The sequence below is a fragment of the Neltuma alba genome, unplaced genomic scaffold (genome assembly GCF_004799145.2).
Source record: "Neltuma alba isolate B1F8T4 unplaced genomic scaffold, ASM479914v2 tig00012252_pilon, whole genome shotgun sequence".
Lineage (NCBI taxonomy): Eukaryota > Viridiplantae > Streptophyta > Magnoliopsida > Fabales > Fabaceae > Neltuma > Neltuma alba.
Window position 1 is genome coordinate 144,218 of NW_021636778.1, and position 144,179 is coordinate 288,396.

At 34.2% G+C, this 144,179-nt stretch overlaps 9 protein-coding genes, 1 long non-coding RNA gene and 1 pseudogene across 11 annotated transcripts; 7 read left to right on the plus strand and 4 right to left on the minus strand.

Moving 5' to 3' along the window:
- The first annotated feature begins 262 nt into the window (after nt 1-262).
- Nucleotides 263-21,029, plus strand: LOC114725425 (cysteine-rich receptor-like protein kinase 10; annotated as a pseudogene).
- On the plus strand, nt 8,587-27,730 carry LOC114725432 (cysteine-rich receptor-like protein kinase 25). Of its 2 annotated transcripts, XM_028911949.1 has the most exons (3): nt 8,587-8,594; nt 26,462-27,252; nt 27,384-27,730. In XM_028911949.1, exon 2 carries the CDS (start codon nt 26,490-26,492, stop codon nt 27,249-27,251), a length of 762 nt encoding a protein of 253 aa, XP_028767782.1. In that variant the 5' UTR covers nt 8,587-8,594; nt 26,462-26,489; the 3' UTR covers nt 27,252; nt 27,384-27,730. The 2 variants fall into 2 exon arrangements, with proteins under 2 accessions (XP_028767782.1, XP_028767783.1); XM_028911950.1 differs by lacking the exon at nt 8,587-8,594 and having other exon boundaries at nt 26,455-27,254; nt 27,389-27,730.
- Nucleotides 27,731-30,092: 2,362 nt separating this feature from the next.
- LOC114725431 (cysteine-rich receptor-like protein kinase 25) lies at nt 30,093-31,073 on the plus strand. Its single transcript, XM_028911947.1, has one exon. It carries the CDS (start codon nt 30,124-30,126, stop codon nt 30,892-30,894), a length of 771 nt encoding a protein of 256 aa, XP_028767780.1. The 5' UTR covers nt 30,093-30,123; the 3' UTR covers nt 30,895-31,073.
- Nucleotides 31,074-34,384: 3,311 nt separating this feature from the next.
- Nucleotides 34,385-53,500, plus strand: LOC114725435 (uncharacterized). The gene is made up of 3 exons (XR_003738416.1): nt 34,385-34,608; nt 47,636-47,640; nt 53,490-53,500. It is a non-coding gene; the product is annotated as an uncharacterized LOC114725435 (long non-coding RNA).
- LOC114725429 (catalase isozyme 1-like) lies at nt 34,488-38,155 on the minus strand. Its single transcript, XM_028911945.1, has 8 exons — nt 38,055-38,155; nt 37,833-37,929; nt 36,261-36,538; nt 35,394-36,170; nt 35,209-35,298; nt 35,027-35,094; nt 34,841-34,934; nt 34,488-34,749 (listed from the first exon to the last, which is right to left on the minus strand). The coding sequence occupies exons 1-8, from the start codon at nt 38,067-38,069 to the stop codon at nt 34,690-34,692; spliced, it is 1,479 nt and encodes a 492-aa protein (XP_028767778.1). The 5' UTR covers nt 38,070-38,155; the 3' UTR covers nt 34,488-34,689.
- Nucleotides 53,501-54,541: 1,041 nt separating the features above from the next.
- Nucleotides 54,542-55,455, plus strand: LOC114725433 (uncharacterized). Its single transcript, XM_028911951.1, has 2 exons — nt 54,542-54,909; nt 55,369-55,455. The coding sequence occupies exons 1-2, from the start codon at nt 54,608-54,610 to the stop codon at nt 55,382-55,384; spliced, it is 318 nt and encodes a 105-aa protein (XP_028767784.1). The 5' UTR covers nt 54,542-54,607; the 3' UTR covers nt 55,385-55,455.
- A 6,214-nt stretch (nt 55,456-61,669) lies between these two features.
- Nucleotides 61,670-65,446, minus strand: LOC114725427 (cysteine-rich receptor-like protein kinase 10). The gene is made up of 7 exons (XM_028911944.1): nt 65,018-65,446; nt 64,522-64,870; nt 63,138-63,262; nt 62,841-63,051; nt 62,427-62,664; nt 62,116-62,269; nt 61,670-61,972 (listed from the first exon to the last, which is right to left on the minus strand). The coding sequence occupies exons 1-7, from the start codon at nt 65,330-65,332 to the stop codon at nt 61,670-61,672; spliced, it is 1,695 nt and encodes a 564-aa protein (XP_028767777.1). The 5' UTR covers nt 65,333-65,446.
- A 5,176-nt stretch (nt 65,447-70,622) lies between these two features.
- On the plus strand, nt 70,623-75,855 carry LOC114725416 (cysteine-rich receptor-like protein kinase 10). The gene is made up of 9 exons (XM_028911934.1): nt 70,623-71,082; nt 71,140-71,463; nt 72,941-73,741; nt 73,893-74,033; nt 74,148-74,269; nt 74,364-74,574; nt 74,777-75,014; nt 75,205-75,364; nt 75,529-75,855. Exons 1-9 carry the CDS (start codon nt 70,623-70,625, stop codon nt 75,853-75,855), a joined length of 2,784 nt encoding a protein of 927 aa, XP_028767767.1.
- Nucleotides 75,856-92,250: 16,395 nt separating this feature from the next.
- On the minus strand, nt 92,251-96,017 carry LOC114725418 (putative receptor-like protein kinase At4g00960). Its single transcript, XM_028911936.1, has 7 exons — nt 95,181-96,017; nt 95,051-95,058; nt 93,801-93,936; nt 93,500-93,710; nt 93,094-93,331; nt 92,671-92,815; nt 92,251-92,545 (listed from the first exon to the last, which is right to left on the minus strand). Exons 1-7 carry the CDS (start codon nt 96,015-96,017, stop codon nt 92,252-92,254), a joined length of 1,869 nt encoding a protein of 622 aa, XP_028767769.1. The 3' UTR covers nt 92,251.
- A 12,097-nt stretch (nt 96,018-108,114) lies between these two features.
- LOC114725419 (cysteine-rich receptor-like protein kinase 10) lies at nt 108,115-110,752 on the plus strand. The gene is made up of 2 exons (XM_028911937.1): nt 108,115-108,985; nt 110,118-110,752. Exons 1-2 carry the CDS (start codon nt 108,115-108,117, stop codon nt 110,750-110,752), a joined length of 1,506 nt encoding a protein of 501 aa, XP_028767770.1.
- Nucleotides 110,753-122,321: 11,569 nt separating this feature from the next.
- On the minus strand, nt 122,322-126,149 carry LOC114725420 (cysteine-rich receptor-like protein kinase 10). The gene is made up of 7 exons (XM_028911938.1): nt 125,372-126,149; nt 124,360-124,494; nt 123,716-123,831; nt 123,400-123,610; nt 123,020-123,257; nt 122,759-122,909; nt 122,322-122,660 (listed from the first exon to the last, which is right to left on the minus strand). The coding sequence occupies exons 1-7, from the start codon at nt 126,147-126,149 to the stop codon at nt 122,322-122,324; spliced, it is 1,968 nt and encodes a 655-aa protein (XP_028767771.1).
- Between the last annotated feature and the right edge of the window lie 18,030 nt (nt 126,150-144,179).

Sequence of the window (144,179 nt, forward strand, 5' to 3'; positions counted from 1 at the left end):
TTAATATATTTATTATTTTTAACTAATTATTTATTTTTCGTAAATGAGTTATATGATATAAAAAAGTGATTTTTTTTGGAAGAATTAGAATGAGATCCTAATAAAAGAAAATAATTATAAAATAAATTTTAAATGTTACCATTCTTTACATTGTAACTTGTTATTACATACTGTTTCGACTGTTATTAGAATGTTTTTATGATTATTTTCTTTTTATGGGATTTAGATTGTAATCCCCCTCCCTCCTCCCAACTCCCAACCAAATTTAGTTGACTTGCGTCGACCTTCTCCATCTCCGAGCACATCTCTTCCTGCCACTGCAATATCGTCTTCCTCGTGATTCTCCCCTTCCGGCCATTGAGGTACACACCATAAGAACTGCACAAACTATCTGATGTCCATGGTCATCGCTTCCCTCAAAATTGTCTCGCTCTTGCTTATTAGCCTCCTCTTTTCTCCTACAAATGAAGCGCAGGTTACTTATGTTCACCACAATTGCTCTCCCAGCATAACCTTCGCTGCCAACAGTGCTTTTCAATCGGACCGAATGACACTCTTCTCTTCCTTAGCTTTCGCCAACACCGACTTCTACAACGCCACCGTTGTCGGTGGCGGCGACGCCGTCCACGGCCTCTTCATGTGTCGGGGTGACGTCAACCTCTCGATGTGCCACCAGTGCGTCGTTAACGCAACCCAACGATTATCTTCCGAGTGCCGAGTTTCGAAGGAGGCAATAATCTGGTACGACGAGTGCTTGCTTCGCTATTCTAACCGTTTCTTCTTCTCCACCGTTGACACGAGGCCTAGACTCAGCCTCTTCGACGCCGGAAGTGTCTCAAACCAGGCAAGCTTCATGAGAACATTGTACGATATAATGAACAAGACGGCAGATGAGGCGGCTAAACCTCCTGTTGGGAAAAAGAAGTATGCGACCGGAACAGCGAATTTCTCAGGGTTTCAAACTATGTATTGTCTAGCACAGTGCACGCCGGACCTTTCGCCGTCAGATTGCAGAAGTTGCCTGAGTGGTGTGATTGGGGAACTTAAGTGGTGTTGTGGTGGGAAGCAAGGAGGAAGAGTGCTGTACCCGAGCTGTAATGTTCGCTATGAGTCGTACCCTTTCTATCAATCGGAAGCTGCGAGTGTTCCTCCTGCAAATACTGGTTCCCAAGGTAAAGCTCTCACCTATATGCAGATGGTATTTCCTTGAATCTTTATAGTTTCTAATCTGTTTGGTGATTTGGGTATTAGTTTGCGAAAATTGAGAGTTTAAAAGCAAAACCGTGGGGGAAAACCCACTGAACAGAGAATGAAATAAAAGCAGGGGAGTGTTCAAAATTGTGGAGAAAGAGCTAAGTGGAATAAAAGAAATACGAGAAAAGCTTGACTGAGGAACATGAATGAAGTAACTTTGGTTGCTCAATTATTGTCATGAATTTATCGTGAATTTGCCATATTAAATATACCTGCTTTTCTCTGTTCTTGGGATGATTCAGGAAAAGGTGGAATCTCATCGGGGGCGATTGTTGCTATTGTGGTTCCAACTTCTGTGGCTGTCCTAGTATTTATAGTCGGCATCTGTTGCTTGAGGAAACGAACAACGAAGAAGTACGACTCTGTTGCCGAAGGAAAATGTAAGGATGTCCATAGTATCAGCATACCAGACCTTTTGCTCTTTTTGGTTCATATTTGCTCGCTCTTCTATTTTCACTTTATCTCATCATTCACACGCAACATTTGGTTGTGTAGCTGCATTTGACATCGGCAATGTGGATTCACTGCAATATGATTTCAGTACAATTGAAGCAGCCACGAACAAGTTCTCTGTAGTTAACAAGATTGGTGAAGGCGGGTTTGGACCGGTTTACAAGGTACCAAGTTTGTGTGCTTTATTGGTTTTTAACATGAAGGAAATTTGGCCACTCCGTATATGTATGTGGACTTAATGTTTGAAATTCAGGGGACGCTTGCAAATGGACTAGAAATTGCTGTGAAGAGACTCTCCCGAACATCTAGACGTGGTGCAGAAGAATTTAAGAATGAAGTAGAGGTGCTGGCCAGGCTACAACATAGATATTTAGTGAGACTTCTAGGTTTCTGCGTACATGGAGAAGAGAGGATACTTGTTTATGAATATATGCCCAACAAAAGTCTTGATCGCATTCTTTTTGGTAGGTCCATCTATATCAATTCTGCATAGTTCACACTTATTATGCGTGATTTTAGTCTTCCAACTTTTGCTCATTATGTTTGAGACTAAAATGGAGGAAGCTTTGCTTCACTTTTTTTTTTTTCCCGGTCAATATATTTTTCTTTTATTTGACATTTCTCAAACTTCTTTTTTAATGCGTAGACCCTGAAATGCAAAGGCAGCTAGACTGGACAAAACGTTATGACATTGTGAAAGGAATTGCTCGAGGGATTCAATATCTACATGAAGATGCAACACTTAAAATCATACATCTTGATCTTCAACTTTCCAATATACTATTGGATAGTGATATGAATCCAAAAATCTCTAATTTTGGTATAGCAATAATTTTTCCGATCGATCAAGCTCAAGGAAAGAACAATCCCATTGTGGGAAAAAAGTAAGGACAAGTTTACATATCCCTACAATCTTACTCAAATATCTTGAAAATTTCTCTTAAACAAAGAAATAACTGCCACCAGCCCAGATTACTATGCAAATTTCCCCACACTAACAGTTCTCTTTTGATGGTTTGATGTTTTAGTGGCTATTTATCTCCTGAATATGTTATGCATGGAGAGTTTTCTGTTAAGTCTGATGTGTACAGTTTCGGCTTCCTTCTATTGGAGATTATAAGTGGGAAGAGGAATACTTCATATCGAGTGGAGGCTGGTAAGGACTTGCTTAGCAATGTGAGTATATCAAACACCACTCTCTCTAGTTTGATTCAAACGAATCATTTACTTTATGTGAAAAGGATAAATATTGTTACACCGATGTAACAAATAGGTGACAACATTTTGAAACAGGCGTGGAAACTTTGGAAAGATGGAGAGCCCTTAGACTTGTTGGACCCCACAATAAGCGAATCTTGTGCTCGAAATGAAGTCTTGAGATGCATCCACATTGGTCTGCTGTGTGTTCAACCAGATCCAGCAGATAGACCTTCAATGGCATCCATTATTCTGATGCTTGATAGTTACTCTCTTATACTGCCAACCCCTTCGCAGCCTGCATTTTTCGACCCTAGTTCAGAAGAAGAATCTGTATTGTGATAGTTAATGCAACGGAGGAGTATCATCCTGCGATGGTGATAATCGTGTTGAGCCATCCAAAATGTTGACTAGCTAGGAACCTAATGACTCATGATTGGACAGTTCTTTGTCCTGTTCAAGAAAGATAACATTTAAAGATTGATATAAAATAATGACTTTACCTTCATATATGCACATATATATAGAGAGACTAAAACTTTAAAAATAAAAATTTTCCATTGACTTTTCAACGTTGTTCTTATTTTTTTTAGTTACAATTTGACTTTTGGAATGTTGTAAAAATATTTTAAATTGGTGGCATAAAAACATTAGTGATAATTTTAAGTAGAAAACTTAATGTTGAAAAATAACCGTGAGTGTTAGTACTGCCTCCTCTAGCACCCACCTGCCAAATTGGAGAAGACCAAGTTGAAGGGGTGATATCTGATGGTTCTGGTAAAGCTACTTCTAGTTTGGTTTTCATCCGTATTAGGGATCAGCTTAAGGGGATATTTGGGTAGAAACAAAATCATGATTTTAAAAGTGTTTTTACTGTATACAAAGTAAATATATAGAGGAATTTGTTTTGTTTTGTGGAAAAATGTTTTTGAGTGGGAAGTGCAACTGAAGCGTGTTGCTGGAGATCAAAGTGAAAGTGTGCTTGCTCATGATTTAGCAAAAGAAGGAAGAACTACTACAGCTATTTTGAATGGCTGTCCGCCTCATCTGCGGACTTTGGCAGGTAAAGATTGATTGGCATTTAATCCTCTTCTTCCTTCAATTTATAGTTAGGCCTTGGCCTTTTTTTATACCCAAAAAAAAAAAACGAAATTCCGTAAATGACAAGGACAAGCATCTAAAAGCACAGCAGAAGAAAATCCTCCTTTAGCCCAGGCGTCAGCAAGAGTATTTTCTTATCTTGCAATATAATTAATAAAAAGCTCCCAATTGAACTCTATAAAGTGTCTATCTTACATACTACATGTTTTTTCTGTTAAAATTTTAAAACGCAATTTTTCCAAATCAAGTATAGTAAAATTTTTCTTCCCTCTCTATTTCACTCACACCAAAGATAGGGTAAAAATACTTTATTATCATGCTATGATTATTTGGATTTTTTGTTTCCTGGTATTTGACTTAAATATTTAGATTTGAAATACAATCCAAGGCCAATAAGAGTGAATGTATATTATCATCCTCAATCCTTTACCAAGACGCATGGAGTGGCTTTCCGAAAAGGTCTGCATGACACGGCTATCAACGACTCAATTCCACAAGTGAACATACGGCTGATTATAGTAATAAAATAGCTCGGGGTAGTATTCCAAGTGCTAAACTTATAAGGAGATTAAATTTATACTAATTAGTAAATTTAGCTCTAATGCAATATAATGATTGTATGGGAATAAAAATTTGTAAAAAGATAAAGAATAAAAGAAACAAATATTGACTCAATCAATAGTGTCACAGGATAATTGAAATTAAATTTTAGTTAGGATGACTAAACTTCATTATTATAGTGGATATTCTTTCTATATTATCCTAGTTATCCCTCGGTTAACTAGCTTAATCCTCTCTTGTGCAATCTAAAGACGTAATCAAACCATGAAATAATTATAATGTAAGTCACATTGAATTCCTAATATATCTTTAATTCTGTTATCCGTGTCTAAGTCTTCAAAGCTCGGTATTTTCTTTCTTCTTTTTTGACACGCTGCCACCTCCCACTCTCTGTGCGACATGGATCTTATCTCTTCAAGTAACTCCGGCCGCCGCTGGTGTCGACTTATGTCAGTCTCCGCGGCTAGCTGAACTACCTCATCTGCATCCGAATCCACAACTGGTCTCCTTGAACCCTTATCCCATGCCATTTTGAGAACGCCCATAGTTCTGCCGTCAGGCTGCTGTCAGCGGCGCCATGGTGAGAGATGAAACCTCCAATGAACGTGCCGTCCTCTCGCCTAAGAGCTCCGCCGCACCCAACTCCCAAAGAAGGCGTGAAAGCCCCATCGAAGTTTAGCTTAGTCCACCCAAGTTGCTGCCTCTGCCACTGCGCTTCAGTGTCTCTGACCACATGTCCATTTAACCTTGTGAGCTTTCTTGCATCCCCCTGCACGCAATAGATCTTGCCATTTTCTTCATCTCCCATTCCTACAAGTATACTCATTAATTAGATATCATGACCGTAGTTAAGAAATCTCAATCTTATGATTGAGATGGAAAGTAAATAGAAATAGGGGAGAAAATGTCAGTTTTACAATGCTGCAGTGCCTTCTCATGTTTTCAACTCTAGCCTAGGTAGTTTCCATTTCGCGCTCGTCAACATTACAGACAAAATCATCATCAGAAGGAAAATTTGAGGAAAATTAAAGAACTCAAGCTAAAATGTTAAAATAAATTTTAAATAGAGAAAAAGTGGATATCTAATTACAATCTGTATTATATGTAGGCTAATTTAGAAATTATAGAATAAAAATTATACAAATTTTGTAATAAAAAGAGTGTCATGCGCCCACACGCACTTGTCAATATCATATCAACACCGATGATCAGTTTTTCTTCTTCTTCTTCTTTTTTTTTTGGTTTCAAATGAAATACAAGATCATGGATAGAGACATGCAAAGAAAGACAAAACCAAACCAAACCAAATCAGGGCTTTTTATTATCCTTCCTAGCATCGGATATGGTGCTTTGGGTTTCTGGTAATCTGAACAGAAACCCAAATTCGGAAGTCACCGGAAGAGGGCTACGTAGGCAGAGGTGAATGTTGTTCAAGGTGGCTTCATATTATTTCACGTTGGTAGAGGAGATGACTATCACGCTGAAGAATGGGGGAATTCTGTGGGGTTTAGAGATTGCAAGGAACTTGGGTTTCTGGCTATGTGGATGGAATCGGACTGTCCGGAACTTGTGGAGGGTATTGGTAGTCCTGGGCCAGGAGGAGGGCCCATAAGAGGATCTTCTACGCGGGATAGGCAGCGGCTTGAATAGAGAGCGGGAACTGCTCCTCGTCTGGTGTGGGCGTGAGGCGAACAGCGTGGCGGACAGACCGGCGAAACAAGCTTTGGGTTGCCCGGAGGGAGTTGTCTGTTTTTCTCAGACTGCAGAGTGTACTCGGCACGTTTTGAGCTAGGCTTGTAGTCTTAAAAATTGATTATCTCTTTATTTTGTCGAAATTAAATTATAAAAACCTCATTTCTATTTTAAAAATGTGTATAAATCTTCCTTAAAATTAAAATGTATATTTCACACACTTTTTTTATATGATTGACATTCTATTTTTTATACATCAAATCATTAGTTAATCGTTAAGTTTAATTTTTAAACTTTTATTTTGATTAAAATATTCTTTAACATAAATATTATTTAAACATTTATATCTATATAAAAAAATTATTTTTAACGTAAGAAAAATGAATTATAATACATGTAATTTAAAATTTTTGTGAAATTTATTTATTTACATTTCTTTTAGATGGGTAAGAAATATTTTAGATGCTTATTTTTTACCAGATAATATAAATTATGTGAGTTTGAGAATTATATAAATTATTTAAATTTATAATTTTAAATTTTTAAACAAAAATTTTGTTTCAAACATTTATAAGTTATTTGATCAATTATTTGTTTATTTAAAAAATAATTAATTTTTCATTTAATTTTTTTATGTTTATATAAACCAAATTACTTAATTTTCTGTTCCACTATAATAAAAACTTTAAAGAAATAATTATTTATAAGAAATAAAAAATTGAAGTAAAGAAAAAAATTTAAATTCTTCTAAATAATACTATGAAGAGTAAATTAATAAAGAAAAAAATTTCAACATAAATTTTAATTAAAGAGTTTTTTTTTAAAATATTGTTGGCACAGTTAATAATTTAGACTTAAACAAATATTTTTAAAATAGACAAGAGATATTGTTGTTCTTCTTCCCGTTGGAGTTCCAAAGACGGTAGATGTAAACGCGTAGACTAATTCACTTTTCGGGAATTCTAGGAAACGAACAAAGAAGAGAGAGAAAGTTAGAGAGAGAACGTGTGAGCTTTTCCTTCCCATGACAACAATTGACGACAACCTCCCGAAACAACCACCTGACCGTCCGATGGACGGAACAGAGGAAGTGAAGGGAGGTAGTAAACGCGAACAGAGCACGAATGAGATTAGGGAGATGGATACTCCTCAACAACAGACAGCTGAAGTAGGGAACCTGCGCATAACACAAAGCGATGAAATGCTGAGAGGAAAGTTGCAACGGAAAGAAGGAGAATTCACAGGAAATATTTCGATTACACCGAGAGACGAAGACTGGATGAACACTAAAGAATGTGTTGAAGTGCCGGTGCAAGAAACAATCCTGTCCTACAGAGAAGTCCTGAAGCCAAGGAATGACGACAGAGAAGGGTCACAGAGAAAGGAACAACAGGAGGAGATTTGGGATGGCAACCTACTGTTAAACAATGAACAGGAATTATTCAAGGGTGTATCTGTCAAAGACTCAGTAGCAGGACCAATAATCGAATTCTCTGAAGAAGAAAGGAGGAGACTTGCTAAAAGATGGGAATTTTCCCTTATCATCAAGTTGTTGGGAGGTACGATGGGCTTTATGCGGATGAGGAGACATATCCAAACCATGTGGGGAAAAGGTGGGAATGTAGATCTCTCATATATCGGTAACGGGTATATGATAGCTACCTTCCAAAACATAGATGATTATTACTTCGCGATTGAGGGCGGGCCATGGCTGATCCAAAATCACTACCTGACAGTTCAAACATGGAAACCTAATTTCAACCCCTGGAATGAAAAGATTCAAAGGGTGACTGTATGGGTTCGTCTTCTTGGACTTCCTGGAGACTATTATGACAAGAAATTTTTCTTCCACCTGGGGAATAAAATAGGGAAAGCGATCAAGGTTGATGAAATGACCTACCTAAGAGCTCGAAGAATGTATGCCAGAATGTGTGTAGAAATTGACCTGAATGCTCCACTTCTTCCAGCGTATACAGTGGACGGAAACAGATTGAAGATAGAGTATGAAGGACTCCATATGATCTGCTTTGTCTGCGGAAAGTTTGGCCATGATTCGACACACTGTCCATCTAGGAAAAACCAAGAGGAAGCATGGAATAACACACACAGGAATCCCGAAGAAGAGAAAAATGCTGAAGAACACACCAAAACTCCGGTCAACAATCCGGCGAGTGTGTATGGGGAATGGATGGTGGCACAAAGACCAAAAAGAGGACGACGGCCTGTCACGAAAGAAAACAGGGCAGAAGAAGATCAGAGGAGAGGATACAGGGCGGCGAGTAGAATAGGTGTTGACTCTAGATTCACAGTGCTCGAGATGGAAGAGGGAAGAGAAGGTAGCGAGAGATCTGAGAAGGAAACCCGGATGCCACTGAAAGACCTCTCCAACCAAACCGAAAAAGAAGCAAGTCGAGGATCTGACATGGGGGCACCTAGGAAATACACAGGGGGAGCAAAGCAGAAGAAAGAGAATCAGAAAAAAGGAGCAGAGTTAAGAGAGAGAAAATCAAATGAGACAAAAAAGAAAGAGGAAGTACAAGGGAGGGAAAAGGAGGAAAATGAAAAGAGAGACAAGGAGAAGGACACGGAGGCCTCGAAGAGTGCGAAAGGGGAATCTCAAAGGAGTCAAAATGGGGAAAAACTAAAGGGAGCAAAAAATGAGACCAATAAGGAAGCAAAAGCCCAAAATGAGGTCAAGCAAAAAAGACAGCCCAAGACACAACCCAATACAATAGGAAAGGCACTAGACACAGAGATGGATGAAAATACCGTGGAACACTCCTTGGAAAGTCTACCAGAGGAAGTGGAAGAAACAATGGAAGTGGACCAGCCCAAACCACCCGACCCATTAGAAAATTATGAGCCTTTGGGGCTATCAGATGTGGAACGGGATATGCTAGGATCAAAGGAGAACAGTGGAGATGAGAAGCAGAAGAGTGAGATCGCTATAGATAGCGATGGTGATTCACGTGATCAGTAAGCGTGGTCGTAATCTTTTTCTGATTGTCATTATGATTTTAGTTTGGAATGCAAGAGGAGCAGCCGGAAGAGAATTCGGTTATGCTTTGAAGGAAATGGGGAGGAAATTTAAACCTAAGATAGTAGTCCTTGTTGAACCAAGGTGCAATAGCGACTCAGCACAGAGAGTTCTTAAAAGACTGGGATTTAAATACCAGGAAGTAGTGCCGGCAGTGGGAATGTCAGGGGGCATCTGGGTCCTCTGGAATAATGACAACATCCAATTTAAGGTTTTAGAGAGACATAGACAGTACCTTCACGGAAAAATTTCTGGAATTGGCATTAGATGTTGGTGCTTCACTGCAATCTATGCTAGCCCAAGAGAACCGGAAAGGAAAGAACTCTAGGTAGAACTCAAGAGAATATCTAGTACGATGAATTCTCCCTGGCTCCTTACTGGAGACTTCAATGACATTAAGCACCCATCTGAACAGAGAGGAGGAATACCTGTTAGGGAGAGTAAATGCAGAAGATTTAAAAACAATATAGATGAGTGCAAGCTGATAGACATGGGCTCAGAAGGACCAAAATACACTTGGAGAGGGCCTATCATCCAAAATGCAAGCCGAATGTACAAAAAGCTAGATAGAGCTCTCTGCAATGCAAACTGGAGAAATCTGTTCCATGAGGCATTCGTGAAAGTTGGACCAAGGATAAACTCTGATCATCACCCACTATGCATATACTTGAACAATACAAGGGGTAATATAACTGCGCGTCCTTTCTGGTTTGAAGCAGCCTGGCTACTTCATAACTAGTTCAGAGAAATGCTGAAAGAAAATTGGACAGGGGTAAAAGAGTTGGATGTGGAATTAAATGACCTGACACCAAGATTACAGGAGTGGAATAGCAACACCTTTGGTCATATAGCAAGGAAAAAAAATGAGCTGTTGGGAAGAATTGCTGGGATTCAGAAACATAATCAAGATAAAACTAACCTTTATTTGGAAGATTTGGAAAGGAAATTGAAGAAAGAACTGCTCGAAATACAGGAGAGGGAAGAGATCTTGTGGTTTCAAAAAGCAAGGACCAAATGGTTACAGGATGGGGATCGCAACACAAGATTCTATCATACGAAAACCTCCATCCGGAGAAGGAAGAATCGAGTATCAACTCTAAAGGATGGAGACAACAAGTGGGTTGAAGGCAAAGAGAATGTCGGAAAATTGATCATGGAATTCTTCAAAAATTTATTCCACGAGGAGGATGAAGAAATGCAATGGACTCAAACAGTCCATCAATGGCCAGAGATTAATGAAGAAGCCTGGGAAGATTTAAGTGGAGAGGTTACAAGAGAAGAAATAAGGAGTGCAATATTTTCAATTGGAGGATTCAAAGCTCCAGGAGAAGATGGCTACCCAGCAGTTTTCTTCCAAAAGAATTGGGAAGTAGTTGGAGAAAGTGTTTACAACAGCATAAAGAAACTTTGGGAGGAACCAGAAAGAATAGGGGATGTGAACCAGACTCTTTTGACTTTAATACCCAAGGTGGACAACCCGGTAGGAGTTAACCAATTCAAGCCTATCTCGTTATGTAATGTGGGATATAAATGTTTATCAAAAATCTTGGTGCAGCGTTTGAAGAGCATTTTGGACAAGATAGTGTCCCCCTTCCAAGCAAGTTTTGTTCCAGGAAAGAATATACATGACAACATTATAGTAGTGGAGGAAATGATTCATACCATGAGAAGGAAAAGAGGTAAGAAGGGCTATATGGCAATAAAAGTGGATCTAGAGAAAGCTTATGATCGAATGAGCTGGAAGTTTTTAGACAAGGTGTTAAAAGAAGTCAAATGCCCGGATACAATGAGAAGAAGAGTAATGCAGTGTGTAACATCGACTTCCATCAAGATCCTATGGCATGGTGAAAAACTTGAACAATTCTTCCCTTCTAGGGGTGTGCGACAAGGAGATCCAATCTCTCCTTATCTCTTTGTGCTTGGAATGGAAAAGCTCACACACATCATTTTAGATAGAGTGAGAGAGAAACAGTGGAGAGGAGTGAGAGCAGGCAGAAATGGACCAACAATTTCACATATGATGTTCACCGATGACCTCGTGCTCTTTGCCGAGGCTAATACTAACCAGATTGATCTTATTTTGAATTGCTTGCAGGATTTCAGCAGGTGCTCGGGACATAAAGTGAGCAGCGACAAAACCCAAATATATTTCTCCCCAAATGTAAACGCGGAAACCAAGAGGAATATATGTGGAAGATGCAAATTCAAGCAAGTGGACGATCTAGGAAGATATCTAGGAGCTGAGATTGTGCATTACAGGAAAAGAAGTAGAAAATACAGCACTGTCATGGACAAATTGAAAAAAAGGCTAAACGGTTGGAAGGCAAAAAGTCTATCATTAGCCGGTAGAATGACACTTGTGAAAACGGTTATAGGATCTATGGCCCTCTACCCTATGCAGCACGACAGGCTTCCACAGGGCACAATTAAATCGATGGAGCAAGAACAAAGAAAGTTCATATGGGGAGAACAGGGGGAGACAAGAAAAAGACACCTAGTGTCTTGGAAGACCTTATGTAGACCGAAAGGGTGTGGGGGAGCAGACATTAAGTCTTTAGAGTGTATGAATGAAGCGTTTCTTCTGAAGCTACTATGGAAAATTGATACTTCTCCGAATGAGCTGTGGGTCCAAGTGCTTCAAGCAAAATATGGAGAAAGGGGGGAAAATCAAGGGGTCAAAATAGCAAAGAATTATGATTCTAGATTGTGGAGAGAACTAATAAAGATGGCAGATACCTATCAGAAACTGATAATGAAAGAAGTTAGGAATGGTCATAACACCTTTGTTTGGTCAGATAGATGGGTCCATGGAGAACAGACACTAAGCTCATATCTACCGGTAGAAGCGAATGTGAATAAGAACCTAAGAGTTAAAGACCTTATAGATGAAAATGGGGTGTGGAGAACTGCAGAGATTGAACAATGGTTACCAAGAGACACTCTGGACAGAATAACAAGAACCGTACCACCATATTGCAGAGATGGTGAGGAAGACAGGTTGAAATGGATGCTGACGGGGGATGGACAATTCTCTACTAAAAGTGCTTATAAGTGGCTTTTAGGATGTCAGAATGGAACGGGAAGCCAGTTTTGGAAGACCGTGTGGAAGCTACAGGTACCAGAAAGAGTCAGAGCGTTCATATGGATAGCAGGACACAACAGGTTATTGACAGGCAACCTAATGAAAAAATGGGACGGTAGCTCCGGGCTATGTCAGCTCTGCAACTATTGTGAAGAAGACGGGTTACACGCCTTGAGAGACTGTACATGGGCAAAGCAAATCTGGAAAAGGCTTGTGCAAAGGGATGAGGAAGAGGGGTTCTTCAAAGCGAACTGGAGAAACTGGCTAGAAAACAATCTGAATAACAAAGCCAGAAGGAAAGAATGTACATTCTGGCCTGAACTTTTTGCAATCAGCTGCTGGTCTATTTGGCGATGGAGAAATCTAAGAATCCATGGACATGAGGAGGAAGTACCAAAAAATGCCGCTTTCATCATCAAACAATACCATGCTAATTATATGAGGAGATGGAACGGTGAACCCATGCAGCAAGGAGATGGAGAAATGTGCTTCATAAGCTGGAAACTACCTAGGGAGGGCTGGTGTAAGGTGAATACGGATGGCACGATGAAAAGAAGGGGTGAGGCAGGATGTGGAGGGCTTATTAGAGGAGATGAAGGAGAGTGGATCCGAGGCTTCTCGAGTAAACTTAATGTTGGAACTGCAAGAGAAGCCGAAGCGTGGGGGATATGGGAAGGCATGCAACTTTGTTGGGAGCTGGGGTTCAAGAAAATAGAAGTTGAAAGTGATGATGCTACTTTAATTTCGGAACTCACCATAAAGGGGAAAATTCCAGGATGCTACTTAATCTCAAGAAAGATAGAGGAGCTCACTGCTCGTGACTGGGAAGTAAGATTCATGTATATCCAGAGAGAAGGAAATCGGAGCGCAGACATTCTAGCGAACCTAAGCTGGAAACAGGATGACATAAAGTCCATATGGGTCAAACCACCGGATGAAGTCAAAGAAGCGTTGCAAAACGATCGTTGTGGTCATGGCGTATACCGCCAAGTGTACTCTTGAAGTTGTAACTTGTCTAGGCTTTGCCTCTCTTGTCACCAAAAAAAAAAACGCGTAGACTAATTCAGCTTATGGAGCTTCTTGTTATCGTCTTCTTCCCCAAAAAAACGAAGATATCGAAACCTTCCCTGAGTCCCTTCCCAATTGCTTATTGAGCTTCTCAATGATCAACCAGAACTGCAACTGAACTTGCCATAGAAATATCTATGCACAATAACAATCAATTAGATGCCACCGACAGAGTCTTCACCTTTGCTTACCGTGTCGTCCCTGGTTACGCCTTCCTCCAAAATTTCTTCCTCTTGTTTATTCGCTTCCTGTTTTCTCCTACAACTGAACGCAGGTTACTTCTCTTCACCACAACAGCTCTTCCCACAAAACCTTCGCTGCCAATAGTGACTTCCAATCCGACCGCACCGCACCACACTCCTCTCTTCCTTATCTTCGAGAAACACGCCCAACACCGACTTCTACCATGCCACCGTTGTCGGTGGAGGCGACACCGTCTATAGCCTCTTCATGTGCCGAGGTGACGTCAACCTCTCGATGTGCCACCACTGCCTTGTCAACGCAGCCCAACGATTATCTTCCGAGTGCGGAGTTTTGAAGGAGGCAATAATCTGGTACGACGAGTGCTTGCTTCGCTATTGTAACTGTCCCTTCTTCTCCACCGTCGACACGAGGCCTAGAGTCGTCCTCGGGAACACGGGAAGTGTCTCAAACCAGGCAAGCTTCATGAGAACATTGCATGATACAATGAACGAGACGGCAGATGAGGCGGCTAAACCTGCTGTTGGGAAAAAGAAGTCTGCGACCGGAACAGTGAATTTCTCAGCGTTTCAAACTGTGTATTGTCTAGCACAGTGCACGGTGGACCTTTCACCGTCAGATTGCAGAAGTTGCCTGAGTGATGTGATTGGGGAACTTCACGGGTGTTGTAGTGGGAAGCAAGGAGGAAGAGTGCTGTACCCGAGCTGTAATGTTCGCTGTGAGTTGCGCCCTTTCTATCAGTCGGAAGCTGCAAGTGTTCCCCCCACAAATACTACTGGTTCCCAAGGTAAAGCTCTCACCTTGGTGATTTTGGTATTAGTTTGCGAGAAAATTGAAAGTTTAAAAGCAAAACCGTGGGGGGAAACCCACTGAACAGCGAGTGAAATAAAAGCAGGGAGGGTTCAAAATTGTGGAGAAAAAGTTAAGGGGGTGTTTGGATGAAACCAAACTATAGTTTGGAGAATAGCTTTTGGAGAATAGATTTTGGGATGAATAGATTCTGGAATGAATAGATTTTATGAAAAAGTGATTTTGAAAAGTGAGAGTGCTTGGATAGTTGTTATCAGAAGCACTTTTATATATACAAATTACTAAAAAAAGATATAAGTTAATATGATAATTACAGAAAAATAGATTTTATGATGTATTTTAATTTGAAGGAATAAAATTGTTAATAATATATTTTTTATTAACATAATTAATAGTACATAAGATAATATAATTAATAAATAATTAATATGTATATATATTTATAAAATATAAGATTAAATATGTTTATAAAAAAATATGTTTATAAAAAACATAACAAGATACATATCCTATAGGCTCTCACACTCTCCCTTTTTTCTCCAAAAGCAAAAAAATTTTGCTTTTTTCAAAACCATGGTTTTGGATTGGTTTTGGTTTTTGGGTGGGTGTTTGGGTGATTTATTCCCCAAACTATGGTTTGGGGTGTCACCCAAACACCCCCTAAGTGGACTAGAAGAACAAATACGAGAAAAGATTGACTGAGGAACATGAATGATGTAAATTTGGTTGCTCAATTATTGCCACGAATTTACCATGTTAAATATACTTGCTTTCTCTGTTCTTTCTATCAAATAGAGGGTGCTGAGGACCTGCTTAGCTATGTGAGTATATCAAACGCTACCCTCTCTAGTTTGATTCAAACGAATCATTTGTTTTCTTTCAAAAGGACAAATACTGTGATCCCATTATAACAAATAGCTGACAACATTTGATACAGGCCTGGAAACTTTGGAAGGATGGAGAACCCTTGGAACTGTTGGACCCCACAATAAGAGAATCTTACACTCCAGATGAAGTTATGAGATGCATCCACATTGGTCTGCTGTGTGTTCAAGAAGATCCAGCTGAGAGACCTTCAATGTCATCCATAGTTCTGATGCTTGATAGTCACTCTGTGACTCTGCCAACCCCTTCAAAGCCTGCATTTTTCGTCCATAGCGGAACTGATCCAAACATGCCAAAGTTGCTATTTGGTCAATCTACGACCAAGTCAGCACCAATGTCAGTGAATGAGATGTCTGTTAGTGAAGTGATACCTCGGTAAGCTTAAAAGTTGGAGGTTTTTGCAAACGTGCCTCTGTCAAGTGGCTGGTCTATTGAGGCAACGTTGCTTCTTTTTTAGTGTGAATTACAGGTGATTCAGGCAACGTTGTGTTTATATATAGCCATGAGGTCTCTAGATGACTTCTTATGTTCCTTTTGTAATATTTTGGGTTGAATCCACCAATAATTATTTGCCCTGCAAAGTGTCAATTTTGCGTTGTAGCAGACTCGGAAGTTAGGAAGTATAGTGACATGCCATCCAACGTATATCTGGTCTCTGGTTTTAAGTTCTCATTTACTGATTAACATCACAAACACAAACGTCTAGAAGGAAAAGTTTGAGTTTGTCGTTTTGCTAGCAGCAGCAGCAAAACGGCTTTTCTATGCGTTTAGAAGGATTTCTGCAGCAGATGAGCAACAATAAACAACCAACAATGTGAAGCACTATGCCCCTAGTTTATTCGCTTCATTCAGGAAAGATTTAATAGAGATTACAAATGAAAGCATCATGATCCATCCAGGGCGCAGAAGAAGAAGGAGACGAACTTTCCACCATGTATAGTGCAACAGAGGGGGATCATCCTGCGATGGGGACAATCGGAGCCATCCAAATTCACGGCTAGCAAGGAACCTCACGAGTGATGATGACTCACGACTTCACAGTTGTGTCCTGCTCAAGAAAAATAACATTTAAAGATTGATATAAATAATACTCCTCCACTTCTTAGTATAGGACCTGATTGGAGAGTTAATGTTGGTTGTAAATATAAAACCTATTTTATATGATTATCAATTTTTTTTAGATTAATTTTATTGATATTCCATCAACAATAATCAAGTAGGAGGAAAAAAAAAGTTAAAAAAATGTTTAGGACGTTTAAAAAAAAATCATGTTAAATAATTTAATTAATATTTTTAATCTACTTAAATTAGTTAATTAGATTTTATATTAAGAATTAGAGAAATATTACCTCCGGTTCTAAGAAATGGTTTTTTTTTTTTCCTGTCATGTAGGCGCTCTTGCTGGATAAAAGCTTTAAATATAAACGTTTGCCATTGATTTTTTTTTTTTCCTTTTGAAGTTGTTCTTAATTTTTGTACTTCCAACTTGATTTTCCGAGTGTTATAAAAATATTTTATAATGGTATAAAAAAAAAGTTATTGATAATTTGAAGAAGAAAAGCAATGAAAATTTGCGAGTGTCCGTGTTGTGCCCTTATCTGGCACCGGTCTGCAAATGAGAAAGAGCAGAGAAGTCGAAAATTGATTTGCTTCTGTTATTGCACTCATCGTAAAAAGGACGCCCACCTGTCCCCGTCCTCCCTTTCGGGGGCTTAATTCCGTGTTGTTCTCGCCATTTGAGAAAGACGAACATCATTATCCACCCAATAAAAATAATAAGAAGAAAAAACTAACCTTTTATTTTGTCTTATTTATATTTTCCCTATTTTGAATGTATGCATTTTACTTTAAATTTTGACACTATTAAAATTAATGAAATATACTCTCTTTTGCCTTATATATAAGTTTTAAATTTAAAAAAAGTATGGTACATTTTATAAGTTTCAATTTAAATTTGTTTTAATATTAATGTATTTTTTTTTTAATTTTATTTTTTATTGTTTATTGTCCATTTTATAAGATATAAAAAAGTGAATTTTTAAAAAGATCTTAATAAAAAAAATAATTATAAAATAAGTTGGAAGTTGTTATTCTTTGAATCAAGGGGTGTTTGGGAAACTCAAAACCATGGTTTCAGAAGTACTTTTTCGTAAAACGAGATAATCTCTTTCATATATTTATTTCGTAATCCGTAAAAACACTTTTGAAACCATTGTTTGGTTTCTATCCAAACACCCCTCAATCGATCATTAAAAAAAGATTTTTTTGATAATTAAATTCTCCCTTCTTCTTCTTCTGGTTGACCTGCGTCGACCTTCTCCATCACCGATCACATCTCTCCCTGCCCCTGCAATATCGTCTTCCTCATGATTCTCCCTTTTTAGCCATTGAGATACACACCGTAAGAACCGCACAAACTTCGTCCATGGTCATCGCTTCTCTCAAAATTGTCTCTTTCTTGCTTATTAGCGTCCTCTTTTCTCCTGCAAATGAAGCACAGGTTACTTATCTTCACCACAATTGCTCTCCCAACATAACCTTCGCCGCCAACAGTGCTTTTCAATCGGACCGAACGACGCTCTTCTCTTCCTTAGCTTTCGCCAACACCGACTTCTACAACGCCACGGTTGTCGGTGCCGGCGGCACGGTCCACGGCCTCTTTATGTGTCGGGGTGACGTCAACCTCTCGATGTGCCACCAGTGCGTCGTTAACGCTACCCAACGATTATCTTCCGAGTGCCGAGTTTCGAAGGAGGCAATAATCTGGTACGACGAGTGCTTGCTTCGCTATTCTAACCGTTTCTTCTTCTCCACCGTTGACACGAGGCCTAGACTCAGGTTCTTCGACGCCGGAAGTGTCTCAAACCAGGCAAGCTTCATGAGAACATTGTACGATATAATGAACAAGACGGCAGACGAGGCGGCTAGACCTCCTGTTGGGAAAAAGAAGTATGCGACCGGAACAGCGAATTTCTCAGGGTTTCAAACTATGTATTGTCTAGCACAGTGCACGCCGGACCTTTCGCCGTCAGATTGCAAAAGTTGCCTGAGTGGTGTGATTCGGGAACTTAAGTGGTGTTGTGGTGGGAAGCAAGGAGGAAGAGTGCTGTACCCGAGCTGTAATGTTCGCTATGAGTCGTACCCTTTCTATCAATCGGAAGCTGCGAGTGTTCCTCCTGCAAATACTGGTTCCCAAGGTAAAGCTCTCACCTATATGCAGATGGTATTTCCTTGAATCTTTATAGTTTCTAATCTGTTCGGTGATTTGGGTGTTAGTTTGCGAAAATTGAGAGTTTAAAAGCAAAACCGTGGGGGAAAACCCACTGAACAGAGAGTGAAATAAAAGCAGGGGAGGGTTCAAAATTGTGGAGAAAGAGCTAAGTGGAATAAAAGAAATACGAGAAAAGCTTGACTGAGGAACATGAATGAAGTAACTTTGGTTGCTCAATTATTTTCATGAATTTATCGTGAATTTGCCATATTAAATATACCCGCCTTTCTCTGTTCTTGGGATGATTCAGGAAAAGGTGGAATCTCATCGGGGGCGATTGTTGCTATTGTGGTTCCAACTTCTGTGGCTGTCCTAGTATTTATAGTCGGCATCTGTTGCTTGAGGAAACGAACAACGAAGAAGTACGACTCTGTTGCCGAAGGAAAATGTAAGGATGTCCATAGTATCAGCATACCAGACCTTTTGCTTTTTTTGGTTCATATTTGCTCGCTCTTCTATTTTCACTTTATCTCATCATTCACACGCAACATTTGGTTGTGTAGCTGCATTTGACATCGGCAATGTGGATTCACTGCAATATGATTTCAGTACAATTGAAGCAGCCACGAACAAGTTCTCTGTATTTAACGAGATTGGTCGAGGCGGGTCTGGAAGGGTTTACAAGGTACCAAGTTTGTGTGCTTTATTGGTTTTTAACATGAAGGAAATTTGGCTACTCCGTATATGTATGTGGACTTAATGTTTGAAATTCAGGGGACGCTTGCAAATGGACTAGAGATTGCTGTGAAGAGGCTCTCCCGAAGATCTGGACATGGTGTAGAAGTATTTAAGAATGAAGTAGAGGTGCTTGCCAGGCTACAACATAGATATGTAGTGAGACTTCTAGGTTTCTGCGTACATGGAGAAGAGAGGATAGTTGTTTATGAATATATGTCCAACAAAAGTCTCGATTGCATTCTTTTTGGTAGGTCCATCTACATGAATTCTGCATAGTTCACACTTATTATGCCTGATTTTAGTCTTCCAACTTTTGCTCATTATGTTTGAGACTAAAATAAAGGAAGCTTTGCTTCACAAAGGCATAGATTGTACAAAACCTTTTGTCAATTTACTTTTCTTATATTTGACATTTCTCAAAATTATTTTTCAATGCATAGATCCTGCAATGCAAAGGCAGCTCGATTGGACAAAACGTTATGATATTATCAGAGGAATTGTTCGAGGGATTCAATATTTACATGAAGATGCAACACCTAAAATTATACATTGTGATCTTAAACTTGCGAATATATTATTGGATAATGATATGAATCCAAAAATCTCAGATTTTGGTTTGGCAACAAGTTTTCCGATTGATCAAACTCAAAGACAGATGGATCTCATTGTGGGAACATAGTAAGAACAAATTCCCATATCCTTACAACTTTACTCAAATATCTTGAAAAATTCACTTAGACAAAGAAAGAACTGCTAACAGTCCAGATTGCTATGCAATTTTCCCTACACTAACAGTTCTCTTTTGATGGTTCGACGTTTTAGTCGTTATATGTGTCCCGACTATGTTGTGCGTGGAGAGTTGTCTGTTAAGTCTGATGTGTTCAGCTTCGGCGTTCTTTTAATGGAGATTATAAGTGGAACGGAGATTAGTCCTTCCTATCCAATGGAGGATACTGAGAGCATTAGCTATGTGAGTACAAAAAACATTACTTTCTCTAGTGTGATTCAAACTAATCATTCGTTTTCTGTCAAAAGGATAAATACGGTGATCCCAATATAACAAATAGCTGACAATATTTTGAAACAGGCGTGGAAACTTTGGAACGATGGGAAATCCTTGGAATTGTTGGACCTCACAATAAGAGAATCTTGTGCTCCAGATGAAGTAATGAGATGCATCCACATTGGTCTGCTGTGTGTTCAACCTGATCCAGCAGAGAGGCCTTCAATGTCATCCATAGTTCTGATGCTTGAAAATTATCCTATGACTCTGCCAACCCCTTCGCTGCCTGCATCTGTTTTGCGAAGGGGAGCATCTGTTTTGCGAAGGGGAGCTTGTCGAAACATTCTTGGTCAATCTACGACCGACACACTACCAATGTCAGTCAACGAGATGTCGTTTAGTGAATTAATGCCTCGGTAAGCTTGAAAGTTGGAGGTTTTAATGCATGTGCCTCTGTCTAAGTGGTTGGTCTATTCAGGCACTGTTTTATTTATAGCCATAATGTCGGCAGATGAATTCTTGCGCTCCTTCTGTAATATTTCTAGTTGAGTCCCCCAATAATAATTGGTCTTGCAAAGTGTCACTTTTGCATTGTAGCAGATTTGGAAGTTGGAAAGTGCATGACACGCCATCCAACATAGTTTGATTTATTGATTAACATCATAAACAAACACAAATGGCAGAGGGAAAATTTGGATCTGTCACTGGGATAAAGTGAAAATTTGTGTTGGAAGTATATGATGGAGAACTATGGGTATTTAAGTGTGTGTTTAGATTAGAAGTGAGAAAAGTAATTTTTATTTTATCTGATTTTTGCAAATACAAGTTAGGTTAAAAATTTAGTAATATAATGTAATTTATGTTTAAATTGACTTTTGTAAAGAAATCAGTTAACAAACTGAAACTTGATTGGATAATTAACAAACAAGCAAGTTTAGATATAAAATAACTGAAAAAAATATTAATTATATTAAATAATAAACACATATATATGATATACAAATAATGTGATGATTCTAGGAGAAGTATTAAAATTAAAAATTATAGAAAAAATCAATGATTTGAAACCCGGACTGGACTGGACGATTGAACCAGTTCAGCTGTCAGCCGGTCACTTTGTCGGCTCAGTTTGGAGCTTTTAACTGCCTGAGGGGTTAAGTCGGTTTCAACCGCCTAGAACGGCTTTTAGGCCGGAAGCCGGATTTGAACCGGGAACCGAAGCGGTTTACAAGTAACCGGGCGGCCCGGAAAAAAAAAAAAAGAAGGTGAAGGGAAAACTGGGGAAGGAGAGGGATTAACATCGGAAAAAAAGAGAAAAGATGGAGATTGAAACTCATCATAAAAAATACTATTGTTTTTTGTTGGCTACCATAAGACGAATGAAGAAAGCAGCAGAATGCTTAAGAAATCTTAGAACTCAAAACCCAGAGGGAGCTGAAGGGGCAATGAAAGGGAGCCAAGAAGACGAAGAGAAGCCATATCCACATATGAAATAGAGAGAATAAAAGGCTCGGTTTGAATTGATACTTGCTTTTCATTTTGCATCTGACATCCTACGCACTGTGCACTTTTGAGTTTTGAATTTCTTAAGTTTTAGTTTTTCAATTAAAAAATAATGGAGATTTTCGAATCTTTCTGGACGTTAGAAGGATTGAAGAATTGATACATCCATCAACACATCCCATCACTTACTAATCTTAATTATCAATATTAATTATATAGCTTCACTACCCGCTTAGGAAAGAATTTATAAGCTATGTTATTTTTCACTGTACCTACATTATATTTTTTAATTTTTATAATTATGATTTACATGTATAATTGATATAAAGATAAAAGTATATTAGCATAGATAATGCATTATTTTAATTATGATTATAATGGGTTGAATTTCTTCCAAAATCATGAAATTTAATTATTTAATTGTTTTTTCAAATTAACTAACAATTTAATATTTTATTTTTTACATATACATTATTATATATGTCTATAATATTAATATTTTATTTAATTATTGCATCACTGGTTCAACCAGACGATTTAACCGATCTGACCATTTGAATTATGACCTGCTGATCTTTCCGCTCGATATCTTATCCGACTTTTAAAACATTAGAAAAAATAGTTAATATATTATTGAAAAAAATTGAAAATAATAAAAGAATTAAGTAAATACATTTAAGGAATAAAAATGTATATAAATTAGAAATACTAATGTAAATTTTTTTAACCAAATCCATATATATTTTTTAATATGGAGAACTTATATATTATTTTTCATAAATTAAAAATTAAAAGAAATGAGAAAATAAAAAGGATTATTACCGCGAGTTCTAACAACACGCGAAAATAATACTACTACTCGTACTCTTTAATATAAGACTTTATTTGATTTTTATTTTGTTTCTAAATATAAGAGTTTAATTTTTTCTCAAAGTAGTCCTTCTAATAATAATAATTCTAGCTAATACACTTGATTAGTAAAGATATTTTAGAAAAACAATACCTATTTATTATAAATAACTAACTTAACTTCTTTTCTTAATATCCTCAAATTAGTCAACTATCTCTTATAATTAGGACTGAAGGTAATATTTTTGAAGAACTTATTTAATTTTTATTTTGATATTAAATATAAGACTTTAATTTTTTTTTAGGTAGTACTTATAATAATAATAGTTCTAATTAATACACTTGATTAGTAAGAATATTTTAAAGAACATAACACATACTCCTCCAGTCCTTAATATAAGACCCAATTCTTGAGTTGGTTTTGGTCTTAAATATAAGACCTATTTTTCATATTTATCAATTTTCTCTAAATTACCCCTATATATTCTCCCTCAACCATAATCAAGTAGAAAAGGGAGATGGGGTATTAAGAAAAATGATTACGGTGTTTTAAGAAAAATGTCCTTAATTTAATCAAATTAGTTAAATGGGGTTTACATTAAAGACTAGAGGAGTATTTATTATAAACAACTAACTTAACTAATTTTTTAACAACTAACTTAACTAATTTTTTTAATTTACTTAAATTAATTAATTAGTTTTTATATTAAATATCAGAAGTAGTATAATCCGACGTGCTGGATCAAAACACAACTTGAATCCCAAATCATTAAAAAAAAAACAAAAAGATTTATAACCGCGACTTTGCTGGCGGCATCAATTAGCATCGCTCTTCTTGAACCAACATCCTCAATTTTTTTTCCCAGTGTTATGCTCCTACTGAAACAATTAATAAAAAATGAATTCGGTTGAAAAAATTTAAAAAATTAGTTAATTTAGTTATTTGTAATAGTAATTTATCATAAACTATCCTCTTTAATTTGTGTATTGAAACTATCTTTTCATGAGAACCTTTTACAACCAATAGAAATATCTTGAGAAAGAATTATAAATCTGAGAAATAAAATAAATTAAAATTTTATATTTAAAACCAAATCTATTTTCTAACTAGATTTTATACTACTTTTGATTTTTAATACAATACTTAATTGACTACTTTGAAAAGATTAATGAAATGACTGAATTACTTAATTATGATATATGTTATATAATTTCTTTAAAAATATTTATACGTATTATTAGATTATATATCAATTTATAAGTAAGACAAATTAATTTAAAAGGAAACAATAAATATAAATATAACTTCCTTAATTAACATCCATGAATTAGTCAAATGGTAAAAATATTATTCAGTCCTCCCTACCGCGGAGATAGGTGAGAAAGATGGTGAATTCCGATCATGCTTATGACCGACGCTTACCCTCTATTTGGATGGGAAGAAAAGTTGAAAGGGAAAAAAAAAAAGAGAAGAGAGAAAATGAAGAGAGAAAATATTATCACCTCTCATATTTGGATGGATAAGAGGAAACATAAAGAAAAAAAACATGAGTAAATATATGAATGAATAAAATATCCTTTCTATTATATCAAAATATGTCTTCATTAAAATCAAATTAAATATAATAATGAAAAACCATATTTACATTAACATAATTATATAATTTAAAATCAAATTATTTGATAAAGATATATTGTCATGTTATTATATTTTAATATCAAATCATTTTGTAAAAAAAAGAAAAAAAACATTTTGTGTAATGTAATGTTAAAAAAACCCAAAACAACAACTCTATTTGTTTTTTCTTTCAGTTCATTTTAGAATAATTTTTTAAATTTTAGTTATTTTATTTTTCAATCAAGCAAACATAGAAGAAAGACTTGATAATAATAAATAAAGTGAAAAAAATAGGTATTATTTTGCTAAAAAATATATATGTAAGGGTAGAAAAGAAAAATATGTCTTATTCTCATTTTCTCTTTATATAGAGAGAGAAAAGTTGGGAGAAAAATAGACTGTGGGACCCATTTTATTTTCTCTTTAATTTTTTTCCTCCCACTTTTCTTCTCTCATCCAAACAGAGAAAAAATTACTTTTCCTCCTATTTTCTTTCCTAGTTTTCCTTCCTCTCTTATTTTCGCTCCACCCAAACATACAAACATGGTATTAAACCCCTGGAAAAGTTCGTATTTGCTTAATTACTTTTCAGCGCAAGTTGAGGCCCATTCTGAAGGAGACTTTTTTCATTCTAAACGACTTTCTGTCCGCACTTTTTTGTGCTCCGTCTGCCAATAATTAATTGGCCTCACGAAATGTCAATTTTACAATGCAGCAAACGTGGAAACTAGTAACATGCCTTCCCATATTTTCAACTCTGGCGTCTACATTTCATTTCACACTCGTCAACCCTTGCACGCAAAATCATCTGAAGGAAAATTTGGGTCAACTGTTTGTCCATTTTACCGCAGCAGCAGCAGCATATCATTCCTATGCACTCACAAGGTTTCCGGCAACTTAACATGAATAATAATAAGCAACCAATACCCCGAAGCACTTAATTAACTAGCCACTAGTTTATAAGCCTGATCTTGAAAGGATTTGACACAGCTCGCACACAGTATATATCATTATCTCACCCAAGGAAAAAATAAAAATAAAATGATCACATGATGTCAAACTTTCCACCATCAGCAGTGAATGTACTACTTTGATCTTATTTATATGGTGGAGAAAAGAAATCTTTTGATCATATTTATAAGTCATATCATTTAAAGTTTTAATATGAATGTATTGTTTTGTCTTTCATTTATTATAATGTAGATACTTATTTTTTTTAAAAAATGTATGCATATTAAATAAGAGTAAAGTTTAAAAATAATTATATTTTAATAGACAGTTGATACAATTTAAATTTTTTTTAATTTGTATGAAACATACTAAAAATGTCTTATAAATAGAACTAGATGAATATATATTAATAAAACGGCCGGGGTAGCTAGTATCATATCCTGCAATTAATCTCCAGAAGAATTTGAAACTCAACACCATGCCCAGTGGGAAGCGTGATGACTTACACATTAATATGGATGTATAGAAATACTACCTCTGGTCCTTAATATAAGACCCTGTTTGACTTTTATTTTGGTCCTAAATATAAGACCCCAATCCATTCTATCTCTCATATTTATACATTTTTTCCAAAGTAGCCCTTCTAACAATGATAGTTCTAGTCAATATACTTGATTAACAATGATATTTTAGAAAAAACAACACTTATTTAGGACAAATAACTAACTCAACTTACTTCCTTAATCTTCTCAAATTAGTCAACTGGCTTTTATAATTAGGACCGGAGGTAGTAATTTATCAGCAGATTCTAGAAGGATTTGAAATTAGTTATACATTGTGATCCATAATGAAGGGGGAAAAAAGCGGAATGGGATTTTATCAGACACTAGTGCCCCATCTTTGAAGATGATGAAGAACTTTCAAAGAATTAAATAATAATGATAACAGGTTACTCCTTCAGTTTTAAATATAATACTCATTTTATAGTGTAATTTATTATACTACAAAATAGGTCTTATATTTAAGAACGGAGGAGTATAATTCAACCACGACAACATTAACTTTTCAGCCATCAAAATGGACTTCAACTGCAAACCAATTATTATTTTCTATATGCACCGAGATTTTTCGTCATTTTGGTGGGACCAGGAAGCTCCAATTGGTTCTTTGTTTCCTTTTTTTTAAGTGAAATTTTGTGTGTTTGGTTCAATAAAATTTATCGAAACATAATTGCTAAGCTGCAGAAGTGAACAACTAGAACCGAACATCATCAAGATGCCTAGTTCCAACTCAAAGTACGTTGTTTTATTCCTCTCCTTTAGCTTCCTAATCTTTCTAACGGAAGCCGATCCAATTTACAGTGCTCATGCTTGCACAGATTCCATTACTTATAAACCAAAAACCACCTTTGAAACCAACCTCAACCTCCTCCTCTCTTCTCTTCCTTCTAAAGCCAGCGACGGCAGCCATTTCTACCGAACAAGAACAGGAAATGCCGCCCCCGATGCCGTCAACGGCCTCTTCCTCTGCCGCGGCGATATCCTTGCAGCCGCTTGCCAAGAATGCGTCTCCGCCGCAGCCGAAGAGATAAAACGCCGTTGCCCAGACCAGAAAGAAGCCATAATCTGGTACGACGTCTGCATGCTTCGATACTCCAACCAGTCTTTCAACAAAATCGTACCTTCCACTGACCTGTCTAATACGAAGGAAATAGCGCCGGAGGACAAGGATAGGTTCAATGAATTGCTGTCCGGGTTGCTGAATTCTGTGGCGGCGAAAGTTTTGAAATCTCAGACCAAGTTCGCGACGGATCAAGTGAACTTCACAACAACAGAGACTCTGTATGGATTAGAACAGTGCACCCCCGACCTGACTGTGTTCGACTGTAATACTTGTTTGAGAAGCGCCATCGCTGCTGTTCCGAACTGCTGCGACGGAAAACGAGGAGCCACGGTGTTGCTCCCTGCCTGCAACATCAGATATGAATTCTACCCATTTTTCAATTCCCCGCCTCCGGTCACTCACTCCCTTCCCTGAGGTAAACGGCAAATAAGACGTATTTCTTGGTCTCAGTCCATTTAAGTTGTTGTTGTTATTATTATCAGTATATTTACTTCGCTTAAGATCTGGTTCTAGGCTGCTAAGTTTTCCCCTTTCCTGAATTTGCAGAGTTCGTTTATAGATGAGTGGCACGTACGATTCAGAATGAAACTATTGGGACAATGTTGTCGGAGAAATTCAAGACTTGTTTCCGATCATCAGCTCAATCAAGAATAAAGTAACAGCCTAGCTTTTAGTGTTAATCAAAGGTTGCTTGTGATATCTTCTAGCATAAACTACATCAAGGGCCACTGCAGAGACCATCGAGAGCCTCGCAAATGGACCTGACGCACTTCTACATGCATTATGTGCATTTTCTTTTCTTTTTTGTTTTTGTTATGAGATGTAATAGGTGGGAAAAAATGCGTATGAAATGTTAGATAATAAAATGAAGAGTGCACTTTTAATGCTTCTTCAAAATCTCGATCTCAAGACATCATCAACCCTTCTACCTATGTAGTGCTCCCTCCACTAGTACTTCTAATTACTACATGTCTTCTTTTTATAAGATATAAATAATCAAGTTATATAGATAAAGTTGATTAAAATTAGTTAAAAAATATGTAAGAAGAATACAATTTATTTTAAGATGACATATTTGTGGAGAGTAAGTGAATGGGTTGATAATTAATATGACAAGATTAACCAATAATTAAGAAAAAATGACAAATGTTATGAAAAATTTTACACAAACTATGAATATCTTTTATAAATGGGAAGCAGGAACAAACCATCTCCAACAAAATTCTCTTATATATAGAACTGGAAGGGTGTGCGTGTGTAGGATTCTTTTCGGCACTTTTAGTTCTATCTATAAGAATCTCCCATTTTGTTTACCATACATTAAATTTTATCAAAATATTCTTAATTAACAGTAGTCAATTTTTATGGTAAACGGAAGTTAATTATTATCAACTAATGCTTTTTGGTCAACTCTCCCTTTTGAGATTTGAACAGGTCATTGGCTGAGAAATCTCGTTAAATGTTATGCGGAAATTAAGGAAGAATAGCGTAGAAAGTTGACAAATTTATGACTGATAACTAAATTCTTAATTTGTTTTGATTAGAAAGATCGTACTATATACTCCTTTGACTCTGGAAAATTTAATTTTCGACTTGTCTCGTTCGGATGCACAAAGTCAAAACGGCGCAATCTATACACGACCATGTCATTTTGATCATACTTTCTCATGTCTTTTTAATAACCTTTTACTACAGTATATATGGAATCTTGATCCCCTGCATGATCGTGAATTCCTCTTTTAAACTGGTTTATCTGGTAATGCTAAGGAAATACAATCATTGATCGTGAATTGGGAAAATTACAGTTCAGGAACAAGAGTCCAAGGAGTTCTTTATGCCAAATCTAAAACAATTTTTAGTGCTACTGTTTCACATGAATTTTCAAACAGCTTGTTGTGGGAACTTTTGCCGTTTTCGTACATGTGTAAACTGGGAAAATATATTGGGTGCTTATGAGAAAGAAGCCAATTATAGCAAGAGGATTTGGATAATATTTCAATTGCTATGTTATAAAAATGTTTCGAATTTATAATAACAATTTTAATCCTTCAGGGAGTTGGATGAGGTTTGAGTAATATCTAGGTTTTCTTTATTGAATTTATTTTTCATCAACAGTAGAGCCTAGGTTTTCTTGGCCAACCAGTAATGCCTACATTCAAACCATTATAATATTTAAAATAGGGGGACGAATAGGATAAATAATAAAATAAAAAAAATAATCCCTGTGGTTTCATATCTGCATCTAGTGGTCAAAACAATCGACTAATAATTAGCGTCACGCAGGGGATGCAAAACCTGTCAAGCGGCAAAATATGATTATTTTGTTCAAAGTATGAATAGGACCGACTTACTATCTCAAATCTTTAATATAAAAGTTAGTTTGACTTTTAATTTTGTCTTAAGTATAAGATCCCAATTCACTTTGTCTCTGATATTTATCTATTTTTTTAGGATGGTCCTTGTAATAATTGCATTTATTAAGGGTTTCATCAAATAATAGTTTTACCTAATATTTAATTAACAATAGTATTTTAAAAAAGACAATACTTATTTATCATAAATAACTAATTTAACTATTTTTTAATTTATTTAAATTAATTAACTAGTTTTTATACTAATAACATGAGAGCTAGCTCTTACGACCCCATCGTGCGTTGACTTTTGGGGCAACCTTGCCAGCCCTTTGTTAGTCACGTAGGAATTCGGTGCTAAAATTATATATGTGCTAGGTCATCTTTGAAATTTTCAAATAAATTCAAAATGTCTGAACTTTGAATGAACCAAATATTTTTTTTTTAATTTTTGGTTCTTATAAATAAAACTTTATTTTTAAAGACCCAGTAGCGGTTAGAAGACCGTTGTTTTTCCTTCACACTCTTGATTATATTGAAATAAAAAATATTAAAAAAACTTTGCACAATTTCACCCTCCGCATATGCTTCTCAGTCTGCACCTCATCTTAATTTTATATGGAGCAATGATTAAAGATTAGTTCCCTTGAGGATTATGTTTCCCAAATAAGTTATGCAAACCAAAACCATTTGACTAGGATAATAGCTAAATAATAAAACGGCTTCTTCCAGAAGCAGCAAAGGTTGACTTTCTCTCTGCCCATTTTCGTCGGCCACCGTCGGCCGTCGAGCTTTCCGCAATCATCAATACTACCTCCGGTCCTTATTTAGCACACGTGCCACTAAAATGCACAACTGCAATATCAAAACCCACTCAAACTATTATAAAGCCCTTAGTTTGCCTTTATAGTCCCCATTAAACTGATCAAGACCTAATGGCTTCAATGGTGATAATGGCTTCCTACAAGATTATCCCACTCTTGTTCTTTATCACCTTCCTCTCTTCTGCAACCTCTGATGATGAATCACAACCTACTTTTCTTTCCCATGCGTGCTCTTCCGACAAAACGTTCCCTGCCAATAGTGCCTTCCAATCCGACCTCACCACCCTCCTCTCTTCCTTAGCTTCCGACAACACCGCCAACACTGACTTCTACAACACCACCGTTGCTGGCGGCGGCGAAACTGCATATGGCCTCTTCATGTGCCGGGGCGACGTCACCCTCGAGGTGTGCCACCAATGCGTGGTCGAGGCAACCAAAAGATTGACTTCCGATTGCCAGTTCTCGAAGGAGGCCGTAATCTGGTACGACGAATGCATGCTTCGCTATTCCAACACCTCCTTCTTCTCCACCGTCGACACAAGGCCAAGACTCGGCCTCTTGAACACTGGAAATATCGCCAACCCTGCAAGCTTCATGAGATTATTGTTCACTACTATGAACGAGACAGCAGATTTGGCAGCGAAACCTGCCTTGGGCGAAAAGAAGTATGCGACGAAAGAAGCGTTCATTTCGGGGTTTCAAACTCTGTATTGTCTAGCCCAGTGCACGCCGGACCTTTCGCCGGAAGATTGCAGAAGGTGCCTGAGCGGCGTGATTGGGGACCTTAACTGGTGTTGCGATGGCAAGCAAGGAGGAAGGGTTCTATACCCTAGCTGTAATGTTCGCTATGAACTGTACCCATTCTATCAAACACCAGCTTAGAAGTCAGTGAAGTGATTCCTCCATATAAGCTTGAAAGTTGGAGAGATCTATAATTCTTAAGTCTCTATTTGAGTTAGTAGTCTGCTTATTTTTCCGTTTGAATGACGGGTCATTCATTCAGGCAAAAATGTACTCATATTTTATATCAATAAGGCTCTGGATCGAGATGACTTTCTTAATTCGCTTCGTACCATTTTCTATTATTAGTTCACCACCTACGGAGTTATTGGCTTCTTAAAATGTGCATTTCGCAATGCAACAGACGAGGGTAATATAACGTAAAGTCCGGTATATATACTCCTTCAATTCTTAATATAGGACCCAATTGTTGAGTTGGCTTTGGTCTTAAATATAAGACTCATTTCTTATATTTATCAATTTTTTCTAAATTACCCCTATGAATACTCCCTCAACTATAATCAAGTAAGAGAGGAAGATGGGGTATTAAGAAAAATGATTATGGTATTTTAGGAAAAACGTGTAGCATTTCTTATAATTAACTAACTTACATAACTTCCTTAATCCAATCAAATTAGTTAAATAGGTCTTATATTAAGGACCGGAAGAGTATATATATATTAAATAAACTCTGATTTTTAGTTTTCATCTCATAGTACACGTTCAAATTACCAAGACAAAAACATGAGAAAGAAAAATATTTGAGTCAACTTTTGTCAATTTGCAAGAGCAGCAGCAAAACTGTTATAATTTCTGTACATTTCACAAGATTTTTGCTACACTAAGAAACAATAAACCAGTGGTAAAGCGCTTAATTAGCCCCTGGTTTAAATTATTAGCCTGATTCTTATTTTTTTATTTTTTATTTTTTGCCAACTATTAGCCTGATTCTAGAACGATTTGAAAGGGATTATTAGGCGCGCTACATCATTGTCCAGGGCCCAAGAGAAAGAATAAAATAATAAGATGATGATAAGCTTTAGACCATTAGTTAGTAGGGAAAATGTGTGTGTGTGTGTGTGTGTGTGTGTGTGTGTGTAATGATCATTACTAGTTAATAATAACGAAGTGTTACATAGCATCATCGTCCACATTGTTGGTTATCATCTCGAGCCATCAAATATGACTTCAGAGGGCCAACCACATCATCTCTTAGTTGTTCATTGCACTAACATGACTAGTGTGTCTGGTGGGAAACGTCATGACTCAACTATACACACATATACTAACAAACTAACGGATGTTGGTTAAGTTATTAAATGTGCTTTAAAATAAGAAAAATTACCTATTCTACCCTTATTAAAAAATGTGATTGGAAATTTTTTTTTCTGCATTTGAAACTCTTTCTCCTCCCTATAATAAGAGGTAAAAGCAAAAAATTATTATTAATGATTCTGTCAACCTCTTATATTTTGGATTAAAACTTTCTTCTAAGGAAGGAGTACATAAGTGGAGTTTTGAATATAAATGTTAACATAGTTGACCACTACGAAGGGGTTTGGTCTTATGTTATTGGTGCCTCTACTTTGAAGATGAGATGATGAACAGCTTTCAAAGAATGAACTAATTAATTAAACCAATGTGCTATCATAATAATCCTGCTATGTCGAGAATTCCCTCTTCAGCCGCCGTCAAAATGGACCTCAACAGCAAATCAATTGATATCAAACTCACTGAAATATGCTCCATCCTTGATATAAAAATTAGTTTGAATTTTAATTTGGTTTTAAATATAATATTTCAATTCACTTTGTCTCTTATATTTATTTATTTCTTTCAAGATAGTCCTCGTAATAATTGCACACATCAAAAGTTTTATCAAATGGTAGTCTTAACTAATACACATAATTAATAAAGTTATTTTAGGAAAAATAACGTATATTTATTATAAATAACTAACTTAACTAATTTTCTTAATCTATTTAAATTAGCCAACTGACTATTATATATATTAAGGATCAAAGGTAGTAATAGAAATGTCTCCTTACTTTTGGAGGACAACTAGGATCTAGTGGGGGAAGCTCACAGCTTAGAGGTCAGAGGCAATTAAAATATTTAGGCAATTTTAGAGTTCCGTTGGCAAAAAAAGAAGAAGGTATTTTTAGAGTTCCATTTGATTTTATTTCTATTTTTGCCAATAAAAATAATTTAAATGAAACAAATGAGTAAGAGGTTTTTTTTTGGTAGATCTTTATAATCCACGTATGTTCTCTCTGATTATTTAAGAGACGGTGCAAACGATTTTTTTTTTTGTATATTTGTGATTTAATACTTCAAGAGCGTATGTAATAATTTCCCCTTTTTAGTCGCGTTTCTTTTCGCCCCATCTTTCTCAATTGTTTATAGGGAGAATTATAGTAAGATCTTAAGAAAAGAAAAAAAAATTACAAAATAAATTTTAAAAGTTGTCATTTTTTCCCCTAAAACTTGTAAATTGCAGGCTGCTTATGTTATTATTGAAATTTTTTAGTAATTATTTTCTTGGTTGTAATTCTTCCTTGTTTATATAAATTATAGATAATCATTTTCTGGGATTTGCCCACGCGCGCTTGCTCCCTTGGAAAGAACACAATGGTTCAAAGAATCAAAATTGCTTCAGCAGTTCGGCCACTCCAAGCGTCTACGACTCCAATTGACTCTTTCCTTCAGCAGTTCAGTGAAAATATTTACGTCTATGGGCTTAGCCCATCGTTGTAAACGAAAAGAAAATATCTTACAATGATTGGGCTCAACAAAATTACGAAAACAATAGCTAAGTTGCGGCAGTTTAAAATTATCAGGTTGATTGTACCAAAAAAAAAAAAAATTTATCAGGTTGACGTGAAAGACCAAAGAAAATAACTTTGTTTCTTTCTTTCTTTTACAAATATGCAGCTTATCTTTCTTAAAACATGATACTGGCTCACCTTTCTTGTTGACTGGTGTAAGCAACCATAGCTGATCGGTGGCTATTTTCGAAATACTTTTGCAGTACAATTGGTTTGATAGGTCCCTTGTTTGCAAGATCCATTTTGCCAACAATTCTGTCCAGTCACCGAGACAGGGTTGGAGACGAGAGGGAAGGAAGAGCCACTTCTCAAACTCACATCCTATTTTCACGTGCTCGATCAATTAATGGGTTCCTAATATCCCCTATTGAATCTTAGCCAGTGCCTGGTAATGCAAGTACGTTCTGTGTGATGCTTCTCCATACAAGCTTATACTGTACTTCGCACTCTTCGATTCACCAGCTTCATTTGGTTCAATATCAAGCATAGTTTTACTTTTTAAATTATGTGTATGACAATTTGATTATTGTAACAGATCTTGGTATGTATTATTATGGCCCTTTTTTAATGCACATTCTTTGTTCATTATTTATAGGCCTTGATCGAATTCCTAACCAATGCGACCAACAAATTGAAAAATGCGAACCCACGGATCATTTGGACAATGAAGTCGGCCGAAGTGTCGAAATTAAAAGTAGGAGTGAGCTTCGCCTGACCAGCCTACTCGACAGATCAGTAGAATCAAACGAAGAGAAGAAATAAAATAGATAGCCGGGAGATTTTATTCTCATACTAGTGGATTTGTACGCATTAGCAAACAGCATGATACTGCAATGAAGGGATATTGATCGATGATCATGATCCGCACAAATGACCTCACAGCCACATCCTTAATTAAAAGAGGAGGAGCACAAGACATGTGAAACAGAGAGTTGACAGATACAAACAGTTTATTGTATACATGATACTGCAACTAGGGAAAAAAAAAGTCCTTTCAAATCGCCTCACAGCCACATCCTTATATATATATATATATATATATATATATCACATTCTTCGCCAGCTCGCCTTAGATATTTGGCCTCATGTTCAGATGGGATGCTACCTTTTGACCAAGAGAACGATCGGCCTGTAAACCAGCACCATGACATGAGCAAGCAAGAACAAAAGTGATTCCTACAATTTAATTAATACATAACCATATGTAAATAAAGTCCCACCTGAGATAAGTAAGATATCCAGACGCTGCGGACCTCATGTGTGACGCGTGGGTCTGATAAAACTCCAACCCATCTGCGGATAAACCTATCTTGCCTGAAAATAAGGCAGACAGAATCAGAAGTCAGATGATGATGATGATGAATATATTTCATCTATTGACTGTATCAGTGGTCTGTAACAGGTACCTGTCAGCTGCCCAGGATCGGTATAGCTCCCCAGGCTGCTTGAAGTTGTTCTCCTTCTCAATTATGCGCTGCATTAAGCATATAGGAGTCGTTAACGCATTCAAGAACAATGCAGTCAACAAAAGACTCGTACATTACATTTAGTACTTCGTATTGACACAATGCAGGTGACTAAGACTAACCTTGTCACGCCTTCCCCTTAAAATAACAGGAGGAATTGGGAACTTTTCTGCGTGGCGAGCAGGGTCATACCTTGATGGGAAGTAGTCGACCTACAAACCAACATTATAGTCATTATATAATGAAATATATGAAACAAACAAGTAATTTGCCATTTCATGATAAAAGCAATGTCCAAACATATTACCTCCTCATCCCTGTGCATGAAATTCATGGCACCGTCGTAGTGATTGTTGTGATGAGCACACTTGGGAGCATTTACAGGAAGTTGCAGATAGTTTGGTCCAATTCTGTGTCGCTGCGTGTCAGCATAGGCGAAGATACGACCTTGGAGCACCTTATCATCTGAGAAGTATACGCCAGGCACGACAAGGGCAGGGTTAAATGCAAGTTGCTCGTTCTCAGCAAAGAAGTTGTCGATGTTCCTGTTCAAGACCAAGCGACCAACTGGCTGGAGGGGTACCAGGTCCTCTGGCCAAGTCTTAGTTCCATCAAGTGGGTCAAAGTCAAATCTGTCTTCAAAATCAGGATCAATGGTTTGGATGAAGAGTTTCCACTCAGGATAGTTGCCAGATGCAATAGAATCATAAAGATCTTGGGTTGCATGACTGTGGTTCGCTCCTCCGACCCTAATGGCTTCCTCCTCCAGCAGACACTTAACACCCAAGGTAGGTTTCCAGTGGAACTTCACATAATGTACTTTGCCAGCCTTGTTGATCAAAGTATATGTGTTAACACTAGAACCTTCCATGTGCCTGTAATCTTGGGGCACGCCCACATCATCAAACAAGAACATAAATGTGTGAAGGCTTTCTGGAAGATGGGAACAGAAGTCAAGGACCCTCCAGTACTCCTGGATATGAGACTTGGGGTTGGGTTTGAAAGCATGGATCACATCTGGAAACTTCATTGCATCACGGATGAAGAAGACAGGAAAGTTGTTTCCCACCAGATCGAAGTTACCCTGATAATGATGATGAAGTTATATATTAATTAAACTCACTTTAAAGCGACAACCACAAGTCACAGATTATATTCTAGCTAGCTTAATTACCTCTCTGGTGTAAAATTTGACAGCAAAACCACGAGGATCTCTAATAGTTTCAGGGCTACCACGTTCATGGATGACAGTGGAGAAACGGACGATGACGGGGGTTTGAACTCCAGGGCCTCGAAGGAAATCTGCACAAGTGAGGTGAGTGATATCATGTGTGACTTCGAAGAAACCCTTGGCACTAGCTCCCCTTGCATGAACAACACGTTCTGGGATTCTTTCCCTGGTAAAATTTGCAATCTTCTCCACGAAGTGATAATCCTCTAGCAGAATTGGACCTGCCAATTAAACGGGTTTCAAATATCATTTCTGGGCCAAAATCATTACTACCTTTGCTTCCATCTTTTATATTTCCCTAACATTAATTTGGGAGACGACAATTTGAAAGGTACAATCAAAAGCCCCATGTGTGCCTCTCGGCATTGAATTCCTAATATTTGTTATAATCACCAGGATAGTTAGCTGATTGCAAAAGCTACTCTGCTACAATCAACACCAAATTAGATTTGCAGGACTCAGATTTCAATAAATGTATAATTTTTAAAAATTACATATATTTTTGGTGATTGTCAAAGTTAAACTAAACTAATTAATATTATTTTCAAATTAAATAAAAAAATCTCTTGCAAGTGCATAATTTTTACAGTAAAAAATCCAAAAAAAAATAATTTAAAAATTTGAACATGGATACGTATAGAAATACTAGCTCCGGTCATATACATATACACACACACATATATAAAAGAGTTATTTGGAGATTTAATTTGGTTTTAAATATAAGATCACAATCTATATTATTTCCAATATTTTATTGATTTTGCTTCAAATAATCTCTGTGGTAATTGCACATGTTCAAGATTTTTCATAAAACGATAATTTTAATACACATGATTACACAACATGTATTTATTAAAATAAGCAATTTAACTAATTTTTTTAATACCTGCAAAGTAGGTATTTGGCTCTTATATTGAAGATTGGAGTCCTTTCCTTATAATAAATAAAGAGTTAATATTAACCAATAATAAATTTCAGAAAAAAAATAAAATTATATATATTATATTTCTGTATAAATAAATGAATAAAATATTTGTGTGAGCAGAGAGAGGCAAGGAGAGAGGAGAGGCGGCTGGACACATGTAATGCATAGGAAAGAAAGAACCAATGGCCGTCACACGCCCCATGGTCCACGGCAGCAGCCAGACAAGAGGTGCGGACCCCAGACATGCACCCTACGGGACAACACCGCATGGCGCATGTGATCCATCATCTCAGATTTCGATTCGGCACCCCAGATCACATGCTCATCATTTAATAATTCATAACTTTGTCATATGCCCGAATTAAAATTCCGTCAAGATCCATCCATCATTCACTAAAACATCAGAGTCCCAGAAAGTCTGCGTTTTTAATTCCAGGTAGCTAGCTCTTTAAATCTTAATCAAAAGAACTAATCCCACTCAAATGAAGTCTTAAAAGGAGCAATTTACAGAATAATAATGTAAGTATACATATCATGCATGTCCTTTAGCTTCTACGCACTTAGCAGGATGACTGTAAATAATAATATACCTCGAGATCCGATGGTGAGGGCAGAATCGTTGTCATAAACGGGAGTGCCGGAGTTGGTAGTCCAGAACGGAGTATTGTAGGCGCTCGATGGTCGGTACTGCACCAGCAAAACAAGTTAACAAGAAGAGCAAAATGTTGGTGATGATCAACAACTAAGCACAGAAGAGGATTCTAAGACCCAAAGTTACTATTCATCATGATCATATCCAGCTTAGCTTGTACCTTGTAGGGATCCATGGCGATGGCCAACCTGCAGAGTGATGATGATCAGCAACACAAGAGAGAAGAAGAATATAATGTGAGCAATGAGACACTCTGCAATTCATCTCATTTATAAAAGGGCTGAGCCGGTGAGCCCCCTTTGCTGCCGTCACTGTAATTCCCATTTTCTAATTAACTTTTCGTCCTTGCCATTACCCTCTCTCCACCTGCTCCTCCCAGTGAAAATATCTTCCTCTCCTCCTTTGTTTTGTCCTTATCTTCCCTCCTTTTGCCTTCAATTATTGAACCAAATTATTATCTGCACCTAAAGATGTGCACAGTCTGGCTAATTTAAAAGCAATATATATATATATACATATAGAAATTCCGATTGGTTGTTCACTCAATTATGCCTTATTAACACCCGACTCTCTTCTCTCAACAAAGGCCGTTTTCATTATTCCACGTTTACTCCCGACAAATTTTTATCATCTTAATTAAGTACTCATTCATTGGCTAACAAATATCTTTGGTCGTATGTATACATGCACATGTGCATGTCTATATGAGAATTTCGTTTGGAAGATCTATCTTAATAATTTTCTGAATGTTATAAGGCACAGAGAGAATTTGTTTTTCCCCCCCGCCCCCTTTATAAGCCACAATAGTAAATTCTTCACATATTACTCTTCATTCATTATTATATAGACTTTATATTTTATTTTCAGATAAAATGTATATTAAACATACATGAATAAAGTTGAAAAGTTAGATTTAACATTTTTCTTAGTTTTCTTAAAATAGGTTATAAATAAGTTACACCTAGGAGTCAATGAGTATCAATTTTTATTTTTCTTCTCTATTAATTAATTATTCGTTAGTCTTACCGTGTTATTCACTCACTCGCTCTATGTGGTTTTGAAAAATAAGTCACATTGTTTATAATAACTTGTCTCTTAGTGAAAGGATGGGAGGTAATAATATAGAGCAGACAAATTTCGATTTTAATCTCTCTCTGGCGAGTAAATTGCAATTATCTTACCAATCAGATACTATTCATGGTCCGCAAAAGTCAACAAGTCTTATCCCTAATCTCGATTTGGATGTCGTTATTACTGAACAAGTTGGCCGACAAGCATAGGACACTTAATTGGCTCCTACTTCTCTCTTATTATGATTGTGAAATGGATCATTTCACAAAAGTCGCTCCACGATATTTTGAAATTCTGGCTCCTCTCTTCATAATTCAACTCAGTACTTAGCTTCTAGCTAAATCAATCAATAATATAAGCTTTTATATTATTTTATGTTGGGGGTTCTGGGTTCTCTGTATCGAGCGCAAAAGAATATAATAGAAGAAAATGACGAAGAAGCCATCCTTGCTGGGCTGCCACACTTGCCTGATTTTTACATCTATGATGTTTCAGTTCTTAATTTTCAAGCTGGAGACAAGAAAAAGACGATGATTTTTATGCTGAACCATCACCCTCATGGCTTGTTGCTTCCTTATAATTAGAAACGCAGTGGATGTATAAAATACCTTCCAATTTTTCCAAATATATATATACTGTCATTAAATTTGCACTGGCAGCAAAATTTATTGATGCCTCGATCACAAATTATGGATGGGTCCAGTAAATTTTAGGTCTTCCAAGGTTGACATTTTTAATTTCAAAAGATTGCTCCTAACATTTTGCAAAATAACTCATCTTCTAGAATGTGGACTCCTTTTACAACGCTCCATAATTTGTGGTAAGTATTGAATTATTGATGTCTTATCATATTTGAGATTAAAAAAATATTTTATTTGTCGGTTCAGCAGACGATGATGACCGGATTCTCTTGGTCGAGCACAAAGAAGAAGATGAAGATGAAGGACGATAATCCAAATCAAGATGCATTATGTGTCACCCTTCTTTTCTTTCCATGCCTGATCTTTATATCCACAATATTCCAGTTCTTAATCGTTTCACGCATCCTAAAAACTGAGTTACAATTTTTGGACAGAAAAAAAAGAGTTAAAATTAGTTTTTTCTTCGTTACGTTTGTCCCTGTTAAATGATTAAGTCAAGCTTCGAAGATTTTTTTTTTTTTTTTGCGGATTGTTCATAATATGGATAAAAATTGGAAAAAATTTAATACACCAAATTAAACAAAACCCTCAAATATCTTATATTTTCGACTAAAAAGAGAAATCCTTCTTCCGACGTCTTGTACTTACCACATCCAGTCTTGTATAGGTTTTGTCAATAATTCGTATATTGATTCAGAATTAGCCTTAAAAAGTACCTACGCTGCTGAAAATACATTAATTAAGAATATTTTTATTAAAATTTAAGGCTATGAAATTACATAAAATACAAGTTATATTTTTTAAAAAAACTATTTTTATATATGTCCAAACTATTCTCGCATATTCTTACCTCTAAAAAGTTAAAACAATCCCTATTATTTGCGTGGCGGGCCATATATCAACGTCGTTGCGTTGATGGACCCTTATCTTGATGTCTTGATACGCGTGCCCCCAAACTCAAATCTAATTCCCAATTTGCCCCTGCAGGCCCCACCATTCTATACGCTTGTTTGGAAATTGGAAAGCCTTTCAAAACAGACTTTTAAATAAATTCATACAAATCGAGATAAAACTTTCTTCACATACTTATTTCGTATTTTATAAATCATGTTTGAAAAGTTAATTATAAATTGATCCAAATAAGCCCTATAATGGCCTGGCCCACCCCGGCTCGCTTTAGATATTTTTTTGGAAGACTTTTAGCATGGAATGTCTGAAGTAACTTCGTTTAAAATCCAAGTTGAAGAATTTTCTCCCATCCAAGTTGAAGCATTTTCTCCAATCCAAATTGAAGCATTTTCTCCTTCTTTGTTTTTTCCCAAGTTATTTTCAACATATTAAACTAAAATTAAAAAAAATAAGTTTTATTAATTTTATCTTAAAAATTAATAACTTTTTAATTTTATTTTTATTTAGGGGGTGTTCAGGTAGAAACCAATGGGATGTTTGAATGAATACAAAACTATGGTTTTAAAAGTGATTTTACGATATACAAAATAAATATGTGGAGAAGTTTATCTCGATTTGCAGAAAAGTACTTTTGAAAGGCACTTTTGCGGCTTTCCAAATACCCCATAAACTATGGTTTTAAAAGTGTTTTTACGGTATATGAAGTAAATATGTGGAGAAATTTGTTCCATTTTATAGAAAAGTGCTAATATATATACTTTTTCAGAAAATAACAGTCTGCATAATAATAATAAATAAAAAGGTAAAGTTGACCATTCATATAAGAAATTTAATAATATAACTCGTAATAAGATGAAAAAAATTCATTTTTCAGGATTGGAGTATTTGAAAAGTCCTGTAGTATCATTTGATAATTTGCGAATCTTACCACTCATAAGGGTTGGAAGGAGGCAGGAGCTTAATAACAATTAACCATTTTAATAATATAACATTTTTTTTAGTATATGTGAGATAATTGAAAACACATAATAATATATAGGATTAGAGAGAATTTTTTTTGTTAATTTTAAATTGTAAACTCAACTTGAAAAGATTGGAATTTATAATATCATCATGATTTATATTTCTTTTTGGAACATTATTTTATTTCTTGCGTTTATTTTAAAGGAGTATAAAAAATGTTAGTAATATTTTAGGTTTGGAACCCATTCAGGTGAAAAAAACAAAAAAAGGAAGCAATTTTTTGAAGCCACTGAATGTATTCAAATAATCTTATAATAACCGAAACCCAGATATTTTGATAGACAATACTTATGATGAGGAAGCCCCACGTTAGATGAGATATCTTTTCATTCTGATCTTTCACAAAATAGCGGAGACGAATGGGAGGAGGATAATCGAGTGTTTTTGGTCCCTCGTGGGAGGCGTAGAAATTACGAAAAGATTGATTGCCTTGTGAAATTAGCTCTCCATAAGCAATTTTGGTAATATTAAGAAATAAGTGGCCGATTTTCTACGGCATCAGAAATAGTCATGTTATTTAATAATTAATAAAGGACAACCCCTCGTAAATGCCAACTTACCATCACAACATGCTAGTACTGTTAATTGAGGTGCCCTACCCCCACACTTTGTATTTTATTTCCGAATCTTTTTTTTTTGGTAATTTGTTTTCGAATAATATTGATGATTGATCAATTCCTACAACATAGAAGACAAACCATACTGACTCAGCCGTGAGCCATAACTCGTGAAACAGACAAAGGCATAACAGCCAAATTGGCATAAGCTACGCAGTTCTTTGATAGAGAAATCTGGTGGGGAATTGACGGTTGCGGACCACACGGGAATTTTATTCAGCACGATTTGTGGATCCCATGTTTTTTCAAAGTCCGTCCCATTTTTGTGTTTCAAACTATATAGAAAAAATCTCAACAAAAAAAATACTTCTTGAATTTTAAAATCTCAGGTCACTAATTACTACAAAAATATATGGTCACTTACATTTCAAGCATGGCCATTTCTTATTAAAGCGTAGTAAACAATACTAATTTAAAATTTTGAAATTTAAAAGATATTTTCTTGAGATTTTTTTCAACTGTATGTTACTTCATGGCCTGTAACGTTGATTTTCCTAATTTAAAATAACTCTAAGAAGGTATTCTACTTTCTGGTTTCACATTTACTAATTGTGTAAGATACTACACTACTTCAGTCTACAATATAGTCCAGATTTAGACGCGCATATGGGGAAAATGCCAAAAAAGGTAATTGCTTCACTTAAAGATATAAAGTATTATAGTGCTTTCCAAGTCTACCCCGTCTAAAAATTAACTACGTTAAGCGGAAGTTGGGTCATTAATTGCATAAAAGGGTAAAATTGGGGGGGGGGGGACTCTTTCCATCAAAAGGAAAAAAAAAAAACTCATTTAATTGTATTTATAAGATACTTTCAACATTTTTCATTGGAAAAAAATCACAACCTGATTAACTATTCTTAAAAAATTATAAATTAGAGATAAAACTATACATTTGTATAATAAATTTAGCAAAATGCTTCTATTAAGGAAAGAAGCTCTTTTTACCCTGTAAATATCACCAGAGGAGCATCATATACTCTGGATTTTAGAGAGTTAAACTTTTATTTTGGACTAAAATAATCTGAGAAAAATAAAACTTATTTTGTGGATCAGAATGATATTTGACATGCTTCCAAATGCTTCATCCTGGCTACTTGATCAACTTTTATTGTTAGATCCATCCCAGAAAAGGAAAGGGGAAAAAACGAAGGGGATTTTTGTCTTGCCCATACTTTGAAGATAAGATGAAGAACTTTCAAAGATCAACAACTAGGGTACGTCTTTTGATCTAATAGGAGTGATTTTGTATTTTAATCTACTGAGAGGATAAGATGAACTTTTCAAATTTTAAGCTAGGTTACGTCTTTTGATCCAATAGGTGATTTTGCGTTTTGATATACTCTGAGAATAAGATGAACTTTCAAATATCAATAATTAATTAGGATACGTCTTCTGATCCAGTAAGGGTATTTGTTTTGATCTACTTTGAAAATAAGATGAACTTTCAAATATCAATTAAATAGAACACATATATATTCTAATATAAAAGGGGTAATTTTGCATATAGATACATCAAAACGCAACGGGATGAGACATATTCTGACAAATACAACCCAAGTATTACCAATCCTTAATATAAGAGCTAGTTGACTAACTAAATTAGATTTAAAAAACCAATTAAGTTAATTATTTGTAATAAATAGGTATTATATTTTCTGAAATATTTTTACTAATCAAGTGTATTAGCTAGAACTATCATTATTAAAACTACTACTTTAAGGAAAAATAGATAAACATGAGAGAAAAAATGGATTAGAATATTATATTTAAGATGAAAATAAAAATCAAATCAACTCTTATATTAAATACGGAGGTGTGGTACATGGTACTATATATCATGTAGTTACCATAACATTATTCACTCTTCAGCCATCAAAATGGACTCGGGCTAACTGCATGCAAACCGATTAATGTATAACTAACTGATCTTGAGGCCTCAGATATTTTTCTCAGCTTTGACAGAACCAGTGGTCCAGTGGTGGGGAAGCTCCCAGCTCACATGTCACTTACGACAGCCACATATGAAGGTCCTCTTGCCTTCTTTCTCAATCATGTCTTGAGTCTGAATGGTCGTTTTCAAGAAAACACAAAGGCGCACTAATATGCACGTTGGTCTTATATATAGTACCAACTTGAGACTCGAAAGCTAATCACCCACTAGCTACATTGGACAAAAAATATTCTTCTGATTCTCAATATATGACCTCATTATTAAGTTGATTTTAGTCCTAAATATAAAAACTATTTATTATATTTATCAATTTTTCTTAAATTACCCTATAGATATTCTCTCAGTTATAATTAAGTAGAAGAGGGAGGAAGGATATTAAGGAAGATGATTACGGTGTTTTAGGAAAAATATGTTATATTGCTTATAATTAACTAACTTACCTAACTTTCTTAATCTCATCAAATTAGTTAAATAAGTCTTATATTAAGGACCAGAAAAGTAGATTACTTCAAAATTGCTTCAGCTGTGCGTACTTATTAATTAGTCATTATCATCTAATTCTGTGCTTTTTCCCTTGTAATTAGTCTTTTGCCACTTGTTTCAGAATGTGTGCTGTATAAATATTTTGAAAAGAAAGTGAGTCCTAATAATTGCGTATTGTAGGGGAAATACAAACTCTAACCACATGTTAATAGAATAAATTATATAAAAACTAATTCCATGAATGAAAAAGATGATTTAATTTGTCATTTTATGCGATCAAATCAATGCTTGTATTTGTATATATCATTGCATGTATTTCCCACACCCTCATTATCTGACTATTTATGATTTCAGGGCATTCTTCCCCGAGATTTTAACAAAATAATTCAGAAAAAAATTCTCGTTGGGGGTTATTAAAATTCAAGAACGAGGTTCCACTATTAGTTACCAAGCCTCAACACAAAACCTAGCTAATACTAACTTTGATCCTAAATGCAAGATTTTATATCTAGGATCAGAGGAAGTAGTATATGAAAATTTCTTGGAGAAGCCGTGTTGGTGGAAGAAAGCAGTTGCGGTCCAAGTACGAAAGCTTGCCTTATTCGGGAGCTTGGGGGCTCATTTTGTGGGCTTTTGGAAGCAAACTACGGCCCTGCAAGTGTGATCTGTTTGGAATTCATGGCAGCCATTGATATGCGCATTTGCGTTGAGCACACACAATTATCGACACACTCAACTCAATACATTTATTTTTTAGGAATATAATCAGGCGCACAATGCAGTGATATACTCCGATTTTGTGTATCATTAGATGACATATCAATTTATAAATTAGGTAAATTAATTTAAAAAATTTAAGATAATTTATTTAATTTTTTAATCTTATCAATTTAGCCAATTAGGATGTGACGTAATGTATTGATATTTTCTTCTTACAATAAACAGAGCATTGATGTTCAAGGGAAAGTCTTGTACTGCCGGGGAAAAAAAATATCAGTCGTCGCCCCTTCATCACTGGAAGCTGTAGAGCATCATTCTCTATTTTCCGATACAACGGTTTGCTTGGGCTTCAATATTGAAAATACTCCGTGAATTACAGAATTTCTTAAGAGAATTATAGTTAGGCCCCAGAAAATCTATTTAATGGTAGTTAAATTAAAAAAAAAGAAAATAGTAGCAAATGTCAAATTAAATTAAATACATGTAAGTACGCGAGAATCTCAGTTTGAACTTCGAAGCGAGACATTTAAATTTTGTATATTATTTTCAATGATTTGTATCTAAGACCAATTGATATTTGTTTTGCAACTTCTATTCGTTATTCACAACTTATTTTGTAATAAAAAACTTTTATATTTTGAGACTAAACTATCACGGCCCGGATTTTCAGAAAAATCATGTTGTTTAAATTCTCTTAAATTTATTGCTTGGTCAATTTTAAAAAATCTGTTTGGTACAAAAAAAAAAGGCGGAGGAGAAAAATTTAAATGAGCTTAAATTAAAAAAATAAAGAAGTGAGATTAAAAATTTTATTTATTTTTTACTCTTTTATCTTATATCTTTTTTTAAAAATTGTATAACCACATTTTTTCTCATTTTGTAAAATTAAACTCATTAGCATGTTTTTCATCTCCATTTTCTTTCTACCAAACACATAGAACGTCCACTTTACACAGAGGGGGAAGAGTCCTTGGGCCCACATGTCAGTACTGTTGACAAGTCCTGCACTTGGCATTTCGTTTCAATTTTATTTTCGACTTTTTTCATTAATTGCGACGACAGTTGCAATGCAAATCACAGAGTGAAAGAATTTTAAATACAAAAGAGATCCTTCAATGTTGTTCAAAGAATTTAGAAGTCTCCCATCCAAAATTAACTCCCACTTTCAAGTTTGGTACCTAAACTTCACAATTTTCTCAAGAAAAAAATTAGGAATAACTGAAATATCACATTTTTATAATGAAAAATTTAGTCCTTCTATTTTTTTTTTTAATTCGAAAGAACCCAAATCTTTATAATTCTGCCACTTAATAAACTACAAAAATCGAGAGCTGTTTTGAGTCAAAGTCCATAGACTTGATCAATAATTAAGAGAGAGTTTATTTAGAGATTAAAAGTTACATTTTCCCTTAAAATTAAGGTTAGGAAGGTATTTTAGTTTTTCAGTCTCACATTTATATTTTCCATTTATCCCTCTTAACAACATTAATTGTTGCATCAATCCAAATTTGAAAAAAAAAAAAAAAGGATCTTGTCTTGCGTTGGGGCCCTGACGTCCCTTGACGATAAGATGAAGAACTTTCAAAGATCAATTCACAAACGCAATCGAAGTGCTAACATCATACAGCTATTATAACATTCCCTTTTCAGCCATCAAAATGGACTCTGCCAACTGCAAAACTAATTAACTTATAACTAACTGCTCCGAGACTCGGATATTTTCTTAGCTTTGACAGGAATAGGGGCCCAGTGGTGGGGAAGTTCCCAGCTCGATCACAAGTCATTTACGACACCCATATATTTAATGTCCTTTTGCCTACTTTCTCAATTATGGGTATGAATGGCTATATATCATCGTTTTCCAGAAAGAAAACAAGGCCAGTCTCTAAGAAACCAACCCGAAAGGCCCCACTAGCTTACATCGCAGGGCTTTGCATCTGGATTTTCTTAATCAATTTGGTGCACTTAATCACTTCATTATATGATCCAAATCCCTTTTTTATTTGAGTCCAATTATGAAAAGCTTTTCTTCATTGCTTCCAAGCCTGCATAAAAATATGCTTGAATCATCAGTTGTCATCCCTTTATTAACTAACGATATTGGTAAATGATCTTTTCCCGTATCTGAAGGCTGGGATATAATAATGATTGCATAAGAAACACTCATATGAAAGAAATACTTTTTGTTACCACTTACACAGCTCAAGAGGCCATAATGTGAACTTTCGGAATTCGAACATTGCATTTGTATTTTAAATTATAACCACGACTGAAAAATATTAATAATATCAATAAAATTTTATCCAATCATAACAAGAACATCTAGCTAGAGTTCTGGACATTTAGGTCTTGATTCCATCGTAGGCAAGGAGGAATTGGGATCAAGCCGTCTAGCTGAAGTTAAATACTACCTCCGGTTCTAATTATAAGATCTTATTTGTAGACCGGAAGTAGTATGATTCTCTGGAGATCACTTCATTCCAATCTAAAAAGCATACTCCAACAAGGAATTGTTGTTCAATTCCATCCTCTAATAGTCAAGATTCCCATGTACCAAATGGAGCCTCAAGACTTTGTTATTGGGTCGAATAGAATAAAAACCGAATAAAAAATGATTAGAATAACATTATAAAAACCAGTGTCATGCATGGAAAATATCACTTGTCCCTTTAAATATACGTACACTACAAATTGCATAGCTCAAGTTTTGTGCAGTTAAATAAGAATGCTTGTCTCCTTGTAGGGTGTTCAAGAAATAGAAGAAATGGAAGTATCGCGTTAACAAGGAAAGAATTCACTCATAGACGCTTCGATAATGGTCGAGCCTGATTCCTCACTTCCACTGGTACTAGGCCCCATTCCACCGTGTAAAAAGAAGGCAGGTTCCTGTGGCAATGGCAGTTGAATGGAATCATTGCTAAGATATGAAACAACCGCAGCCATTGTAGGTCTGGATCTTCTTGAACACATAACAAACCAATCTGGATGCACTTGATCACTTCATTCTATGATCCAAATTCTTTTATATTCGAATCTAATATCTCCAGCAACTTTTCCTCCTTCCATTGCTTCCAAGCCTATGACAATCAAGTAAAACCAATTATCACCTTTTAGAATATAGTTAAAATAATCTTTTCTCCAACTTGTTGGTTGAGATAATTGTATAAGAAATATTAATATAAGAGAAACGTATTATCATAACTTACATAGCTCAATAGGCCCTCATAATATTGGGTTTGGTTATGACGATTCATATTCTTCTTTCCACTAATAATTTCTAAGATTATAACTCCAAAGCTAAAAACATCTGATTTTTTAGAATATTGCCTGTACATTACATATTCTAGTGACATGTAACCACTGAAAAAAAAAAGAATATTAATTATAGAAAGTGCTTCTTCAATAAATGATAATAACATTAACTCGGACATTCAATGACTACTTGAGATGAGTAAAGTTTTCAAACTCAACTTGGGTACACTTCGTTTTTATTCTTTTATTCTTTTTTTTTTTGCCTGATCGTTTTTATTCAACCATATCAAGATAGATGTAGAGCTTAAAGGGAAAGATTTAGAACTTACTATGTGCCAATTATTCTATTTGTACTTCCCTCGTTTGTGTTCATAGCAACCATCTTAGCTAAACCAAAATCTGAAATTTTTGATCCATTTCATCATCTAATAAAATATTGTTTGGTTTAAGATCATGATGTATAATTTTAAGACAGGAATATTATGAAGATATAATATTCCTCAAGCAATTCCTCCAATAATCTTACAATGCTCCCCCCAATTCAATACTCTTCTTTTCTGGGAACCTACACATAAATTTGTTATCAGATACTTGACATGGCAGATAAAGATAATTTAAATTTAAGCAATTGATGACATGACACATGTGAATCATAAATTTTAATTAAGAGTTAAAATGGGTTTAGAAGAGACAAACCAAATAGAAAATGATCAAGGCTTTTGTTGGGAACAAATTCATAAATAAGAATTTTCTCTCGATCTTCTATGCAAAATCCTAACAAGGCCATCAAATTTCTGTGTTGGAGTCTAGCAATTAATAGAACTTCGTTCTTAATTCCTCTGCACCTTGGCCAGAACCTTTTAAAAGTCTCTTTATAGCTACTTCTTGGCCACTTGTCAGAATACCCTGAAATTGTAGTTGATTAGATTAAAAAGTAAAAAATAAGAGCCCACAAACTAAAACATTAACATTGACAGCATTTAATTTCTCACCTTGTAAACTCGTCCAAATCCACGTTGGCCTAAATAGTTGTCGCGTAGAACTTATTTGTTGGAGCGTCAATAGCAGCCAAACTAAATTGTAAAGGCTCTAAAGTGTTGCTCTCATTTCCAACTAGACAATTTAAAGAAAAGGGAAAAAAAATTACAGTAAAAGCATTGCCATCTAGCTATCAGCAAACTGTAGGAATAAAGAGAGAGAGTGAAAATTTCTTACAATATTTTGTCTGAGAATAATCATGCGTCTCTTCTTTATTAGACTCTTTAAGAGATGGTAGGCGAGCAAAAGAAGGATGCCCCAACCAACAACAGAAACCACAACCATCCCAATGGTCTTTGCTGTTACTGTGTTAGACATCAGTCATCACTCATCAGATACTTCCTTCCAGGCAAGTCAATTTTGGGGCAAGATGCAAAGAATTCGTGTGAGTCGATCGATTTCTGGTACTTATATTAAATTTCAAAATGATAACAAACAATTAATATATTTTAATCCATCAAGATTGATTTTAAATCACATCTCTAACAATCTTTTAATTATAATTAAAGGGAATCATGGACTGTTATCCGGCCAGCCATAACTGTCACAGAGATATTAAATTCTCTCTGTTTTGACAAAAGAAGAAGTTATTTTGACGCCAACCTCAGCGCAGCTTTTCTCATTACGGTACGTATGTATAGAAAAAAAAACGTCAGAAAAGCAAATACTAAGTTTAGCCTTACCGGAAGAATTTGGCGGAGGAAGAGGTGGAGCCGGAGGTCCTGGCAGATTAAAGAAGGGATATGATTCATAACGAAGATTGCAACTAGGAGTTATAACTCTTCCTCCTCTCTTTCCCTCACAACAAAAATGAATATTCGAGATAACATCTTTCAGACAGTCTTGGCATTGTTGGGGTGACAGGTCTGGCGTGCACTGAAGCAGAACATACAGAGGTCCAAAATTAGTTATATGAATTTCTGTTGCATTGAATTTCTTAGCACCAAAAGGAGCCTCGGCTAACTCCTGTACCGTCAAGTTAAGCGTAAACGGCAATATCACTGAGAAGCTTTCCTCCCGAGACATATTGCCGACGTTCCACATGAATAATTGAGGATATGTCTCGACGGTGGAGAAGAAGGAGCGGTTGGAATAGCGAAGCATGCACTCGTCGTACCAGATTATGGCTTCCTTCGAAAATGGGCATCCCGAGGTTAATCGTTGGGTTGCGTTAACGACGCATTGGTGGCACAGCTGTAGGTTGACATCGCCCCGGCACATGAAGAGGCCGTAGACAGTGTCGCCGCCACTGGCAACGGTGAAGTTGAAGAACTCAGTGTTGGCGGAAGCTAAGGAAGAGAGGAGGGTGGTGCGGTCCGACTGGAAGGCATTATTTGCACTGAAGGTTTGGTTGGAACTGCAGTAGTGGTAAAGAGGATTTCCATCCTGTGCTTCAGTTGCAGGAGAAAAGATTGGGCTAATGAACAGAAGAAACAAAATTTTGGTGGAAGCCATAATCACGGACGCCGCGGTAATTAGGGTGAAGATTGCGTTGGTCGTGTGTGATCGATTTTTATTGTGTATTTCTACGGCAGGTTCAGTTTCAGTTCGGATGGATGATGGAGAAGCTCGACGGTTTTGTATTAGAAGTATTGCAATGGCCGTGAAGGTGTTCACTGATGATGGTGATGGAAGGCTAGCGCGGGCCAATGAAATCGAGGCGACCAAATTGTTTGAAAATGAATGGAAGCATCCAAAATGAAGAAAAGTTGTGTGTTAGTTGTGGAAATTTTTGCCTAAGGCCGCCCCATAAGAGGGTCGTGACCCACGGCAAATCATGAAATTTGAAACGAGAATTGTGCTGTAAACATGAAGATCAAATGAAATTCAGTGCGAACAAGTGCGCTAGACAATGAATCCATAATCCGACGACTACTGAAAATGAAGAACTATATACTTCCAAACCTTTTGACTTAATTTCAGCCTGATCCAATGCTTAGCGAATAATTTGCAAATACAAACTACGTGAATATGCAAAAATGGACCTCTTTCTTTTCTCTTCAATGACTGCTCCTTCATCTTGAATAAGATCTCATTCTCCAACTCTACTATGACCCTTATATATGCACTTTAGTGAGTGACACACATAATGGGCTTCAAATAGGCATGTCTTCACGTAGAAAAGAAGCTCACACGCCCAAGACATTATTCAGCTTCTCTAGTCAATAACATTTGAACAGAGCAGAAAACTGAGATTATGTTTATGAAAGGAAAGTAAAAGACGTCCAAATGGTCCCGAGGTGCGTACGTATCAAGCCAATATGTCATGAACTAAATGAAAATTTATAATTTGATCCCTTCAATTTATTTATGATATATATAGAACACCCTATGCAGTTGGTTTGTCATTGACAGCCTTCGTTTTTACGACATTCTTAGTCTCCTCCGGACCTTCAACACGATGATTTCAGAGCCACCAAGTTCTTTCATTGATCGCTGCAACCATTCCCCACCACTGCGGTATTCAGATTCTAATCCTCGGGCTCATTTATGGTCTGCAAGAAAAAAGTGAGGCATCATGCTTATATAACATTAAACTACACAGTCACAAACACAGATAAATATATATATATATATATATATCATTTAATATGTGATATTAGTACTTATATCTTACATATTAAATTTTTTTAATATTACTGCTATTATTAAATCTTTTTATTTAAATTTATTATTTTATTGAACGAAAATTATTTACTATTTATTTATAATTTATACTGTTAGTTTACCACTGAGTTTTATGAGAGCATTCATTGTTGTGCCACACTCTAGTCAATCACAATCAAGAAGGCAGGCAAGTCAAGCCTTTCATTATTTCAGCAGCTGCGACGAAGAGGAGCAGGGGACTAGACGTCTAGCGATTAATTTTGGATTTCCAAAATAAGTCTAAAATGATACGTATGTAAATAAATAAACTAATATATACATTTTTTGGCAAAAAAAAACTAATGTATACATTTCGAATTTTCGTCTGTTATCACCAATAATTTAATTTCATACATTTTGAAATTTTTGAACTTATAATTCAAGAAATTTTTTTTGCCAACATATAATTCGAGAAATTACGAATCTCTCAAACAAATATTTTAAAAAAATAAGAATACACTGCCTCATTTTCTAATTAAAAGTTCTAGTTAGTAGTATAATTTTTATTGCAAATTAAATCTTATAATTAGAACGGGGTAGTATGTTGTACGGCATAAAAACTAGAATTTATATTGAATGTTATTCTTGACTGAAAATTTCTCCACAGTAGTTTTTGAATGAACCTCTCCTTTCAAAATGTGTGCAATAACAATTTAATTATTTTAAATTTGGATTTTCTTTCAATCGGCCCCCTTTTTTATTCTGATGTCCAGTAAGAGGCTATGATGGTTTTCTCATATTTTCAATTGCTTATAAGCTTTTGTGACTGATTTTTCCGTCTTTTTCAGTATTTTTTTGGGTATTGATGAGACAGTCCTAAAAATGACTTTGCATTATGATTATGAATCGTCTTATTGCTCTTTATTTTTGTGGACAATATCATTCTTCTTAATTATCCAGCCCATGCCGCCGCAACTACTGGTGATCCTCCTGATTTTTTTTTTTATTGGCATACATCTCTGTAATTAAATATTTCGGGTATAGGTACCTTTCGTTGAAGGTCGTTCAAGCTTTTTCTAGAAGTATGACATGGCTTTAGCATCGTAGAGCCTAGTACTCGAACATTGGCTTTTGGCATTTTTTTCTTCCCCTTCTTAATTACTCTAAAAAAGCAGGGGCACCTTGCATGCTTAAACCAATAACCATCTTTCGGCTAACCTAAACTGCAACAAGATTCTTGCTTACACTGGCTTCTCCAAGTGATAATGCTAGATGGAAGAGAACTAACCATCCATTGGGGACAGAGATTAATGAAGGAAGGGTTATGATTTATTGGAATCGGGGACATACTGAAAATATACGCACACCATGTGATATGATGCTATTCAGTGTATTGATTTCTTGGCTTACAAAAGCTCTTTGTTGCAAAATCCTCATCCTAAATGTTACGCTGTTGCTTGAACACGGATAATGACATTGTTTCTCTTTTGCGTGTTTTGTATCATCAAGCTTGATTCTTGCCTTTTGATCCCCCAAGAACAAAATCACAACTCATACTATAAACGCACAGCAGGCTCTTTCAAGCAAAATCTTCGCACGTTAAAGCTTTTCCATTGGCAAATGAAAATCATACGGAAATTCCCGTCGCTTCGGGAATGTTGGGACTTGGGGGCCTCTAGCTAATACCCCCACCCTTTTAACATCCCTTATACCGCTTTATCTTTCTAATTTTGTTTTCAATTCTCAGTTTTATTTTACCTAAAATAAAAGACATCATGAAACTGCTTGTCCAACGGCGTGGAAGCTTTGCTTCACTCAGCAGTAAGCACCGGGTAGCGAGATGTATATGCCATTTCTGAAGGTGCTATCCTATTTGCTGCTCATCACCTTCTACTTTGCTTCTTCTGAAGCGGACATTCCCACTTACAATAACCACAGCAGCACAAACTGAAAAACTTCAGCACCCACAGCCTCTACCAGTTGAACCTGGACATTCTTTTGACTTCCTTGTATTCCAAGGCCGCCGGCACGACTCTTGAATTCTACAACACCACCGAAAGCACCAACGACGGCGACGCCGTATATGGAGGCTACATGTGCCGAGGGGACATCCCCATTCAGGTCTGTCAGAATTGCGTTCAGGACGCCACAAATCGAATAGTCTCAGAGTGTCCCAGCAACAAAGTGGCAATACGACGAGTGCTTCGCCCGTTATTCCCACCGTTCTTTCTTCTCCACCGATACTCCCGACCAACAGCCTACTGTTAGCAGGTGGCCATCGCTGTGGCCACAGGCTCCGTAACCACCTCTGCTTCCAACACATTATCAACACCATGCAGGAGGCCGTCCCAATCAGGATTCGCAAGTCCTACAGACTTCAAGGTAGGTGGAAACGCTTATGGAGAAATAAACAAGACATTGAATGAAGCGATGGTGGAGGCAGCGAAATCAGGGCCTGCAGGTACCAAGAAATTTGCAACAAAAGAAGCAATCTTTAGTTGGGAATTGCTGTACACTCTTGTACAGCGCACGCCGGATCTGTCCCCGCAATTCTGTAGAGTGTCTATATGGCATCATGAAACTTATTCCAAATGAAAATACCACACGCAGAGGAAGAATTCGGAATCCGAGCTGCTGTTTGAGAGTCGGAACAGAACGATTTTATCACAAGGGCAAACTGCCTCCCACCGGCGGTTCTGCCTCCGAAGTTAACGTCATAAGAAGGTGAGGAGGAGATTCCCTTCATCGTTGTAGTGTAGAGCAACTCCCAATATTTGATCTTGCGAAGATTTAAGTTTAATGCATGCTCTAATTTTATCTCTATATTGATAAAATTAGTCTTTCCACGCACACAAATCCAACCCTCCGTCACAGGACAAAAGTCACACACTACGCACAAATCCGGCGTTTCTCTTCTAGGCATTGGAGTACCTTCGTATTGTTGTCAGAGACTCCTGAAAGTCCAGATTTCCGACCCCATGAAAAGATTGGAAAGCTTTTCCATATGTTTCCTCTGTGACGCGGTCTTTTCAATCTCACATTTGAATTTTCAACATTAAAGCTACAAATTTTAATATTTAGAGCACAGTAATGTTTCTTTAGTTATTAAAGGATTAATTGGGTATTTATGAATAGTCAAGGCCATGATTTAATCATAACCATTTTGTTTCTTTCCTTAAACAGAGCTTGGAAGTTCTAGTTGATGAGTATAGAATGTGCTCCCCAGTTATATAGGCGGCAACTGCTCGATCAGCAAAGCCAACGATCCCTACCTATGCAACCTCGGAAGTCTCACCCGACAACTCTCCAAGGCATCCAACGACACCAGAAACAATGGATTCTACCGCACCTTCGTCGGAAACAAGTCCGACACCGTCTACGGCCTCTTCACTTGTCGGGGTGATGTGCCGCTTGAGCATTGCCATGAAGACTTTTAGCATGGAATATAAGGTCTGAAGTAACTTCGTTTAAAATCCAAGTTGAAGCATTTTCTCCTTCTTTGTTTTTTCACAAGTTATTTTCAACATAAAAAGATAAGTTTTATTAATTCTATCTTAAAAATTGGTAACTTTTTAATTTTTATTTATTTAATGTATATACTTTTTAAGAAAATAACAGTCTGCAAATAAAAGGTGAAGTTGACCATTTATATAAGAAATTTAATAATATAACTTATAAATAAGATTGGAAAAATTCATTGTTCAGGATTGGAGTATTTGAAAAGTCTTGTAGTATCATGTGATAGTTTGCGAATCGTGCCACTCGTAAGGGTTGGAAGGAGGCAGGAGCTTAATAACCATTAACCATTTTAATAATATAACAATTTTTTTTAGTATATGTGAGATAATCGAAAACACCTAATAATATGTAGGATTAGAGAGAATATTTTTTGTTAATTTTAAATTAAACGTATTGTAAACTCAACTTGAAAAGATATAGGAATTTATATCATCATCATGATTTATATTTCTTTTTAGAACATTATTTTATTTCTTGCGTTTATTTTAAAGGAGTATAAAAAATGTTAGTGATATTTTAAGTTTCGAACCGATTCAGTTACGAAAAGATTGAATGGATGTGAAATTAGCTCTCCATAAGCAATTTTGCACCGTACGAAAAAAAAAATAAGAAATAAGCGCCCGATTTTCTACGGCATAAGAAATAGTCATGTTATTTAATAATTAATTAAGGACAACCCTACGTAAATGCCAACTTACAATCACAACATGCTAGTACTGTTAATTGATGTGCCCTACTCCCACACTTCGTGTTTTATTTCCGAATGATTTTTTTTTTTGGTAATTTATTTTCGAATAATATTGACGATTGATCAATTCCTACAAAATGGAACACAAACCATACTGACTCAAATTTATTAGCTGATCAAAATCCCGCTTTGTGGATCCCATGTTTTTTCAAAGTCCGTCCCCCTTTTTGTGTTTCAAATTATATAGGGAAAATCTCAAAAAGAAAATAATTTTAAAATTTTAAAATTTCAAATTAATAATTAGTATAAAAATGTGTTGTAAATTATGTTTCAAGTGCAGTCAATTTCTATTGAAATTTAGTAAACAATATTGATTTAAAATTTTAAAATTCAAGAGATATTTTTTTTGAGATTTTTTTAATTATATATTCATGGCCTGTAACGTTGATTTTCCTAATTTAAAATAACTCTAAGAAGGTGTTTTACTTTCTTGTCTCACATTTACTCTATACTACTTCAGTCTACAATATAATCCCGGATTTAGGCAGGCATATAGGGAAAAGGCCAAAAAAGGTAATTGCTTCATTTAAAGATATAGAAGTATTATGGTGCTTTGCAGATCTACCCCTACTAAAAATTAGCTACATTAAATGAAAGTTGGGTCGTTAATTGTATAAAAGGCTAAAATAAGGGAAAAAAACTCATTTAATTATATTTATAAAGTACTTTCAACATTTTTCATCAGGAAAAAAAATCACAAACCTCATTAACTCTTCTTAAAAAATTATAAAATAGAGATAGAACTATACATTCGTATAATAAATTCAGTGCTGTGCTTCTATTAAGGAAAGAAACTCTTTACCCCATCAATATCTCTATAGGAGTATCATATACTCTGGATTTTGGAGAGTTAAACTGTTATTTTGGACTAAAATAACATGAGAAAAATAAAACTTATTTTGTGGATCAGAATGACATTTGACATGCTCCCAAATGCTTCATCTTAGCTACTTGATCAACTTTTATTGTTAGATCCATCCCAGAAAAGGAAGGGAGAAAAAAGGAAGGGGGTTTTTGTCCTACGTTGGTGCCCATACTTTGAAGATAAGATGAATAACTTTCAAAGATCAACAACTAGCTAGGTTACGTCTTTTGATTTAATAGGAGTGATTTTGTATTTTAATCTACTGAGAGGATGAGATGAATTTTTCAACTTTTAAACTAGGGTTCGTCTTCTGATCCAATAGGTGATTTTGCGTTTTGATATATTTTGAGAATAAGATGAACTTTCAAATATCAATAATTAATTAGGATACGTCTTCTGATCCAACAAGGGCGATTTTGTGTTTTGATCTACTTTCGAAATAAGAAGAACTTTCAAATATCAATTAAAAAGAACTCGTATATATTCTAATGTAATAGGGGTAATTTTGCATTTTGATACATCAAAACGCAAGCGGGGGGAGACATATTCTTACAAATGCAACCCAAGCAATGCTTCTGGTCTAATTGACTAATTTGAGTAGATTAAAAAAATTAATTAAATTAGTTGTTTGTAATAAATAAGTATTGTATTTCTTAAAAATTCTTGTTACTTAAGTATATTAGTTAGAACTATTATTATTATAAGAACTAATTTGAGAAAAATAAATAAATATAATAAATAAAATAGACTGGGATCATATATTTAAGACAAAAATAAAAGTTAAATAAAATTTTTATATTAAACACAGGAGGTAGGAGGTGCGGTACATAGTACTGTATATCATGCAGTTACCATAACATTATTCACTCTTCAGCCATCAAAATGGACTCCAGGTAACTGCATGCAAGCCAATTAATGTATAACTAACTGACCTTGAGGCCTCAGATGTTTTTTTCAGCTTTGACAGAACCAGTGGTCCAGTGGTGGGGAAGCTTCCAGCTCACATGTCACTAACAACACCCACATATGAATGTCCTCTTGCCTACTTTCTCAATCATGTCTTGATTCCGTATGATCATTTTCAAGAAAACACAAAGGGGCACTAATATGCGCGTTGGTCTTATACTTCCAACTTGAGACTAGAAAGCTAATCACCCACTAGCCACATTGGACAAATAATAGATCACTCAAAATTGCTTCAGCTGTGCGTACTTTTTGTTTTGTCCGAAAAGAAACCAGCTGTGCGTACTTATTAATTAGTCATTATCGTCTGATTCTGTGCTTTTTTCTTGTAATGAGCCTTTAGCCACTTGTTTGAGAATGTGTGCTGTACAAATATTTTGAAAAGAAAGTGAGTCCTAACAATTGCGTATTGTAGGGCAAATGCAAACTCTAACCACATGTTAATAGAATAAGTTATATGGAAACTAATTCCATGAATGAAAAAGACGATTTAATTTGTCATTTTATGTGATCAAATCAATGTTTGTATTTGTATATATCATTGTATGTATTTCCCACACCCTCATTATCTGACTATTCATGATTTCAGGGCATTCTCCCCCGAGATGCTAACCAGTTAAAATAATTGTCGGAAAAAAATTCTCATCAGGGTTTATTAAAATTCAAGAATGAGGTTCCACTATTAGTTGCCAAGCCTCAACACAAAACCCAATACTAACTTTGGTCCTAAGTATAAGATATAATTTGCACTTTGAATTTCACTGTAAATAACTAGCTCTTATATTTAAAATCAGAAGAAATAATACATGAAAATTTCCTGGAGAAAGCAATTGCCGTCCAAGTACGAAAAGATGCGTCATTGGGCAGCTTGGGGGCTCATTTTGTGGGCTTTTTGAAGCAAACATACGGCCCTGCAAGCGTGATCTGTTAGAAGTCATGGCGGCCATTGATGAGCACATTTGTGATAAGCGCACCCAATGGTCGACGCGCTCAACTCAAAACATTTATTTTGAGGAATATAATCAGGCGCACAATATAGTGATATTCTACCTCCAATTTTAGTTGTGTATCATTAGATGACATATCAATTTATAAGGCAGACAAATTAACCTAAAAAATATAAAATACTCCGTCAATTACAGATTTTCTTAAGAGAATTATAGTTAGGCCCAGAAAATCTATTTAATGGTAGTTAAATTTAAGAACAAAACTAAGAAAATGAGTAGCAAATATCAAATTAAATTAAATACATGTAAGTACGCGAGAATCTCAGTTTGAACTTTGAAGCGAGACATTTAAATTTTGTATATTATTTTCAATGATTTGCAACTAAGAGCAATTGATATTGGTTTGCAACTTCTATTCGTTATTCACAACTTATAAATTTTTTGGACCTCACTCTAAAAATGCTATTTTGAGACTAAACTATCACACGGCCAGGATTTTCAGAAAAGTCATGTTATTTAAATTTGCTTAAATTTATTGTTTGGTCAATTTTAAAAAAAATCTGTTTGGTACAAGAAAATTGAAGAGAAAAAAAAGGAGGAGGAGAAAAATTTAAATGAGTTTAAATTAAAAAATTAAAGAAGTGAGATTAAAAATTTTTAATTATTTTTTACTCTTTTATATTATATCTTTTTTATTAAAATTTTATAACCACATTTTTTTCTCAATTTTTTAAAATTAAACTCATTAACATTTTTTTCATCTCCATTTTCTTTCTAGGAAACGCATAGAATGTGAACTTTGCATTGAGAGTTAAGAGTCCTTAGGCCCACATGTCAGTACTGTTGACAAGTCCCTCCACTTGGCATTTCGTTTCAAATTTATTTTCAACTTTTTTCATTAATTGCCACGACAGTTGCAATGCAAATCATAGAGTAAAAGAATTTTAAATACAAAAAGAGATCTTTAAATTGTGTTCAAAGTATTTAGAAGTCTCCCATCCAAAATTTGTAACTCCCACTTTCAAATTTCCTAACCAAAATCAAGTTTGGTACCTAAACTTCACAATTTTTTGGAGAAAAAAATTAGGAATGACTGAAATATCACATTTTTATAACAAAAAATTTAGTCCTTTTATTTTTTTAATTCTAAAGAACTCAAATCTTTATAATTCTGCCACTTAATAAACTACAAAAATAAGAGCTGTTTCGAATCAAAGTCCATAGACTTAACCAACAATTAAGAGAAAGTTTCTTTATTTAGAGATTAAAAGTTATTTTTCCCCTTAAAATTAAGGTTAGGAAGGTATTTTAGTTTTTCAGTCTCACATTTATATTTTCCATTTATCCCTCCTAACAAAAGTAATTGTTACATCCATCCAAATTTGAAACAAGAAAAAAAGAAAAGGATTTTGTCTTGCATTGGTGTCCCGACGTCCCTTGACGATAAGATGAAGAACTTTCAAAAAAGCATATTTTGTTAGCTTTGACGGGAATAGGGGCCCAATGGTGGGGAAGTTCCCACTCGATCACAAGTCATTTACGACACCTGTATATTTAATGTCCTTTTGCCTACTTTCTCAATTATGCGTTGAATGGTTATATATCATCGTTTTCCAGAAAGAAAACAAGGCCCCGTACGAGCTAGTCTCTAAGAAACCAACCCGAAAGTCCCCACTAGCTTTATATAGCAAGGCTGTGCACCTGGATTTTCTTAAACCCAACAAAACCAATTTGGATGCACTTAATCACTTCATTATATGATCCAAATCCCTTTTTTATTTGAGTCCAGCTTCCAAGCCTGCAGAACAATATGCTTGAATCATCAGTTGTCATCCCTTTATTAACTTACGATAATTGTAAATATTCTTTTCTCGTATCTGAAGGCTGGGATAGAATGATGATTGCATAAGAAATGCTAATATGAAAGAATTGAAATGCTTTTTGTTACAACTTACACAGCTCAAGAGGCCATATTGTGAATTTTCAGAATTCGAACATTGCATAGGTACTCTAAATTGTAACCACTGAAAAATATCAATAAAATTTTATCCATATAACAAGAACATCTGGAGTTCTGGACATTTTGGTCTTGATTCCATCGTAGGCAAGGAGGAATTGGGTTCAAGCCTTCTAGCTGAAATCTGATTCTCTAGAGAGTTTAATTCAGGTCTACCAAACATTCTTCATCAACAAGGAATCATCGGTACATTCCATTATCTTTGTTCTTGTGTCGAAAAGAGTAAAACCCGAACAAAAAATTAATAGAATAACACTACAAAAACTAATGTCATGCTTGGAAAATATCATCTGTCCCTTAAATCAGTACGATCAAATAATATTAATACGAGTGCAGCATAATTGTATATCTCGATTTTTGTATAGTTAAATAAGAACGCTTGCCTCTCACGGGGGTCCAAGAAATAGAATAAATAAAGCATTGTACTAACGAGGAAAGAATTCACTCATAGACACTTCAACAGTCGAGGCTGATTCCTTACTTCCACTGGTACTCGGCTCCATTCCATCGTGCAGAAAGAATGCAGGTTCCCGTGGCAATGGCAGTTGAATGGAATCATTACTCAGATATGAAACAACCGTTGCCATTGTGGGTCTTGAATCTGGATTTTCTTGAACACATAACAAACCAATATGGATGCATCTGATCACTTCATTATATGACGCAAATTCTTTTATATTTAAATCTAATATCTCCAGCAACTTTTCCTCTTTCCATTGCTTCCAAGCCTATGACAATTAAGTAACACTAATTAACACCCTTTTATAAACTTATAGAATATTGTTAAAATAATTATTTCTCTAACCTGAATAATGTTGAAGTAATTGCACAAGAAATAACAACAGGAGAGAAACATATTATCATAACTTACATAGCTCAATAGGCCATCAACATATTGTGATTCATTTTGACGACTTGTGTTCTTCTTTCCACTAATGATTTCTAAAATTATAACTCCAAAACTAAAAACATCTGATTTTTCAGAATATTGTCCATACATCGCATATTCTGGAGACATATAACCACTGAAAAAGAAAAATATCAATAGTAAGAACATTATAATGGGGGCATTATATAGTTGAGATGTAGACTTTTCGATGTCAACTTATGTACACTTATTTCTCTTCATTCAACCAAATCAAGATAGCTTCAAAGCTTTAAAAGGAGAAATGTAAAACTTACTACGTTCCAACAATTCTATTTGTACTTCCTTCTTGTGAGTTGATGGCAACCATTTTAGCTAATCCAAAATCAGAAATTTTTGGATTCATTTCATCATCTAATAAAATATTGCTTGGCTTTAAATCACGATGTATAATTTTAAGACGGGAATACTGATGGAGATAAAGAATTCCTCGAGCTACTCCTCCAATAATTTTACAACGCTCCATCCAACTTAATACTTTTCCTTCTATGGAACCTGTACATGAATTTGTTGTAAGTGACTACAGAGACAAAATAAAGATAATCTAGGTATGGACGATTACACCTCTTAACATACACCAAATAGCATGAAACAGATAATTAATAACTTGCATGTAACTTATGTACTATGAATTTCAATTAATAGCTAAAGTGGCTTGAGAAGAGTCAAACCAAATAGAAAGTAATCAAGGCTTCTGTTCGGAACATATTCATAGATAAGAATTTTCTCTTTTTCTTCTATGCAATATCCAAGCAAAGCTACCAAATTTCTGTGCTGGAGTTTGGCAATTAATAAAATCTCGTTCTTGAATTCTTCAGCGCCTTGACCTGAACATTTTGAAAGTCTCTTGACAGCTATTTCTTGGCCCTTTGAAAGAATGCCCTAAAATCATGGATGATTAGATTAAAAATTAAGAAACACGCATGCATGTGTTTGCCTGTCTCTATTAACATTTATATTGATGTTACCTTGTAAACTCTTCCAAATCCACCTCGTCCTAATAAACACTTCTCATCTGAAAAATTATTTGTTGAAGCTTCAATAGTGACCAAACTAAATTGCAGAGGTTCTAAGTTGTTGCTTTCATTTCCAACTACACAAATACAAAATATTAAAGGATACACTAAAGGTAATAAAAGCATCGCCACAACAAGTTGGACAAGCCAAATCATATGAATGAGTTAAAATTTGTCTGAGAATGAAAATTACTCACAGTATTTTTGTCTGAGAACGGCGTTGCGTCTCTTCTTTATTAGACGATTTAAGAGATAGCAGGCGAGACAAATAAATATCCCCAAAACACTAACAGAAGAAACCACAACTATCACAATAGTCCTTGTTGACTGGCCTTTCGCTTTTCCTGCACAATAAACATCGACTCCCACGTCTCAATGTGATGACGTCATATAATAATTGACTATATCCTGTAAGATGGGAAGTGGATTTCCCTCCACCTCTATCCTATCTCAACTATTAAAATTAAAATTAAAATTAAAATTAAAATGATCTATATGTCATATTTCATAAAATAATTTTATTAAATATTTTAAGTTATCATGACTAAAATTTATTATTTTAACTTTATATATGTAATTTTAAAAAATTAATATTTTATTAATAATTTTATAAAATATGAAATTTGAACTGTTTAAATTTTAAACAATCTTATGATTGAAATGAAAAGTGGATAGGAGGAAGAAAATAGAAGTGCTCATGATGCTCGTTCACCTAGTGCGCCCGCACAAGCCCGGAGAAAAAAAGCCTAGCTCGGCCCGAAAAATTGAAGCCCAAAAGAAAAAGGACACTTTTTGGGCAGGGCTGATAACAAGCAGGGTCAAACAGCAGGCAGGATACGCTGCCCTGCCCCTTTGGCCCTGCCAGAGATAAATTAATTTTTTTTGTAAGATATTGTAGAAGGTTTAAGTTTAATTTAAATATAATTTTATAGTACATGTACTATATATATGCGTTAATTTTAAAAAATAATTGCTATGTTTGAATTATTTAATTATAAAGATATTTAAATAAAAAAAGTGAGTGACTTGGAAAAGAAAAAAAGAAAAAGAGGAAGGGGCATCAATTTTCTCGCGGATGGAGAGGGAAATCCAAATCCCTTGAGCGTTTCACTGTGTCGATGATGCGACACCGTTTGACCACTCAGCGCCAGGAGCTCATGGATTCAATGAGCATCTAATGCGGACTCACGGTTGCTCTGCTTTAATGTCCTGTTTTGAAATAACTATTTTGGTCCCAAAATCAGCATATATAGTTAATCTTTTTCATGAATAGATTTACTCTAATTTGCTTAATTAGAAAAAAGAAACCAGAAAAGCATGTAATTATGAAGCTTACCAGGATTTGGAGGAGAAAGTAGAGCCGAAGCAGGCGGCAGCGTTACTGGCAGAAGAGGCGTAAAAGAATTAGAGAACGGATATAACTCATAACGAGCGAAGCAACTTGGATATAGGATTCTTCCTCCGATCTTCCCATAAAAATACCATCTAAAGTCCCCAATCACTCCGCTCAGACACCTTCTGCAATCCGCCGACGAAAGGTCCGGCGTGCACTGAACCAGAACGTACATAGTTTGAAACTCTACCGCCACCTTATTCGTCCTACACTTCTGCTTCATCACAGCAGACTTGGAAGCCTCATCCGCCATCTGGTTCAGAGCAATCGTCATTACATTCATGAATCCAGCCTGATTTGAGACATTGATAGGGTTCAACGTTCGGAGTGTAGGCCTTGTATCGACAGTGGAGAAGAAGCTGCGGTTGGAATAGCGAACCAAACACTGGCCAGCCCCCCAGTTTACGGCCTCCTTCGAAAATCGGCATACGGAGCCTACCTGTAGGATTGAGTTAGCTACGCACTGGCGGCATATGTCCTGGTTGACGTGACCCACGCACATGAAGAGGCCGTATACAGTCTCGCCGCCGCGGCCAACGGTTGTGTTGTAGAAGTCGAGGTTGGCGGTTTCGTTGGAAGTTAAGGAAGAAAATAGAGTTTGGAGGTTAGAGTCGAAGGAACTATTGGCAGTGAAATTACTGCCGGTGGAGCACTGAGGGTAAAGATCATTACGACCTATGACTTGAGCAGAAGAAGAATTGAGGAGGAAGCCGATGAAGAAGAAGAGTGACAAAATTATAATGTTGAAGGTCATGGCAATTAAGGGTGAATGGTATGTTATTGATGGCGTTTGAGATGAGGATAATGCTTTATAGTTTGAGTTTAATTTTGTGATGAAGTGAATTTTGATGGCAAGTGGGCCGCCGGAGGAACAAGGGCATCGTAATGGTGGCGAAAGGGGGTTAGTTCAACCGATGATGATACAGAGAAGGTTGACGCAGCTCAATGGCCAAGTCAAGGTTTGCTTTCTTATCAGATTTTTTCAATCATCTCGGTAGGAAAAATGAGTGTTCCAAAATTTTCTACATTTAGATCATCTATAGCTATCAATTTCAGCCAAGCACACAGAGAAATTTTTTAATTAATACTCCCAAAGATCAATAAAATGCCGCCAACATCTTTTTTTTTTTAAAAAAAAAAACCAGCAACATCACTTGCTTGTGTCATTCTGCCGATCCAGATGATATTATAGGGATGGATTTTATAATAAGACTTCTCAAGAAATTTTATACAAATTTAACATAAAGAATTGTGAAATTACACTGCATGCCAAAATTAGAAAAGAAGACTAAATTTAGAATTGAACCTCTTACATTCCCTCCTACAATTTTTTTTTAATAAAAATTAGGAATAACTGAAATATCACTTTTTTAATATAAAAAAATTTAGTCCTTCTATTTTTTAACTCATCTAAACGGTCTAGAATTAGCTCTGAGCACTCATCTAAACGGTTTGAAATATCACGTGGTGACTGGCAATGACTGAAAAATGTGCAATGCGTGGAGACGCCAGTGAGAACGTGAGCTAAAGTGGGATGCCGCAAAATTGGAAGTTGGTTGTGGAAAATAAAAGAAGGCTTTCTGAAGTCTTCCCGCACGATCATGACAATCATGACATGATTGACTTGCTGGTCAATGAAATTGAGATGAGCAAATATAAAAGAAAAGGTAATTCTAAGAAATATACGATTTTGAAAATGCCACATGATCAGTTCGCCGGAAAATAAAAAATACTTCCAGTTTTAAAGAATATAAAAAAAAAAAATAGGTCAAGGGTATTTTGATAATTAATGAAAAAAAATTAAGTTGTATTTAACCCCTTGATACTGCAGAGATGTATTTAATTCAAAATTGTTATTCTTTCCTGAAAATTTCTCCCCACAGTGGTCTTATGAAATTCTCCCTTCAAAACACGTGTATGATAAGAAATTGATTGTTTTAAATTTGCTTACTAATTTTATTCGGTTTGTGATGGATATTTTTCCCTCTTTCTGTTTTTTTTTTCTTTTTGGGGGTGCTCTGAGAATGCATGTCCTAAAGATGATGGTGCATTGTGATTATGATTCGTCCAGCTAATTGCTCTTTATTTTAGTGGACAATATCATTCTTCCCATGCATGACGAAGCTTTCAACGTTGGAAAATGAAAATCATGCGGGAACTTCCCCTTCCGTGAAAGCTGGGTTCCGACCCATATAATCACATGTAAACACTTTATTTTGTCCAGGCCCACTAAAAAAACAAAAAAATACTAAAAAATAAAAATAAAAAATATTTAAATTTTTTTTATTGATTCTTTCTTGGAGGCCAAGTTTAAAAGACCATATATGGCAAATAAAAAAAAGAATATTTTTCCTACAATAAATGATAATAAAATAAAAGATATGAATTAAAAGTTAATTAACCTCCAAATTAAAAAATGATTATTTTGCCAACAGAAAAAATATTATTTCACCTTAAAGATTATAAATATGAAACATCTTAACATTTTTTCACAAAATTAAATAAACATGAACAGTTACAAGCTTGGACCATCATTAAGTTGTCGGATTCCTAAGTGGAGGCCTTTTTCAACTCAAGGGCACTCTTGTAAGGAGGGGCAATAGGCAGCTCTACAGGTTCCAAGCTCTCCAACGATCAGTTTTCTAGCTCACGAAGCAAAAAAATTTTACTTTCTCCAAAACCATGGTTTGTGAGGTTGAAACTATGTTTTAGCCCAAACCAAGATTTTGTAAAAAGTTAAGGTGTTTGGACACTTTTAGTCCCAAACCTAGTTTGGGGTCCAAAAATACTTTTTAAACAATTGCCAAACACCCTCAATCTAACTTTTCTAGTGCCAATTCAAACGTACCCATCTGTGTGTGAATAAAAGTGCTTTTAGTATTCTATTCACTTTCATTTGAAAGTGATTTGAGTATTCGTTTTGAGAGGAGAGGCGGTAATTAAAAGTTCACAAATATATTTGTTACTATTTCATTTAGATTTTTTTCTTATATCTTTCATCCTTACAATTCAATGCAAGTTTAATTTGTTCCCAGATTTGAAAAAAAAAAAACGCAGTTTATATTTTTTATGAAGGCAAAAACGCAACTTAGATTTTCAAAAAAAACTAAAGAGAAAAAATTAAAAAACTACGAAAAGCCTTTGCATTTAAATTTTCTTGAATACAAATTAAAACGATCCGATGTGGATGGATGCACTTAATCACTTCATTATATGATCTTCATCATGCATTTCAGGTAGGAATCCGTAAATCGTCTTTGAATGAAATCTTCCTTTCAAAACATGCTTGTAATAACAATTTGGTTATTTCAAAAATAAAGAAAAAAATATGAAGAACGGGGGAAAATTAAAAAGCAACAACTTATAACTACTTACATCGCACATGCATGTTCATAACAACTTACATACATCAAGAGGCCTATCAGCCTACTGACTACCTGCATCCTTTTTCTCACCGATAATTTCTGAAACTATATATGATCCCAAAATTAAAAGCTATAACTACTTATATTCTTCATCTCACTCATAATAACATGTTTAATTTCAAGCAAAAAAGAAGAGCATGCAAATTTTGTATAAAAAGAAAGCCATGCGTATTAATCCCGTGGTAACTGTCGACGATGCAAATTTTGTATACAATTACTTATTGATACAATACCAAGTGGCGGGATTTGAACCTAAAAGATGGTGGTTGGGGGCCGGAATTGTTGCGTAAAAATGTCATTTTGTCGTCTTAAATAAAAATGTAATAGAAAATGAGTAATTACTAGTGAATAATGATTTCAAGATTATCATGCTTATATGTTGGGTCTCTTTCTCTTGGCACACACATGAAGTCATAAGCCATAAAAATACTTCTCTTTTTAACCAGGTGCCAAATAGAGCCTTGTTGTCCTGGGAAAATATTATATAAAAGCCTTGCACTACCTGGGATAGAATTCACTCATAGACACTTCATCAACAGATTCTTTACTTGTAATATTAAGCTCCGGAAAGAAAGCAGAAATGGCAATTGAATCGATCATTGCTAAACTATGAACTACCTGTAGCCACGGAAGGCCTGGCTTCTGGAATTATTTGAACAAATAACAGCCCAATTTCAAAAGCACTTAATCACTTCATTAAATGATTTGGATTCGCTTAGATTTGGATCCCATGTATCTCTTATTAAATCCTTTCATATCCTTCCATTGATCCCAAGCGCGCAACAATTTGTCAAAATTAATCATTTTAATCAGTACCTTTTTATCATCTTAAAGAATAGGTTTAAAATAATACTTCTCAAATTTAAGGTGACTACATAAGAAATATATTAGTGAGATAAACACATTATATATCTTACTATTTTAATAATCCTCCTCTTGTCATGTTTATTCTTCGTTATTCCAGCAGGCTTATTTTATCTTTGAGGAAAATTATTAAATTTAGAAATAGCTAAGAATAACTTACTTCCCAACAACAAATTCATTGATTTTTTTTAATGCCAATCCCATTGTATTCCCTCCAAAATAAAATATTACAATCAATCCTAAATATAAGAGTTTGATAATTAATTTTAAAAAAAATAAAAAAATCGGTTGAGTTAGTTATTTATAATAAATATGTGTTGACTTCCTTAAATTACCTTTACTTGATCATAGACATTGGAACTACACTTAGCTGGAAATACTTTATAATCAAAAGATATATTTTTTAAAATATGATATAATTTTGAAATATAAAGTAAATAAAAATTTTATATTTAAAACTAGAAGTAGTAAATAAGAGGGTCCAGTTTTTTCCCCGGGGTTCATACCTTCAGTTGGACTGACCGGTCAGCACAAGGATAAGCTCGTCATTGCCTGCAATGACACGGAAGGGGTTGACTGACGATGACGAATATCGACGCAAGTCAACGTTTTGCTTTCTAATTTTCCATTCGTTTATTCCGTAGCCTTTTCCAATTATCTATTGGAAAATTTTGGCCAAAAAAATTATCTGTGAGAAAATAGAATCTTTAGAAATTTAAAAATACACCCCCATCAAGAAGGAATCTTCTTTTAATAGAGACAGAAAGATGATCCAAGAGGCGAGTTAGTGGTGGAAAATAAGGTGGTTTCCCAAAGTCTTCCCCATGGGACCCAAGGTGATGACATGACCAGAATACCACATTTTAAAAAATTATTTATTCGAAATTAAACTGAACGTATTTTTTTAATAGTCAGGTGAAATTTTGAGGTGAATTTTACTATTCATCACGTAAAAATATAGTGGTTTTATTATAGCTTTTATAATATATATTGACATTGACATATTGATTAATGATTTAACTGCACGTTAATTTATATACTAGTATTTGAGGAAAAAGATATGTCTAATGATTTCTTAAAGTTTTCAAAAAGGAGTCAGAAAAGCATGAGTTTAACTTCATTTACTTTGGGTACCTGAGGAGTTTGGTGGAGGGAAAAAGTGGAGTCAGTGGAGACTAATAAAGAAGAATAAGAAAATTTTGTGGGAAACCATAAGAATAGACTTGATGCCTGTTAACGTTGAGCGTGTATTATTGGTGATGGACTGAGATAATGCAACGGCTTTATCTATAATCCATGAGTTTTTATTACTTATTAGCTTTATTGCCATAATATGTAGCTTAAATCTGATTATTTTATATTTGGATATGTTCTTAGCTCCATCTCTCTCGTTGATCTTTAATTTTAATTTATTAGTTTTTTTTTTCAATTGCTTAAGCGTTTGTTGTTTAGGTTACAGGAGGTCGCCCCTACAACAACGAAGAAATTTGTGACGATCAATTTTACTTGATTTGTAAAGATTGATGCGTTATGGTTCTCTTTCGTCTTATTACTCTTTGTTTTTGTGGACAATATCATTCTTCTTATCCAGTCATTGGCGCAAATTAAAGTGTCATAAGGTAAGGACAGACTTGCCGCGGCAAAGCTTTCTGCTCTGGGATAAGGAAATCATTACAAATTAATTTCCGTTCCGTGAGAGCTCGCTTCACTTTGATTACTTAAACATTAACCTGTGTAGGAGCATTCACGAACAAGATGGATATGCCATTTCTGAAACTGCTATCCTATTTTCTGCTTCTTACCTTCTTGAATTTCGCTTCTACTTCTGAAATAGACATCCCTGCTTACTATGACCACAACTGCACAAGGAATAGAAACTTCACTTCCAATAGCCTCTACCAGTTCAACCTTAACACTCTTTTAATTTCCTTCTACTCCACGGCCACCCGCAATAACACCACTCCTGAATTCTACACCAACAGCGTTGGCAGCATAAGCTCGAACGACGCCGTATATGGAGAGTACATGTGCCGAGGTGATGTTCCCAGTCAGGTCTGTCGAGATTGCGTTCAGGACGCCACAAATAGAATAGCCTCGATGTGTACCTACAACAAAGAGGCAATCATCTGGTACGAGCAGTGCTTCCTCCGCTATTCCGACCGCTCTTTCTTCTCCACCCTCCAACAACAGCCTGCTCACAGCGTGGTACGGAGGTGTGGTGACTATACTAGAGAAGGATGCTTCGAATCCATCCAAATCGGAAATGGAACAGATAAGACAGGCAAGGAAGCGAACAAGACATTGAATGATGCGGTGGTGGAGGCAGCGACATCAGGGCCCACAGGTACCAAGAAATTCGCAACAAAAGAAGCAAACTTGAGTACTGGGGAATCGCTATACGCTCTTGCAGAGTGCACGCCGGATCTGTCCCCACAATTCTGTGGTGAGTGTCTACATGGCCTGATAGAAGATATTCTGAAGGAGGAGGACTACCTGAATGGTCCATTGCAGAATCCGAGCTGTTATTTGAGACTCGAAACATACCAATTTTATTATAAGGGCAACCAGCATCCCTCCATTGGTTCCGCTTATCCAGGTAATGTTACCATGATTTTTTTCCCTTTCCTTTTCTTTCCTCTTCTTACGCGCGACTGCGCGAGTTGATAATTCGGCTATTTTTATAAGCGGCCAAAAACCATGGAGAAGAAGAAAAGACTTCCCTCGTCGCTGGATTAATACTCCCACATATTTTAAGTTTTATGCATGTTATGTTTTTCTTTCTGCGTAATACTTCATAATTTATTGATACAATCAGTCGTCTCTCCACGCGCAGATAATTCAAAATTTGGTCACTCTGCATAAATTTCAAAAAACACAATAAAGTAAAAGTGTAAAATAAATTAATTTTTATATATTCATTAATGATTAGTATAATATATATATATATAAGAAAACAAAAACATGATATGTATATATATAGTTGATTTCTTGTTTATTTATTTTTAATTGTTTCTCAAATATGTTTAAGAATTAAAAATATTTCGATGTATATACTTTTTTTTTGAAAGAGTTGGTTTTTCAAGGGACAATTATATCCAACGAAATCCATCCTTCAGTATAGAACTTACAGCTTCTCTCTCTAAAGAGATTGGATGATGTTATTGTGATACCGTGCCGTTGGTTATTTGGAAAGTTCTCAAATTAAATTAACAATTGAAAATTGGATCCAGTGAGAGTTCCTTCATATTTTTGTCCCGCCTACTAAAAGTCCGGAAAGCTTTTCCATATGTTTCCTTTGTGACCCGCGTTTTTTCAGCCTCGTACTTCGACATCAAAGCTATAAATTTAATGTTTTAATTCCTTAATACTGCTTCCAGTCTTAATTACAAAACCTCGTTTGTAAATTACAGATAATGTCTTATAATTGGGATCAAAAGTAGTACATTCTTTCCGTTATTTTTTTTATTTTTCATAAAAGTGGCACAATCCATTGCCCTCTATAATTTTTTTTCCTTGGGATTGATTATGTATGTTCTTTCAAATTAAAGGTTACATACATGCGAACTTTTAATAGTTGTCACTAATTTGCACTAAAAAAAATTCAAGGATTAAAGTCAAAGGAGATACGTCTTTGCCAATTTATTTTTTAGTTAACTTTTCCTATTTTTAAATTGAAGATGTGACTGAATTTTTTAGAAATAATTATCCAATTAAAGTGAGAGTTAAAAAAGAAAAAAAATTGTTCACCTTTCAAAAACGAAAACAGCAGTTTACTCGTAATTAAAGTACAATGATATTTCCTTACTTCAATTACTTATTAAAGTATTAATTGGTTATTTATGAATGGTACGTCAAGGCCATGACATAGTCATAAACATTTTGTTTCTTTTATTGAAAAGGGCTCGAAAGTCCTACTCTTGCATACTGGAATTGCTCGACCACCGAAAACAATTTACTCGTAATTAAAGTACAATGATGTTTTCTTTACTTGTTGAAGCATTAATTGGGTATTTATGAATAGTACGTCAAGGCCATGACATAGTCATAAACATTTTGTTTCTTTCATTGGATAGGGCTTGGAAGTCCTACTCTTGTACAATGGAACTGCTCGACCACCGAAAGCTTTACTGTCAACGATCCCTACCTAAACAACCTCAAAAGTCTCACTCTCGAGCTCTCCAGGACATCCAAAGACACCAAAAGCAATGGATCCCACAGCACCACAGTCGGAAACAATTCTAACACTACCGTCTACGGCCTCTTCATGTGTCGCGGTGACGTGCCCCTTGAGCTCTGCCATAAATGCGTCAATGAGGGAATTACGGTACTAAACTCAACGTGTCCCTCTTCCAAGGAGGCTATCATTTGGTATGACATGTGCATGCTTCGCTACTCCGATCGCTCTTTCTTCTCTACCCTAGACACACAACCTATATATGCAGTACCTGGTGGGTATACGATTGGAAACCAAACAGAGGGCTTCAATCGGCTATTAGCGAGTACACTAAACAGTTTAGTGGCGGCGACGTTGAACTCATCACCGCATGCAGGAGTGAAAAATTTTGCAACAAAAACAGAATTCAGCTCTTCGGAATTGACAACGTTGTACACTCTTGCACAATGTACTCCGATCCTGTCCAGCCAAGATTGTGAAAAATGTCTAGGGGTTGCTCTGCAAAATATCACGTCATGTTGTCTCGAAAGTAAAGGAGGACAAGTCATGAATCCTAGCTGCAACTTGAGGTTTGAATCGTACCGATTTTATAATGACAGTAAGAGTGATGCTTCGGTTCCACCTGCGTATCCCCCAAATACTAGTGGTGTTTTGGAGCCACCTGCCCATCCCCAAACTCACAAAGTTTCAGGTAATGCAGGTAATGTTACTGGGAATCTAATCATTTGTGTCGCGGAGATACGTCACTACATATAAATTGATATTCTTAATTCCCTCTCAATTTTGTGCTTACAAATCTTCTCCATTTCTTGTCTATGGCATGCAAATACACACTCATTTACTTTACGCAGGAAAAGATAACGACCACTCACGAACAATCATAATAGCGGTGTCCGTCACTACTGTGGTCTCAATCATGCTTTTTTGTTTCGGCTTCTGTTACTGGAAGATTAAGAAGAGCAAGAGTTATAAGGAGATTTTGAAGAAAAACTGTATGTATGCTGTTTTTTTTAATTTCTTTTTAAAAAACAAAAACAACTCAGTCAACTGTGAGAAAAATCATATTATTGTAGTGTACTTACCCTGAAATATACTTATGTTTATAGTTGGAAGTGAAGGAGCCACATTAGAGTCATTGCAGTTCAATTTGGCAACAATTGAAGCTGCAACAGATAAGTTCTCGATTGAAAATAGAATAGGCAAAGGCGGATTTGGAGAAGTCTACATGGTAATTTGATTATGCGTTCAAACATATGGGTGTGTTTATATATATGTTGCATGTATATCCTAAGCCCTCATATCTAACTACATCATGATTTCAGGGCATTCTTCCTGACGGTAGCAAAATAGCAGTAAAGAGATTGTCAGAAAATTCTAGTCAGGGATTATTAGAATTCAAGAATGAGGTTCTACTAATTGCCAGACTTCAACATAGAAACCTGGTGGCATTATTAGGATTTTGCTTAAAACATCAAGAGAAAATACTTATTTATGAATACGTTCCCAACAAGAGCCTTGATTACTTTTTATTCGGTTTGTCCTTTCTAACCAAGCTCATCTTACCATTTTTCAATTTTTTTATTCATGTACGTGCTATCCATTTTTTTATTACTCTTTGAGGTGAACATATTTTTGTTGGTATAGTCATTAATTTGTTTTTAATTTAGACATAAATGTATGCGACGTATCTGTCATTCATTTGTATACTCACAAAGTTATTTAATTATACATTCAGGTTCACAAAAGTCAAGAGTGTTAAATTGGTTGGAGCGTTACAAAATTATAGAAGGAATTACTCGAGGAATTCTTTATCTCCATGAACATTCACGTCTAAAAGTAATACATCGAGATCTCAAACCTAGCAATATTTTGCTAGATGATGAAATGAATCCAAAAATTTCTGACTTTGGCATGGCAAGAATGGTTGGTATTAATGAAACTAGAGGAAACACAAATAGAATTGTTGGAACACGGTGAGTTCTCTCTCCCTTTCTAACTATCTCCCTACTTGTGCGCATGTGTGTATGTGTTTATTTGTATATTGCGTATGCACTTTACTATTGAATTTAAATATTGGTACAACATATAGTTCAAATTATCTGGTTCCAAGATTCCAACAAATATATTGACATATTCATGTGTGATTTTATATATCTATTGTAGGGGCTACATGTCTCCAGAATACATTAAGGATGGACTATTTTCTGAGAAATCAGATGTTTACAGTTTTGGAGTCTTTGTTTTAGAAATTATAAGTGGAAAGAATGTACACTCTCAATGTGAATCTCATGAATCTCAATATACTGGGGGACTCTTAAGTGATGTAAGTATAGCAAACTTACACTATTTCTCAAATGATCATCTCAAACCTGTCACCATTGTCATTATCATAAGCATCAACCAACCATTGAAGCTTATGTTAATAATATCCTATAATCAAATTGGTAGCAGAGCCTTTTTTTAAGTGAATGATTTGCATAATGGCAGGCTTGGAAGCATTGGAGGGATGGAAGATTGACAGCTATATTGGATTCGAATCTGACAGAAGCTGGGTCACATAGTGAAATAATCAAATGCATCCATATCGGCTTGTTGTGTGTGCAGGGAAATCCAGGAGCAAGGCCTTCCATGAATAAAGTTGTTCAATATCTGAATAATGATTCAATGCAATTGCCAATTCCTCAAGAACCAGCATTCTTCATCCACAGTCAAATGGAACCAGCAGCAACCAGTAGAGAAATGGAGGCTCGACTTGGCAACCACAATCAATATTCCATCAACGAAGTGTCGGAGAGTATAATATCTCCTCGCTAGATATATTATAGGAGGCTTCAACTTTTGTTTTTAAGCATGGTCTTATTTTTAAAATATGTGTGCAATAACAATTGGGTTTTTGTCTTTATTGGCCCCTTTCCTGTTCGTCTGCCATCCTTTATAAGAGGCTCTATCGTTCGTCTGCCATCCTTTATAAGAGGCTCTATCTTTGTATTTATGCAATACTTAATAAAAGACTCAATGACACTTCATTTCAGAGCATGTTGCCTCGTTTTGGTACAATACGTAAAAATACTGGTGCTCTAATTAACAAGGTACCAAATTGAGTCTTGGTGGGCAAGGGCAAGATGAAATAAAAGCCTTGTACCATTGATGCTGTCAAATATTAAGATGCACCGCAAGTATACATGTCACAAAAATAGATAGTGACAAATCAAGGTCGATCATATAAAAAACTCAAGTAACAGTGATTAGGCAGTAAAAATCCTCTTTTCGTTTAAGTTGAGTAAATCAAGGTTTTATGAAATTGAGTGAGAAGAAATTAAAATAAATAAAATAGAGCTTTCTCAAATTACTAAAGTAAATATTAAAAAAGCCAACCTAAAGTTAATCCTTTGCTGGCTTCTTAAACCTCATTTCATTGAATTGATTAGCTTTAATGTCAATTTTATTAATTTAGAATTTAATTAGTTATAAGTACCTGTTGGTCCACTTATAATCTTCTCTTAAATTAATTATGTAATCTCTCACAATTTTTCAAGAGGCTAAACAATTTAGTCTCACTCATCAATAGTTATACAGGGCAATTAGGTATATTTCTTTCCCAATCACAAATTAGATTATCATCTAATCTCATATTTTGAAATCCCTTTTGTTAAAGATAATTTTAATTCTCAAATTTACAATTAGTGATGGCTAATCATCGAATGGACAATAAAGAATAAGATTAAGCAACCAAAATTTAACATTAAGCATTCTCAATTCAGTAAAAACAAAATTTAATCCATTAGCAAGTTCATAGTTCCTCTATGTTGAAAAGAAAATTAGCTAAACATGAATATAATCAGTCGCAGCTCTAAAGCAACAATCTCAAATGCGAAACCCATAGTGAAAATCAAAAGTAAAGGAAGCAGGAACCGAAACAGAGAAACAGGGAATCAAAATATTGCTCAGGTATAGCTCGAGTGTTCCAGCTTGAAGATGATGAACGGTTGCTCTTCTTCCTCAACTGTTAACTGACGGCATCTCTCCCTTTTCAGATCCGAAGATCACCGTGCCCAGTCTCTCCTTTCCGGCTCCGTCGAACTCGTCCTCCTCAGCTCCGATCTCTGCTACTGTATCCCTCTAGTCCAGAACCAGCATTGGCGACCTCCTCTCGTCTTTGACCTCCTCTGCTGAACCCGTCTACCGAGCCCCAAAACTTGAGAAGCAGAGCGTCAACGTCCTCCTCAAAACGCAGATTAGAAGATGAAGATCCCAGGAGATATTCCACAGTCCGAAACGCAGCCTCCTCTCACTTCCAGTTTTCTCTCCAAGCCAGTTCGGCGCCGTCTTCACACAACCCGCCTCCCAGACGATGATGAACGGTGTCCTTAGGTATCCAAAAATGGTCGCCCCAAAACGCTGCGTCCGACCTTTCTCAGAAACGCTGTCGTCCCTCCTTCAATTACCAAAGTCAAATTCCAATCTTTATTTCTCCAAACGGTGCGTTGATCTCTTCCTCATGAGCCTCTTGTGCAGCACGTGAAAGCTGATGGAAGAGAGAAAATAAAATAAAACAAATAAAAGAGAAAAAGCTGAAAAATAAAATAAAAAAGAGAATAACTTACAAGAAATTGAAATAAGATAAGATAAAATCAACTAAATCTTAAACCTAAAATTGAATAATTTTTATTTTTTTCAAACTAAGATATTTATAATCAAATCCCTCAAATAATGCTCACAATTAATTTCTTTTCAAATCTCTTTTAAATCATCTAGGGGTGCATATGGACAGGGCTAGGTAGGGCAGGACCCTTGCCCGATGCCCAGCCCGAAGAATGAATGGGCTGGAAAATGCAGCCCGTTGCCCAGCCCTGCTCATGAAAAGCCCTAATAAGTTTGGGTTGGGCAAATGCGGGTTGGGCAGGGCAGGCTTCTAGGCCCAACAAATCAATATGCTATATTAATTAACTATTTATATCCCTCTAAATAATCTAATGTAACTTTATATTAAAATGGAAACTTGGCCTTAATTTTGTTATTACTAATTAATATACTGTGAAACTACTTTTTGTAGTAGCTAAGAGGAGTGGACTATGAAAAAAAATGTTGTTAGTATATTTTATTAAACTTAATTGTTTTTCTAGTTTCTAACTCTCAAAATCATTCAAAAATAAATAAGTATAATGAATATTGAATATTGATACAACAATACGTTTGATTTAGAAAATAAATATGAGGCAAATAAAATATATATAAATTAAATTATATATATTTTTGCGGGTAGGGCCAAATGGATAGGGCAGCATACTGTGCCCAATGCCCAGCCCTGCCCAATAGTTTGCCCAACCCGAACATGGCCAATAGTTCTTTCGGGTCATTTTTTTTTAAGACGAGCTGGGCATTTTTTTGCGAGCTTGGACAGGCATAGCGGGCAACTGAGCTTCATGAACACCCCTAAAATCATCCAAAATCCTATTGATAACTTTTCAAAAATCACTCAAAATATTTGTTTAAGATATTTAAAACAATGAGTTATCAACTACAAATAGAATTCACCTATAGATACTCCTCTGGTTCTTAATATAAAACCCAATTCTTGAGTTGGTCTTGGTCCTAAATATAAGATCCATTTTTCATATTTGTCATTTTTCTCTAAATGACTCTTATGGATACTCCCTCAACCATAATTAAGTAGAAGAGGGAGAGGGGTATTAAAAAAAGATGATTATGGTATTTTAAAACAAATGTGTCATTTTTCTTATAATTAACTAACTTATCTAACTTCTTTAATATAATCAAATTAGTTAAATGGGTCTTATATCAAGGACCGAAGGAGTATTTGATTTATAGATCCTCGGACTTTTGGTACTATGCTCCTTGTGGCCCTCTAGAGAGAAAGAAGGTTCTTGTGGAAATGGCAATTGAATTGACGGGGTGTTTGGCTAATAACCCAACTATGGTTTTAAAAGTGATTTTACAGTCTACGAAATAAATATGGGTGTTTCCAAACACCCCCTGAATCATTGCTAAGACATGAAACAACTGTAGCCATAGAAGGCCTTGCTTCTGGATTTTCTTGAACGCATAACAACCCAATTTGGATGCACTTGTCACTTCATTCGACAATTCACATTCATTTAGATTTGAATCCAAAATCTCTAATATCTTTTCTTCCTTCCGTTGATTTCAAGCCTGCAACAATTTAGTAAACTTAGCTATTTTAATCATCACCCTTTTATTATTTCACACAATATTGCTCAGATAATCTCTCTCATATTTAAGACAATTACATAGGTAATATTATTACAGCGTAATAAGATTAACTTACATTATTTAGGAGTCATGAGATTGATTGGGAGAACTTGTGATCTTCTTTCCACTAAAAATTTCTAATACTATTACTCCAAAACTAAAAACATCTAATTTTTCTGAGTGTTGTCCAAACATTGCATACTCTAAAAACATATAACCACTGAAAAAAAATAAAAACATCAATTATATCTTCTTTCCAATAGATAACAAGCGACACGCTTGGACATTTCAAATGAAAAAAAAATGGAAGGCGAAGTTTTATATGTCAGCTGAGGCAAAAACTTTTTCTTATTTAACCATATCATGATAGATATAGAGAATTTGAAAGGAAAATCTTATAAATTACTATGTTCCAACAGTTTTATTTGTACTTCCTTCAATTTTGTTGATTCCAACCATCCTAGCCATGGCAAAATCTGAAAATTTTGAATTCATTTCATCATCTAATAAAATATTGTTAGGTTTCATATCACCATGTAAAATTTTAACTCGAGAATAATCATGAGGGTGAAGAATTCCTCTAGCAACTCCTTCGATAATTTTGTAACGTTCCTCCCAATTTAACACTTTGCTTCACTGAGAACCTGTACATATATAAAGCAATGGTTAATGACCAGACTGACAAATTAAATAAAGGTAATTGAAAACAAGTAATTAACTTCAGCATATATGAGGCGGCGAATGTCAAATGATTAATAACAGGCATGCATATAAATTTCGACGAAGAGTTAAAATGAGTTTAGAAGAGTCTAACCAAATAGAAAGTAGTCAAGACTTTTGTTGGGAACATGTTCATAAATGAGAATTTTCTCCTACTCCTCTATGCAAAATCCTAGCAAGGCCACCAAATTTCTATGCTGAAGTCTAGCTAGCCATTGTGTGGCCAAAAAAATGATAAGAAGAATTTATACTGAATAATTATTATTTTAAAAAGATCTTGCTATCCCCGGAATTGAAACGTAAAGCATTCCATATTAACCTTCACAGTATTTAAAATGCAAGCATCTTCTTTGATACATTTAATTATGAAAAATGTTTACATACAACTGAATTAATTTAATTATAATCATTTTGACCATGTTTCATACCAACAAAATACATAAAAACACTATTCAAATTTTATATTTAAAAGAAACAATTAGATTTGTTATTATTGTCAAAAGGGGATGTAGGCACATAATCAAGATCAAATAGGGATTTTCCTGATGATGCCCAATCCGTGTAACGAATGAACATGGGGGCTAACGAATGCGTATCAAGATCAACATTATTTTTATTTGTTTTATTGATTTAATCATGTTAAATTTATTATAATAATCATAAATAAGTTTAGCAACAAGAGTTGGATCTAGCTACAAGAACTAATCGTTGATAATATGACAAAGCAATGTTCGAATTCTCACTCAGAGAAGTGTCTACATTTGATGGTCGACTGTAACATAACAAAAAAAAAAAACACCACCCCACCTTTTTCCACCGATAGTGGAAAAAGGAGGGGGTTATTAATGAACATAGAAGGAAAAAAAAAACAGAGAGAGGGGCGGCTGAAGAAAATGGGATGAGAGGTAGTAAGTGTAAGTTGAAAAGAAGGAAGGAGTATTAAATAGAGGAAGGAAAAGAAGGAAAGGAACGGATGAGGGAAGACCTTTTGGAGAAACAATAAATGAATGAAGAAAATGGGAGAAGGGATAGTTGGAAGTTGGAGAAGTGAGTTTAAAAGAGAAGGAGGGGAGACGGAAGAGGAAGAGAGAACGAAGGGAGAAAAGAGAGTGAGAAGCGGAGAGGAAGAGAGAGAGAAAGCTAAATTGCAGAGTACTTGACGGTTTTAGAAATCATTTAGGTACACAAAACTACTTCTTGTTATCATATTTTTTTTATGAATATTTCCTATATATTTATAGCTTTATATTATTAGTATCATTATCATGTTTAGAGAAAATTTTACCGTTTGAGTATAGAGTAAATATGGAGTTTTGACAATATATGACCGTAGAAATTTAAAGATCCATTATTAAGAAATTTTAATCGGTTTATTTGTTGAATGATTATTTTGAGAATTTTAAACTAAGATTTTAGTTGAAAAATTTGTTATTTAGACTTGTAATATGTTTTTACCGATTAAATTTGAGTTAAATAATTTATTTGAGTTATTTAATCTATTATTGAGGTTTTAATCAGTTTAAATATTGAATAAGTTAAAGATATATTTTCGAAATAATTTTTGAAGGCTTAAAAAATTGTAAATTAAGAATTTTGTGAAATTAGATAAAGTTACAGTTTGTTTATAATTTTAAAAGAAGTTGTTTGGTTTGAGGAAAAATTTTAAATGGGATTATAATAAATATTTGAGAATTTTAATATAAAAGATTTTGGGTAATAAAAATATATATACACTTTTGTTAAATTTAAATAGCCTTGTATGTAAACTATATTTTTCAAAATAATATCTATTATAAATGCCTAGATTTGGGAGAGTTAATATATTTATGTAATTTTAGTTTAGAGGGTAGTCTTAGAATTTTAGAGTAGCTTTGGAGTAGTTTTGAGTTTATGTTAATAAATATTTATGTGCAATTTTGTAGACTTGAGGATTTTGGAGTAATCTTTGTGTGAATATTTGTAAGCTAAAGAGTACCAGGTAACTCTGAAAATTCTTTCTTGTACATGTGAATTGTGTATGATTGTATTATGAATTTACTGTATTTTCATTTATTGAAATATAATATTGTGATTTTTCAAATGAATGTTTTGGTATGTTATTTGATTTTGTTAAGATTTATTGCTATTAATTATGATTAATAATTAAGTATATTGATGGCTATGGAATTGTCATGAGTTGATATTAAATGGTATATAAGTTTTATTGCTATCTTATTTTTAATATATTTGAGGACGTATTTGTGATGTAATATTATTGGCGTTTGACATGCATTTTTTGACTAAGGATAGAAGGAGATTGCATGGATATAAAATTACCACGTGGTATGCCATCACTTGATGCACAGTGGATGGCACTTGTCAGGGCCCTTTCTTCCATGTTTTCCTTTGGCCGGGAATTCATTGGAGCTGTGGGACATGTGACACCTCCCTATTCACAAAGGAGGGGAGCCATAGTCCAAGCTTGAACTCTATATCTTTAGCCGGATATATCTCTAGTATCGGTGAGCTTGGAATAATTCAGTAAAATGGATTAGTTCCTATCGGACTATGTGTTAGCCTATGGCTCCAGTCAGCGGTATAAGGGTGGACGGTGATATAAGGGAGGCAGCATATTGCATTATTTTTGGATATATTAGAAAAATGATATTGGTATATTGTTGGGAAAAAAATGAAATTGAATTGGATGTTTCAAATCCGTGATTTTTAATATATTTATACACACATAAACGGATTTTTGGTTTATCATATATGATTTGCTTGTATAGGTTAGAATTTCAGTAGTTACTGAGACGTTAGATCTCACTCCCTATATTAACAATTTTCAGGCGAAGGTTCTAGTAGGAATCAAGGGAAGGCACCAATGGAGTGAGCTGTGAAGGCTTCTGTACTCCTCAAGCACATGCTATGTTATGTTTTTATTTGCCATGACTATAAGACTTTAATAGTTTATGTTGTTAAATTATGTTAGAAACGTTTTGAAATTTTGACTTGTTTGAAGTATTTTAAATATGTATGTACTTTTAAATTAAATATTTTGTTGGGTATATTGATATAATTATGTGAGGTGTTACATCGACAATACTTAGCAAAAAAATATAAGCTTTTTTTCAAGGAAAGAATAGAGCAGGAATTCTTTTTTCACAAAAAAAAAAGAGTAAGGAAATTTGGTAGTAAAGCCGTCCGAATTAAATTAAAATCACATATATTATGAAAAACTGTCAGTTTATGTTTTTTTTAGTTACATATAAGTATCCTTCTATATTGATGATAATTCTATTCTATCGGGCATTAAATTTGGGGTAACTCTCCTAGTAGAGATTCAAATCTCATGTTTATATTTTTCAAATATATGTTCTAAGGTTTTTGAATTAAATTATAAAATTTTACAGATTAAATTTAAATTATTTTTATTTAATAAAATTATATAATTAAATTAACTCAAAACTTGTGAATAAACATCTAATGTATTTTTCATAATTATTTTATTAATATATAGATTATAAATCAATAAATAAATTAAAAAGAGAAATCAAATTTAGAATCATCTTCTTCACAAAAATCAGGGCTATATTTAAATTAAGTGAGAATAATAAATTTTTTGATTAAAATTAAAAAATTATTCTAGAGAAAAAAGTGAGCTAATTGTTCTAGCAAAAAAAAAAATTATTTTCAGCATGTGCAGGCTAAAAATATTTGTCTCAAAACAAGTTTTCACTCTACAAATCGAACTTACTACTATTTGACATATTGTCATATTGAGCTCACAAACCCAATCTATATCATTATTTCCAATTCTTTGCTTTCTAAATTTCCCACATATCGTAGACCTTTTCAACTATCTAGTGGAAAATAAACGTTCGAAGTTTTTATTTTCCCGGACTGGAAAAATGTTTTAAGGATTAAAACATACACATTGCTGTTACTCTACTTTTGAAAGTGACAATAAGGTGGTATGTGGCAACCGCAAAAAGTGCTTCTCAAAAGCATTTTTCTGTAAAACGAGGCAAACTCCTCCACATATTTACTTCGTAAACCGTAAAAGTATTTTTGAAACCATGGTTTGGTTTCCATCCAAACACCTCCTAAATGGTGAAAGTTAGAAGCGTGTTGGTGGTGGAAAGTATATTATTAAAATAAAAGCATGTTAGTTATGGAGATTATGAGAGTGTTTAGATGGAATCAAAATCATAGTTTTAAAAATAATTTTACGAAATAAACATATAGAGTAGTTTATCTCATTTTGTAGAAAAATATTTTAAAAAAACACTTTTCCTATTACTAAACACGCCTGCTATGGTCGTCGAAATTATCTTATATTTTTTTTTTGGTCAAACGTCGAAATTATCTTATTAAAAGCGCGTTTGTTGCGGAAAGGGGCTAAAAAAAAAGGTTGCCTAATAAACTGGCTCCTATCGGATCCTGACAACACAATCATGAACTTTTGACTTGCTAGTCAATGAAATTGAGATGACCAAATCATTAAAGCTTCCTCCTACTTTGTAGAATGGGAGTCATTTGGAAATTTACGTTTCGTGAAAGCCGGGTGGGGGACCCTAATGCCCGGCGCCCCCAATACTTTATATAATTAATGCCTTATCTGCCTATTCTGTTTTTTTATTCCTTTTAATGGTACAATTTTGTGTTTTTCTTTGATAAAATTTTTTGGCTAAAATATAGATTTGGTTCTTTAAGTTTAGGTTAAAAATTTTATATGAAGTTTTTATTTGATTCATTAACTTTAAAAAAAAAAATCATAGCATTTTAATTTTGAAATCATTAGTCTTAAATGATATTTTTCTGTAATAATCATGATTGTTTTGAAAATTAAACTTAATATATGAGCATTTAAGAATATTTTATCAACATTCAAGCTCTCAATATTATCATTTTTTGTTAATAATTTTAGGATTAAAGGATTAAAAATATACTTTTTAAAGTCAAAAAAATTAAATTAAAACATTATATAAAGTTAAAGGACTAAAAATATACTTTAACCTTAAGTTTATCTTGAATTTCAATTTCAATTTAGCCCCATAAGTTTAAAAAATATATTTTTAATCTTTTAACCTTAACATGGTTACTCATTCAATGGATAATGTTGATCTAATAAATTTAAATAGTCATCTTGCAATCAACGTTGACAAAACATGCTCTAAATTTTTTTTTTTAATATAACCATTTTTATAGATGATTAATTTTTTTAATATTTTATCATATATCTAGTTCTTTAAATTTTAAAAATTTTAAAATATAAGAATAATTATATTGAAGGATTAAAATTTAGAATATGTCTTATACGCTAACATTTAATTACAAGATCACCATTTAAATTTGCCAAGTTAGCAATTCCATTAAATGAGACTAATGGTATTAAAATTAAAGGATTGAAAATATACTTTTTAAATATAAGGCATCAAACTGAAATTTGAGATAAACTTAAAAAAATAAACATATATTTTTAATGTTTTCTTATTTTAGTTTAGAAGGAAATAATGAAAAAAGAATGATAATCAGGGGTTTTGAGCATTATAAAATACCAGTGTCTTAGAAAATTGGAAAGTGGGGTTAATTAAAGGCGGGTGTGAAAAAGTGTCGTAATTAGTTATCACTTGATTTACTAGAACCCGTACAGAAGCAGCATTGGGCAGAAAGACGGATATGCCATTTTTGAAACTGCTATTCTATCATCTCCTTCTTGCCTCCTTCAATCTCGCTTCTTCTCAAGTAGACATCCCGACTTACTATGACCATAACTGCCCAATTAATAAAAACTTCACTTCTAAGGGCACCTACCAGTTCAAGCTCAACACTCTTTTGGCTTCCTTGTACAACGAGGCCGACGGCATTGATCCGACGACTCCTGAATTCTTCAACACCACCGTTGGCACCCCAAACACGAACGAAACTGTATATGGAGAGTACATGTGCCGAGGAGACGTCCCAAGTCAGGTCTGTCGAGATTGCGTCCAGGACGCCACAAGCAGAATAGTCTCAGAGTGTCCCTACAACAAAGAGGCAATCATCTGGTACGACCAGTGCTTCCTCCGCTATTCCAACCGTTCTTTCTTCTCCATCCTCAACCAACAGCCTACAGTTATCGGGATACGATATCCAACCCCTCCCCCTCCGGAATGTAGAAATTGCGAAGAGCAGGATCCCGAATGTAATAAGTGCGATACCCTGGATCTAGGCAAGTCACACATTGCCAACTCAGACAATGCAAACTCAAATGAAGAATTAAATACGATGTTGAAAGAAGCAGCGGGAGGCAGCTCAAGAAATTTGCAACCAAAGAAGCAGACGTCAGTAGTTGGGGATCCGTGTACACTCTTGTCCAGTACACACCGAATCTGCCTTCACAACTCTGTAGTGAGTGTCTCAATGGCATGATCGAACTTATTCCAATCCAGTACACTGGAATGCTGGGAAGAATCCTGAATCCGAGCTGCAATTTGAGACTCGAACCAGTGTAATTTTATTATAAGGGCAACCCGCCTCCCTCCGATGTTTCTCCCACTCAAGGTACGTAGTGTCACCATTTTTTTTTTTTTTCCCCTGTTTGCATAGCTTGATGAGAAAAACCGAGAAGAGAAGACGACGAGGAGGAGATTCCCTGCATCGTCCACATATTTGATCTTTTCAGGATTTAAGATTTATGCATCTTATGTTTTTGTACATACTAAAGTATTTTTAGCTGATTTTCCCTGTTTTTTTAAATTGAAGACACGATTGAATTTTTAAGAACTAATTATCCGATGAAAGTAATTTTGAAAAAGAAAAAAATTTGTTGAAATAATTATCCATAATCATAAACATTTTGTTTCTTTTGTTCAATAGGGCTTAGGAGTCCTACTCTTACAGATTGGGACTGCTCGCCCATTGAAACTTGGAGTGCCAAAGATCCCCCACCCAAACAACCTCAAAAGTCTCACCCGCCAACTCTCCAAGTCGTCCAACGACACCAAAAGCAATGGATTCCACACAATCAGCGTCGGAAACAAGTCCGATACCGTCTACGGCCTCTTCATGTGTCGGGGTGATGTGCCCCTTAAGCAGCGTCAGGGAGGGAATTGTGCAACTAAACAACACGTCCCTCTTCTAAGGAGGCTATCATTTGGTACGATATGTGCATGCTTCGATATTCCGATCGCTCTTTCTTCTCTACCCTGGACACACAACCTATATATGCAAAACCTGGTTGGGATATGCTTGGACCTCAAACAGAGGGCTTCAATCGGCTATTAGCGAATACACTGATTGGTGTAGTGGCTGCAACATCGAACTCATCACCGCATTCCGGAGTGAGAAATTTTGCAACAAAAACAGAATTCAGCTCTTCAGAATTGACAACGTTGTATACTTGATTTAAACCTCTTTAGTCACCTCGGGTTAAATCAAGATAAAACCGAATATAAATGCAATATAATGCACAATCTGAATCGTCTCTCTCACAGAGCTTTTTTATTTGAAAATCTAAGCTAAACTAAGTACCACAAACATTGACAGGGTTTTAAAATTGATTTTCTTTAATAAAACTACTTTGTAAACAATGCAAATTAGATAAATCCTAATTACTATTTTTTGGAGCTTTTTAATAAAATGATAAATGAAAATATTAATTTGGATTTTAAGGAATTTAATGATCAGATGTTCTTTGGAAATGAACCAATGACTATCCTAGCTCGATTAATGATGTGGGAGTAAATCAATTGATAAGGACCGGTTTAAAGAAGTTATTCCTTTTAAATTGATGCTTAACTACAACACTAATTATTTGTTAAATTCACTTCAAGTATAATCTCTACACAATTAGCATAAAAATCATACTAACAATAAATCAACAAAGGCATCAGCATATAATTAAATATATATTTATAAACCGAAGTACTCAAACTTAAAATTAACAATCCAAATCTCAACAATTCCAATCCAAACCAAGAATTACAACTAGCAATTCCAAGTTTTAAACTACACATGACAGATTTCAAACCAAAAATCATCAATTAAATAGTCTAAACTAAGGATTAGAATTAAACTTCTTTTTGTAGCTCCCAAACTCAAGTCATTGGGTTCAGTCCAAAGAGCACTGGAAAAAGGATCAGTCACTCATGGTCTTGAACACAACCGTAACGAGCTCCAAGGATACCGCGGCCATTGAAGAATTCTGCAGAATGAAGTCGCGGCCCCTCTGGTTCTGATTCGGCTGAGAAAAGACTGTGATGCTGGCAGATGATAAAAGAGGACACAGGTGAGGTGAATGAACAGCGATGGTCGCGTTATGATGAAGATTGTGGAGAGGTCGATGGTTCAGGGGGGTGAATGTGTGGCGGCGTCAAGGTTGATGATGGAAGAAAAGTCTTCGGAGGTCCAATTCCCAGGTCTGCGTGGCGGCGTCCTCATATTGATGATGGAAGAAGAGTCTTTAGAGGTCCCAATAGAAGGCTTGTGTGGCGGCGTCCCTCCCTCTCCTTCTGCACGATGGCATCCCTTTTTTCTAACCCAATCAAATGACCTCCAAATTGCCATCTCCAAAACGGTGTGCACCGGTCCTTTATTCATTGATTTATCTTTTTTTCCCCCGTCTGTTCAGCTTCTAATTTCAATTTGTCCCCATTAATCTGAAAAATAATTTAACAATATGTAATATCATGGAGCCCCAAAATAATTATTTAAGAACAAATATAAAGATATGACAAAATTATCCTTTTTTTTTTGCTCTATTTTAATAAAATCATTCTTTAAATGAAATTAATCATAACAAATGGAAATTAACTTATTTTAGTTGATAAAAGCCCCCCAAAAGATATAAAACAATAAGATAAAATAGAGGTTTATCAATACTCTTGCACATGTACTCCGATCCCGTCCAGCCAAGATTGCGAAAAATGTCTAGGGGTTGCTCTGCAAAATATCACGTCATGTTGTCTCGGAATGAAAGGAGGACAAGTCATTAATCCTAGCTGCAACTTGAGGTTTGAATCGTACCGATTTTATAATGACAGCAAAAGTATTGCTTCGGTTCCACCTGCGTATCCCCCAAATAATAGTGGTGTTTTGGAGCCACTTACCTATCCCCAAACTCCCAAAGTTTCAGGGAATACAGGTAATTAATTGAGGATCAAATCATTTGTGTCACGGAGATACGTGCCTTCATATAATTTGATATTCTTAATTCCCTCTCAATTTTGTGCTTACAAATCTTCTTCATTTCTTGTCTATGGCATGCAAATACACACTCATTTACTTTACGGGGGAAAAGATGACGACCACTCACAAACAATCATAATAGCGCTGTCCGTCACTACTGCGGTCTCAATCATGCTTTTTTGTTTCAGCTTCTATTATTGGAAGATTAAGAAGAGCAAGACTTATAAGACATTCTGAAGAAAAATTGTACGTGTGCTGTTGTTTTTCCTTTTTAAAAAACAAAAACAACTCGGTCAACTGTGAGAAAAATCATATTATTGTATTGTACTTACCTTGAAATGTACTTATGTTTATAGTTGAAAGTGAAGGAACCATATTAGAGTCATTGCAGTTCAATTTGGCAACAATTGAAGCTGCAACAGATAAGTTCTCGATTGAAAATAGAATAGGCAAAGGCGGATTTGGAGAGGTCTACATGGTAACTTGATTATGCGTTCAAACATATGGGTGTGTTTATATATTATGTTGCATGTATATCCCAACCCCTCATTATCTAGCTATATTATGATTTCAGGGCATTCTTCCCGACAGTAGCAAAATAGCAGTAAAGAGATTGTCAGAAAATTCTGGTCAGGGATTATTAGAATTCAAGAATGAGGTTATACTAATTGCCAGACTTCAAAACAGAAACTTGGTGGCATTATTAGGATTTTGCTTAAAAGATCAAGAGAAAATACTTATTTATGAATACGTTCCCAACAAGAGCCTCGATTACTTTTTATTTGGTCTGTCCCTTCTGACCAAGCTCATATTACCCTTTTTTAATTTTTTTTATTCATGTACGTGCTATCCATTTTTTTTCCCATTCATGTACATGCTATCCATTTTTTTTCCCCATTCATGTACATGCTATCCATTCTTTTCAATTTTTTTTATTCATGTGCGTGCTATCCATTCTTTTATTGCACTTTGAGGTGAACATATTTTTGTTGGTATAGTCACTAATTTGTTTTTAATTTAGACATAAATGTATATGACGTATCTGTCATTCATTTGCATACTCACAAAGTTATTTAATTATGCATTCAAGTTCACAAAAGTCAAGAGTGTTAAATTGGTTAGAGCGTTATAAAATTATAGAAGGAATTGCTCGAAGAATTCTTTATCTCCATGAACATTCACGTCTAAAAGTAATATATTGAGATCTCAAACCTAGTAATATTTTGCTAGATGATGAAATGAATCCAAAAATATTGCCATGGCAAGAATGATTGGCATTAATGAAACTAGAGGAAACACAGATAGAATTGTTGTAACATTGTGAGTTTTTTCTCTCCCTTTCTCTCCCTTTCTAACTATCTCCCTACTTGTGCGCATGTGTGTATGTGTTTATTTGTATATTGCGTATGCACTTTACTACTGAATTTAAATATTGGTACAACATATAGCTCAAATTATCTGGCTCTAGGATTCCAACAAATATATTGACACATTTATATGTGATTTTATATATCTATTGTAGGAGCTGCATGTCTCCAGAATATATTAAGTTTGGACTATTTTTTGAGAAATTAGATGTTTCCAGCTTTGGAGTCATTGTTTTAGAAATTATAAGTGGAAAGAATATACATTCTCAATGTGAATCTCATGAATCTCAATATATTGACAGACTCTTAAGTGATGTAAGTATAGCAAACTTTTAATATTTCTCAAAGGATCATCTCAAACCTGTCATCATTGTCATTGTCATTATCATAAGCATCAACTAGCCATTGGAGCTTATGTTAACAATATTCTATAATCAAATCAGTCGCAGAGCCCTGTTTTAAATGAATTATTTGCAAAATGACAGGCTTGGAAGCATTGGAGGGATGAAAGATTGATAGAGATATTGGATTCGAATTTGACAGAAGCTGGGTCACATGGTGAAATAATCAAATGCATCCATATCGGCTTGTTGTGTGTCCAGGGAAATCCAGGAGCAAAGCCTTCCATGAATAAAGTTGTTCAATATCTGAGTAATGATTCAATGCCATTGCCAATTCCTCAAGAACCAGCATTCTTCATCCACAGTCAAATGGAACCCGCAGCAACCAGTAGAGCAATGGAGGCTCTACTTGGCAACCACAATCAGTATTCCATTAATGAAATGTTGGAGGGTATAATATCTCCTCGCTGGATATATCGTAGGGGACTCCAACTTTTGTTTTTCTTTTCTCATTGCATAAGCATGGTTTTATTTTTGAAATATGTGTGTAGTAAGAATTTGTTTATTTCAGATTCAATTTTTGTTTTTTTTGCCCTTTTTTTCTTCATCTGCCGTCCATTAAGACGCTCTATCTTTGTATCTCTGCAATACTTCAACCTTATATATACCAAACAGAGCATTGGTGTTTAAGAAAAAGAAGAAATGAAATCCTTGTCCTAGTGAGAATAAAATTCACTCAATGACACCTCATTCCAGAACATGATTCTTCTTCCAAATCAATTGGTAAGCTCCATATTTTGCAATGCCCCAAAGAGGCATGCTTCTCTGGAAGTGGCAACTGAATTGAATCATTGCTGAGATATACATAAAACAATTGCAGCCGTGCACAAAGGCTTTGCATTTGGATTTCATATTGAATAAAAAACAACCCTGGGCGAATGGATGCACTTAATCACTTCATTATATGATCTGAATTCATAAATTATCCTTGAACCCAACTTCTCTAACAATTTTTCATCCCTCTGTCGATTACAAGCCTGTAACAATTAAGTAAAACTCACTGTTATAATCATCTCCCTTCCATTATTAATTAGCTTATATAACATGGTTCAAAATTAAAATAATCTTCTGCGTGCATCTGAGGCAGGATTCCCTTAAATATAAGGAGCAAGGGTTAAATTAGCTGCAGCGAGAAAATACAGATCTCCTTCGTTTGGTGGCTGTGGCGGAACTGAGATGTTATAAGAAACATCATACGTCATCTTAATATAACAGAAATGGAAAATATAGTATTGCATAATACTAATATCATGATTACTATATATGTTGACTCTCCTCATTTTGGTGCATTAACATAAAAATACTTCTTCTCTAATTGACACAAGATGCAATAAAAGCCTTGTACTACCGAGGATAGAATTCACTTATAGACATTTCATTAATTGATTCTTTACTGTCGGTATTAAGCTCCATTTGGCCCTCCAGAAAGAATGCAGGTTCTTGTGGAAATGGCAATTGAATTGAATCATTGCTAAGATATGAAACAACTGTAGCCATAGAAGGCCTTGCTTCCGGATTTTCTTGAACACATAACAACCCGATTTGGATGCACTTGTCCACTTCATTCAACGATTCAGGTTCATTTAGACTTGAATCCAATACATCTAATATCTTTTCTTCCTTCCATTGATTCCAAGCCTGCACCAATTTAGTAAGCTTAGCTATTTTAATCACTGCCTTTTAATTATTAATCTCTCAAATTTAAGACAATTACCCATGAAATACTAGTGAGATAAACACATTATCATAATTAATTAACTTACATAGTTTAGGAGGCCATGAGATTGATCTTGAGAGCTTGTGATCTTCCTTCCACTGATCATTTCTAATACTATTACTCCAAAGCTAAAAACATCTGATTTTTCAGAATATTGTCCAAACATTGCATATTCCGGAGACATATAACCACTAAAAAAAACAAAATATCAATCATAGACTTTTTTCCAGTAGATAGTAAGCAGCATACGTGGACATTTCAAGCGCTACACTTGTTAATTTTTTTTTTTAAAGGAAGCTGTAGTGCTTTTTTTTTAATGTTTCCTAAATAATACTGATTTGAAAAAAATAAGTGCTACAGTTGTAATATATGTAGTAGTAGAACTTTTATGTCAACTTAGGCCAACTTTTCTTTATGCAACCGTATCATGATAGCTGTAAAAAGTTTGAAGGAGAGATTCAGAACTTACTAGGTTCCAACAATGTTACTCGTACTTTCCTCAATTTCATGGATTCCAACCATCTTGGCCATGCCAAAATCTGAAATTTTTGGGTTCATTTCATTATCTAACAAAATATTGCTTGTCTTGAGATCACGATGTATAATCTTAACTCGAGCATAATCATGAAGGTAAAGAATTCCTCGAGCAACTCCTCCTATAATTTTACATCGTTCCTCCCAATTTAGTACTTTGATTTTTTGAGAACCTATACAAAAAGTTATCATTAATGACTAAACTCACAAATCAAATAAAGATAGCTGAAAATAAGTAATTGACTTGAGCATATTCATAAGATAGAGAAAGTTAAATAATTATTAACACGCATGTATATCAATTTCAATCAAGAATTAAAATGAGTTTAGAAGTGTCTAACCAAATAGAAAATAATCAAGACTTTTGTTGGGAACATATTCATAAATGAGAATTTTCTCTTGCCCTTCTATGCAAAATCCTAGCAAGGCCACCAAATTTCTATGCTGGAGTCTGGCTATTAATAAAACCTCGTTCTTAAATTCTTCTACTCCCTGGCCAGAACTTTTTGAAAGTCTTTTTACAGCTATTTCTTGACCATTTGAAAGAATGCCCTGAAATCATGGTTAAATTAAATAGTAAAAACGGTACATATATTGAATTATATATTACAGTATTTCCATTGGCACTGCCTGCTTTCTCACCTTGTAAACTTGTCCAAATCCACCCTGACCTAAACAATTTTCCTGTGAAAACTTATTTGTCGCGGCTTCAATCGTAGCCAAACTGAATTGCAGAGGCTCTAAAGTGTTGCTTTCGCTTCCAACTAGACAAATAAACCTAAATATTAAAGTATACTAGAGGTGTCACCACTCCTGTGGAGAGATAGGATGAAAATTACTTACAGTATTTTTGCATGAGAAAAGCCATGCGTATCTTCTTTATTTGATTCTTCGACAAATAGAAGGAGAAACATAGAAGTATCACGGCACCAACAGAAGCCACAGCTATCACAATAGTCCTTAATCTCCTTTTCCTTCTTACTGTATGAACACCAGATACTTCCACGTCTTAATGTCACTCATTATCACCTTCTCTCTAAATTACTTTTTTTGTCATAAATATAAGACTCATTTTATAGTATAATTTGCCTTATAAAATGGGTTTTATATTTAGGACTAGAGGGAGTATTAATCAGCACATTGAATCTTGAGCTAAAAGCCATAAGAGACTATATATCAACCTCCAAGCAAGTCAACTTTTGAGATTGTCAAGAAAATCTAATATGAAAGCGATTTTAAAAAATAATTCAGGGAAGCATGTTAGATTCTCTTCACACATGACTCCAAATTGACTTGAAGGGAGCGACTTTACAGATTCTCTTACACATGATTCCAAATTGATTTAAAGGACTTCCTTAAAGATCTCGATGCATCCTTGCTATGAGGTGAAAAAATACAAGTTAGTTAATTTAATAGAAGAGAACATTATCATTTAGTTAATTTAATAGAAGAGAACATTATCATTTTCAGATATAAAAAGCTTCATATATATGCCCCACCTATAAAGTTTCATCTTCCTCCCTTGATATTTTAAAATCTCAAATACATATTTTCCAGAATATGTGTTGTGCTCTGATTTTTGTTTTTTGTTTTCTTTTTTTTTGGTTGGGGTGGTAATGTATTATGCTCTTATATTGGTAGTTCAAAAAATAAAATATTATTAAAAAATATTTAAACTTCTCGAATAAGTTTCGGGTCTTTATTATTGTATGAACAAAATAATAATATACTATTTAATTTCTAACTCGTACTTCCTTCAAAAATTGAAATTATTTCTTTTACGTGTTTGACCACATATGTCCTCAATCTATATATACATATCTTTCATATACAAAAAAAATCGATGAGAAACTAAACTATGAAATGGTCATGAGCATGAGACTTTAATTAACCTGGCTAGCTAGTTCACACAAAACCAGAATTTTACAGTTAAATGGGAGTATATGCCAAAATCAGCATCCATAATATTTTCATCAATAGATTTACTCTAATTTACATAGAAAACAGAAATCAGAAAAGCACATCATTAAGCTTACCATCTGAAGGAGTTGGAGGAGTTAATGGAGCCGGAGGAGGAGGCGGAGGCGGAGGGGGCAGCCTTACTGGCCGGAGAGGCGTAGAAGAATTAAAGAACATATACAGCTCATAGCGAGCGAAGCAACTTGGATATGCCACTCTTCCTCCGATCTTGCCCTCACAACACCATGGAAGGTTCCCGATCACACCACGCAGACAGGTTCTGCAATCTCCCGGCGAAAGGTCCGGCGTGCACTGAACCATCACATACAGAGTTTGAATATCTACCACCACCGCTTTCGTCGCCGACTTCTTTTTCATCAAAGCAGGCTTCGCCGCTTCATCTGCCGTCAGGTTCATAACAGTCATCAATACGTTCATGAATCCTGCCTGGTTCGAGACATTGTTAGTGTTCAACATTTTCAGTTTAGGCTTTCTATCGACGGTGGAGAAGAAGTTGTGCTGAGAATAGCGAACCAAGCACGGGTCAAGCCAGTTTACGGCCGCCTTCGAAAATCTGCAATAGTAAGCTAACTCTGCCGTTGAGTCAACGACGCACTGGTGGCATGCGTCTTGGTTGACGTCACCCCGGCACATGAAGAGGCCGTATATGGTCTCGCCACCGCCGTCAACGGTGGTGTTGTAGAAGTCGAGGTGGGCGGTTTCGTTGGAAGTTAAGGAAGAAAAGAGGGTGTTGAGGTTAAAGTCGAAGGTGCTATTGGCGGTGAAATTGTGGTGGGTGGAGCATTGAGGGTGAAGAGAATTACGACCTATGACTTGAGCAGAAGAAGAATGGAGGAAGCCGATGAAGAAGAGTAACAAAATTATGATGTTGAAAGGCATATTGTTAAGGTGTGTTGGTGGTATTATTTTAGACGAGGCGAATGCTTTATAGTTTTGAAGAGTTTGATTTATGACTGAGTGAATTTCAATGACAAGTGAAGGGGGGAATTCAATTTAGGTGATCCTAATCCAAGTGATGGACATGAAATCTGTACCGTTCCCATTAAAATTAAATAGGCCACATATTAAGATCATTTATTTTATATTCTTAACAGTTTAAAATTTTAATGTGTATAAGATTTAAAATAAAAATTATCTCTTAATTGTTAAAACCACTATTTCGGGAAAAAAGATAATGATAAATTTAAACTTGCTTGGATCAATTAAATTTCTCTCATAAAATTTAGCCAAGGCTTATCATGCGGAGACCGTACTATGAAGGACTATCAATGGAGATAGTAGGAAGGAAGGCTACCTAAAGTCGCGCCACGAGATTGAGACTACGACTACGACAATCGTGTAAAACTGATAATTATATAGTTGAACTTTATATTCAACTATATAGCATTTAACTTATTTAAACCCTGAATATTTTCAGATCTTAATCATTATTAGTAATATTTTTCAAAATGCAATTTACAAAGCCCCTGCTCACATTCAAATGAATTATGAACTCCGATGTGCTCAGAGGTACTATATTTATAATTGTTTTTGTTGATTTTCCATAAATAATTATTTAATATCCGCTCATAATATTGAAATAGTCTTATTAATATGTGTTCATTTTGATCTGGCAAGTTTTTCAAACATAGAACAATAATTTCCCAACCAACTTCATTAATCAAAGCGCGCATAGAGCGCAGTTGACCTCAAAAATCTTTTGAGAATGCTCCAAAGCCAGTCCAGCTTGACCCGCAAGTGATCAAATAAATCAAATAATACAGTTTGGAATTTCAGTCCGTCCTCAATTTTTTTCATTTTGAGAAATTAAATAATATTGTTGTTTTCAATCACAGATAATGAGCAATAATTAATGGCGCATGCCAAGGTGTCATCCAAGAAGAACGCAAAGATTTCTTGTGATCATATTAGACAAGGTAATAGGTATGTCTTCCCCTTTGTGACAGCAAAGATGAACCGTGCTATTCATAATTTCGCATAAAAAGTAAAGTTTTTTTTATATAACGATATTTGATATTGATTTAATGCTATCTAGTTTAGTTAAATATATGGAAATCACCCATTATCAATAAACATTTTCCATTAAATTAATTACATTGCGGCATTTAATAGAAATATACATACACACAGCACAGTTATCCTTTTCTTCGCCAACTTACACATTGATTAAACAGCTATATCTTTCTCTCCTCTTATTTATAAATCACTTCCAACATATTTCACATAGACTAAGAAAAACCTTAAATTTCATTGATTCTCATTTAAAATTCAATAATTTTTTAACTTGATCCACATTTAATATACATTATGTATCATGTATTAAACAAAGTCAACATAATAATAAATGAAGAGTAAAATTAATATTGTATATCCATATAAAAATTTTTCTCAACACCATATAAATAGAACCCAAAAAATGGTTTTTTCTCTCTACTCTATAAATATAACTAGAAGAGTATTGGTTATAAACTTAATAAGAGTAACTGTACGTGATATTATAAAGTAAATTTTATTTGAAAGATTATTATAAGTTAAAATCTAATCAAAGATATTTATTCTAAGTCAAATAATTTCGGACGCATCAGATAAACATTCCAAAAATAAAAAACCAATGACTCAGTCATAATTTTACTTAAGATGATCAAACACGTCTTGAAGATGGATTCAACGTTGGTGTTTGTACTGTCCCTCGACCCAGCAGCGTGTGCGATCGACTAAAATATATTGGCCAATATGAAAACGGATTATAATAGGCTTAGTCGAAAAGTTTTGAATTATTTTTATTGAAGATGTTGCCTTCATGATCGAAGGGAAAAAGGACGTCAATTACGAACAATTATTGTGACTGTGGTCCTACAAAATATATGGTACCTCCTCGGTGTCCCGGAGACTAGAACGCGTACGTGTTGGATCTATCGAGCCAGTTAGTCACGCATCAAATTATGATGAAGGGGAGCCTAGGCTCCACATAAAGGGAAAATGAATAGTTAAAGATATATCTAGAAAATTTATATATCAGTCTCTATCATGGGATCCATTGATGTTCTAGGCCTTGCTTTCTTCGTGCTTGTCCCTGTTGATGCTAGCACTTACAGAAGGGGAGCAGCGTTAACAATGGTTTGCAGGGAGAAAGTATCTCAATCATTTGGGTGGCTTGGACGAGTGATCTTGGGATTTGGTTTAGAAGAAAAGCTCCCGACAATATATTGAATTAGCTTTAAGCCAATACGTTAGAATTTGTTATGCATCCCATGTTAACAAGTCTTGCAAATATAGTGTGGCTTATAATTTAACGGACTCCCTGCTAATTAACTTTCAACATCAGCTACCAAGATTAACTGACGTACAAATTAAAGTTGGGTCTGAGGGAGAAGAGAGATGAAATATGGCTTATATAGTCCGTGATGAGCAAAATTGTCAATTGATAACATAACCGATGATACAAATAAAATAGTAAGAAAATCTTACGTTCATGGAACCATCTCAATTCTGAGTATATCTAAAGAACCAACTTCTCCAGAAAACCCACAAAGCAATGGGGTTCTACTCCCACTTCCGTTTCTCTTCCCCTCCAATTGAGTGTTACCAAACGAGGCATAAACGTCCTCTGCCTGGTTGACTGATGATGACGAATGCTGACGCAAGTCGACGCTTTGCTTTCTAAATTTTCCAATGAATGGGAAGGCCCCATTAATTGAGAATGACTCTACTTCTAATTACCGATGGAGAGATGGCAGAGACTAAAAGCGTGTTCGTTGGGGTAAAATAAAAAATTAAGATGTATTCATTATTCCGAAGTATTTTTTAAAGTGTATTCAGTACTCTATTTTATGATGTATCCAAAATCTTAAAGTATTTTTTTAAGTATATTCAGTATTTTAAATATTTTTTAGTTCATCTAACACCCTAAATATTATTTAAGTGCGTTAATATTCTAAAGTCTTTTTTAAAATGTGTCCAGCATCAAAGCAAAAAAAATTCAAAATACTGGACATGTTTAAAAAAAATTAAAATGCTAGATTTAGCTTAACCAAAAATAAAAAAGGCTTCCTGAATACGCTCCCAATGGAATCGTGACGGTGATGAAATGACTTGCCGGCCAATGAATTTGAAATGAGCAAATCATCATCAAGCTAGGCTTTGCTTCTGCGTTGCGTGAAAGTTGGGTTGGGCTTCTAATGCCTCGTCTCATTCATGAAGCTCTCGCCCAAGTCCATTACCAGCCGGGGCCAAGCATGCGAGAAGGCGAAGAAGACGAGGGCCAGATGGATGAAGAGAAGAGATGGGCATATTCGTCATCATCGGTGAAAATTTTACCACTCCGATCCAAATTCTTCAAGGGAAGAGGAGTGAAAATTTCAATCTAAATAAGGATAAATCACTCATGCGCACTCCAATACTTCTCATGATATTCTATCTAATGATTTTAAAAATATTTTAATTACCATCTTCCAGATGAAATAAAACACATTATGATATATTATAGTTAAAAAATGGTACAATTTGCACCTTTTATGATTTTTTTAAGAAAATAAATTAAAATATGCAAAAAAAAATATCTTTTAAAGATCATGAAAGTATAAATACAGTCGAATCGTTTTATTATAATAGCAGGATACGAAAATGTTTCTTATTTTATTTGGAATTTAAAAGATAATAATAAAGAATAATAATCATCCAGAGTCCTAATTTTTTCGCAAACTAATTTATTTCACTTATAATAATTTAGTATTTTATATGGATATTTTAGAAAAATAAATTTACATTTGTTATCATTAAGTAATTTCTTTAATTTATCTGAATTGAATTAGTTGAATCATTCTTGTATTAAGAGCTGTTGGGTGGAAACCAAACCATGATTTTAAAAAATAATTTTATGACATATGAAATGAATATATGAGAAAATTTTCATCTCGACTTATTTAAAAATATTTTTTTAATTTATTTTGAGATCTCCCAAATATCCCCTAAATACCAAAAAAATAATAATTAAGATATCTGAGCGCTAGATAGGAGTGTGGAAAGTGGGGTTGGAGCGTTAGAGGCCCAACCGGTGGAAGCTTAGGTTCACTTGATTGACTAGAACCCCTGCAGAAGCATTGGACAGGAAGATGGATATGCCATTTCTGAAACTGCTATTCTATTATCTCCTTCTCACCTCCTTCGACTTCACTTCTCCTGACGGAGACATCCCTACCTACTATGACCACAACTGCACCATTAATAAAAGCTTCACCTCCATTAGCCCCTTACCAGTTCAACCTTAACACTCTTTTCCGATAGCTCTTTCTTATACATTCTCATTGTGAATCTCATGAATCTCAATATGCTAATGGAATCTTAAGTAATATGAGTATAGTAAACTCCTAATATTTCTCAAAAACATAATACTACTATATATAGTTTTTTTTTAACCAAACAGTTGATTTCTTGTTTATTTATTAATTATTCTCTTCCAAATATATTAAGTATTGAAAATAGTTGGACCTATATACTTCTTGTTTGGAGACCTTTTTTTTTTTTTTTTAGGGGATAGTTACATGCAGCGGAACCCATCCTTCAGGATTGAACTTACAACTTCTCTCTCTTTAGAGGTTGGATGATGTTATTGTTATACTATGCTGTTGGTTAATTGGAAAGTTCTCGAATTAAATTAACAATTGAAATATCAACTGTGTGGAGCCGGTAAAGATGAACACCCAAAGCTCATGCAGTCCAAACCTGACAATCTAGATTAAATTTATTTTTTATTTTTAAATTTTTAGAATAATTATTTTAATGGTTATAGGAATTAAAATAAGAATAATTTCTTATCTATATCATTTTTTAAACAAAATTATTTTTATTATTTTTACGCACACGCAGGCTTTAAGTTTTTGTCATAATTTGCAGTCAGAGAATTCAAGAATTAAAGTCAACGGAGATGCATCTCTACTAATTTAATTTTTAGTCAATTTTTCCTGTCTTTTTCATTGAAGACATGATTGAATAATTCTTAAGAAATAATTATCAAATGAAAGTAAGGGTAAAAAAGAAAAAAAATTGCTGACCTTTTGAAAACGAAAATAACAATTAACTCATAATTAAAATACAATCATGTTTCTCTATTTATTGAAGGATTGAATGGGTATTTAAGAAAGGTCAAGGCCATGGCTTAACCATAAACATTTTGTTTCGTTTGTTAAACAGAGATTCTTATTGGAACTTGTGGACCGCCGAAAGCTTTATTGCCAACGATCCCTACCTAAACACCGTGAAAAGTCTCACTCGCGAACTCTCCATGTCATCCAGCACCGCCAAAAACAATGGATTCGATCTACAGAACCATCGTCGGAAACAAGTCCGACACAGTCTATGGCCCCTTTATGTGTCAGGGTGACGTGTCCCTTGAGCTCCACCGTGAATGCGTCGGTGAGGGAATCTGGCAACTGAACTTTTAGGTACCGTTTCATACGAAGCATTAAAAATAAGGATATGAATTAGAATTGAGATTAAAAAAATATATTGAAAGAGTGTTTAGCATGATAAATTGCTTGGTATGTGGGATTAAACAAATCCATATATGTGAGATTGAGGAATACCATGGGGACATGGTATTCCTCAATCCTACCTTATAGGTTTGTCTAATCCTATATAACAAGCAATTAATCATGTTAAAAAATAATTTTAATGATTTTTTTAATTACAATCCTAGTCCCTTTATTTTATTTTCAATGCTCGTACCAAACGGGATCTTAGGGTGTTTGCCCTCAAGGGAGGCTATCATTTGGTACGATAAGAGTATGCCTCGCTATTCCAATCGCTCTTTCTTCTCTACCATGGACACACACCCTATATATACAAAATCTGGTTTGGATATGCTTGAAAACCAAAACGATGGCTTCAATAGGCTATTAGCGAGTACATTGAATGGTCTAGTGGCGGCGACATCGAACTCATCAGCTATGAAGGAGTGAAAAATTTTGCAACAAAAACAGAATTCAGCTCTTACGAGTTGACAACGTACTCCAAATCTGTCCGGCCAAGATTGCCAAAAATGTCTAGAGGATAGGTCATGAATCCTAGCCACAACTTGAGGTTTGAATCGTATCGATTTTATAATGACAGTAAAAGTCCTGTTTCGGTGACACCTGCGTATCCCCCAAATAATAGTGGTGCATACCCGCAAACTCCCAAAATCTCAGGAAATACAGGTAAAGTAATTGAGGATCTAATCATTTTTCTTATAGTTCACTACATATAAATTGATATTCTTTATTCTCTCTCAATTTTGTGCTTACAAATCTTCTCCGTTTTTTCTCCATGACATGTAAGTACACACTCATTTACTTTACACAGGAAAAGGCGAAGACCACTCACGGACAATTATAATAGCGGTGTCCCTTATTGTTTCAATCACGCCTTTTTGTTTCGGCTTCTATTATCGGAAGATTAAAAAAGAGCAAGACTTATAAGGAGATTGTGAAGAAAAATCATACGCATGCTATTTTTAACTCAATTACCCTAAAGTTTTAAATGTTGATTGCAGGCTATGACCACTTTTCTATTGAAGTACGTTAGTAGTACTTCCCTCATTTGTAGACTTGGCTTTTACTCAATTGCTGACGTCACTCATTGTACACTGATTATCCGGTTTGTTTTGGCAATCAATGTTTAAAACTTTAGGGTTGCGGTTATCTATGTTTGACAAGGGATTCAGATTTTATGACTTTTTGCTGTACATAGTTAATTATAAAATCCTTTTCATATGTTTTAATCATAACATATTGATTATGTTGTTAATTGAGAATTTTGAAAGGATTGCATTGGAAGCAAGAAGACAAAACTTATCTGTAACTTTTTGCTCTTTCATGCTAAGTTCATTTTTTCATATGTGGTGTAGTAGAATTTATGTTCTCAAACTAATTCAATTGTTTTCATATTTATTATTTGTTAGAGTATTTGTTGATAAAGTTTGACACTAAAAAAGGTTATTTAATTGAGAAGTTGAAATTTAGTTATACGATTGTAATTGTTACTATTTATACACACATAGATTGTAATTATGTTTAATTTATGCTATGGGATGATAGAGATTGCAATGAATTGGTATCATTAACTACATCGAAGCAAATTCGTCCCGTGCATCGCATCGGGAGTCACATCTAGTTGAATAATAATATCAAGATTGCCATATGTTGAATCTCCTTATTTTGGTAGAATAACATAAAAATACCTGTTCTCTAATTAATAAGGTACCAAATTGAGTCTTGGTGGCAAACGACAAGATGAAATAAAAGCCTCGTGCTGCCGTAGTGGCCGGATTTTCTCTAGAGACAGCAAATTCGTTCTCCGCTATCACACAAGATGCATCAGTACAATTAAGTTTTCAAAAATGATTAAAATTAAAATTTTGTTTCTGAATTAACTGTTTAATTACTTTAAGGATCTATTCCTTTAATTACTGTTTGGTATGAGAGAAATGGAGAGAAGGAAAAGGAAAGAAAATTTTTAATGAGCTCTACTTAAAAAATTGAAAAAGTGGGGTTTTGCAATAGAGAGAAAAAGTAATATAGAAGAGCAATCAAAATTAATTAAAAGCTTTTAATCTCATTTTTTTTTTAATTTTTTAACTCGAGCTTATTAAAATTTTACCTCCCCTCCTCTCCTCTCATTTTCCCTCATATCAAACAGAGCCTTAGATTTTTAATGTATTTACTCAATACTTTAGCTTCATATGCCCAGTAATTAAAATGTCATTGTATCTTATCATTCCTGTAACTGAAAAAAAATATAAATTTCAAAGTAAAACTCAGAAGCAATTATTGTAGAAACAAAATCTGTGATGCTCAAATACCCTCAAGATCTCCCACATGCTCAAATCATGAAATTGAAACGAGAATTGTACTGTAAACATGCATCCAGATTAATGAAATTCAGTGCCAACAATTGCACTACATAATGAATCCATAATCCAACTATTGAAAATAAACAACTATATGTTTCGAAGTTTCTGAACTGATTTTAGCCTGATCCAATACTTAACAAATTCACAAATACGAATTATGTGAATATGCAAAAATAAGCTCAACCTAGTATAACATTAAACTACACATAGATATATATACCTCTAGTCCTTAATATAAGACCTTGTTTGACTTTTATTTGGTTCTAAATATAAGACTCTAATCCACTTTGTCTCACATATTTATGTATTTTTTCTCAAAGTAGTCCTTCTAACAATAGTTGTTCTAGCCAATACACTTGATTAGCAAGATATTTTAGGAAAAACGGTACTTATTTATTAAAATAACTAACTCAACTTCTTTCTTAATCTCCTCAAATTAGTCAACTAGCTCTTATAATTAGAACCGAAGGTAATATACTTAGTATATGATATAATTACTTACTTATATCTTACATGTTTAAATATTTTTAAACATTACTGCTATTATTAAATGATTTTGTTTAATTTTCTTATTTATTAAATTAAAGTATTAATATTTAGGGATGATGATTAAAAAAAGCTGAAAATTACTAAATTTTAAATCGGGTTTAGTAACAACACTTTATTTGGTATTGACAACACTGAATTTGCAAATGATAACAAATTCTTGTTGATATTCCTTATTTGGCATTTACAAATTTTCAACTTCTTTTCTTTTCATTTTCCCAAATATTTATTTATAGTTTAAATTCCCTTTATATAAAACATATAATTGATACATTTATATTTCTTTATATATTAAATTTTTATAAAAAAAAGTTGTTAATGTTCTTTTCTTATTGTTAGTTTTTGTTGAGGCATAAGAAAAATCTAATCTAATTTATTAAAATATACCAATGAGCTTTATGGGCATTTTTATCCCAATACTATAAACAATAAAAGTAATTCTCCAAATACTACACCGTGGGTACTATTTACACCTATGCTGCATTTTTTAGAAACTCATTCAGGTTAACATGACTTTTCACACTGGCACCTATTTTTTTCAATAAAAAAAGGGACTGCGAACGAGTTCAACCTTCTCCTCTTTATTTTTGGTAAAAATTACAATTAAATACCCCATTTCTTTTGCTTCTGCAGCGTACCTTTTAATCTTCGAAAAAATTACAACTAATTTTCCCATCCTTTCATATCTACCTTTCCACTTTTTTCAGGATAAAGGCATATTCAGCGCTATCTTTTTTTTTTTTTGGTACATTCAAAATCTTGATCTTTTATATAATATATCCAACATCCCAATATTATTTTTTTAAGTTAAATCCATTATTCTAATTTTTAAAGTGCTGGATACATTTTTACTCTTTTATTTATTTTACATCTCTTTCTAAATAAAAATGATATGAGAAGATTTTATACAAAAATTAATTTTTATCTTGATACTCAAATGCACAGGAAATAAATAAATTAAATAGATATAAAATATTTATAGATGTTTTTTGAACTCTAATATATCCAAATCTCTAACTTATAGGAAATTAATTAATTAATTAAATTACCTCTTCATGATTTTGTGCACTTAAATTTTTTAATACATCCAAAATCTACTCATATCATTTTTATTTAGAAAGAGATACAGAATAAAGGAAAGAATAAATATACATCTAGCATCTTAATCTTATTTTTAGCACATTCAGTACTTCAAAAATTAGAATGTTGAATGTAACTAGAAAAAAAATAATATACGGTTACTGGATATATCATATAAAAGATCAAAATTTTGAATGTACCTAAAAAATGACATACTGCCAAAGGCAATTTATCGGGGGGGGTGGAAGGGGTAGACACGAGAGGATGGGGAATTAATTGTAATTTTCTCTAAGATTGAAAAGGTAAGAGGTGCGGCAGAAGCATACGAAAGAGGGTATTTAATTGTAATTTTTACCAAACATGGAAAGAAGGTTCGTTTTTTAATTTAAAAAAATACGTGTCAGGGTGAAAATTCATTTTAGGCTGAACGAGTTTCTAAAAAAGTCGCATATATCTAAATAATTCCCACGTGTCGTATTTGGGAAATTTATTTTATGTTTGTAGTGTTTGGATCAAAATACCGAGTTTTATGGGAATTCGTTTTGGTTAAAATATATTTAGTCTTTTAACTTTATAAAAGATTTTTATTTTGATTTTTTAATTTTAAAAAGTAAAATATTAGTCCTTTAATCCTAAAATTATTAATAAAAATGATAACATTAAATTCTTAAATACCGATAAAATATTACTAAATATTAACATATTAATTTTAATATTTAAAATAATTATGATTATTATAAAAAATTATTATTTAAGACTAATAATTTTAAGATTAAATAATTAAAAGTATACTTTTTAAAGTTAAAGAACTGAAATAAAATTTTATGTAAAGCTTAAAGAGTTAAAAATATATTTTGATCTTTCGTTTTTCTGTCAGTCAATCACAATCAAGGACAAGGAGGCATGCAAGTCAATCCTTTCATTATCTCCGCAGCTGCCACGGAGCAGTCGATTTAGCCACTAGTGATAATTTGAATTTCCAAAATAAGTCTAAAATGACACAAATGTAAATAAATAAACCGATGTATACATGTTGAGTTTTCATTTGTTATCATCAACCATTCAATTTCATACATTTTGAAAATTTTTAGCCTATAATTCAAGAATTTTTTTGCCAACATATAATTCAAGAAAGTTATGCACATCTAAGATAGATACTTGAGGGCAAAAAATCTACTACTTTCTGTTCTAATTATAAAATCTAATTAGTTTATAGTGCAAATTAAAATATAAACTAAATCTTTAATTAGAATTGGAGGTAGTATATTATACATGGCCAAAAAAACACTAGAATTTATGTTGAATTTTTTATCCTTACCTGAAAATTTCTCCCTAGCAGTCTTTGAATGAAATTCTAGTACAATAACAGTTTAATAATTTTAAATTTGGATTTTTTTTCTTCGGCCCCCTGTTTTATTCTGATGTCCATTAAGAGGCTATGTTGGTTTTCTTGTATACAAGTGTGTGTGTGTGTGTGCGCATTCTCAATTGCTTATAATAAGCTTTTGTGATTGATTTTTCCATCTTTTTCTTTTTTCTTTTTGGGTGGTGAGAAACCGTCTTATTGCTCTTTACTTTTGTGGACAATATCATTTTTCTTATCTTTGTAAGCAATGGCTGCAACAAGGTCGTCGCTTACCCTCCCTTCTTCAATTACTGTAAAACACTTCTTCCATTAGTAATGGTAGATGGCAGAACTAATCATCCATTGAGGGTAAAGAATATGATTTACTCGGACTGTCATCTAATGTGCTGATTTCTTACATGAGCAAGCTCATGATCCTAAATGCTATAATTGCTTGAAATTAAAACCGGTAAAAACACAGCATCTTAACTGCTCTCTCTCTCTCTTTCTCTCCCCCCCTCCCCCCTCTCTCTTCTTGTTTTGTAAATCATAAATCTTGGTTCTTGTCTTTCTGGATCTAAAAACACTCATACGAAGGGTGTAAACGTACAGCAGGCTCTTTCAAGCAAAGTCTTGGCATGGTGAACCTTTTCACATTGGCAAATGAAAATCATACGGAAATTCCTCTTCCGTGAATAATGTTGGGTTATTGGCCTCTAATGGCCGGCGCCTTTAATACCCCTAATAATGCTCTATCTTTCTAATTTTGTTTTTTGACCCCTTTTGCTTTTTATTATCAGTTTTATTCTGCATGTGAAATGAAAGACATTATGATATATGACTGCTCATGAATGTTTTAGTTTTGTAATTTTAATATTTTACAAAGAACATAAATTGGCTTCTTTTTTTTGGGGGGAATATCATATATAAACAATATAAAATACTTCTCGTTTCATTTAAAACTTAAGAATCAAAAGGAAAATAATAGTAACAATAATGAGAAGGGAAGAAGATGGGAAGATGCGGTTGTGGCGTTAGAGGTCCAACCGCGTGAAAACTTTGCTTCACTTTATTTCGCAGAAGCCGTGAGGACGCACGCCGAAGCATTGGGCAGGAAGATGGATATGCCATTTCTGAAACTGCTATCCTATTTTCTGCTTCTCTCCTCCTTCGATCTGATTTCTTCTGAAGTTGACATCCCGGCTTACTTTGACCACAACTGCACAACCAATAAAAACTTCACTTCCAATAGCCCCTACCAGTTCAACCTTAACACTCTCTTCGGTATCTTTTATGAAAAGGCCGCCGGCGGTGATACTCCCGAATTTTTCAACACCAGCTATGCCGACGTCGTATATGGCGAGTTCATGTGCCGAGGTGACGTCCCCATTCAGGTCTGTCGAGATTGCGCTCAGGATGCCATAAATCGAATAGCCTCAGAATGTCCCTACAACAAAGAGGCAGTCATCTGGTACGACCAGTGCTCCCTCCGCTATTCCGATCGTTCTTTCTTCTCCACCCTCGATCAACTGCCTACAGTTAGCAGCCCGTTGGCGGCCGTGGCCCCGATAACCAGCTGTACTCTTAACCCATCATCACCATGCAGCCAGATTCCATCCCATCCATATGACAGAAATCAAACAAGGATGGAGGACTTGAGGCCGACAAGGAACAATTCAAACCCTGATGCATACGCAGAATTAAATAAGACGTTGAATGATGCGGTGGTGGAGGCAGCGACGTCAGGTGCCAAGAAATTTGCAGCAAAAGAAGCAAACTTTAGTGGGGGATCGCTGTACACTCTTGTACAGTGCACGCTGAATCTGTCCCAACAATTCTGTAGCAAGTGTCTATATGGTATCATGAATCTTCTTCCGAAAGAAAATACTACACGCAGAAGAAGAATTCAGAATCCGAGCTGGAATTTGAGATTCGGAGAAGACCGATTTTATTACAAGGGTGACCAGCCTCCCTCCACTGCATCTGAAGGTGATGTCACTAGTTTCTTTCTTTCCTTTTCTTTGCACGGCAATAAAAGAAAACAAGGAGAAGAAGATGAGGAGAAAGAGATTCCCTTCACGTTTTTCAATTTTCAATTTATTATGTATGTGTTTTTTTCTTTTAATTAAGTCTTTAATTTAATTTGCTTTATTCATTAACTCTTGTATAAAAACTAGAAATGCTAATAGAATAAAGTTATAAGAGCTAATATTACTAAAAAAAATAAAATTAAATGATTTAATTGAGAGAGAAAAAGATATATACCAAATTAAAAATAAAAAAAAAGAATAAATATCAATACGGTTTTCCTTTTCTCTTTTAGGGAATGCATGGTAACTATTATCATTGAGACTCCACGGAAAGATATTGAAAAGCTTTCCCACATGGTTTTTCTGTCGCCGTGTCACGCGTTCTTTTCAATGTCACATTCCAACATTAAAGCAATCAATTTTAAATTTCATAAAAATTGTATAATTTGTTACCCACGATAATTTGGTGTTTTTGGGGGGGGGATTGATTATATGTTTGCTTAGTACTATTTCAATCCCTAATATAGGACCTAATTAAAGAGTTACATTGCTTTTATATATAAGATCTTATTAGTTTTTTTCAAATCAACTGTGTTGATATTCTCCCAGCAATAATTAAATAAGAGAGGGAGGGAAAAAATTAAAAAAGATACTTAAAGTGTTTTAAAAAAATTATATTAATTAATTTAATCAATATTCTTAATCTATTAAAATTAGTTAATTATATCTCACATTAAGCATAAGAGGAGCATTAAATTTATATACACGCAAACTTTGACTTGTTGTTACTGATTTGCGTTTTACAAACTAAGGATTAAAGTCAAAGGAGAGATACATTTTTGCGAATTTATTTATTTAGTTAATTTTGGTCATTTTCACTGGAGGGAGACTCGACGCGTGTTTGAAGACATACCTACAGAAATAGCAGAAGCTTTTGAGGTTGACAAACAGGAATGGACCTGGAAGGAGGCGGGATGAGCTTTTGAGTTTTCTTTTGGTCTTGGTTTTTATTTGATGTTTTGGGCTTCGGCCCCTTTCTGTACCCAAAACAATGACTTAATCCTGAACAATTTGTTTCTGTTGTTAAACAGGGCTTGGACGTCCTGATCTTACAGGCAGCGACTGCTCGACCACCGAAGCCGACGATCAGTACCTAAACAACCTCAGAAATCTCACTCAACAACTCTCCAAGGCATCCAACGACACCAAAAACAAAGGATTCTACAGCACCAGCGTTGGAAACAAGCCGGACACCATCAACGGCCTCTTCATGTGTCGGGGAGATGTGCCCCTTGAGCTCTGCCATGAATGCGTCAATGAGGGAATCAAGCAACTAAACTTTTCGTGTCCCAGTTCAAAGGAGGCTATCATATGGTATGATTTGTGTATGCTCCGCTATTCCAATCGCTTTTTCTTCTCTACCCTGGACACACTGCCTGTATATACAAAACCCGGTGGGGATATGCTTGACAACGAAACAAAGACCTTCAATCGGCTGTTAGGGAATACATTGAATGATCTAGTGGCGGCAACGACGAACTCATCAGAGAGTGTAGGAGTGAAAAATTTTGAGACAAACACAAAATCCAACGATTTAGAGTTGAAAACGTTGTATACTCTTGCACAATATACTCCAAACCTGTCCAGCCAAGACTGCAGAAAATGTCTACAAGGTGCTTTGCAAAATATCATGTCATGTTGTTCTGCAAAGAAAGGAGGACAGTAAAGCAGTATAGAGACCTTAAGCTAAGAGAAAAAGTATTGTATTGCCATGGATATGATTTGTACAGTGCTGAATATATAGACTCTGGTGATACAAGAAAGATGGGACACGTAGCCCTAAACAGAAAAATCTAGAACAACTATACAATCACAGTGGGCTAAACTAAATGGGCCTTAGACACGTTATTTTCAGACTTGGGCTTTGTTCTAACAGCCCCCCTCAAGTCGAATGGCAGCTGTGTCACAGTGAGACTTGCGCGAAGGAATTGAAACCTTGGTGCATCAAGAGGTTTGGTAAATATATCAGCAACCTGATCTTTGGAAGAGACAATTGAAATTTGTAAATTCTTAGCAGCAACTCTCTCACGAACAAAGTGATAGTCTAATTCAATATGTTTGGATCTAGCATGCATAACAGGATTGGCAGCCAAATAAGTCGCCCCTATGTTATCACAACAAAGAATGGGAGGACTAGGAAGAGCAACACCAAGTTCTTTCAACAAATTCTGCAACCAAATTAAGTCACAAGTGGCAAGTGCAAGAGCTTTATATTTAGCTTTAGTGGAAGATCTTGCCACAATTGGTTGCTTTTTAGAGCTCCACGAGAGCAAATTAGGACCAAAGAACACACAATAACCACCTGTTGATCTTCTATCATCAATATTCCCCCCCAGTCAGCATTAGAATAAGCTAGTAATTGTTTAGGAGCTTCAATTTCAGTATAGGCAACCAGAGAAGTAAGAGAGGTCTTTCGAATAAGTAGCCCATAATCAATAGTTTTTGACAGATAGCGCAAAATTCTTTTTACAGCCGACCAATGAGTATCCAGTGGATTGTGAAGAAATTGACAAACTTTATTGACAGCATAAGAGACATCAGGCCTTGTGAAGGACAAATATTGTAAGCTACCGACTATACTTCGAAAAAGTTCAAGATTGGTAAGGGGAGAACCAGAGTAGGCAGATAATTTCGTTTTAGGAGACATCGGGGTATTTTCAGGACTACAATTGGTCATACCAGATTTAAGTAATAGATCAGAGATATACTTGCGTTGAGACAGAAATAACCCTTCAGAGGAGAAGTGACATTCAACACCCAAAAAATAACTCAATTGCCCCAAGTCTTTAACTGGAAAATATGAATTGAGAGTATGAATGAGATCTTGGACGGCAACTGAGTCAGAACCAATAACTAAGATATCATCAACATAGACCAGAATATAGAACACAAAGGTCGAAGTGCGTTTGATGAATAAAGAGGTGTCGGCCTTAGAAGAATTAAAACCCAATTTCATCAAACATGTGCTGAGTTTAGAGAACCAAGCTCAAGGTGCCTGCTTAAGGCCATAAATAGAACACTGAAGCTTACAGACATAATCAGGGAATTGGGCATTTCGAAAGCCAAGAGGTTGAGTCATAAAAACATCTTCTTCCAAGGTCCCATGTAAAAAGGCATTTTGAATATCAATTTGTTGAATGCACCATCCAAAAGTAACAGCAAGTGAAAGAAGAAGACGGATGGAAGCAGGCTTAACCACAGGAGAAAAAGTTTCATGAAAATCAATACCTGAAGCCTGATGAAATCCCTTTGCAACCAGACGAGCTTTATACTTGTCTAATGATCCATCATATTTGAATTTTTTTCGGAGCACCCATTTACAACCGATAACATTTTGGGATGGAGATGGAGGAACCAAGACCCATGTTTGATTAGAAAGAAGAGCTCGAAGCTCTTCAGCCATGGCCACACGCCACTCAGGATGGCGTAGAGCTTCAGCGACAGAGGTGGGTGCATCGGGAGGCGTGCTAATCATCGATGTAAGAGCTCTGGAAGGTGGCCAGGGAATGGTTTCATCAGTGTACTGCTTCAGCTTGAGAGAGTGAGTCTGGGACCTAGTGATGATACGGGTAGAAGGAGAGGAGGACACTAGCACAGGGGAAGGGTATGACGAAAGAGACGGTGAGGACGAAAAAGGTGACAATGTGAGAGGGAGAGATAGATGCTCTGGATCAGATATTGCAGAGGAGTTATCGGGTGGAGGGATCGGACTGTCGGGTTGAGGTAAAGGAGGAATGGGTTGGGCTCTTGGAGAATCAGAAGGAGAATGATTAATTGGGTTGGGCCTTAGGTTAGTGGAGAGATTAGGCAAAGAGGTAAAGGTAGGAGGTGTGGAGTTGGGCTGGGCCGAATTGGAAGGAAAGAACTAGACACCTGGAAAATCAGTTTCTTGAAAAATTACATCTCGTGAAATCAAGACCTTGCCAGATTTGGGCTCAAAACATAAGTACCCATGATGAGCAGTGGCATACCCAATGAAAATGCAGAGTTGAGACCTTGGTTCCAGCTTATTACAAGTGTATGCACGGAGATGAGGCCAGCAAGCACAACCGAAGACTTTTAAAAAGGAATAATCAGGATAGTGATTAAACAAGAGTTGATAAGGGGACCGGTGCTTAAGAGAAGCGGATGGTAATCGATTTATAAGATAGACAGCAGAGGAGAAGGCATGAGCCTAGAATTTGGGAGGCAGAGAAGCATGATTTAAAAGAGCAAGACCAGATTCAACAATATGCCTGTGTTTGCGTTCAACTGATCCATTTTGAGCATGAGAATAAGGACAAGTAATTCGATGAATTATGCCAGAGGATTGAAGAACAAAGTGAAGAGCTTGAAATTCTCCACCCCCGTCTGTTTGTAAGAATTTGATTTTAGTATTGAACAGATTCTCAACTTGCTTTTGAAAATTTAAAAATACCTTAGTAACATCAGATTTTGCTTTGATGGGATACAACCAAGTAAACTGTGTGAAATCATCAACAAAAGAAACGTAATACCAAAAACCATTCAAAGATAAGACAGGGGCTGGGCCCCAGACATCACTGAATACAAGAAAGAGGGGATGAGGGGAACGATGTGGTGAAGAGGGGAGGGGAAGAACATGACTCTTTGCTTTATTACAGGAAGAATAGGACACAGATTGAGAGGGAAAACTAGGAAGAGAATGCTGGGAGAGCACCCTGCGTACAATCCTATAAGCTGGATGACCAAGTCTGGCATGCCACTGATCAACAGATGTTTTGACTCCAAAGCTGGCTTCAGGTGTCCGTGTTGGAGCAGGATAGAGGAAATTTTCAGTTGGGCCTTGTAGTAGAACTTTTTTTGAATGAAGGTCCTTCATAAAAAAATGAGATGAGTAAAACTTGAAATAAACAGAGTTATCAAGATAGAATCGAGCAACAGAGAAGAGGTTTTTTGAAATTGTGGGTATATGTAAAAGATTAGATAAATGGAAGTTGTTATTAAGCATGGAATAGGTACCTGCACCTTGATTAGCAATAGACATGGAATTACCATCACTAATGTGAACTTGCTCCTGACCTTTGTATGGCTCAGAATGAAGATTAAGATCAGACAAATCCTGGGTCATGTGATTAGTGGCTCCTGTGTCAAAATACCAGGCATTATCGGGGGCAGACGAAAAAGCAGAGTAGTGAGCTTGAGGTAGAGACACTGGAGAAGGAGTGTGATAGGATTGATTGTAATAACAGTTTGTTGCTATATGACCAGTGTGTCCACATATGAAGCATGTAGATTCATTGTTACCACCATAGAAATTCCGTCCTGCAAAACTTCGTCTACCCCTTCCTCCAAATTGTCCTCTGTTTCCAAAACGACCATATCTCCCTCTACCACGATACTGATACGGACCACGAGGTGTGTACTGAGAGTGCTCAGGAGTGGATTTTGCAGTAGAATTGGCTAAAATTTCAGTTGAAGATGAAGAGTAGACATTGTTTAATCTAGCCTCATGAATTAACAAGAAACTCAACACCTCCTCTGAGGACAAAGAATCAGCACGGGTGGTGAGTAAAGCAACGATTGACTCATAGTCAGAACCCAAACCATTAAGTAAACAGGTAATAAAATCAGCATCATCAACAGTTTTTCCAGCAGTGCTTAATGCTTCAGAAATCAGTATCGCCTTTTTGTAATATTCAAAAATTGTTTCAGAGCCTTTCTTCAAATTAGTGAGCTGATTATGCAAATGTAGGAGTCTAGCTTGAGATTTCTAGGTGAAAGTTTTCTCAAGAGCAACCTACATGAAACGGGCAGTCTTGTTTTTGATCACCTGACCGATTAAGGATTCGGATAAGGAAGAGATAATAACTGAAAGAACAAATTGATCCCGTTGAAACCATTTTGTGTATTCTGGATTAGGTTTACCATCAGACAGTAGAATAGAGGGAGGAGATGAAGATTCTTCAAGATGAGAGAAAAGATTTTGCCCATAGAGATACGGGATCATCTAGGCTTTCCAAATGCAGTAATTGTCATTGTTTAATTTTATTGAAATGAAATGAGAAGAAGAGGGATGTGGATTTGATCCCACTGTAGATTCATTTGAAGGCGTTTCCGCCATGAGAGAATTCAAGGCTCTGATACCATAAAGCAGTATAGAGACCTTAAGCTAAGAGAAAAAGTATTGTATTGCCATGGATATGATTTGTACAGTGCTGAATATATAGACTCTAGTGATACAAGAAAGATGGGACACGTAGCCCTAAACAAAAAAAATCTAGAACAACTATACAATCACAGTGGGCTAAACTAAATGGGCCTTAGACACGTTATTTTCAGACTTGGGCTTTGTTCTAACAGACAGGTCATGAATCCTAGCTGCAACTTGAGGTTTGAATCGTACATATTTTATAATGACAGTAAAAATGTTGTTTCGGTGCCACCTGCGTATCCCCCAGATGATACAGGTCCCCCAGGAAATCCAGGTAAAGTAATTGTGATCTAATCATTTTTCTTACAGAGATATAGTTAACTAAATGCAAATTGATATTCTTAATTTGCTCTCAATTTTGTGCTCACAAATCTTCTCCATTTCTTGTCTGTGGAATGTACACACCCATTTAATTTACTCAAGAGAAGATAACGACCACTCACGAACAATTATAATAGCGGTGGTGTCTGTCACTATTGGCTCAATCATGCTCCTTTGTTTCAGCTACTATTACTGGTAGAGAAAAAGGAGCAAGAGCTATAAGGAGATTCTGAAGAAAAACTGTATGTATGCTTTTTTTTTCTTCCCTTGAAAAAACAGGAAAGAAAACTCAGTCAACTGTGAGAAAAACTATGTTGTTGTAGTGTACTTACCTTGAAATGTACATATATCTATAGTTGGACGTGAAGGAGCCATGTTAGAGTCATTGCAGTTCAATTTGGCAACAATTGAAGCTGCAACAGATAAGTTCTCAACTAAAAATAGAATAGGCAAAGGTGGATTTGGAGAAGTCTTCAAGGTAACTTAATTATGCGATCAAATCCACGTGTGTGCTTGTGTATATCATTAATTGCAAGTATTTCCCACCCTCTCATTATCTGACTATTTATGATTTCAGGGCATTCTTCCCAATGGCAGCAAAATAGTTGTAAAGAGATTGTCAGAAAATTCTAGTCAGGGCTTATTAGAATTCAAGAATGAGGTTCTATTAATTGCCAAACTTCAACATAGAAACCTGGTGGCACTATTAGGATTTTGCTTGAAAGACGAAGAAAAAATACTTGTTTATGAATATGTTCCCAACAAGAGTCTGGATTACTTTTTATTTGGTTTGTCTCTCCATTTTTTTCAATTTTTTTTATTCATATACTATCTCTAGTTCTAGTTATAAGACATTGTTTGTAGACTATAAACGAGGTCTTATAATTAGGACTAAAAGTAGTACTATCTATTCTTTCATTACTCTTGGAGGTGAACATACCTGTCATTCAATTTAATACTCACAAAGTAATTTAATTATGAATAGATTCACAAAAGCCAAGAACGTTAAATTGGCTTGAGTGCCATAAAATTATAGGAGGAATTGTTTGGGGAATTCTTTATCTCCATGAACATTCACGTCTTAAAGTAATACATCGAGATCTCAATCCTAACAACATATTGTTAGATGATGAGATGAATCCAAAAATTTCTGATTTTGGCCTGGTATTAATGAAAATAGGGGAAACACAAATAGAATTGTTGGAACATTGTAAGTTCTTTCTCTCTTTTCTTCTATTTTTGTCTTTTTCTAGAGGTACGTGTGTATCTTGCATGTGTACTTTGCTATTGAATTTAAATACTGGCATAAGATTTTGCTCAAATTGATTGGTGCTAATATTCTAACATATATTGATATATTTATTTTTTATTTTATATATTTATTGCAGGGGTTATATATCTCCAGAATATATTCAGTTTGGACTATTTTCTGAGAAATCACATGTTTTCAGTTTTGGGATGATGGTTTTAGAAATTATTAGTGGAAAGAAGAATATAAATTCTCATCGTCAATATCCTAAATCTCAATATGCTGATGGACTATTAAGTAATGTGAGTATGAAACTTGCAATTTTTCTCAAATAATCATCTCATACCTTTCATCGTGGTCATATTTACAAGCATCAATGCAGTCATTGGAGCTTATGTTAACAATATTCTATAATCAAATTAATAGCAGGGCCCTATTTTGAATTAATGATTTGACATAATGGCAGGCTTGGAAGCATTGGAGGGACGAAAAATTGATAGAGATGTTGGATCCAAATCTGACAGAAGCTGGGTCACACAGTGAAATAATCAGATACGTCCATATCGGCTTGTTGTGTGTTCAAGGAAATCCAGAAGTAAGGCCTTCCATGAATGAAGTTGTTCAATATCTAAGTAATGATTCAATTCAACTACCAATTCCTCAAGAACCAGCATTCTTCATACACAGTCAAATGGAACCAGTAGCAACCACTACAGAAATGGACGGTCAGCTTGCCAACCACAATCAATATTCCATCAATGAAATGTCGAAGAGTACACTATTTCCTCGTTAGATCGGAGTAGATCAGACTTCAACTTTTGTTTTTCTCTACTCTGGGAATTGATGGTTTGTATTTTGTTTTTAAAATATGTGTGCAATAACAATATAAATTTGATCATTTCAGATTTGGATTTGTTTTTGGCCCCTTTTTTCTTCTGCCATCCATTAAGAGGCTCTATCTTTGTATTTAATCTGTGCAATACTTTTATCTTGTAGATACCAAACAGAGCATCTGTGTTTAAGAAAAAGCAGAAATAAAAGGATTGTACTGGTGAGGAAAAAATTCACTCAACGAGACTTCATTTGTAGAGCATGATTCTTTACTGACAAATCAATTGGTAAGCTCCATTTGACGAGGCAAAAAAAAAAAAAAGTTGCTCTGGAAGTGACAACTGAGTTAAATAATTGCTGTGATATAAAACAATTGTAGCCAGGCACAAAGGCTTTGCATTTGGATTTTATTGCATACAAAACAACCCGATGATGTACTAATCACTTCATTATATGATCTGAATTCAATATTTATCCTTGAATCCTATATCTCTGACAACTTTTCATCCCCCCACCGATTACAAGCCTGTAGCAATTAAGTCTAGCTAATTATTTTAATCATCACCCTTTTATTGGAAAATATATTATTGAATAATAATATCAACATTACCATTTATGTTGAATCTCATCATTTGGGTACAATAACCAAAAAATACTTGTTCTCTGAATAACAAGGTACCAAATTGAGTCTTGGTGGCAAAGGACAAGACGAAATAAAAGCCTCATCCTACCGAGGATAGAATTCACTTATAGACATTTCGTTGATAGAATCTTTACTTTTGGTATTAATAAGCTTCATTTGGCCCTCCAGAAAGAAAGCAGGTTCTTGTGGAAATGGCAATTGAATTGAATCATTGCTAAGATATGAAACAACTGTAGCCATGGAAGGCCTTGCTTCTGGATTTTCTTGAACGCATAACAACCCGATTTGGATGCACTTGTTCACTTCATTCAACGATTCACAATCATTTAGATTTGAATCCAAAATCTCTAATATCTTTTCTTCCTTCCATTGATTCCAAGCCTGCAACAATTCAGTAGACTTAGCTATTTTAATCACCACCCTTTAAATACCTCACACCATATTGTTAAAATAATATCTCCTAGATTTGAGACAATTGCATAAGAAATATTAGTGTAATAAACACATTACAAAAATTAACTTACATAGTTTAGGAGGCCATGAGATTGATCAGGAAAACTTGTGATCTTCTTTCCACTAATAATTTCTAATACTATCACTCCGAAACTAAAAATATCTGATTTTTCAGAATATTGTCCAAACATTGCATATTCTGGAGACATATAACCACTAAAAAATAAAAATGTCAATCATAAGTCTTTTTCTGATAGCTAACAAGCAACACATTTGGACATTTCAAATGGGAAAAAAATGAAAGACGAACTTTTATGTCGGCTTATCATTTGGACATTTCAAATTAGAAAAGAGAAAGAGAATATTACATTAAAAAGAAAAAACAGAATGGCAAGCATGGGTGCTAAGGTGTGGGCTACTTCAGGCCGTATCGCTGTAGTGTGGCCTGTATCTGCACCGTTAGCCCATTTCACTAAGTGTACATAACACATATATTGAACATGTGGCGACAAATTTTGATTTATTTAAATTTGGAGCCCACATTCTATGTGTGTATAAGAAAAAATTACAGTAAGGTTCTTAAAAAAAATTAGAAAACAAATATCAAAAGTTGTCATTTTTTTATTCTAAAACTTGTCATTACAATTTGTCATTACATACTACTTAAATTGTTATTGAGACTTCTTAATAATTATTTTCTTTCCTTATAACCTTATTGTAATTCTCCATATCTATATATAATATGTTTGCGACAAATGAAGACCGATTTTTCCGAGTCTTTATTTGTTGGACTCTTCTTTCCGGGTGCTCCTTACCCCTTCATAGGCGCCATGCGATATACACCCATATACTTACTTTTATCCTTGATTTAGACAGAAAGAAATGTTTTTAGGAGTTTTCTTTTTTAATATTCTTTTTCCCCTAACTTTTTTTCTCCATCTAATCCAAACCACATTTTTTTCGGGAGAAATCCCTTTGTACGGTAATTAAAAAGCTCCATTGTCTTTTTTTTTTTATTGCCCAGAGTATCCTCCTACCTGAACGGTAAGAGACTAATCTCTCGAGTTATTGTCAGACGCCGTAGTGGGGACTCCTCCCAACAATGTTTTTTTCCATACATACCGCCCTAAGAATCGAATCCAAAACATGATGTTTAAAGTGCCTAAGTCCCTTCCACTTGGACCAATGGTAAAAGCTCCATTGTTAAGTAACAGTTTCCATGAATAAATATCAGTGTCCATGTTTTGACATCACGGATCTCATCCACTGACACTCATACTAGGAATTCAATACTGAAACAAAGGAACTGAGGAAAAAGAAAATTTCATTCTCTTATATAAGAAACTTTTAGAGTATTGTATCTGCTACAGGCATGATAATTAAATTCCTTTGTTTTATATTTGTCTGTGTTAAATAAGATAAATTATTTTTCTCATGACCACTTCAATTATTGCACATTTTGGTTTTAGAGGAAGATCTCGATGTAAGAAAATTAACAGATATTTAAAATTGTCATCTGTAAATAACTTATTAATTTGGTCCTACCTAATTGGGAAGTTAATCTTGATCTAATATATAAGACCTATTTTATATGTTTATCAATTTTTTTCAAACTAAACTTATTTTTGATATTCACTCGATCAATAATAATCAAGTAGGAGAGAAATGAAGAAATAGAATTAAAAAAAAATACTTATGGTATTTAAAAAAAATCATATTAACTAATTTAAGTAATATTTTTAATTTACTCTAATTAATTAATTAATTAGGTTTTATATTAAAAATAAGAGATTGCTATTTATAGTCTCTCCCGAAGATTAATCACGTTGTTAGAATAATTCAGATCGAGTTCATGTAGGACAACAAACCATTTCATCCGCGGGAGACAGTGAGGTCTACTTTGCCGGCCTCGGGTCCTCGTGCTAAAGAAGCCAGGCGCACATTGAATGCTGAAAATTCATTGCGCGTACAATATTATTAAAATTCTTCCAACCAGAAAACTCATTGTGAAAAAAAAAAAAAAAACAAACGTTCATATACTTTTCAATTTAGTTTTAATTTTTAATACATAATTTCTCTGATTTTGAATGCATACTTTTTAGTTCAAATTGAAAAGCTAATCAACGACATTTGGGATTGCATTTTCTGGAAGAAAGGAATTGATGTATGTATATATGTGTGTGTGTGTGTGTTAAAATAAGAACTGCCGTGTAGCTTAAATAAAATTCATAAAATCTTATATAATTTCTTTCAAAACTTGTAAGACGTGCTCATCGACTTCCAAAGAAATTAGCGTAGAAGTGTTCTATAATTAATTTATATTATATGACAAGAGAAATTTCTCTCAAGTACTAACAGGCATTTCTTCTAGTAAAAAGGGTTTTGACTGCTTAAACACGAGGACTCAGGTTTTAGTTTGTCAGAATACGAAAACCATCTTTGATAGACCTACCTACCTCCAGTTAAATCCAACAATATTCGAATCTGCTGATCCAATCAAATGGTTATATATAAAAAAATATCTCTCAAGCGGAAAAAGAAACAACAAATAATGAGCAAGAAGGCAGATAATTAATCTGTTTCCTCTGTTTTGATTCACTTCATTTGTTTGCTTTTCCTTTTAAATCTATTTCAAAAGCAAGTTTTACTTTCTTCGCTTAGAAAATTAACACCTTGAGCAAGAACAACAGAAATAAGGGATTTGAAACTCAAATTTCAAAACTTTCAAAAATATCACAAATATATTCCACATGCATGTGTCAGCAAATTAAGGTGGGGATTGGATGACAGAGACATGAAGACGACGTCATGTGTCCTTTCAATGGAAATGTGTGAAGCGTCCAGTGATTTTTTCTTTTTTGGTTTTGAAACCCAAACATTAATATTTTGCCATATGAATTTCAGCGTTTATAATAAATACGACCAAGGTTGTCAAACTCACAAATTTAATTAAACTCGTGATGATGATATAAACTTGGATCGTAAACTCAAATCGTGAACTCGTAAGAGTTTACTTTTATTAATAAACTAATATTAAAAGTATATAATCAAATAATTAATATATATATAAAAATAAGAATAATTTCGTTTAAATATATTTTAAATTTAAATAATTAAAATTATATCCATCAATATTCATAATTTATCATATTCAAAAAAGAAATTTCTATAAAATTCACATATAAAATCACTAAACATAATCAAATCCAAAAATTCACTATGAGTTTAAGAGTGAGTTGACACAATTTTGTAAGCTAAAAACATAAAGACGGTAAACTCGATAAATAAACACGTAAGTTTAACCAAGTTTACAGTTATCACGAGTTTAAAAACGAGTTGACACGATTTTGTTAGCTGAAAACGTAAAAACGTTAAACTTAAAGAGTCAACTCGCGAGTTTGACAACAGTGCATACGACTGCTCAAATATAATCTATGCCATGAATGGTTTGGCAATCATCGGTACAGAAACATCATTTACTACTTACGCAAATAACGTGCTTTAATTCTTGATGATTTGACACGTCTACACCTATTGACATAACGTAGTTGGGGTGAACAAAGGTACTAACGAGGATACATGTCAGAAATTGGATCTTCATCCACAGACCGTTGCATAGACTTATTTGTAGATTGATCCAAGCTATCCTCGAAAATTGCTAGACTGTTTGAATCTGTTCTATGGGGATCAAACAAAAATGCTGGCTCGTGAGGATCTGGCAGGGTGACGGAATGACTGTTTAGCATCACCATAATAAATTGTATCGCAGGTCTTAGAGCTGGATTTTCCTGGATACACAAAAAGCTCATATGGATGCATTTAATAACTTCATTGCTTGAACAAGAATGTCTTACACTAGGGTCCACCAATTCTAATGGTGTACCTTCTCTCCAGAGTTTCCAGGCCTGCAAATCCGAAAATATATAATCAGGTTGTTAAGATTTTGATCTCTCTAGTTACCATTTGAGTTTATTTACTTAGCTTTGCTAATATATATACTTACATAGGTTGGCAAGTTTTGAGCATAATTTGATGCATGGAAAGATGTATTCTTCTTGCCACTAATGATCTCCAGAATTAGGATGCCAAAACTATATATATCACATTTGAATGAAATATGACCATGCACTGCATACTCAGGAGCGATGTAGCCACTACAAAATAGCATGCACATTACATGGTAAATAATCTCTTTTTCCTAATTCATTATAAATCATGATACAAAAAATATAATAATACAAAACTGTTTACTTAAGTAACTTACAATGTGCCGACAACTTTACTTGTGCTGGCCTGAGTTTGATCGGTTCCAAAAATTCGAGCCATACCGAAATCAGATATTTTTGGATTCAAATCCTCATCCAACAATATATTGCTAGATTTGAGATCACGATGTATAATTTTCAATTGAGAATCTTCATGAAGATAAAGTATTCCCCTTGCAATGCCTTCAATAATCTTGTATCGATTTGACCAATTCAATTTAGTTGTGTTTTCCAATCCTATATGGTTAATAAGATGCAAATTTAAACAATAATATAAAAGGTTAAATTCACATCCCTACTCAAGTTCGAACAAATTGTTAATAAAAATTATATGACCGGATCCATAATTGATTGCAAAAAATAATTCTGCATAACTTACCAAACAAAAAATTATCCAAGCTTTTGTTGGGCAAAAATTCATATATGAGTATCTTTTCTTCTTCATCCAAACAAAATCCAAGAAACGTTACAAGATTTCTATGGTGTAGTTTTGCCATTGTAACTACTTCATTCTTAAATTCTAGGACACCTTGTTTGGAACTACTTGATAATCTCTTCACAGCTAACTCTTGTCCACCAGGTAAAATGCCCTGCATATGAAATAACCAACTATTAAAAATTATTTGTAAAAAAAATTAGTTTTATGATTTTGAGAGTGCTTGGGATATATACATCAGAAAAATAAAATTTTATACCTTGTACACCTCGCCATACCCACCTTGGCCTAGTTTATTGTCGGGGGAGAAGTCGTTTGTGGCCGATTTGATGGTATCCAAATCAAAATGTAGAGACTCTACACTTGAAGTCTCACCTACATGACCCAACACAAAAAAATTGCTCAATTTCCCAGGACTTTCTTGCTCTCTATAGTTATTTAAAGTACAAACATTGTATGTTTAATTTCAATGGTCAATTGAGAAGTGTTAGTTCATTAATTGTAGATCAAAATGTGGGTTAGAATTAATTAAAATCAATAAATACGTAAGAGATATAATTTTCCTTTCAAATATACCCTCATGACTATGAAGATAGCAAGTGAGAGAGAATGGGTGAGGAAAAAGATGAGAGAGAATGAGTGGAGAGGAAAAAAAGAGACAAGATATATATATTTAATTAATTAGGTAAAAATGAAAAAAGTGTATTAAATTTTCAGACAAATACAAAGTTTTGCTCATACACAAAAACCAGCCTGATGTAAGAGAATGTTGCTTACGTAAAATCGGAAGAAGTGTTATTCGTTAGGAATGGAAACTTTAATTTATTACTTGCATGTAATTAAACTTTAATTAATTAAAATGAAAATTGAACGTTTGTCTAAACATGAAAGCTGATCCCATACCAGTTTTAGGAACTGAAGCATTCTTCCTTGCTCTCCACCACCTAAGGCACAAGAAGCAGAACGAGGCTTGCAATACGGCTATCGCGGTTTGAACCACTATGGCGATAACTGTCCTACCCGAAATCTTGCCCTTATCTGAATAAATAAAAAAACTAAGTCACGCACATACACACTCTTCTGATTTTTATCTAAATTATATAATTTTTAATTAAAAATATTTTATTAACTTAAACACGTATTCTTTGCGCTTGAGTTTTTAAATCGAGGGTCTTTTCTTAAATTTATAACTAAACTGAAATATAACGTATTTGTCAATATGAAATTTTATGTATATTTCAAAGATAAAAATTCCGCGCAATTTACTATGAACTAATTTATGAATCAAACAACACGTCACACCACATCAATCAATTGTAAATTTATCAGAAGTATTTTATAAGTTTAGTTTGTCTCCACACAAAAAAAAAAAACCCAGTCTTCTCAAGTCAAACTCTACTCAGATCTTATATTAAGTACATAAAGTAGTATGATTTTTGACAGGAAAAACTCATATACATCTCTATAGGCCAAAAAAAAAAAATTACTTGTACGCTAACACATGCGTAGTTGCAACCTGTGCCATGTAATCGAAAATAGTCAAAGGGGCATGGTCAAAGAGACCCATACAGCAAAAGCAGGTTTATAAGTTCAAGAGGCTAATTTTTTGAGATTAGGCACATACAATTGATTATATTTTCTGGCAATAATTTTTTTTTGGGTATAACTCAGAGTATCTTCAAGTCACTTTAGGCCAACAAGTACACTTTCCGAGATTCAAACTTGTGTTATCTTCTTCACGGGAGGTGAGACCACCTACTATTTCAAAGCTGTTTATTTTCTAGCAATAATTGAGGGGACATATTTGTGCTGATACTCATCAACTCACTTCTAAATTTTCATAACATCACACACTATGTTCTTGTTTTAGATTTATTATATTTTAAAACTAGAAGATATCCTTACGATTGCTTACCATTGGAAGTGAAGGCTGACTCTGGCACACGAGGGGAAGGAAGCGACGAAATCACTCCATAAAAGGGGTACAATTCATACCTTACGTTGCAACTGAAGGCGCGTGCGATTGCCCCTAACCTCCCAAAACAGCAATTCGGATACTCTCCGATTGTTCTTCTCAGACAGTTATAACAGTCATCTCTAGATATATCCGGTGTGCACTGCGCCATAGTGTACAGAGTTTGAAAAGAACTGTAATTTTTTTCTTTCGTCGCAAATTTCTTGCTACCCCCGCCGCCGCGGTACGCCGCTTCTCTGGCCACCGCATTCATGGTATCGATCACCAGTTGCATAAAGCTTTTGGGATCTGTTGCGTTGCCGTTGTTGTAAAGGACGCGAGTGGGATCATCTTGCTCTATGGAGAAGAAATCGGCGTCCGAGTATCGTAACATGCACTTGTCGTACCAACCCGCGGCTTCGGTATAATTGAGGCATTGCCTGATATCTTTGGTTGCCCGGGAAACACATGCTTGACAGGCGGAGACGGTGGTGTCTCCGCGGCAGAGGTAGAGACCGTAGACGGCGTCGTCGTTTTGTCCGACGGTGGTGTTGTAAAAGCCACCAATGCTATTGGCGTTTAAGGAAAGAGTTGAAAGCAGGCGATTGAGATTTGAGTGATATGTGCTGTTTGGGGCATAAGTAGGGCCTGAACAATCCACCTCTGGTTCCTGTGCTTTGATTCTAGCAATGAAAAAGATTAGAAGAGCAAGGAGCAGGAACGCCTTAATAGAATCCATGAAGTGAATCTTTAATCTTTTGGTGATGAAATGTGCGGTTTCACAGCATGATGCTCGACCAATTTATACACCCACCTAGAATTTAGAAACAGTTCACTAAAAGCTTGTTTGGCATCACGTAAAGTCTTTGAAATTTGTTGGGATAAAAAATTAATAGTTAGCATGATTGTGAAGGTAAATTTTTATGCCAAAAAATTTTAAACGTTAAAGAAACTTTTTTTTCTTTGAGCTTTGGCTTTGAAATCTTTTTTCCCCTTAGATTTGAATCTTTTGAATATGACTTTTTAATATGTTATTCGAATAAGTTTCTATCAAAATAACTTATTTTTGTTAAAATTTATTTAAACAGAAATTTTATTACCCTAATTAATTCCTATCTCAACTCTTCAATTTGTAAGAGTCATTTTAATATATTATTCGAATAAGTTTCTATCAAAATAACTTATTTTTGTTAAAATTTATTTAAACAGAAATTATATTACCCTAATTAATTCCTATCTCAACTCTTATTTGTAAGAGTCATTTTACTTATATTAATCCGAACTAACCTTTAAAGACATGTGAATAGGACTTCGTTGTGGCTGCGTTGTACAACCTCCCACTCTAATCACTCCCGAATAATTTTTGTGTTCAATAAAATAAAAAAAAAGTCTTAAAAGACGTGTGAACGGGACTCGGTGGTGGCCGCGTGATTTGTATACGCTCCAACTCCAACCATTCCCGAATAATTTGTGTGAGCCATAAAAAATAGTTAAAATATTAAGATTATCATGAAATTAAATTAACTTTTAGTATTATTTTTATCACCCCACCCCCATTACTATGTGCTGCTGGTATTAATTTATATCCTTTCTTACTACCTCTATATATGTTACAATTTCTAATACTCCTTTGATACTATTTATATGATAGAGAGAGAACATTTTTTAGTTATATTTATAAGGCACTGAAAGAAATTTTGTATGGATATACAATTTTATCTTTCGTTTATTATTTGGTTGACTTTGTTTACACGAAGTATAATGTATATTAAATAAGAATAAAGTTGAAAAATTGTTGAATTTTAAATAAGAGTTAATGAAGTTTAAAGTTTTTCTTGATTTGTGTAAAACATATTGGAAGTGACTTATAAATAGGATTAGAAGAGTAGTAATATATTATAATGGGGCATATATCAAAATATATATTTAATGCTCCAACAAATCAGGAAATTAATACCTGTCTATCTGTATTGATATTATTAGTAGATGCATGGTATAATTAATGCATATGCTGATATTATTAATCAAGTTAGGGGATAGTGTCTATCCAAAATTTTGGATTAATCCTGTCCTTTTTATATATGATCTACTCTATTTTTGAGGTTGTCTAGGCATTAAATGCATATTTACTAGCTAATTGTTTCTTTCATTAATTGCATTATCCTTTTTTCCCTACATCCTCTTTTATTTTTTATTTTTAAATTTCTCGCTCTCTCTCACCTAACTTGTGCTAAACAGGGGTATGTTTGAGAAAAAGAATACTTTATATATTTATTATTTTTAATTGACGTTAACGAATTTCTTAAACCATGTATTTGATTAATTTAATATTATAAAAAGGATAAGTAAACTTGTGAAAAATAAAACTCTTTCCACCAAATCTGCTATTTAAACTCCCAACCATTTAGATATATTTGAAAAAAAAAGCTTATGTCGCCTATTTTATCAAAAAAAGGGGAGAATTACAATAAAGTCTTTAAAAAAAATAATTACATAACAAATTTTAAAAGTTGTAATTTTTTATTATAAAACTTGCTATTATAAACTGCTTAGGTTGTTATTAGAATTTTTTAGTTATTAGTTTTTTTATTGAGATCTTATTGTAATTTTTTCAAGAAGAAAAGACGCTATGTCCCTTAAGCTAGCACGAGCTGGTCTTGCATGAATACCCCCCCAAAAAAAAAAAAGAAGCTTAAAGGTTAAATCAAAAAACAGGTATAAATCATGGGGGAAATGACGGGGAAGCCTGGTATCCGTACTATAAAAATCGACTTTTTTTTAACAATAAAGCAAAAGTAAGGACTAAATTTAAAAGTAATATAAATTATTAAAAAGTACTTAATTAATTTTTATTGACCCCAGGTCAACATAATACCATTAAAAAGTACTTAATTAATTTTTATTGACCCCAGGTCAACATAATACCGTGAAATATAAAATCCGACCAAATTGACAGGCTCAATCGGTGACTTCCCAGTTATTGGTTTAGAAATGTGATTAGATTAAAAACTTAATAAAATACTCTAACTATCCCTTTATTTTATCTTAATTACACAGACTTCTTATATATTTTGAAAAGTACATTCAAGTCCAAACCATGCATAAATAATATTTTGAAAAGATTTCAAAAATATACTTTTGAATTAAAATTTCTATTAAAATAAATTTGATTTAATAATTTATCCTTATACTAAATTCCTAATTTACTTTCGACGGTTTGCAAAATTAGGGAAAAAAACACGAGCAGCAAGAACAGGCATAGGGAAGTTAAGTGCAGCAATGGAGAACTGAGGAAGCGAAAGGGAAGTATTTTTCCAAATCAAAACTCATATTTGTCCCTCACCCTAGTTCCAAGCTTGTTCTCGTTTTAATCCCCCCCCCCCCCCCCGGTTTTCATGGATACCGTCTTCTTCCCTCATTCTTGCTGGCATCCTATAGAATATGAAAATAGTTATTTTTTTTTTAATAACGGTGAAAATAATTTTTCGAAACTTACCAAAAGGATTTGCTTGATGAGCCAAACTGTTTTAATTTGGAATAATAGTTTTAAATAATCATAGTTGTTGGCACTCTCTTTTTATTTTAATTCAGAATGACTCGTGATTATCCTTGCTCTCTCTCTATATATAGTTTCATTTGATGCAAATAATGTGCTATTTCCTTAAGTATATACAGCGGCACGGTTGAGGTAGAATGTAAAGAATCTTGGAGATTTTAAAAAAATAAAATTAAATGGTGTGATAGGGGACAATCGTTATATAATTATGACTTAGTATTACAGTAGTAATTTTGAAGATCATTAAGTCAAGAAGAACTCGTAACAAACCTCACTTAACTGCTTCTCCAATAATACCTTCTGTTGCTCCTTCATAATAGGATTTAATTTTTCGTTTTCTTTGTAATAGGATTTTATTTTTTTCCTTTATTTTTATTTTTATTTTTAAATAATTATTTGCTTAATATTTTATTATGAGTTTTAGCATTGGCCGTTGAGGTTAAAAGCTTGATTAAAAATTTGATTAATTATTGTAATAAATATATACTTGACTAAATGTGTTTATAAAAATATAAATCATAAATGCTAGAAAATATGTTTAATAATTTTAAATTATAAATTTAAATGTTTGATACAATCTCTCAAACTTGTATTATTTATACAACAAAATCCGATGCTTAATATATATATTTTTCTCCATTAAAAAATCAAAATAAATGAGTTTCAACGAATTTGTTGAAAAATTCAAAACATAAAATTTCATAATATAATCAAAATTAATAAATTTTATAACATGTTAGATAGTTGAGGTAAATGGAACTTAACCATATGAGAGGTTGCTGTGAAGTTTATTTTAATTTTTCGGAATATTTATGTGTGTGTGTGTGTGTGTGTAAGTTTTAAAGGTATAGGAAAGATGCGTGTAATTAAAGCAAAGCCGAGGAGTATTCGAGTATTTTGTTTAAAAAATTTTGAACCGACATAAACTTCTCAATCTAGCGTTGAATGGGTCCAAATGAGCGAATCTCGGTGGGTTAATTAACTATTTTATCGTGTTGGAAATCAAAAGTTTGCGCAATAAGCGGGGAATTTAGGGAAGGAATGGAAAATTGGGAAAAAGTAGGGACGGCCTTTGTGTAATTTTCCCAACACAATATGTAATGTTATGCAAAAAAATTTAATATCAACAATTTCAAACTTAGCATGCCAAGATAAAGCAGCTATCTTAGTCCCACATAAAAATTTAAGGAGGTGTTTGGCAACCTCCAAACCATGATTTCAGAAGCATTTTTCCGCAAAACGAGGCAAATTCCTCCACATATTTACTTCGTAAACCGTAAAAACATTTATAAAACCATGGTTTAGTTTCTATCCAAACACCCTAAACAACACTAGTTTTGTACGAACCATGAATTTTCATTGGTCCCATAGAGGACGCCTTTCTTTTTAAGCCATGAGCGACAATAATTACACATTGATTCAACAGCACATCCTTCTATCACTTTATAAATCACTTTCAACATGTTTCATATAAACTAAGAAAAATCTTAAATTTCATTGACTCTTATTTAAAATTCAATAATTTTTCAACTTTATCTCTATTTAATACACATTATACATAGTGTAAATTAAACAAAGTCAACATAATAATCAATAGAAGGTAAAATTGTACATCCATATAAAAAATTTCTTTTAATACAGTGTAAATAGGACCAAAAATGTCTTCTCTCTCTCTGTCTCATCAATAGGACTAGAAGAGTATTAGTTATAAACTTAATAAGAGTAACTGTACGTGATATTATAAAGTGAATTTTATTTCAAAGATGATTATAAGTTAAAATCTAATCAAAGATATTTATTCTAGTTCTAAGTAAATAATTTCGGACGCATCAGATAAACCTTCCAAAAATAAAAACCAATGACTCAGTCATAATTTTACTTAAGATGATCAAACACGTCTTGAAAATGGATTCAACGTTGGTGCATTTGTACTGTCCCTCGACCCAGCAGTGGGTGCGATCGACTAAAATATATTGGCAAATATGAAAACGGATTATAATAGGGTTAGTCAAAAAGTCACGAATTATCTTTGTTGAAGATGTCACCTTCATCGAAGGGAAAAAGGACCTCAATTACGGACAATTATTGTGACTGTGGCCGGTCCTACAAAATATATGGTACCTCCTCGGCGCCCCGAAGACGAGAAGGCATACATGTTGGATCTATATCGTGCCAGTTAGTCACGCATCACATTACGATGAAGGGGAACCCAGGCTCCACGTAAAGGAAAAATGACTAGTTAAAAATATACAACCTCCGATCTTAAATATAAGAGCTAGATGACTAATTTGAATAGATTAAGAAAATTAGTTTTGTTAGTTATTTGTATTAAATAGATGTTTTTCCTAAACCATTCTTACTAATCAAATGTATTGATTAGAACTATCATTATTACAAGGACTAACTTAAAAAAAATTAGATAAATGTGAAAAACAAAGTAGATAGGATCTTATATTTAGGATCAAAATAAAAATTAAACGAGCTCTTATATTAAGAATCAGAGGTAGTATCTGAAAAATTTATATATCATTCTTTATCATGGGATCCACTGATGTTCTAGGCCTTGCTTTGTTCGTGTTAGTCCCTGTTGATGCTGGCATTTACAGAAGGGGAGTAGCGTTAACAATGCTTTGCAGAGAGAGTACAATTCTCAATCATTTAGGTGGCTTGGACAAGTGATCCTGGGATTTGGTTTAGAAGAAAATGCTCCTGACAATATATGAATTAGGTTTAAGCCAATACGTCAGAATTTGTTATGCATCCCATGTCAAAAAGTCTTTCAAATATAGTGTGGTTTATAAACCAACGGACTCCCTGCTAATTAAGTTACCAAGATTAACTAACGTACAAATTAAAGTTGGGTCTAAGGGAGAAGCGAGATGAAATATGGGTTATATAGTCCGTGATGAGCAAAATTGTCAATTGATAACATAACTGATTATACAAATACAATAGTAAGAAAATCTTACTTTCATGGGACCATCTCAATTCTGAGTATATCTAAAGAGCCAACTTCTCTAGAAAACCCACTTTACACAAAGCAAACAAACAAAATAACACTACAAAAAAACAGCTGATTAGCAACGGAAATTCCGTAGCTAATTTTTTTGACGGATTAGCGACGGAATTTCTATCCATCGCTAAATTCCGTTGCTAATCCATTGGAAAATCCGTCAGTAAATATTTAGTGACGGAATTAGTGATGGAATTTTTTCCGTCAGAAATTTCCGTCACTAATTCCGTTGCTAAATTGTTTGCAATGGAAGTTTTTGTCACTAATTCCGTTGCAATTCTGTCGCTAATTCGTCATTAATTTTAAATTTCATTATTTTAAATTATAATCTTACAAAAATTATATTATAACAATTAAGAATATAATGATTTAAAAACATTTTTAATTATAAAATAAATTGATATACTTGTGGAGTTGGTGTTAATGAAGATATCGTCATCATTCATGTCATCATTATGTATATACTGAAAATAGAAAGATAATTTCTTAAAACTTATTTATATTTTGTTAAAATAAATTCCTCTTGATTATTAATAATAATTAAAAAATACAATAAGAATATTAATAACTTTTTTATACAAACTGATATAAGAAAGAAATAATTTTATCATATGTAAAATATATTGAAATATATAATATATGATAGAAATTCAAAATGATTTAATAAATTTATATTAATGCAAATTAATATTGAAGTGAATTTTGAATTTCAATCATTAAACAATAAAATTTAATCATGATATAATTAATACCCATGATAGATTGATTTTGGTCTTAACACAAAAACAAATGGTATATATAAAAATTTTTAAGAAAATAAATTACATAGGATATATATACAAGCAGGAAAATACTGTTTATCATAATTTATTCAAATCATTTAATTTTTTATATAGAATAATTTATTATATTTTATTATAGTAGTTATTTTTTGAATAACAAGATTTTTTGACTAATTATAAATGATTTTCTTCAAATATATAAAACACATATAGATAGTATAATATAATGTAATATAATACATATATCATTAAATTGTATATCTTATCAATGTCAATTAAAAAATAAATTAAAAAATTATTTATGATTTAAAATTCAAGATTAGTGCGGTTAGAAATTAAAATTATATTAAAAATATTTTTTAAAAAATAAAAAATTATAAAACAAATATTGAAAAATTATTTTTTCATTAAAGTAGTTATGATTAAAATTATCATATAGTATATTTTTAGTTTTTAATAATATATATTTTTTTGTGTAAAATAATATTATATATATTTAATTTTACATAATAAGTCAACAGGTTCATTGCAGCTCAACTGGTAAAACCGCATGCACGCACAGAGAAGGTCCTGAGTTCGAGCCATGGAGAAGTCACTCTGAAGAGGGAATTATGTGGTGGCAGCACACGTGGCAGGTAGAGGTGAGGTGGCAGAGACACATGGAGGTGGTCCCCAGTGATAACGTGGCAATTGGTAGAGGTGCCATGTGGCATTTTATTTTATTTTTTAAAAAATCGGGTTAGCGACGGAAGCTTTTCTGTCAAGAATTAGCGACAGAAAATTTCCGTCTGTAATTAGCGATGGAACTAATTCCGTCGCTAATCCGTCGCTAGTCCGTCGCTAAATAAAAAATTCCATCGCTAAAAGCATTTTTTTGTAGTGTAATGGGTTCTACTCCCACTTCCATTCCCCTCCCTCTCTAATTCAGTGTTACCAAACGAGGCATAAACGTCATTTGCCTGCAAAGGGGTTGACTGATGATGACGAATGCCAAAGCAAGTCAACGCTTTGCTTTCTAAATTTTACATTTGAATGGGAAGGCCCCATTAATTAAGAATGACTCTACTTTTAACTACGGGTGGAGAGATGGCAGAGACTAAAAGCGTGTTCGTTGGGGGAAAATAAAGAGTTAAGGTGCATTCATTATCTGAAATACGTTTTTATAATACATCTAATATCTTAAAATATTTTTTTAAGTACGTCCAGCACTTTGAAATATTTTTTAGTTCATTTAGTACCATAAAGTATTCTTTAAATGTGTCTAGCGCATCCTAAAGTCTTTTTTCAAATGCATACAGCAGTAAGGCAAAAAAGAAATTTCAAAATGCTGAACTTATTTTTAAAAAAAATATTTTAAGATACTAGATGTAGTTTAACCAAAAATAGGAAAAAAGACGCTCCCATTGAATCGTGACGATGATGAAATGACTTGCCGAAATGAGCAAGTCGTCATCATAGGTCAAAATATTACCATTCCCATCCAAATTTTCCCTACATGGGAGAGGAGTAAAAATTTCTATCTAAATAAGGATAAATCACTCACACGCACTGTAATACTTCTTATGATATTCTATCTAATTTTTTTAAAAATATTTTAATTACCATCCTCAACGTAAACTAAAACACATTATGATATTATAGTTATAAAATGGTTTGCACCATTTATGATTTGTTAAGAAAATAAATTAGAATATGCAAAAAAATTTATCATTTAAAGATCGTGAAAAATATAATACAATCGAATCATTTTATTATAATAGCAGGATACGAAAGTATTTCTCATTTTATGTAGAATTTTTCAGACCTAATAATAAAGAATAATGCCTTTTAGAGTTCTAATTTTTCTGCAAACTAATTTATCTCACTTATAAATTGATTATAATTTAGTGTTTTATAGGGGCATTTTAAAAAAATAAATTCATATTTATTATAATTAAATAACTTATGTAACTTCTTTAATTTATCTGAATCAGTTAAATAATTTTTGTATTAAAGATGTTTGGGTAGAAACCAAATTATGATTTTAAAAATAATTGATAAACACCCTCCTAACTCCTAAGTACCCAAAAGATAATAATTAAGATATTTGAGTGCTCCATAGAGGGTAGAAAGTGGGGTTGGAGCGCTAGAGGCCTAACAAAGCTTAGGTTCACTTGATTAACTAGAACCCATGTAACCAATGAGAGTTGGGTCTAACAGAAGGGGCTAGTCTCCCACAATGTGGTGAACTAAGGTTTGAATCCTCGCTAAGAGAGGTATTCACATTTAGTGTCCGACAGTGTCTTGAATAGGATTACTTGTAATAAGAGGATATTTATGCTTTGGCAAAAATTAAAAAACTAGAACCCGTGTAGAGGCATTGGGCAGGAAGACGGATATGCCATTTCTGAAACTGCTATTCTATTATCTCCTTCTCACCTCCTTGGACTTCGCTTCTTCCGATGTAGACATCCCTACCTACTATGACCCCAGCTGCACAACTAACAAAGGCTTCACTTTCAATAGCCCCCTGCCGGTTCAACCTTAAACATTCTTTTCCCATAGCTTTTTAAGCATTCTCATTGTGAATCTCATGAATCTCAATATGACTCTTAAGTAATGTGAGTATAGTAAACTTTTAATATTTCTCAAATTACTTAATCTAATTTTTAAAAGTAATTACATATATAATTTTTTGATTATTATATTTACTACGATGAACTTTTATGGGGGAAAAAAAAAGATGGAGGTGAACAACTTGCTCTTGCATCAGTGACTGAAGAAAACTTTATTTTTGGTTAAAAATTTTGGGTGCTTTTTTGTTTCAGCTATTGATGAATAAAAAGAGGGCAGAAGATACTATCTTAATGTTAACTGTCAAACGCTAACGGTGTGTCTAGGGGAAATGTAGGTGATTTAATCAGGGGTAATTTAGTACTTATATATTTATAGTTTTATCTATGGTCTTTCTAAGTAATTATAATTTTTAAGATCCTTTACAAGAATTATAATTTTTTCTTTCTTGCTGTGGGCCGAGCATTGAGGGTAAAGATCATTACGACATATGACTTCAGCAGAAAAAGAATTGAGGAGGAAGCGGATGAAGAAGAAGAGTGACATAATTATAACGTTGATGGTCATGATAATTAAGGGTGAAGGGTGTGTTAATGGCGTTTGAAATGAGGATAATGCTTTATAGTTTAATTTTAGGGTTAATATCATGTTTACTTTCTAAAATTTAATTTCATGATTTTCGTTCCTAAAATTTAAAATCAGTAGTTTTGAGATAAAAAATACTATTCCAGATACCAAAAATCTATAAACAGAATGAAGTCATATTCAAGAGATTAAAATTAAAATGAGGTCAAATTTCAAAAATTAAATATGATATTAACCTTTAATTTTATGATTAAGTAATCTTGCTGCAGGTTGGACCGAAAAAAAATAAAATCTTGCTGCAGGAGTAACAAGGGCATCGCATTGGCAGTGAAAGAGGGTTAGTTTAAGCATATGGATTTTATTGGTACATTCAGAAGAGGAGGAGTTCTGAATCGGAGCTGCGATGTGAGATTCGGAGCAGACCGATTTTATTATAAGGTCAAATTTCAAATCGAACCTTCCTCCGGTTGGTTCTGCCTCTCGAGGTAATTAATGCCATTTTTCTTCTTCTTCTTTCCTTTCTATTTCTTTAAGATTTATGCATCTTATGTTTTTATTTCTATATATTGATATAAATGTAATGATATAATTTGTCTCTACGAACTCATAATTCAAACTTTCCTCACAGTACCAAAAATTTCAACAACAAAAAAGGGAAGCGCAAAATAAATTAATTCGTATACATTGATTAATGATCAGTATTCTGTGTGTGTGTGTATACAAAAACATAATACCACTATATATAGTTTTTTTTAACCAAAATATGTATAGTTGATTTCTTGTTTATTTATTAATTATTCTCTTCCAAATATATTAAGTATTAAAAATAGTTCGACCTTTATACTTCTTGTTTGGAGACTTTTTTTTTTTGTTTGTTGCGATAGTTACATGCAGCGGAATCCATCCTCCAGGATTGAACTTACAACTTCTCTCTCTTTAGAGGTTGGATGATGTTATTGTTATACTATGCTGTTGGTTAATTGGAAGGTTCTCGAAGTAAATTAACAATTGAAATATTAACTGTGTGGAGCCGGTAAAGATGAACACCCAAAGCTCATGCAGTCCAAATCTGACAATCTAGATTAAATTTAATTTTTATTTTTAAATTTTTAGAATAATTATTTTAATGGGTATAGGAATTAAAATAAAAATAATTTCTTATCTATATCATTTTTTAAACAAAATTATTTTTGCTATTTTTATATACACGCAAGCTTTGAGTTTTTGTCATAATTTGCAGTCAGAGAATTCAAGAATTAAAGTCAACGGAGATGCACCTCTACTAATTTAATATTTAGTCAAATTTTCCTGTCTTTTTCATTGAAGACATGATTGAGTAATTCTTAAGAAATACTACCTCCGGTTCTTAATATAAAACCTTGTTTGATTTTTATTTTGATCCTAAATATAAGACCTCCATCCACTTTGTCTCTTATATTTATGTATTTTTTCCCAAGGTAGTCTTTCTAGTAATAATAATTCGAGTCAATACACTTGATTAGCAAGGATATTTAAGAAAGACAATACCTATTTATTATAAATAACTAACTTAACTTCTTCTGTTAATCTCCTCAAACGAGTCAACTAGCTCTTATAATTAGGACCGGAGGTAGTAATTATCAAATGAAAGTAAGGGTAAAAAAGAAAAAAAATTGCTGACCTTTCAAAAACGAAAATAACAATTAACTCATAATTAAAATAAAATCATGTTTCTCTATTTATTGAAGGATTGATTGGGTATTTAAGAAAGGTCAAGGCCATGGCTTAACCATAAACATTTTGTTTCGTTTGTTAAACAGAGCTTCTTACAGATTTGAACTTGTGGACCGCCGAAAGCTTTACTGCCAACGATCCCTACCTAAACAACGTGAAAAGTCTCACTCGCGACCCCTCCATGTCATCGAACACCGCCAAAAACAATGGATTCGATCTACAGAACCATCGTCGGAAACAAGTCCGACGCAGTCTACGGCCCCTTTATGTGTCAGGGTGACGTGTCCCTTGAGCTCCACCATGAATGCTCGGTGCGGGAATCAGGCAACTAAACTCTTAGATACCGTTTTGTAGGAAGCATTAAAAATAAGGGATATGAATTAGAATTGAGATTAAAAAAAATCTATTAAAGGAGTGTTTAGCATGATAAATTGCTTGGTATATGGGATTAGACAAATCTATATATGTGGGATTAAAAAATACTACAGGGGACGTGGTATTTCTCAATCCTACCCTTATGGGTTTACCTAATTCCATATAACAAGCAATTACTCATACAAAAAACTTTTGTTAATAATTTTTTTTATTACAATTCTAGCCCCTATACTTCATTTTCAATACTCTGTATTAAACAGTTCGTCTTTAAGGGAGGCTATCATTTGGTACCATAAGTGCATGCCTTGCTATTCCAATTGCTCTTTCTTCTCTACCGTAGACACACAACCTATATATACAAAATCTGGTTGGGATATGCTTGAAAACCAAAACGGTGGCTTCAAATGGCTATTAGCAAGTGCATTGAATGGTCTAGTAGTGGCGGCGACATCGAACTCATAAGCGCATGAAGGAGTGAAAAATTTTGTAACAAAAACAGAATTCAGCTCTTCAGAGTTGACAACGTTGTATACTCTTGCACAATGTACTCTAAACCTGTCCAGCCAAGATTGCCAAAAAGGTCCAGAGGATGCTCGGCATATATCACTTCATGTTGTCTTGGAAAGAAAGGAGGACAGGTCATGAATCCTAGCCGCAACTTGAGGTTTGAATCGTATCTATTTTATAATGACAGTAAAAGTCCTGTTTCGGTGACTCCTGTGTATCCCCCAAATAATAGTGGTGCATATCCGCAAACTCCCAAAATCTCAGGAAATAGAGGTAAAGTAATTGAGGATCTAACCATTTTTCTTATAGTTCACTGCATATAAATTGATATTCTTTATTCCCTCTCAATTTTGTGCTTACAAATATTCTCCGTTTCTTCTCCATGACATGTAAATACACACTCATTTACTTTACACAGGAAAAGACAAAGACCACTCACGGACAACTATAATAGCGGTGTCCCTTATTGTTTCAATCATGCTTTTTTGCTTCGGCTTCTATTACCGGAAGATTAAAAAAGAGCAAGACTTGTGTTCATGAACAATTACGCCTAAAAATAATACACATCGAGATTTCAAACTTAGCAATATTTTATTAGATGATGAGATGAATCTAAAAATTTCTGATTTTGGCATGGCAAGAATGGTCAATATTAATGAAACTAGAGAAAACACAAACAGCATTGTTGAAACATTATAAGTTTTCTCTCTCTTTTTTACTATATCCTTTTCCCTTTATGTACACATCGGCATAGGTGTATCCGTTTATTTTATCTGGCGTGTGTACTTTGCTATTGAATTTAAATATTGATACAACATATAGCTCAAATCATTTGGTTATAAGATTCCAACATATATTAACATATTTGTGCGTGTTTTCATATCTGTATTGTAGGAGCTACATATCTCCAGAATATATACATTAAGTTTAGACTATTTTTTGAGAAATTATAGGTTACAGTTTTGGAGTAATTGTTTTAGAAATTATAAGTGGAAAGAATATAGGAATAATTAATATGCAAGTCCTTGTAGTTTGAACTGATTTTTAATCAGGTCCTTATACTTTCACATATTTTTAATCAGGTCCTTATAATATTTTTTCTTTTTATCAGGTCCTTATTGTTTTACTTTGTTTTTAATTAGGTCCTTGTAGTTTTTATTCTTTATTTTATAAATAATAAAATTTTAAAAATAATAAATTATTGTAACAATCTTATGTTAATATTCTTTTAAATTTTTAGTCAAAAAATATATTATTTATTTTCAATTCTAATTTTTATAATTATAAGATTTAAATTACAATAATAAATTTTTCTAAAATTAAAATATAATTATAAATAATTTATATTTAAGTACAATTATTATTCTGATTATTTATTAATTACTAAATGATTATATTAATTATTTTGTCTAATTATGTAATTATTAATTTAAAAATGAAATTAATTTTTAAAAATAAAGTTAATAAATAATTTTTTAAAAACTACAAAGGACCTAATTAAAAAATAAATGAAACTATAAGGACTTGATAAAAAGAAAAAAAATAGAAGAACCTAATTAAAAACACACGAAAGTAAAAGGACCTGATAAAAAGAAAAAAATTTATAAGGACCCAATTAAAAATCAAATGAAATTATAAGGACCCAGAGATTAATTATTCCAAGAATATATATTCTCATCGTGAATCACATGAATCTCAATATGCTGGTGGACTCTTAAGCGATGTAAGTATAGTAAACTCTTAGCATTTCTCAAATGATCATCTCAAACCGGTCATTGTCGTTGTGATCATAAGCATCTACCAACCATTGGAGCTTATGTTAACAAAATATTATAATCAAATTAGCAGCATGGCTCTATTTTAAGCTAATGATTTGACATAATGGGAGGTTTGGAAGCATTGGAGGGATGACAATTTGATAGCAATATTGGATTCGAATCTGACAGAAGCTGGGCCACATAGTGAAATAATCAAATGCATTCATATTGGCTTAATTTCTTTATTAAAAAATTATTAGTTAAAAATTTTAAATCTAGATCATTAAAACTCTATTTAAATAGTATAGATTTTACCGTAGCAATGAGTATCTGGATACTCATAACTGCGATAAGCACCAAAACTGGTTCCAAGTGTAACCATGCACAAGGGCTTAATTTGCACTGATTACCAGTTTGTAACAATTAAGTAAAACAAATTATTATAATAATCTCCCTTCCATTATTAATCAGCTTATATGACATGGTTCAAAATTAAAATAATCTTTCTCGTGCATCTGAGGCAGGATCCCCTTAAATATGAGCAGCAAGGGTTGAATTAGTTGCAGCGAGAAAATGCAGATCTCCTTGGTTCGGTGGCTGTGGGCGAACTGAGATGTTACATTGTGAGAAACGTCAAACGTGATCTTAAATACTACTTCCGGTTCTTAATATAAGAGTTTATTTGACTTTTATTCTGATCATAAATATGAGATCATAGTCCGCTTTATCTCTCACATTTATTTTCTTTTTTTAATTTAAAAATAGTCCTCGTAATAATAATAGTTCTAGCAAATACACTTAATTAGCAAGGATATTTTAGAAAATATAATATCTATTTATTACAAATAACTAACGTAACTAATTTTTTTAATCTACTCAAATTAATTAACTAGCTTTTATATTAATGATTAGAGGTAATATAATAGTAATGAAAATTGTAGTATTGAATGATAATATCAAGATTTACCTTATATGTTGAATCTCCTTATTTTGGCAGAATAACATGAAAATACTTGTTTTCTAATTAATAAGGTACCAAATTGAGTCTTGGTAGCAAACGACAAGAAGAAATAAAAGTCGCGTACTACCGGGGATAGAATTCACTTGTAGACATTTCATTAATAGATTCTTTACTTCCGGTGTCAATAAGCTCCATTTGACCGTCCGTTTGGAAAATAAACGTCAAAACTCTGAAGATTGGAAAAATCTACCGCGGTGGTGCCGTAGTGGCCGGATTTTCTCTAGAGACGGCAAAGCCGTTCCCCGGCCGCTATCACACAAGATGCACCAGTACTACTTTTAAGTTTTTGAAAATGATTAAAATTAAAATTTTGTTTCTGAATCAATTGTTTAATTACTTTAAGGATCCATTCCTTTCGATTTTTAATGTATTTACTCAATACTTTCGCTTCATATGCCCTAATTAAAATGTCATTGTATCTTGTCATTCCTGTAACTAAAAAAAAATTCAAAATAAAACTCAGAAGCAATTATTGTATAAACAAAGAGGGTGTTTGGATGGAATCAAAATTATAATTTTAAAAGTGTTTTTACGGTATATAAAATATATGTGTAAAAAAGTTTATCTCGATTTATAGAAAATTGCTTTTAAAAGCATTTTTTATGGTACCCAAACACCTCTAAAATCTATGATGCTCAAATACCCACAAGATCTTCTGCATACTCCAATTAAAGGGTTAATGTGTAAATATATTCTCAAGAATTTTTTCCCAATGAGTCTAGCATCATAAACAAATATTTAGTGCAAAAATACATATGAAATTTTTAAAAGCTGATAAAAATCCATGACTGTTAAATATTTCAAAGTTGAATGTTTGTTTGACTGAAAATGATGACTAATGTGGTTTAGAGGGTCCGATGAAAGGATGAAATTGCAAAGTTCGACACCACAAATAAAGCTTGAATACAAAAATAGGTAACCATTATTGCAATGGCTGTGAAGGTGTTGATCGATGATGGTGATGGAAGGCTAACCCCAGTCAATGAAATGGAGGGGACCAAATTGTTGGAAAATGGATGGAAGTATCCAAAAAGAAAAGAGGTGCGTGTGTGTGTGTTGTAGAAAACTTATAATATTTATTTAATTTTCGTATTTTATTAAATTAAAGTATTAATATTTATACTCCATTTATATAAAACTTGCAATTGATACATTTTATATTAAAAAAAAGTTGTTAATATTCTTTTCTTATTTTAGTTGTTGTTAGACCCGACGTCTAGTGATAAATTTTGAATTTTCTATGTAAGGAAATATTTGGAACACTCTAAAAATACTTTTAAAAATATTTTTAAATTGAAATAAATTTTTTTATATATTTATTTGGTATACTGTAAAATTATTTTTAAAATTACTGTTTGATTTTCATTCAAACACCTCCTAAATCTAAAATGGCATAAGTGTAAATAAATAAACCAATGTATACATTTTGAGTTTTCATTTGTTATCATCAATCATTCAATTTCATGCATTTTGAAATTTGTGTACCCGTAACTCAAGAATTTTTTTGCCAACATATAATTCAAGAAAGTTATGCACATCTAAAACAGATAGTTGGGGGAAAAACTCTAACTGTAAGATCTAGGTAGTTTGTAGTGTAGATCATATTATAAACTAAATCTTATAATTAAAATTGGAGGCGCTAAAGATCATTGAGTCCTGTGGCACAAGATGTACCCTGTGTGGCACCAAGTTTTAAATCAACTGCGTGGAGCCCGTAAAGATGAACACCCAAATTCAACCAAAAATAAATAAAATAAAATCGGAGGCACTATATATGTGCCAAAAAACTAATAACTAGAATTTAAATTGAATTTGTTATTCTTAGCTGAACATTTCTCCTTAGTAGTCTTTGAATGAAAATCTATTACAATAACAATTTAGTTGTTTTAAATTTGGATTATTTTTTTCAATCGGTCCCCTGTTTCATTCTGATGTCCATTAAGAGCCTATGTTGGTTTCCTTATCTATGAGTGTGTGTGTATTCTCAATTGCTTATAATAAGCTTTTGTGATTGATTTTTCCATCTTTTTCAATTTTTTTTTGGTGGTGAGACAGTGCTAAAAATGACGGTGCATTACGATTATGAATCGTCTTATTGCTCTTTATTTTTGTGGACAATATAAGTTTTCTTATCTTTGTAAGCAATGGCTGCAACATGGTCCTCGCTTACACTTCCTTCTTCAATTACTATAGAAGAGTTCTTCCATTAATAATGCTGGATGGGAGAGAACTAACCATCCATTGATGGTAAAGGATATGATTTACTCGGACTGTCATCTAATGTGCTGATTTCTTACACGAGAAAGCTCATGATCCTAAATGCTATACTTGCTTGAAATTGAAACCGGTAAAAACAGAGCATCTTAGCTGCTCTCTCTCTCTTGTCTCTTCTTGTTTTGTAAATCATACTAAGAGTGTAAACGTACAGCAGGCTCTTTCAAGCAAAGTCTTGGCACGGTGAACCTTTTCACATTGGCAAATGAAAATCATACGGAAATTCCTCTTCCGTGAATAATGTTGGGTTATTGGCCTCTAATGGCCCGCGCCTTTAATACCCCTAATAATGCTCTATCTTTCTAATTTTGTTTTCTTTTGCCCTTTTGCTTTTTATTATCAGCCTTATTCTGCATGTGAAATGAAAGACATTATGATATATGACTGCTCATGAAATGTTTCGGTTATGTAATTTTAATATGGCCCTCAAGGTTGCCCTCATTTTGGTTTTGGTTCCTCAAATTTTAAATCATAGGTTTTGGTCCCTCAAGTTTCTTTTTATTTAAAACACTAGCACCTATAATCCAATAAAAACTTGGACAATTTTGCCCCTAGAGGGATCAAAACCTATTGTTTGAAATTTGAAGGGCTAAAACCAAAATGAAGGCAAAGTTGGGGGACTAAAGATTATAT

What these genes read in the sequence shown, in the direction of transcription:
- LOC114725432 (XM_028911949.1), top strand. Translation starts at nt 26,490, where the DNA reads ATGCCTAGTTCCAACTCAAAGTACGTTGTTTTATTCCTCTCCTTTAGC.
- LOC114725431 (XM_028911947.1), top strand. Translation starts at nt 30,124, where the DNA reads ATGGCTTCAATGGTGATAATGGCTTCCTACAAGATTATCCCACTCTTG.
- LOC114725429 (XM_028911945.1), bottom strand. An exon ending in TAAGGGGAAGGCGTGACAAG is followed by an intron (nt 35,095 to 35,208) that starts GTTAGTCTTAGT and finishes TGCTTAATGCAG; the next exon opens with CGCATAATTGAGAAGGAGAA. An exon ending in CGATCCTGGGCAGCTGACAG is followed by an intron (nt 34,935 to 35,026) that starts GTACCTGTTACA and finishes CCTTATTTTCAG; the next exon opens with GCAAGATAGGTTTATCCGCA.
- LOC114725433 (XM_028911951.1), top strand. Translation starts at nt 54,608, where the DNA reads ATGAAGCGATGGTGGAGGCAGCGAAATCAGGGCCTGCAGGTACCAAGA.
- LOC114725427 (XM_028911944.1), bottom strand. Translation starts at nt 65,332, where the DNA reads ATGACCTTCAACATTATAATTTTGTCACTCTTCTTCTTCATCGGCTTC. An exon ending in GATTTGGAAGAGTTTACAAG is followed by an intron (nt 63,052 to 63,137) that starts GTAACATCAATA and finishes CCATGATTTTAG; the next exon opens with GGCATTCTTTCAAAGGGCCA. An exon ending in TTGATGGCCTATTGAGCTAT is followed by an intron (nt 61,973 to 62,115) that starts GTAAGTTATGAT and finishes TAATTGTCATAG; the next exon opens with GCTTGGAAGCAATGGAAAGA.
- LOC114725416 (XM_028911934.1), top strand. Translation starts at nt 70,623, where the DNA reads ATGGATATGCCATTTCTGAAACTGCTATCCTATTTTCTGCTTCTTACC. An exon ending in CATTGGTTCCGCTTATCCAG is followed by an intron (nt 71,464 to 72,940) that starts GTAATGTTACCA and finishes TTCATTGGATAG; the next exon opens with GGCTTGGAAGTCCTACTCTT. An exon ending in GGAGATTTTGAAGAAAAACT is followed by an intron (nt 74,034 to 74,147) that starts GTATGTATGCTG and finishes TTATGTTTATAG; the next exon opens with TTGGAAGTGAAGGAGCCACA.
- LOC114725418 (XM_028911936.1), bottom strand. Translation starts at nt 96,017, where the DNA reads ATGCCTTTCAACATCATAATTTTGTTACTCTTCTTCATCGGCTTCCTC. An exon ending in TCTTGATTATTTTCTATTTG is followed by an intron (nt 93,332 to 93,499) that starts GTTAGACACTTC and finishes CTTTTTGTATAG; the next exon opens with GTTCTCAAAAAATCAAAGTA. An exon ending in AGTAACATTGTTGGAACCTA is followed by an intron (nt 92,816 to 93,093) that starts GTAAGTTCTGAA and finishes TGTTTTTTTTAG; the next exon opens with TGGTTATATGTCTCCGGAAT.
- LOC114725419 (XM_028911937.1), top strand. Translation starts at nt 108,115, where the DNA reads ATGGATATGCCATTTCTGAAACTGCTATCCTATTTTCTGCTTCTCTCC. An exon ending in TCCCTCCACTGCATCTGAAG is followed by an intron (nt 108,986 to 110,117) that starts GTGATGTCACTA and finishes GTTGTTAAACAG; the next exon opens with GGCTTGGACGTCCTGATCTT.
- LOC114725420 (XM_028911938.1), bottom strand. Translation starts at nt 126,149, where the DNA reads ATGGATTCTATTAAGGCGTTCCTGCTCCTTGCTCTTCTAATCTTTTTC. An exon ending in TGCTTCAGTTCCTAAAACTG is followed by an intron (nt 123,832 to 124,359) that starts GTATGGGATCAG and finishes TGGGTCATGTAG; the next exon opens with GTGAGACTTCAAGTGTAGAG. An exon ending in CTCAAAACTTGCCAACCTAT is followed by an intron (nt 122,661 to 122,758) that starts GTAAGTATATAT and finishes TCGGATTTGCAG; the next exon opens with GCCTGGAAACTCTGGAGAGA.